The following is a 110,090-nucleotide window of genomic DNA, read 5'->3' as shown; positions in this document are numbered from 1 at the left end:
CTTGGATTGCTCACTGTTTCCTCACACATCCTTTGCCTACACTCTCTCCAGCAAGTCAGGCTCAGCTCTGCACCTCAATTTCCCATCAGATCATCTCCAGCTTTTGCCATCTGTAGCTTTTTCATACATTCTTGCCCCTGTGGCCATCATCATCTCCCAGCCTCTTTGCCCAGGCACTTCAGACTTATGGTCTTGCCAGTCACCTGCTCAACCAGTCCCTGCCCCTTTCCAGCTTCCTGTCATAGTCTCTCATCTTCTCTCCTGTTCTTACCAAGTGCTCTGTCATCATCTTTCATTCTCAGCCTTATTCCATGCTTACTCCTCTTGCATTTAAATCAAGTTATTTTTGGTGGAGTGCTGAAGAGTGCTATAGAGGGAACGGAAAAAGCTTCCAGCCTTAGTCCTGCTGTTCTGTGATAGCTCCCAGCAGCAGCTCTTCCCTACACTGCTTGTTAGAAATGGCTTAACCATTTAATCTAATACTAAAAATAAATAAATTTGTCTAAACCAGATTTGTAGCTTAAAAAGTTTCATAAATTGTTAGAGTTTTTCAGTACAGTAGGAAACAAAAATCATAAAAGCAAATACTATGCTTTGTAAATACACAGTCCAGTTATCCCCCCCTTACACCAGTGAGGAAGAACAAGTCCTGTTTTCAGGTAGAAATTTTTGAGGACTTTCCTATGGTCAAATTCTACTATACTTGGGGTTTTCTTTTCAGGCATCACATGCAATGAGCTAACCTGCAAAGCAGAAGAGAACCTTGTATTTTTTGGTCATTTTTTCCCTGGGTATATGAAAACTGTAAGTAAATAAAGTATATTTGAGAGTTATATTGATACTTAGTCTTTTCATGATCATAATTTCCTGGTATATATCTGGATTTCTGGGGCAATTGTTAGCATTATGACTGATACCAAAGAAATGCAACCTTACTGAAAGTTAAATTGTATTCATCCATAATTTAGGTTCATGTATTCAGGTCCTATAATTTATACTTCCAAGCAAAGCAATGGAAACTATGTATGATTTTGTTTATATTTGCTAAGTACATTGTATAGAACACAAAATCATGTTCAGACTATTATCCATGGTTAAGAAGAAGGGAGCACACTTAACACTTATCTTTGTTTTACATTTCCATATCCACTGATGTTTTATATATTTTAGCTTAGTCACATTTTTAGATTATTTGTCTTTGATACAGCTGTCCTAATATACAATTATTGACTGAAATGTGTTCACAACTATGCCATTTATCTGTGCTTTCAGGGCTGGTTATTGTCAATGATTTTTTCTGGCACAGAAAGCAGATGCTTGACTATTTTTTCCATATCTGGACCTAATAAGTGAGGCGGTTCTTATCTGTTTCTTTTAAACTTTCACCAGTTCATTCTGTTTAGGATGTGTTGCTTATGCAGACTGCTGTGGGGACCCTGCCCAATGACAAGTAAAGGATATCTCTATGACACCTTTTGTTTCCCTGAAATAGAGTTCTCTTCTTGGGAAGCACTTGAAAGGTATCAGTGGGGCTATTTTTAATCTCAGCAGACGTTCTTATAAAATTCATTTGTAAGCAGACAGGAACAGCATGTAGTTCTAAACCTGCTCTGAGACGACATGTTAGTGACAAACTTCTAAATACATAAATGGATTTTGTTTCAAAGGAGTTCTGTGATCAAAGCAACATAAATTATTTTTCTCACTTCCAGAAAAGTCTTTTCTCTTGCTCCTCTTCTTTGAATGGTCATTGTATGATTCAATTAAGGATATTAAATAATGATTATTAAATAATGATACTGAATGCAAGTAGTTATCTCTATTTTACGCTGATTTCTGCCTAACAGATGATTGATCATCCAAGCAATGGTTTGTTAGCAAATAGGTGGATGTGTGAAAATTTAGGACTCTTCATATTAGAATATTTCTGTCTGCATAGCTGCTCGTGCACTGTCAGTTACACATTGAGTGGTGTAACTAACCATTACCTGGAGAGCTAAATAAAATGCATCAGTACCTAATTGGTGAGAACATACATTGATGGAAACATAGCTTCTTACACAGGTTACCCTTCCCTGGACACACAAGTATTCACCTGCATTGTGGATGGTATAAAAATATATTAGGAGTTTGCACCCTTTCTGCAAGAATAGCTTTAGTATTAGAGCATATACTTGGATTAACAGTGACTTGGGAATGAAATACTCCTGACATTTTTATTAACCAGTCAGAAAACTAAGGCTCAGGAAAGAAACAACTTTTCACTTTTATTCTGCAGCTGTTACCACAGATAAGCCTGCTAGTTTTACAGTAATAGTCATGGATCTATGATAGCAGAATACAGAATAGGCTGCAACCTGAGAAGCTCTGCCAAACAGTCACTGTCATGACTTCTGTGTGGACATAACTGTAATTTTCTTCTTTAGCTTCAACTGATCCACTTCTTATTTGTTAAGTGGAAAAACTATTATCTCCATAGGGGTCCATCCATTAACTCCCACACAGCCCTTGACAGCTTCTGTATAAGCCTGCTGAGGAGGAAAAGCAGGAAACCCAGCAGCTTTACCTTAATCCACTCTGCTCACACTACAGTTTGGAGAGATTTTTCTTCAGGCCTTGCAGCCCTGAGCAATAATCTCTTGGAGCAAGAGTTGAGGAGTGGTGGGGGAGCTCCTGGCACTGAAGGGGGAGAGCTGGTGCTGCAGCACGAGGGAGCTCTTTGGCCCTTTTCTTGGTTATTTTAAGAAGTAATGGTCAACCATTAACTCCTTTTGCTATTATTGTTTGCTGACAGAATAATGGTCTGGATTTGAGGACTAAGGTAATCTCAGGGAAACAAGGTGCTCAGATGAGGTTTGTTTTCATTTGACAGTTTAATTCCAGTGGGTGGCTTTTATGAAGAGTATTACATGAAGCTTCCCATTGCCACGAGCAAGTAAATACTGTTTGCTTAGAGTATTTACACAACAATGCTGAAAACGGAATGAAACAAAAGAATTGACGCTGTGGTGTGAAATGTGTGCTGTCCTAGGCTAAAATGTCAGCAGAGGGTTTGTTTGGCAGGTAATGCCACCCTGGGAGAACTGGGCTAGTAGGAGTACTAGAAGTGCTTTTTCTTGTCATAATATTTTAGAGTTGATGTTTCCTACCTGAAGTGAAGCACTGGGCTTTAGTAATGCTCTGCAACACCCCTGTGCTTCAAATGAGTCTTATATATGTTAATTCAAAGCATCCAAGTATCTCCATCAGGCATATAGTTCACAGTCTGAGGGAAAGGCATGCACACTGAACAGGCAGCCTGAATTGATAGGATTTAAATGGAAATTGTGGAAACATCAAACAGTTTCTCATCAAACTGGATAGAAATAATCAGCCTGAAGAGGTTATATTTGTCAAAGTTGCATATTCTTTTCACATGGAAGTCCTTTTACTAGAGCAATAACAATTTTTTTTTGTCTTGGTGGGTAAAACTACTGGAAGGACTTTCAGTAGGACTGCTGTTTTTGAAAGTGACTGCTGTCAGCTGTGAAAGGCACTTAGTGTGCTAAAAGAGAATGCTGCTAGGTAGGAATTCTTAAACTTTATGACCTATGCTAATTTTTTCTTTTACTATTGAATTCACCTGGCACACTTCTAACAGTACTAAACAACTACAAGGTAAGAATATTTGCCATGACATTTAGAGATAAGGCCATCTGATTTTACATTAGAGGAGATCTCACCCAGGAAATGATAGTGTAAATTGTCTTTCATCCAGTAGTCTTTCTGGTGTGATGGGGGAAAAATGGGAAATACTTTGTTGGTCTTAACCAGGTAGGTCTGGGAGAAGTTTCTCAGTGTATATGGTTTTAATCAGATTGGGATGAAGGTTGTTTACTTAATCGTTTATTTGTTACCAGCATGGAACTCATGGGCAGTTAGTAACTCTACTTTAAGGATTTGTGTCAGCCACTTAGCAGATAAATGAGAATAATGTATCCTGGCAAAATATCAATAAACAACTAGTATTTTCTGAAGACCTTTCTAGAAATAATTACAGGAAATTGAGACTGAAGGTACACCTTCCCCCTTTTCCTCTTTTCAGTATGAGGAGTGGCTAGCATTTGGAACTCAGAATTCTCATTTTTATAATGCCTTTTCAGAAACCTGAAGTTTCTGAGAAGTGCTTCTTTTTTGTAGGGCTTTGGATTTGCATTTGACTCATTGTCATTGGAAGTCTTGGAAATTAAAACTAATTTGTGCTTCTCAAGCACAGCACTTGTAGAAGGCCCTATGGAATTAGGCTCCAACCCTTACAATTCAGTCGCTGCTTTGCAATATGCATTGTCCCACAGATGTTGGGATGGTCCTCTTGGTCCACTTCATTCTGGTCACATGTACTTTAGAATATGGATCATCTCTGTCTTTTATTTGTAGTATGTGCCTTATTTTTTAAATAATAGCATTGCTCAGAAAATGTAAGCACAAAACAATGTAAACCTGGCTGCATATTTTCCCTTTAAAATTTCATTTATTTTTTGAATAACAACAATGTGCAACAGTAAGTGTTAACCTGGAATAAGTTTGCTTTGGTATTAGAGGGTATCCTTTTTTGTTCTGATATCATAATGAAATAATTAAAATACACATCTCATGACCATCAGTGTTTTTATTATGAAGATGCATTTGCTTATTTAACACAACTAACACTCTGTGTCAGACATGCTTTGCCATCCCAAGTGGCATGTTGGAGGCAGGGGGGGAGTATTACTTCAGTTCTTTTGCGTAGATTCTTCCAAAGGGCAATGCTGTCTGGATTAATATCATCTTCCTGCCAACTCCTGTACTGTGATCATTAAAAAATACTTCCCAGCCAGAAACTACTGCAGATCTGGAAAAAAACTACCCCAAATACTCTTCAGACTTGGAGATAAGAAGCTAGAAATGCTATTGTGTCATTTGCTTAGATAAAATCATCTGCAAAATGCTTACATATCACTCATAGCCTTTCACAAACCTTCAGGAAGAGTTATGACAATGAGTTTATTACATTCATTCCAAGCTTCTGCTTTAAAGTTTTTTATTTACATGCAAACAGTCCTCCTTGCTAGAATTTTCACTGTTTCATCTGATGAGCAAAATTATCCTTGTAGATTCGTGTGATGCTTCTGATTGGAAGCAAAAAACATCTAATAACTGGAATTCTATGCTGGTGTCTTTTTAAAAGCTAGAAAACAAGTAGTGAGTAATTATCAAAGGAATTATTTTCTATAAAAAGCAGAAGGGTAGCTATAGCCAGTGGTTCCCAAATGGTGTGTTTTGGACACACTTCTGCTCAAGAGCACAGCAGTGGGTATTTCAAGCACTCACTGACAGTAAAAACAGTAGGAATGAAAGTTACATTCTGTTGTACAGAGATGAGTATAATGATTATATAATGTAAATAATATCTTACTCCATTATTCTGAGCTACTTTTTTCTCCATTATTCTGAGCTACTTTTTTCTTAAGAAAAATCTCAGAGTTCTGCAAAAAGAAAATGGAGTGAACTGTAGAATTGGGGGATTTATGTTTGTTTCAGACATTAGGAAAGGACTAGGATTTTTTATTTTTGCATAATTTTACTATTTTTAATGCCTATTTTATGTATGTAATGGGGGAAAAGTTTTGTCTTGATTTCTTTCAATTTCTTCATGTGGAGACAAAGGCAATCTAACTACAACAGATACATGAAAAGAGGAAATAATATCTGAAAACACACCGAGTAAGCAGGACATCACAAGACACTGCTGCCTCCTTGTACATGTGTATTAAGTGACTTCTAAGATGAGCAGGACTCCTAAATGAGCAGAAATTATGTTTCATTAATTTCTTCACTTTTCTTCTTTTCAAGTTCCATTCTAATGCTGAGACAGAGGATGGGGAAAAGGATTTATTGTCAAATACATTAACTGATTGCTATTATACATACTACTGCATTCTTTTAAAGACTAAAATGTACATGACACTTCTAGATGCATTTAAATGTTTATTATGCTGTCTTTGTTGAAGCAAGATTATTAATATTAGTTCACCCTGCTTTAATAAATAAGTCTCTTAGAGGGAGTGCTTGTAGATGAATTAAGAAAAAATGACAACAAAGTTATTCTGTTATTCTTACAGATTTTTACACTGGCACAGTGTATTAAAGGTGGAGACCCATGAAATACTGACTACTGAAAAAACAAACAGAAATCAAAACAAACACACATACCCCCACCAACATTATTAACATTCAAAAAAGTCTCTACCATGAATATCTAATGAATGTTAATGTATCTAATGAATTCATATATCTGACCAAACAGCCATTGCTCCTTTATCCAGCTGAATTATTTTTATTCTTACCTTGACTTGCAGATCAGCTGAGATTCAGAGTTTTATTGAGGTGCTGGAGAACGAAAAAAAGTTTGAGGTATTATCAGACATTAAAGAATGCTAATTTTAAATTGAGACTTGGTACAGAAGGTGAAATATGGACGCTTTATAGTATCTGATGATTCTAAGCAGATTTAATGTTCCTAAAGCAAGCTTCAGATGATGATAAAATTAATCTTTGAGCCCTGAGGGACCCAGCACTGCAAGGTGTACTGTATGCACATTCCTGATTTAGCACTGAGTCAAATATTTGACTCAGTGCTGTGAAGAAATACCTTCAGACTTGCTGTGCTGAAAATGGATTTCCATCAATTACTGTTATGTAGGTCACTTTTGCAGCTTTTGCTGAGTTTGAGCACTTAAAATAATGCTACATACATTTGTATTGATAAATAGATACTTTAATGGCAGCTTTACAAAAAATATTTAATATTTGATATTTTTTTATTGTGTTATAAATATGTGACTTTTGTTCCTGGTCCTTTTGACAAACAAAATAATTTTTTAGTGTTCAAAAAATGTTTGTGATGTAGCGTGCACTACCTTTTACATACGTCTAATGGCCAATAACTCGATTTAAACCTTTCAGTTATGGAATAAGCGCAAAGTCTAATGAAGTTACCCCCAAAGCAGTGGCTGTAGATGGACCTCCCTTCCACTGCTAGGTATCTGGTCTAGAAATAGAAAGTCAGAAGTGCAGTAATTGTACACCATCAGACCTGTATTACCTTGCAAGTAACCTAATTCTATCATAATGCTTCAGAATGAAAAACGATCTTGTTTTTTATATACCACCCAAAAAGTCAGGGTTAGATAAAGGGGAATTTTGATTTTATTTTCTTTTGACTACCCATTACCCTATCTTCATTGCTGTTATAAATGACAACATAGTATTGGCTTTCATGTTTATGTGTCAACTTTTGTATGTTACTATTAATCAAAAAGATTTTTATATAGTACCATTTATAATTCCCTTTTAATGGCTTTTTGGTATAGTATAATCTGTCATTTATGTATGCACTATAAAGTTTATATAAATAGTAGCATGATAAATATATATTATATCTTAGGCCTTAGCATAATATTAAAATAGAGACTATGCAATGTTAAAATGCTTTATTCATGTAACTAACTCAGAGAATGGTGTAAAATAACATTCTCACATTCGTGGACTATCTTATCTGAATAATAAAATAACAGTGACAAAAACCAGAGCACCAAGAGAAGAATGAATGACTTCATTACCAGGGAGTGTAAAATCAACAGGATTGAACCACAGGAAGAAATAAAATATATTGATGTAATCTACAGGATGGCATGCAGACAAGTCAAAGGTCTATTAAATTTGGTTTTATTAAACCAAATAAAAGAATTCCTGAAACATCTAAACTCACAAGAATGTTTGAATAATGTATAAATTCACATGAATATGCACGTGACTCATGTAATGCAACAGTATATAAGAATATTGTTTTAAGCTAAGGTGTGTTTTTGGCATATTGCCAAACACCCCAGCGATGGATATTGCCCCTTTTGTCCATTACTAAACTTCTAAAAATTTCAAAGAGTGAGTTCTGTTTGTCACAATTGCAGGGTTAGGGTTGTCCATAAGATTCATCTGATTACCTCTGACATCCAGTCTGCACTCTATTTCAGCTTCACCACACTCATTGACAGCTTTACAGGTGTAAATGCCACCATCAAAGGGAGTGGGTTTTCGGATCTCCAGGGTCAACACCCCCTGCTTACTGAACATGCGGTATTTGGCATCCCCAGAGAGATCCATTTTGTTTTTGAACCAGAATATCTTGGGCTGAAGAACAAAAAAGAAGATTTTTAAAACAGAAAGTAGAGAATGGAAGGTTTACACCTGATCTTGCAGCCTCGATATAGCCATGAAGGCTAAGTAGTATTATGAGGTCTATTTACAAAGCAATGTTAATAATTTTTCAAGGAACTTCTCATTCAGTACTAATTCATTAAATAATCAAAAGTTCAGTATTTCTGTTAACTCACAAATAGCATATAGAAAATGTAGATTTGTGCCCTGTTTTATTGCAATTTTAAAAAACCCCAACCTCTAGTAACTGTCTACAAATTCATTCATTTAGGGATTATTTAGTTGTGCTTATTAAAATGTATTTGAATGCTACAAGTATCTTACAGAAGGGGAATTAAATGTCTCAGATTATAAGAAGTGTCATAGAAGTCCACAGATGCTGGGTGGCCAAATTAGGATGCCAACATTTGGTCCGGGAAAGGATTTTCCCAACCCTCTAGCGTATCTTTAGAAACCTCAGGAATTTAAAAATAAGGTTCCTGTTGGCTTCCACTATTGAATGAAGTGGTTGCTTCTATGCCAGTTCAAGCTTTTATGTTTTGTTTCCAGTACCTGAAAATGTGCCTCTAATTTTTATAAATGAAAGTTTAAAAATGAAAAATCTGATATGAAACAAACTGCTTTTGTTTATTTCAAGCTCATTAGGACATACAGTGAAGAAACAGTCTTTAAAGAATAGAAGAGCAAGCTTTACATTTATCTGTTTTTATTTCAGAATTAATGTCTTCAGTTTCTTCATCCGTAAGCCCCAAAACTACTGCACTGTTTTTACAGAGTGCATTCAAATCTACTGAATCACTTTTGTCTTTGACCTGTGGTATATCAATCCAGTGCATCCCACCTGCCACTTGCTTAATTTTCTTGACAGATCTCTGCTGGAAATTTTCTTGCCTTAACATTTTTTCCTTGTTTATAGCCTGGGTATGTCTCTTATTATCTTTTTGGGTATGTCTCTTATTATACTTCATTACTGGCAGGGTATGAGTACTGTCTCTGCCTGCAGTGGTAACTTTTCCATGCCATACAGATCATCCTGAGGTGTGCTTGAGAATCTACAGTTATTAAGAACTGAAAACTTTCATCCACATAAGGTAACAGGAGCATTTGCAGAGTATTGCTGCAGGTAATGAAATATTTTTCAAGGTTAATTTGGGCAATGGAACTACAAAAACATATCTGGAAAAGCTGCTTTAACAGTATTAGGTGTACTGAAGGCTGAGGACTAATTGGAGCCTTCAGGCTAATGTGAAGGAGAAGCAAGCATGCCTGCATTCCAAACCCTGCCATTACTGTACAATAACAGCTGTAAAATCGAGAAGGTTTTTTAAGAATCTTCTTAAAACCATGGAAACAGAATGAAGTGGATGCAGATGCAAAAAATGTGAGTAAATCAAGAGGGAATATTGTCAATAATACCGTCATTTCTAAGCTGAGGCAGCTACTGGAAGATGGATTTTGCCTACAGTTGCAAAACACCTACAGGTGTTTATTCTCGAATATTCTTGGTTTTTTGAAGCTGTTTACATGGATATGCTTCCTTTTAACTTTTGAGTTTTGTCTGGAGCTCCTTCTTCATCCAATAAACTGCAACAAATGATTTTTTTTTTTTAATTCGGACTCTGAGTGATTGTTACATGTTTTGCTCTGTAGAAATCAGATCCTTGCACAGGTATGAGGTAGTGAAAGAAGCTAAAAATAAGCAGCCAGATATGAAGGGACTGCACTAATTTAAATTCATTACAAGATTATGTCATATGATAAATTACTACACTGCAGACAAAAATCTTATTTCCCTTTTCTGAGAAGTCTAAGTTTAGCTCCTAGCTGATACAGCTTTTACTGCTGTTCCTGATTAAAAAAAATAGTACATCTATATGTACTCTTTGATGGGACGTTAATAAATTTATTTAGAATGAGAAAATATTCCTGCAAGATTAAAAAAACCGAACCAACAACAAAACCACAAAAAAAATCTTCACAAAAGACCAGACCTTATTCTAGTTAGTTTTGCAAAATAGCAGCCATCTCAGGGCAGTGATGTGTACCTTGGGGATTCCTCTGACGGCACAGCTGAGTGTGGTGTTGTACCCTGCAATCACGGAGCGGTTCACCAGAGGGTGGGTGAATTTAGGAGCTTCGGAGAAATCGTGTTCTTTGTAGCAGGGGGGTTTATAAGTGGTGCCTGCAATTCAAATAGACAAAATAGTAAGAACCGTGTTGTCAGTTCTGCTGATTTGTGTACAATCTATCTGTCATTTATTTTGTCTGTATGATTTTAAGAAGCTTCAAAGCTTTGTTATATAAAAAGTCTTTAAATACATTTAATTCTAAAGCACATCTCATGTCTAATGTGTTAGTTAAGGTAAAAGGTCCTGGCAATCGTGAGTTTTCAGCTTCTGTTAAAAATATGTTAGCCATATGTGTGCAGGGAAAGTCTTCATCAGAGACATCTTCAACTTTTAACCCCAAAATATAAATGTAATCCCCCAGTTGTATTATTTACTTAATGTAGTTTGAGAAGACTGTGTGATTAAATATTTTTTAACTGATATTTGTATTAGTACAGTATCTGCCTAGATAAGGGCTCTTGATGCTAGAATTCTTTTTAAGTGCTAGTTACTAAATAATGAAAATATCTTTTGAGATGCAGCTAGTAAAACTGTATTTTCCATTTGCCAATGTATTACTTCTGGTACTTAGTGGCTTTTGTGATCTTTGTTTTGAAGAATATGTTACCTGTTTTTTGGATATAGGCAGGATTTTTGGTGGTTGCAGCAGTTTCACTCAATCCACACAAATTTTCACTGAAGATTCGAAAAAAATACTCATTTCCCATAATCAGGTCTGACACTATACAGTTTGTGCGACGATAGTGATCAAAAACAGTGTACCATTCCTGTAACAAGACTGTACTGTTTAGAAAGATGTTAGGAGAGGTCAGACATGGTGCTACTTTTGGTATGGAGAGAAAACTAACCTGTGAAATGAATATTATGTTGCTTCCTGTGATGATCAGCTGATCTTTTTTCTTACTTTTATATTCTGTGTGTGTGATAGATGTATGAATACTTCCATTTTGAGAAAAAAAATCCCACAATTTTCTACCACATTTTAGCCATACTCATATCTGGGGAATCTGGTACAAGATGCACACTCCGAATGTGACTACTTAATGGGGTCTTCCCTGAGAAAGATATTTTCCAGTCTGACTGGCATACATGCCTCTCCCAGTACACACACTGGTATGCCTACTGTCTAACTTCAAGTCTAACTCTTCCTCCCTCCCATTCAATTTTTTGCTGCATTTATGAAAAATATAATTCCAAATAGAAATTATAATTCCAGCATCTAAGGAGAGCTGTCTATGAAGTGACCACCAGAGACAGCACAGGCTTGGTCTCTCTTCCATTTTCTACTGAGCATTTAATTTAATCTTTCACCTTTTGGAGGTTTTCTAGATTCTGTTTTTCAATGTTTAATTGTCTCTGAGGTGCCATAGGACATCTTGGACACACAAATGAGTGTCATGAATTCAGTAATTTCTGTAAGGTCTCTGTGTTCCCAGAGCAGGTGCTGGTTTAACTCCATACAAAGCCATGGACCCAGCACAAGTTCTTACCATTGTTTTTTTGTCAGCTTTCTGAACTGTGTAGCCCAAGATCTGAGCATTGCCATCGTCCTGGGGAGGTGTCCACTCTAGGGCTGCATTAAATCCCCAAACATCTACAAGCTTTATATTCTGAGGAGGCCCAGGCTTGTCTGCAGAGGAGACAAAAGAAAACACCTTAGCTTTCAGTTCAAGATCCAAGAGCTTTGTCATTTCCCCTTGTAGGGAAAAAAAAAAATAGAATATTGATAGCAATATTGAATATTGATAGCAATGTCTAACATTCCACAGCAACACACTTCATTTATGTGAAGTTAAAACAGTAAACAAGAAAGTTGGTAAATTTTCAAATACCCTCTTCTGGGAGGTCTGAATTCCACTGAGAAATAGACAACACACTAGAATTAGAAACATGGGAACCAGACAAACTTATTTAAAATGTGAGAAGAAGTTTGTGTTGTTTGGATGGATATGATTAACTCTTTAACTGCAGTTTTATTACTTAGTGAAATTTCTTGGCCATTTATCTACGTTGCTATAACAACCAGGGCAATGGGGTGCATGCCTTCCAGCTGAGGAAGGTCAGCCATCTGGGAATACACCTTTTCCCTCTTGGCTCAGTGCTTGTTAGCTTGCCCACTAGGTGATTTCTCTCTAATAACTAGAAAAAGAACAAATTCTCAAAGAGGTAGAGAAATCTGTGTCCTTTTTAAGATACATGGAAATATAGAGAAAAACAACATAGTATGAAATTATAATAATTTTCTTTTTTCTTTTTGAGGATCATTTGTATTTATACCATGTTGTTTAGTCAAATGCTGTAAGATTTAGATTAGATTTATTAAATAATACTTATGTCTTTTTTAATTTGAGTTCACCTTTTGATATTATATTGTTGCACCCAGTTATGGGGTCTGCTGGGGACAGATGGATAGTTGATCTTGTTATTGAGTGAAAAATAATTCAAGATCATTCTAGACAGCTGAAAGGAAACTGTCTCCCCATTTTGTAGCTAAGCTGGAAAAATCAAGAAAATGGTAAATATCTGATGGATGTAGGTTTGAGATGAGCAAAGCACAGAGGGATGTAATTATAGGGGGATTGTAATTTAATTCCTTAAAGAAGAATATGCAAACCAGTAATAAATCAGTCTTTGTTATTAGGGGAACTGTGGCTTTCTGCATCAAAGCATAATGTGATAATTCTCTTTTCACTGACAAACTTTGGAACTGAAAACAGCTTTATAATTAGGTTTGACCCCTACTGTCCTCTTTCAAAGTGGTGCCAACTAGAACATCGTATGATGTGTGATAAGGGATATGGAATGCATGGCTCTCATTCCATTTATCATCCTCTTTCTGCCTATCTTACATTAACATTTCGGAGAAAAACCTGCCATCTTCTCAGTTTCTCAACAGCCTCCAACCAGGTAAAGCCTTCTTACATTTTCTTCTCCGTTTCTGAAGTAGGGAACGGCAATATGTTGTTAAATGAACGACATTGCTAATGGGGATGTGGAAATGCATTTGTTGTTAACTTGAATCACAACTTAAAAGAAAAACAACCTAGTTGTTCTGTTCAATGTATATCTTCATTATACAGAAATCGATCCATTCTGATTTAAGAGAAGAACTTTCATCCTACATACCTGTCTGCATGTGTGTGAAGAACAACTTTAAAAAAGGAAGAGAGGGATAATTTGCTACATGGGTTTTATATTGTCAGTTTTTGTGGTCCAATGGGATAATGTAATCTACAAGAATATCTGTTCAAAATTTGTTTGTACAATGGTAAAATATTTCTTTCTCAGTAATAACCAGTACATCTCTAGCTTGTGAATAGAGGATGGGAAAAGTTAAACTTAGTGATGCTTCTGACCCAAATTATTTTCCTCTGTAGGGCACCGTGTCAGAGTGGGGTTTTATATTCTGAGGAAGTATTGTGTGTTAACCTCAGCACAAGCTCAGCTGAGGAGTTTTGCAAACTAATGAAATTTATACAATGGGAAGAAGATATAAAGTGTGAATTATCTTTCAAAGATAAATTATAATTTATATTTTCAAATATTACATAATGAGAAACATAATTAATTCCAGTTAAAAAAAAACAAGTATAGAATGAGGTTTCCTTTCATCAGTAGAAGCCTTGATGAAAGACATAATTTATTGATTCATGTAGAGGGTGAAAGAAGTTGAGAGAACTGTATTCTCCAGAGATTGGAGATATTTTCATTATCTAAGAACTTTCTAAAAGTCTTTAATAAATACTTGTATTTATTAATACTATGTATTCCCATAGAAAAAGTGCATATTATTTTATCTGTAGAGTAAATGGCAGCAACTGTTTTGGCAACAAGGGAAGGTGATGGCAGTAACAGAGTTGTTTCCTCTTGTTTGGAGCTGACCTGACTCATCACAGCAGCAGAGTTTTTGGCTTACCCCAAGAAAAGATAGGGGCTGAAGTCACAAGCATTACTTCTACATCAAGGAGACTTTTGCCAAGGGAAGTTAGCTGATGAAAAGACACCTCAACATATCACTGATTGTCTTGTGTTTCTAAAAGTCAGGCTGGCTTTTCAGCCTGCTGTTCTACAGCACCTGAAGTGTCACTAGGAGAGTAGAAAGAGTGTCTGAATTAGCCATATTTCTGTCCTGCCAAGAGAATATAATATCTGGGGAACCAAAAACGCAGTTGGCAGAATTGAAAAGAGGTAGTTCTGATGACAGAATAACAGAATCAAGAATCAGATTAGATGCCCTGATTGCAGAAGTATCTGCATATGTTACAAGCCCTTTCTCAGTCCTGAATTAAAAGAAATATACATATTACCATTTGTTTGAGCAAACTGGCCAAGAAGTACAAAATTAATGCCTGTCCTTCAACTCTCAACTGTGTGATAAGATTAGTTCTTTTTTTCAGTCATTCTTTTTCTGGATGATATAACTCTCTGACTCTGGTAGATGTGTTTTTATGACTTTCTACAGTATCAAACAATAGGCAGAAGATACTTGGTGCTATGGCCTAAGAGCAATGGCCAGAATCAAGAATCACTAGCCAGTTTTAGAAAGGTGAATTACAGTGTAGATAATTTAGACTCCCCTTTACCTGTGTCATAGAGTCAGAATGGCTCAGGTTGGAAGGGACCTCAAAGATCTTTCAGTTCCAACCCCCTGCCACAGGCTGGGACACCTTCCAGCAGACCAGATTGCTCAGAGCCCCATCCAGCCTGGCCTTGAGCACCATCAGGGATGGGGCATCCACAGCCTCTCTGAGCACTCTTGGGATTACTTTTGTTTTAGCTGCCATTTAATTATTTTTCTCTTGCAGAGCTGCAGCCATCCTCTTGAGCAGAAGCAGCTGCTGGTATTAAGACATATTTGCTCCAATTTTTTATGCTGTTCTTGGGTGCTGTTGGCACCATTGCATACCCATTCTGCCAACTTAATTAATAAAACTTTAAGCAGAGCAAAGTCAGCATTTTTAATTCCAAAACATTAGGAGTTGAGCCAAGATACATATTCTAAAAATGAATTGATACACTGGAGGAAATTTGGTATAACAGTGTGAAAGTATGGGGAAAGAGAAATAAAAACAGTTATCAAGAATGTTAAAAAGAGTGGTAATGAGGAGAAATAGAAAAGCTCTGTCTGAACATTAATGAAATTGGAATAGGCAAGATCTCAGAATATCTCTCATATAATCCCAGCAGAAGTTGTGGAAACTTTGGCAATGCATTACTTTAAAATGACATTAGAAAATAGACTGGAAATTGTATAATAGAGAATAAGCCTCAGACTAACTAGACACTCTATAGAGTAAAGCATTAAATGTAAATTTTCCAAATTTACAGGACCTTGCTTTCAAAATTTTGGAACTGTAGAGGTGTATTACAGCAATGATTTTATCTTCCCTATCCTTATCTAATGAAAAAAATCCCATATAGGAGTACATCCATTCCAAGACTCATATTTCTTTCCTTGAGTACAATATGGCTATGCCTAAGAACACCGGAACTCTCAAATTCTATCTCTCTCAAAGTGATAGAAAGGAGATTGATAAGGATGATCAAAGATATGGAATGGCATCTGTTTGAAAATACTCAAAATGAGGACAGTAAAACTTGAGAAAGTTAACTGCCGCGAGTGTGACTGAAGGCTATAAAATCATAACTAACATGGAAAAGCTGAATGATTATTCATGGTTTTTTTTCTGATACAAAACTATGGATGTTAAATGAGATTGTCAGGAGACACACTCAAATCAAAACAAAGAGGTATATGTACTTAAAATGGAATTCCTTATAAAAGGATGTTTGGATTCTCAAACAAGACTTGGATTAAAATACAGACTGGATAAAATTAGGCAAGTAAAAGATCTTACTTCAGATCATAGATCTAAAGAACTATGGACCACAAAGAATATCCCTCACCCTCTGAAGGTCTCTAGGACACAGATAATTTCAAGGTGGGAAAATGTAGTAGGGAAATAAGGTCACATGCTAGCCTCGCTCTGAGCTTTGTCCTACCACCTGCAAGCAATCATCGAAAGAGAAGGGATTTCTGAAGTAGATGGATCTTTGGGTTCCCTCAGTCTGGCCACTATTTTGTTTTGCATGATCTGCTCAATTCTGATGTTGTCAGGGTCTTACCTATGATTTGTATTGTAATTGAAACTTTATCAGACATGTTTTCTATCTGAAGAGTAACTTCATATGCTCCTGAGTGATGAAGCTCTGCCTTTCTGATGAAAAGGATTGTGTCCGTGCTGCTGTTCCGAATTCCCACATCTTTGGAATCTAGAGTTTGACCATCTTTCAGCCAAGTGATTTTGGGTCTTGGTTTACCCTAAAGAGAAAAAAAAAAACACATTACCTTACAATTTCTGTTTTCTTCCAGACAAATATTTGCTACCATCTTTGTGGTTTAGTGGCACCATGCTCTGAGGATGCCATTTAGTTAGAGACTGAAATGATATTGAGGACAAATCCAGAAACACTATACTTGTGCTGCTCTGGTACTCTTTCCCAGGCATCAGTGAAGCCATCTGACTTGTTCTGATTGTTATTAGCAGAATCCTTACACACCTGAGGACTTTATTAGCTCTCCTCTCCTTCTTCTCCCTTTCTTAAAATGTTTGATGCTCTCTCCCCAGGCATTTTTAAGATCTTTTGAAAAATTATTGTCATCTTGCAGTCTTGGGATGTGAAATTTACTGTATAATTCTTTCTGCATTGCAAAATTGTTTTGGTGTCTGTCAAGCTAAGCAGTCAGTGTTGCTACATCCATGGAAGATGGCATTGTGGAATCAGTGAGATGTCAGTGGTGTGCATCACTCTCATCCAGCCATTTCCAGGAAAAATGGTAAGTACTATTTAGTTCTTCAAAAGTTATTGGAGCGATACTTCCACAGTTCAACTCCAAACACGGAATCCTAAGAAAACAGAAAACGGCCATAACATATTTATTAAGTGTATTAATACTTAATCCAACAGAAAATAACTCAATGGGGTTTTTTAGGTTTCTGCCAGATTACCAAGGTGAAACAGTGCAGCACAGGCCTGGAGTAGTTCAAATGGGTGGGGAGGGAAAGTGGGACCTTGCGAGCCAGCAGTCAGCTCTGCTCAGGCTGCCCTGGAACTGAAGCCTAAGGCGCTGAAATTGGGACACTGCCTCCAGTAAACAGCAGAGAAAGCAGATCTGGAAGGTTCCTCAATCCACTGGGTGTCTGGAACATACTCTGAAAGATTGTATCTCTTCCCTTAGCCTACAGACGGTGATTAAGATATTCAGACTCTTGATTTTGGTGCCTAAAGGAACACAGACTAATAATGAATCTTTGTGCATTGATACACCTTTATTCCAGGTTTGTCTGGTATTTGCTCAGAAGGTCTGTGTACCATCATTTTTTTTTCAGTGGTATTAGGAAAAGAATTTCACCTTTTATAAGAGTCAGGCCAAGATCTGTCCAAAATTATACTTAAAAGTTAAAATTATACTTAAATTATATACTTAAAATTATACCAAAACACCTAGAAATTGCTATTCATTCATTGATGCTCTTTAACTCATCAAATATGTTGTGGTTTATTTTACGTCAGGGCTGATATTGAATGAACAATGGTTTTGGATCTTACATTTTCTCTTTCTGGTAAATTATTTTCTTACAGCTTTCTGCCAAGGAGCATAGTTAAAAGCACCTCAGGCCTGCAGCTCAGAAATAATAGAAGATAATTTTGTCCTGTTCTAGTGTACCTGTACCCTGGTCTCATTTCATAGAACCTCACAAAATCCTATCAGAGCAAGAAATGGCTTCCTCTCTTCAGCTGGAATGTATAGTAGATATTCTGGAACAAGTGAAAGGTTTTGGGTTGTTTTGCATTTTATTTTCCATATCTGTGTCTTATTGGTGAACATGCTAAGAACTGACTCTGTTTTACTTCCCACATATGTGTGTATTTTAGAATGATATGAAGACCCTCCTTGAAAAATTTGGCTAGGGAATACTTTCAAAATAAAAATTATCTGCCTAAATAGTATAGATCTATGGGCATTTATTTAAATTTCTACTTTGTCAAGGCAAATACTTGGCAGGTTTTCAGACTGATTACAAGATTGCTTCTGCTGGTGTTCTAATGTGGTTGATCAGATATGTTCACTCACAGCTCCTCCTTTTTTGAGGTGCTGTGACTGCCAGTGAAAGATTGCAAGTGTTCAAAGTGTTGGTTTTCATATACTCTTATATTTATAGACTGTGAAAAGCATAAACAGACAGAAAGCATGTTCCTAATACATATGTCAGAGGATTGGATTTCTGCAATGTGTAATAGATAATCTGAGAGAGAACAGTGAGTGACAGAGTGGCTAAATAGCACCAGAGAAACTTCAGACAGTTCACAGCCAGGGAAGAATGAATTTAAATGCTCTTGGGTATTTATATTCACACATATATGATGGACAAAAAGACTGCTCAGTATTACTGTGAATTTTATCCACTAATAGCACATAATACCCCTCCAATCACATGCCATGCAGTTAATTTTGAAGCAAGAATATGTATATTCTCTTTCTTTCACCAGAATGTGCCACCTGCTTAATGCATTCAACAGAAAAAAAATTAAGAACAATGTTTTACTTTCTTTTCGGGACATTTTGATCCAAAGATTTAAATAGATCTGCAAGTAGCATTAAACCCAGGATACCTTGATAATGTATTTCACAGAATTTCACTGTAGTGACCACAGAGGTCACTGGAAAGGTTGTACAGAGACTGCAAATAGTGAAAGACACTGACTTCCACTTTCACTAGATACTGAATCTACTCAGAGTCTTCTTCTGCAGTAGAAATGGTCACTGACTTAAAAGTTCTCACAATGTAAAGGGAGAAGTTCTTTTTTATTTGCTTTTTTTGAAAGCTCATCACTATTATATATTCTAAATAGCTATAGCCACAATTCTTAATACTGTGAAAACTGCAATTCAACACTATGACAAATTTAATTCACTCAAAAAAATACTTCTTGAATTAAAGTCTTTTGGCTCTGGTCTCAGAGTAAAATGTGGTGTCGATGGATAGATTTTAGTATTTTCTGTTACCCTTACCCTTTAGGAGACAAGAGCTTATACAAGCACGTGATTTGTCAGTCAGCTATTCAAATAACTTTTCAATCAGTTGGTTCAATTGGGCCAAATATGACAGAGCACTCAAAATCTCTAAGATTGACTTAGTACAGCTCTGTGAAAAATTGATGATGGGGTGAAACGCCAAAACCTCAGTTAGTGTCCCCATTGAGGATAAATCAGGGAAAGCTGGGTCTTTTAACTATTTTGTTTGGCAACAGCTGAATGATGAGGCAGGATTAAGTGAAGCTCTGGATTAGTTGCTGCATGCACTTAGCCTGGCCAGGGAACTGAGGACAGGTCAGTTAGGGGAGGAGGGCAAAGAACTGGCAGATCTCTGGGGATATGGCAGTGAGGCTGCTCTCGGCAGAGGAGAGGGCTGGATGTGCTGGCAAGGTGGTGATATGGGGGTGTCGGGGTTTATTATCAATAATTTGATTATCAATTACTAATTCATAATTGATACTATGTATTTTGTAATAATTACAAAATTCTCAATCTCTCTCCAGCACTAATTCAAAACATGATTCCATACTAGCTTCCATGAAGAAGATTAACTCTGCCAAGTCAAAATCAGCACAAGGGAACATAAGACACAAATCTCTAAAGTGCTAAACTTTATTCCCCTGCTTATGGGACAGCTTGTCAAATTTGTGCATTTTTTCTTCAACTTGGACATCAAAGCAGGAAAAATATCTGTTTATTTTAGTGATTTTTTTTAATAATTACACAACTCAGAAATAGCAGATGTACAAATCTTGAATTTTGTGTGTGGCTAGACGTCAGTAAAAAGTAATTTTGACAATTTTGGAGATAAGAAATGAGAAAGAAGAAAAATAGTCTTATGATTATGCTGAAATAATTCAAGCATGCAATTCAAGAAAGTTATCCATTCATGGGCTTGGAGTTGTGTACTAATCAGATATATCTTTGTGAAAAAACTTTTCATGTGATCCAGTAACCATAGGACAAAAAGACATGTACCTTTCAGTTTACATATTTTTTTTTCTCCCTGCTGGTGCTGCTCAAAAAAAAAGAATACAGGTGGTGTGTGCATATTTGTCTCCCATGTGGAAAAAAATGTTTTGCATATCTCCAGCATCTTTTGTATGAGAATTCCAAAGCTCTTTATTAATAATAGAATTACCGTTCTATAAATGTCAGTCCTGGACTGTAGAGAAATTTCAGTGTCTTGAAATTTTAACTGAGGAGTTGATTAAGTTATATATCTGTTATTACTGAGGCTATCTCTGTCTGACTAGAGTCTGTAATTCACAATTTCTTTTGCTATTTCTCCCTTAGAAAACAATTTCCTTACACACTAATTCTTGCACTTTATTGATGTTATAGTCTTGCATCTGAAAAAAGGTGTGTGGGGCTTTAGGAATGGTCAGATAGTTGTTTGTACAGCTCTAGAAAATGCCAAAATGAGGTAACTGGTCAGGTCAGTCTTTGTGCATGCCTCAGTGAAGTGACCTACATGCACCCTTGTAATCCTCACCATGCTCTTTTTTTATGCCTTCAGCTCCTGCACAGTACTGCCCAAGCGGGTCTTTGTACACACACTCAGGTTCTGCACCCCAGGGCCAACTGTTCATGTGAAAACTCTGATTTTTGCAGTCAACCTTTCAGAAATTAACATACACCCTTTTGCCAAAGAAGTTTCCCAGTGGCATCATAGACCTTGGTTCCAGAAGAGTAATTAATTAGATTCTTAGACTTTTGTCTACTTCTCTCTATGGTGCCTCCTGTGCTCAGGAAGCAAGAATGGGTCTGCACTTACACTACTTCTTTCTTCTTCCCCAAAAGGTGGGATTAAGGAAGAAACTCTGACTGTAAAAAAAAAATATGACTGAAAAAAAAGAGCGATTCCCTCCCCTTCTCAAATGCTCGAGATGGGTTAATGAATCATCAGCCATACTTACATAATTCTGCTTAAGCAGTGAAGCAGTGGGAACTTGCATTAGGGAAACTACTTTAGGTAAGTAATCATAAATAACCATGGCAAAATAGAAGCTGATACATACCTGAAAAGGGATCACAATATTGATTGTTTCACCCACTTTCTTCACCAGAGTCTGTCTGAGGTGGCGGGGCAGCCAGAATTTGGGACGCTCTGCAGTTAAGCATTAGTACACTAAATACAAAACTTTTGATAATATGCAACATTATTTATAGTAAAAATAAGGCAATGGATAATTGGAAGCATAAGAAAATTGTGGAAACACTGTTTATGCTTTTAGGGAGTAGTAGCTCAGTGTCTCAGTAGTTTCAAATGTATTTATCTACTGGATAAAAAGTTAATATTAAGTCTCAGTTATATAATTACATCTGAGCATGTTTTCAGTGACAGCAGCATTTATGAAAATGTGTCACATCTGAAATGCCAAATTTGGATGATTTCTGTTGGATGTGAGTCTTCTCTATGGACTTTGTTTCTTTGGAGAAATTGTTCAGTTCAGTAGAAAGGATGGGACTAGGGATGTGTTGGCATAAAAGAGTGATTATAGATTATGATTATCTATTGCTATATTAATACTGCAGCACCTTGTGAACAGCCACTTGGAGGTATTTATGGACATAGAAAGCACAGCAACTGACAGATTCCTTTATCTTGCTACAGTCATTCAGTTACTGCTTTTCCTTTGAGATTGATGTAGTAGAATCTCCTTGTAGCATCTTACTTTTCATTAACAAAAAAAGACCTTACTACATGTGTTTTCATCTAGTCTCTGCTTTCCTCTACCTCTCTGGAAAGCTTTCTAGGCTCTCCTTTTATCCTTATTCTTTTCCCTATAATTTACAGAAGGAATTTCTTAACATACGATTGGAGTATCTGTCCTCATGACCATTTGGTATTGAGATGCATTAAAACTTCGTTTTATTTACATTGGCTCAATTTACTGCCAGTGAGACTCTGGCAGACACTTCGTGTGAGCCAAGGTTGAGGAATCCACTATTAGCAGCTCTTGATGTCTTTTGGACTCCAGTCAAATGAATTTTAATCTACTGCTGTTGGGTGATACACAGGGTGGTAATTAATAATCTGTGACAATGAAGTAAATAGATCTCTTGCCATAGCCAACAGTCATTTTGCAGTAATATAGCAGCTTTTCAAGCAGAGAGGTAAATATTAAATAAATGTTTCTTAAATGCTGACAGTGCTGTTGCAAGAGGTGAAATGTCCATATTTTGAAAGTAAGAAGCAGAATTTTATTTTAAGAGCTGTGCTTTAAAAATACAAGACCTGGGTGCTGCAGAGATGTTCTCAGAGTGAGAAGACGCTGGGCACCTAATCAAAGTGGAAGAGCAGTTTTTGTGTTGTTCTCAGATAAAGGCAGAATTTCTGCCAAAGGAAATGAATGGATACTCACGCAGGATCTCTTGAACAGTAACGGGCTCTTTAATTGTTGCTGCTCCACTCTCGCCAGCCAGGTTCACTGCCTTGATACGGAAATAAAGTTTGTCCCCCGTGACCAGATCTTTAATCAGTGCAGAGGTGCGCTCAGTTAGGCCAGGAAGAGCAGGAATCCATTCTGTAGCTACAAGTACAGTATTTGCATATTGCAATAGTATATTGTTTTTCCAAACTGATGCCTTGTTTGCAATTGAAAATAAATTTCTATTAGGGTAAAATGAATTCAAGTTACAACACCTCACTTAAAAGGGAATAAAATAAGTTGGAAGAAAAACTCTGGATCAAGGTGATATGTTTACACATGGAGTTAAGCAATCTCTACATTGGTTACACAAAATAGCTAAGGATAAGGGAATCATCTTTGGGTAGTTCCTTTGGCATTTTGTTTTATAGAGCTTAGAGCTGTGGGACTTCTTGACATTTATTTTTACTACATGGGAAGGGGGAGAATTTTGGAAGTAGCTTTAGCACAAAAGTGAAGCCTTAATTTTATTTTTTTTTCTTGGAGTAAATATACCTTCTATTGCAGTCCAAACAGATCAGTGAGAGCCACATATAATACAGTAATAGAACACATGACTGTTGGAATTTATTGTTTAATTCTCAGTTGACATAGTAGAACAAAATTCTTAGTGCTTCCTTATTATGAAGTACAGAAATATGACTGATAAAATCATTCTGCTATGACAATGACATAGAGATTCTGGTAATCCTATAGTGATTTCTCATTAAAGACTATACATTATTTCTGCATAAATTATGCCCTGTAAACCCCCTTGTTTAGATTATTTGGCAATTGAGCCTAGTGTCAGTGAAAATGTCAATATTAAAGTGACTGTAAATTTGTTGTTTCACTTTTATGACATAAGTATTATGTTTTAGCATCACAGAATACGGAATTTTGTAGATATGGTGCTGTTACGCTCTTTATTACTGGTACAAGTATTAATGAGGTAAGGTAATGGTTACTTAAAGTTTGACTGATGTCATCACAAGCAACTTATTTTTTTTTGTTTTAAGGAATATGTAATTCATGAATAATGCAGAAGTATAGTAGTGACTTTAGAGCAGCAATATTTTTGTATTATGTTTATTTAAGCTTCTGAAGATTGTGAAGATGACATTATGGATGTGACTTCCATGGTTTTACAGTCACATTGTAGTGAGTATGGTGATGGTTGGCAAGGATGATAGACATAGATTAGAGTTAAAATTTGATCATGCTGGACACGGTTAGGTTGTTGGTAGTGTATTGAGGTGAAGTTATTGCAATTGGAGTGTTTTTTAAATGCTCTGTTGCTGCTGCCTAGTGCTCATGCTTACTTACATCCATCTTTGCAGTATTCCACCATGTAACCATCTAATCCCCCAGCTCCAATCCGCTCAGGGGGTCTCCACTTCAAGGAAACAGTGCTGTCAGAAACATCTTCCACTGTGAAGTGGGTTGGTTCACTTGGAGGAGCTGTAAGGAGACACAGACAAGTAGATACTGATAAATAGCAATACAACTATGAGAATTCAGAGACTATAGAAGGAGTGATTAACTGCTGATTTATGTACCACTGTCTTTAGTAATAAAATAAATCTACCTGAAGCTCAGTTGTAAATTGTAACACCTATTACATAATTTAATAAAAGAACAGCATAAGATTCCTATAATAGGAAGGGGAACAAGAGGTTAAGATAAAAGACTTGTAGAAGGGAGTCAAATTGTCATCATAAGTCTGCAGAGAAGTCTAGAAATGAAAATATGTACCTTTTGTATTCTGTACTTACACCCTGATTGTAACTGGACAAAATTTGCATAGTCAGAGGACCAAATTGACAGTGGCTAAATTTCACTTCACTCACACAGTGAAGAAAATGACCAAAAGTTATGACTGGTTACAGAAACCCTACTTCTGATTTGTGCATTTGTAACAGAGGCATACTTGAGAAAAATATTTTGGGGATGAAAAATTTTGATTTAGATACAGCTTTTTCATATCTCTTCAGAGCAGGTGTGTTATGGCTTTGTATAAAACCCCAATTCAGAAAGACCACTAGCTAAATTCAGTCTTCTGCAGCATGACCATTATCTACTAACTTAAAAATAATCAAGAAAAGTCCTTACTAGAGGATCCAAAATACACATAAATGTTACTGTGAAATAATTGATACCAAAAAACAAGCAGAAAACAAGTTTCTCAAAATAACATTTAAGGTGCAGGACCATAAAATTTAGTATATATAACATAAGAGCAATTTTATCAATGAAAAATATGTCTGGCATAGTCTGTGTATATGTGTATTATAAACTGAACATCTTCTGAATATACATAATAGATTTTACAAGATAAGTTAAATACAAGTTCACAAATTGTGAAACGAATTGAAATCAGTCTTAGTTCCCAAAGTTATTGTAAAAGAAAAAAAAAAATCATCTAATTTCATTTCTGTAACTCAAAAATTTTTGTATTCACATGGTAGCACGGACAGCACACGGGAGGCAAAGGCAATTGGGAGCATACACAACCACACAGTACACGATCAAAACCCCAAACCTCTTCTCTGAAGAAGTAAGTGTGAACTTTATCCTTAATCAAGTAAAACTCTGCCTATCCCATGAAAACTTTGGACCTTTTTTTTCAGTAGCTCCACTGGATGGTTCTTGTTTGACCTCTTTTGTTGCAGACCAGCCGTTGTGTGTTTGAAATCCAGAATTAAGAGACCCTTCTTGCAGTTCAGCCTTCCCTTCTGACTCCTTCACTGCATCATCTGCTTTTACATTATCTCCGTCAGCAGGCTGTCCCCCTTCGCTGTTATTTGTAGATTTAGAAACTCTAGTCATTTTAATCTCCAGCTATTTGTATTTTTGTGGGTCTTCTCCCTAAAAGTCTTAGCAGGCAGGCTTCCTGAGGACTCCTTTAGCTTGTTCCTTGCTCAGGAAACTGCAGGAGACACTGCGCTGCTGTGTTGGGAAGGATTATTTATAGAAAATCATTCCTCAAATATTTTCTTAATCATCTATCCTTTTAGCTGTGGAGAGGGCCGGGATTAAGGGAGCACTGGACGGGATACTGTGATATTTGCACCCATAAGGGAATGGGAGAAGCTGAGAGGGACAGTGAAATCTCTGTCAATTAGTTCTCTCCTCCTTTCCAGAATCCAGCTTGACTCTCACACTTCTAATTATAACAACTAAAAATTCATCAGCAATTTCATGAAACTGGAACCTCTGTGCTCTTCAGGAAGAGGAATGAGGGACAGAGAAGAGGAACATTACAAAGGAAAAGGTTGATTAAATATAGAGTATAGAGACGGTTGATAGTCTCTTTCCTGACACATTCTTTTCAGCTGTAAGAGCGCTTGAAGAGAAGAGGTCAAAATTATCCTGTCTTGGTTTTGTCCTAGAAATACCATGGAGTTTCAAAACTCACCAATTGGCATGAAGGGTTGTGAGGCAGGGCTTGGCCGGGACATGCCAATAGAATTTACAGCATAAATCCGCATCTCATAAACGACTCCTTCAATCATCCGCTTGGCTTCATAGGTTAGCTCTTTTAAAAGGTCAAAGTTCAGTCTCATCCATCGATAGCTCTTCTTCTTCTTTCTCTCTAAAATGTAGCCTGGAAAGGACAGCTGTTATGATGTAAAAGAACTGGAAATTGTTATCTCACACACAGGAAAAAAATAAAATATTTTTAAATGAAAGAGAAATTTCCTTGAAATGTCTGAGAGGTGGTATAGGGTTAAAAAATTAATTTCCTTCTTCTGTTATGCTTCAATTCACTAATCTTGACTAACACCCTAAATCCCCCACAAAGAATTAATTGGATGAACAGTTTGACAATTCCTTTTTTTAAAATTAATGTTTTATCAAAAAACTGATACTAGATCTGTGTGCTCTTTGCAAAGCGGTGAAAACACAGAATGCTTCCCAGACAATGCAGATCTCAGCTTCTTCAGCCTACAGTGAGTGAGATATGGCCACTCACCATTTTTCTTGTTCTGATTTCCTTGGGAAGGAAAGTGAGCCTGTATGATAGCAGAGAACAAAGAGAGCTGAGAGCACTGCAGAGCAAATCTGTAGTACAGTTTAAGGTGTCATTTGTGTGCCTGGAATCCATGTCTTAGCACTTCTCCACTTCTCCAGAACACCCATAGCCTTTCCAGCTACCATGCTGTTTTCCAGAACGACTAAGTGAGGTTGAATTATCAGTATCAAAGATAAACTTCTCATTTCCCAAATCTAGGAATGGAATCTGTGATTCCTGATGCTTAATACGGAGGATGGTTGTATATCCCATTGGAAATATACATGGCAGATATTTTCCAGTTGACTTGCTACAAAGGACTACTGAACTGTTTATTTCCATTTAGCTATATTAAATTTCTGCTGCTTCTCTGTGTTGCAGATAGTGTGACTGGATGTGATCCACGTAGGCTTCTTCTGAACAAACTTCGCTATGAAAGCTATTAATCTTTTAATGAATAATCAGAGAATGCACTGAACAGTCATGTACACGTGCCATGTATTTGAATGTATTTTATAGGTGTGTTCCTACCCACAGACTGAAGATGTCTGTAACAGGGGTCAGCTATAATAGTGTTAAGTCCATAGCAATGACTTATAATTGAGCCATGCAGAGGAGTGATTCAGTCCTGCTACTCACCAAGGTCATAGCTATCAAATTTGCAAAAGTCCCTTTGATATACCTGGGAATTATGTTTCACACTTAAGGTGTCTCCAGGGATGAGACACATGATGATGGGCACATTTGATTTGCTGGCATGCTGTAGGCACAGACATCATGCAACCTTTCCTGTCAATGCTGAAAGAAAAAAACAGCATGGGAGTCTGCAGAATGTTCTGGGAAAAGAACAGTGGAAGTATCTTTAAGCTGACAGGTTGTATCATCACTTTAAATGCATAATGATGTGCTCCTGGCATGCTTGTTTTCAGCAGCTTTCAGAGTTAAGTGCTGTAAGCAAAGAACCTATGGTTCCTTTGGTATGTTCCTGTTTGTTTCTCTCTTCAGCAGGGTCTATGAGACTGAGAGAAGTTTCATCAACTCAGTTGCTGAGGCTTTTTGCTGTTATAGATAAGCAGAGTTAAACACATAAATGTCAAAATGAAGACATTTTAAATAAATAAATAAAAAAAAACCATGCATAAAGGAGGTAAAATGAAAATACTGGTTGTATTGGTGACATTTGGTAAAGCAGATTATTTCCCTAAATGCACTAAATGTGTGAGAGTTAAAGGTTTTGTTTTAGTAATACAAAAAGCACACAAAACCCCAGGAAAGGTGAAGATGGGGTGTGAATTTCTTTTTTTGTATCTGTTGGATATAGCTAATAAAGACAGTATCTGACTGCCTACAATGCCATCTGTGACAATATGAAGACAGATAAGAATGAATATGCCTTTTCCCCCTGCCTTTTAAACTTGCTTTTAAAGCTCTGTTTGAATGGGTAGTGCTGCATTCGGCTTTTCCTCTCCCCCTGCTGCAGGGGTTTTATTGGAGCTCTACCAGCAGTGCAGCCCTGTGCCAACTGGACAAACCTCCTCAGGTAGTGCAGAGGGTCCTTCTTGGAACATCAACAAAATCCTTCCTTTGATAGTGAAAACAAAGCAAAAAACTTTTCAAAATATGTACCCTGAAAACCCTACAAGACAATGACACAACTACTGGTAAATATCTTAGCACATAATATTTTAAACTGCTGACTTCTTGCTTGCTTCCTGTCAGAACAGATGAAACCACAAAGCACTGGCCCAGCAATACCTTGTTCATTCCTGCACGGGTAAATTCTTTGATTTAAATGAGACATATCCTGTGGAAATGAATGAAGTCCAAACATCCAAAAGAAAATACAAACTCCTCTCTTCCAGATACTATTCAGGGAATTGAGAGAATTTTAGACATTTCTAGCTCTGGCATCCCCATGGGAGTCCATATAGCTTACATTAAAAAAAGTGTTTTGGTTTTTTTTTATTTCAGAGAAACTCAGGCTCCAGAGATCTGTATTAAACAAATTGCTAGATATGGACCCCAGAGGAATTTTTTCTCCTAAAACTGGCCAAGATCCTGCATTATTTTCTTTTTCTTCTGAGGATCACAGAGATTTTTATCTAAAACTCACCATGCTCTGTGTAGAACTTAAAATGGTGTCAGTGATAATCTTGATAGTCTCATTTGCCTGCTCATTTCCTGCATCACAGGATAACTTTCCAATCTAGTTTTTAGGACAGATTTTAAGGTCACTAAAATGATTGAAACTGGTTTATGAACCACTGTTGTATATGAAGTAGTTTTCTACTATAAAACACATATTGCAAGAGTGCCTGAGATTGCAGATGTCTGGAGTTGACGACTGAGGTGGCCACAGATCTGGTTTGATATTCCTAGGTGAGCACAAAGGCCTGTATACTGACTTAAATTTTCAGTCTTCAATGTGAATAATCAGCTTTAGCTATTTTTCATATCACCTTTTCATGCTTTGGGAACTTGTTTGCTGAATTCTTCTCTGACTCAAATTGCACAGGCAGAGGGCACTCTCTCCTCAAAATTGGAGGGCGAGAACCCAGGCAGGTGTGAAGATTCAGTGCATCAGAGCAGCTCCCATATGAGGGTCAGCCTTCCTTGTGTCTAAACAGAGAATCCTTCTGCACCATTTCAAAGGAGCAGCAAGAAATATAAGCAAAGTGTCAGGGAACCTCATGTTTTTGGACTCTTACCAAGTACTGGTTGCCCACCATCGTATTTAGGGGGTTGCCACTGCACAGTACAGCAATCTTCTCCAATGTTGCTGATCGTGGGAGCTTCTGGAGGGTCAGGAACATCTGAAGAATGTGTGACAATGAACGAGAGTTGTTATCGTTTAAATTTCTTTATGCAAGTAAATTAAACATTTTTAACACTTTTTTTGTGTGTGTGGTATTGATGTAGTGGCGTCCCCCAGGAATCAATGTTGGGCCCAGTCCTGTTTAATATCTTTATTGATTATCTGGATGAGGGTATTGAATCTATCATTAACAAATTCATGGATGATACCAAGTTGGGTCAGAGTGTTGATTTGCTGAGGCTCTGCAGAAGAACCAGGACAGGCTGGATCATGGGCCAAGGCCAATGGCATAAGGTTCAACAACACCAAGTGCTGCGTGCTGCACTTTGACCACAATAACCTCCTCCAGCACTACAGGCTGCAGGAAGAGTGGCTGGAAGTTGGTCCAGCAGAAAAGGACCTGGAGGTGCTGGTTGACAGCAGCTGAACATGATCCAGCAGTGTCCAGGTGGTCAAGAAGGCCAATGGCATCCTGGCCTGTATCAGCAGTAGTGTGGCCAGCAGGACCAGGGCAGTGATCGTCCCCCTGTACTCAGCACTGGTGAGGCCACAGCTCAAGTGCTGTGGCCACTTTTGGGCCCCTCACTACAAGAAGGTCACTGAGGGGCTGGAGCATGTCCAGAGAAGGACAATGAGCCTGGTGAAGGGTCTGGAGCACAGGTCCTTTGAGGAGTGGCTGAAGGAGCTGGGGTTGTTTAGTCTGGAGAAGAGAAGACTTAGGGGAGACCTTATTGCTCTCTACAGCTCCCTGAAAGGAGGGTGCAGCCAGGTGGGTTTTGACCTCTTCTCCCAGGCAGCCAGCAACAGAATGAGAGGACACAGGCTTAAGCTACACCAGAGGAGGTTTAGGTTAGACATTAGGAAGAAATTCTTCACAGAAAGGGTGATTAGATTTTGGAATGGGCTTCCCATGGAGTCACCATCCCTGGAGATGTTAATGTAAAGACTAGATGTGGCAGTCAGTGCCTGATCTAGTTGACATGGTGGGGTTGAACTTGATGAGATCAGAAATCTTTTCCAACCAAATTTATTATGTGATTCTGTGATACAGCTCTGTCAGATAGCAACAATAGGTACAACCAGAATGTATTAACTTAATCTAAAGGGAATCCTGCTCTTTGATACTTCTTTGCTGGTTGGTTTCCTTTAAATATCATTGATTATTCAGCTCCCTTTTTCTTCCCAGGCATAATACAAGTTTTGCAAAAATGTAAGGTAATTCTGTTCTGTAAGATGAGGCTTGCTCCAGGGTTCCCTATTTTCTCTAGAATAAATTTTATAAAATACGACTGCATATCTCACATATTATGTCACTTTGGAGATATTCATAGTAAATATCCTGATTTCATATTTATAAAAGATTGGAAAAAACTTAGTATTTACCAAGCAATTCTAAATTTTAATACTGTAGGTGAAAGCAATTTTCTTTTATCATTTTTGATTTGCTTGTCCTTTTGTTATGTATGCCAGGGTATCAGCAAGTTAAATATTATGAAAAATTTATAAAACTTACTGACTCAAAATCATATCCCTCCCTGGTCTTTTGTGACTCATTGAAGAGTCTGTCAATCTATTCATCTTCTATCAGATAAGTTATGTTTCTTTATTCATGAACCATTTACTGCTTATAGAATGAAGTCATCTCTGCTTAAAAACAACCCATAACAAAATGACTAGAAACTTTTCTTATCTCTGACAAGCATGAAGCATGTACTTCAGAATGGAATGTCATCCATAAAATGATAGAATCACCTGAAACAGGAAACACATGTATTACTACTGGGAGTTGTTCTATTAGCTTTTCACCTCTGAAAAAGTACTTCTGCCAAATCTGCAATTGATAATGTTCCTCTCTTTATGATCCTTTCCCATTTTTCTAAACCTAAAGCCAGAACTTGTATCAGAGAGACTTTTAGAGGGGTGAGTTTCAGCAGACTCAAGATTCTTTCATGCTCTAGTTGTTTCTTTCCTTCACTTACCAATGACTTTGACTGTGATATCAGCCTTATCTTCTCCAACTGGATTCTTAAGTATAACTCTGTAAACTCCCTCATCCTCTTTTTCTGCCCCTTCAATGATGAAGACACAATGGTCTTCATGCATCTCCACACGGACTCTGCCTTCAGATTCAAACAGGAGCTGTGGACAGTGAAAGTGACAGATAAAATCATTCCAAGTGGTGCCAGGGACAGCCTGATGAGTCTGTGTGTAAGCTGGTGAAAAACTAAAAATCATTGAATATTACAGTAATTATTGAAAAGATGTAAAATTTTTCAAATTCTGTTTGTATATAGAAGAGAGAAAATATAGACTGGCTTGCTCACATAAATAACATTTGGGAAAGTTGGTTCTGGAAGTCTGAAGGTTGTTGAGATTCACCACTAGTTACACAAACCCAGTTATATTTCAAAGAACTTACTAAGTACTTCCAGAAATTCCTACTTGGTACAGTTGCTAGCATCACTGTGAAAAGTTTCTTGGATAACAGTTGGTTACTGTAAAAATTAAAATAAGATTCTTGTAACTGTTAATGGCATCAGTGTGATTTCTGCCACTCAATACTGTCATATGGGAAACTTTCCACTTTTTGCTAAAATCTAAACAAAATGACCACAATTTAGTTGTACATATGTAATAAACTCCTTTCTTTCTTACGTGTTTATGTGTCTTTAGATTTAGAGCAGGAACCATTAGAAAGAATATATGTCCAAATAGTGATTAGTGCTGCAGGATCCTAACCCTGAGAATGGTTTATTGCTGTATAATAAATGTAAAATATTTTTTACTCTATCAAGAGAGAAGTCATTTTTGTGAAAAATGAAAGTTGCTGCAAAGGGAGTCCTGTTTCACTGCTTTATAGTCCATCCACTCACTTAACCCATTGTCATCTTTCCATGTGTCCTGTTAGATTTTGTTCTAGTTCTTATTGAAGCTTACAGGTTACTGAGGGAGAAAAAAACCTCACAATTAAATCTAAAAGAGTTTTCAAACAACTACTTTGATTCCTTGTAACCCAGTCACCATGTGATGGTGATCAGAAAGATTTTCTCAATCAGCTTCTTACTCTAAAATTGCTCACCAGATCTCTTGTGCCCAGCAGGTTTCTGGTAATTACCACTGTGAGGCACGATAGGGGGCCTTATGTGCTGTTTGAGTCACCATTTTTAATATCTATTGACTTAAACTTTATTTCCTTTTGAGTATGACCTTTTATCTGGAAAACACTAGTGTGATTGCATAAATCATAAGGAGCTTACCTTATTATCACTATTTAAATCACTGCTGTTTTCTGAGGCAGTCATGGAATCATCATTGTTTCGAACTAGGTCATTTCTCTAGATAAGCAAAGAAACCACAGAAAGTCAGCTAAGGCTGAGCAGAGCAGTAAAGCTGTTTCTGCAAGACAGAGAAGAGCTTGTTAGGGGGGTTGAATATGGAGGTGTGAGAAAAGCAAAGTGAGGCATCAAGCAGAGCCGGGAAGGAAATCTACCAAAACCAAAGTAAAAAGCAGAAATGGAAAAAAAAAAGTGTCAGAATGCGGTGAATTAAGGGAAGGATAAGTCAGCAAACTCAGATTTGCAGCTTAGCAAAGGAAGAAGTGTGACATTCCTGCAGTATTGTTGTAACTGGTTCTGAACCAGTCTGTGTCTTCTGGTACTAGTTAGTCTGTATGTGTAAGTACAAAAATAAGGATTACTTCTCTCTGTAACAATGGGATAGTAAATTGATGTAAATATTTTTACACTCAGAAATACATTCAGGGCTATAACACTCATTGAATAACATCTTTTGAGGCTGTGCTACTCTTTGTTTAGAATTTTGTTAGTAAGTGTATTTTACACAACCTTCAACCAAGACTGGCTGCTTTTCTTCATATATTGAGACCTCACATCTCTGAAGTAACACTGTGTAGAGGTTGTCTGATACTAAGGCATCATTTTATCAGAGAAACTTCTGTACAGAAGAGTCAGTTTCTTGGCTTTTTTTAAAAATTTGTTTCCATACTAATTCTGCATTGCAGAAAAAAGTTCTGAGTGCTATTAGCTATGCTAACCTGAACAAGAACGCGGCATAATCATGAAGAAATAGGAGACTGGGGGAATTAACATTATTGGCAATATTATTTTTTCTGTATCTACACATATGGAAGCGTAATGATGCTGTAGAATGTTATGCAAAATATTTCTGTTTTGTGCTAGTTATAGCTCAAAAGCCCACAGATGGTGAGGGGTAGGGATATTTTAAGATGCCCAGAAAGAAAGCTCAATTAACATTTTAAGTCTAGCTTCTAAATTCTTTCTCTGATGTTTTGTAATTGCTTTGATAAGGTAAATAGCAAGATTCCTCTATTTTTATTATATGAAATTCAGTTTCATGACACTAGTCTGCTAAGATGACATTTTCTTCACAAATTGTAGAATCCGTGATAAAGACTAAAAAAAGAAGCTGCCACCTCCAGAAAATGTTCATTCTATCAGGTGAAGGTGATGGGAATGACTCATAACTTATTTATTTTTCTATGAGGTAGGAAGAGAATAAATGAGTATTGTATCCTTCTATCTGCATGTACATATGTCTACTCATATATAGTCAGCCCCTTCTTTTGGACTAAAAAAACAGGGAACAGTTCATAAAAAGGAACAGTTCAGGATGAATCACAAAACCAGCCATGTCCCAAGCTGCTGCAATGCAAATAAAATTGAAAAGAAGATGGAAATACTTGTAAATATCTGTAAATCGAAGTAATATCTGGGAAGGAAAAATAAATTTGCTGTTGTGACTTGCCTCAGACTTGTACATTACCTTATTTACTTTTTGCCAGATGACAGTGGGTGTTGGATCTCCTGATACAGGAACATCCAATCTCAGTTTGTTCCCAGCCACCACAACAATAGTGTCAGGGGATTGGCCCAGACAGTCAAGGTGGATTTTAGGGGGCTCTATAGGAAAGGTAGAGAAAATAAGTTTTAAATACAGTTTGACTAATCTGAATGGAAAAAAAAAAATAATATTCACACATTAAATTAAAAATTAAAAAAATATACTGCTTACTTTGCTACTGAAAACATTCTTACTTGCATATAAATAATGACTGGTGCTCTTACCTTCTCTTGGTACAAAATCTATCTTGACCTCTGAGGAGGAAAAGAAAAAAGGAGATGGGGAAGAAGAAATAGATCAGAAAACAGAATTTACATAGCATCTGCACCCATGAAGCAGTTTTAAAACTGACTGAAACTTCATAAGGCATATTAACCAGCAGATATATACAATAAATTTAAAAATGGGCTCTTTAAACCAATGTGATAATGCTAATGCAAAATAACAAGGAAAAGCAATGAGCCTACATTGAGGTATTAGAAAAGAGATTGGCATTCTCTTGCCTGGTATAACCATGATTAATGTCCCCATTTTATCCCTGTGGAATTTCCATTACACGTTCTAAGATAACTTACCCAAAAACTGAAGCTTGGCAGAAAGGTTGTAAGCAAATCCTTGTGGAATGAAGGAATAATCAGCCTCATCCTCTGGTGTTACATCCTCAATAATTAGCTTATGGATTCTGGAAACATGAGCAAATATATTCCACTCCCTTACCTTATCTCCCCAGGAGAAACAGGGCTATCTCAAGAGCCAAGGTGCACGCTATAGGATACTAACAGAAATTATTATTTCTTCTTCCCTTGTCATGACACAAATCAACAACCACCAGGACTGTAAACTGCTCTGCTTTCAGTATTAAAGCCAATCTGTATCAGCACATTGTCTGTGAATGGATTTTTTTGTCTAGGTAGGTTGGTTGAAGACAGCAAGCAGTTTCCTTGCTTTGGTCCAGTCCTTTACCACTACAAGGGCAGTTGTAACACTGCTGACTGGTTTCATTTGATCCGATTGTGCAACAGTAACTCTGAGTAAACAGAGTAAAAAGTAATTCTCCATCCCTGTATTATTTTAAGTTCAAAACAGAATACAGAAAACAGTACCAGGAAAGACTTTGCCTAGTATTTAATGCTGAATCTTCTTGGTTTCTATTTCCATTAGTAGGCAGACCACTAGGAAACTTGAGCACAGAATTACACAACTGTGTATGTTTTATATAAACACACTAATTTTTCTGTAGGATTTACTCACATGTACTATGTAAACACTACTGTTAGTTTAAAGTTATCAACAATGTGTTTTCTAGATTGTTTGACACCACATAATCCTAATGAAAACTATGATTTACTTTTGCTGATACACCACTGAAGTCATACATATAAAATGCACCAATTCAGGAAGACCACACACATGCTGAAACAAGTCTGTCACTAAATGTTGGTTGCATATGAAAAGCTTTTAAACTTTTTACCTTTTAGCTGGAGCCAGGACAAAGTCTTGCTTTATATTCTTATCCCTTGAGACAACAAGTCTTATGGATTGCACTGCAATAGCCAAGTCTGTACCTGCTTTCTGAAACAAGACTGACCTGCCAATATGGGAGATCTTTATCCGTTCATCTGGAATCACCTCCTTTCCGTTTTTCAGCCAGATTCCTTTCACGTTTTCATCAGAAACTTCACACTTAAAGACTGCCTGGTCACGTGCCTTCACTGTCAGGTCTGCAATGCTCTGATAAACTTCCAGCTTTTTCTCTGATATTGTGAGAATAATTGATACACACATCAAAAATCAGAATAGCTCTGTAAGTAGATGGTGTGGATTCACTGAGTAGAAAAGACGAGGGCTGAGCAAGCTGTCTATGGAAGGAGGAAATATGAAGGGAAATACACAGCATGCAGGGCTTTAACAGGACTGATAGCTAAGCCCCTGTTGTTATCAGGGTATCTGTTATATCCGGCCCACAGGTCTGAGTTCTCCTTGAAGCCTTTATTATCCAGCCCTATGCCTCTTATTGCACCTTCTTTTTCCCTGTCAGGAGGATTATGCTACCACTCTGCACCATCTGGAGAAGGTTACCTTCAGCCTGTTCTCATTTTTCAGCCTCTCTAGTTCTGGGACATTCCCTGTGCCTACCTTGCACAATCAGTTCAGCGACTGATACCCCACCGTTGGTCTTCACAGTGTAGTGTCCACTATCCTCCTTGGTTGACTCATTAATAATGAGATACTGTTTTTTTCCATCTTTCTTGAATCGGTATTTAAAGGTTTCTTCTCGTGTCAGTTCAATTCCATCCTTTTCCCTGAAATACCAAACAGTGTTGAGTCATTTTTGTTATGGTTGAAAGAGGGGAGTAAGGGTCAGCTCAGTGTTACTAGGGATTGGAAGACACAAGGTGAATCCAATCATTGTGGCATTTAAAGTGAGAAAAAAGGGATTATTGCACAAATGTTAGAGGAACCAGAATGCCTTTATCTTGACCATTAATTTTCCCTGTGAATTTGACTTCTGGTTCAAGAAAATTCACCACTAGTAATTACTTCATTTTTTTCTATTTATATGCTATAGATAAACATGAAAGTATGTTAAGTGGTGTAGAAGATAAAGGGTTGAAAACACACTTCACCAGCAGGGAATTTACTGTCTTTAAAACAGCCATAAAATTAAATGAGGCTCGATGGGATATTACTTAAAAGTCTTAATTTTCCTGATGTGAAATATAATTGTTATAAATCCATGCTTTGTGGGCATCAGCAAAAGGAGAAAATTTTAGGATGGAGTCAAATGAATGTGTATTTTGGATTTTGTAGCTCTTTCCATTCAAGGATGCCACAGTATACTTAAGACTTTACTAAATTAAGCTTCACCATCCAGCCCAGGAGGAAATTTAATTATTGTAATTTCCAGTCGTCATGAAGGGAAGTGCACAGGGAGGACTCACGCTGTTTAATCAAGGTCATACAAAAATATACAAGGTGTTTTAAGGGTTTCCTGTTCCTAATCCTAAATAACAGAAACAGGCTACAAGAAAATACTTGTAATTTCTTCAATTTATCAATTTTGTAGCATTACATTTTTCATTATTACTTGAATAAATTTCTATTATGTTACTCGAATACTGCTGCAGTCTATAAATGAAAAAGGTTTTCTCTTTGATAGTTAGTCACATGGAAAAACAAATGGAAAATATGTGTGATTTTACTAGAGTAAAAATATTCTTTCTACTTTTTTGTCATTTCCATTATTTGTAACTTATTTGTGACCAGTGACTCAATGACTATTCAGCTTAACAAATGGATTTACAGAATAGAAAATTGAAATGCTACTTGGGACTCATTAAAATACTAGATATATATAGATGTATGCAAGAAAACCTTTAACCTCTGTCAGAGTCTGCTGAAGTAATTCACAAGGTGAAAGCTTTAAGCAGAGAAAAGGATCCTACAACTTATGACTTAGAAGTTCCTGACGCATTTCAGGATACCTAGAGATTACTCCCTCATGATTGTTTGTTACAGCAGAGCTCACTGGAGCTTAGAGTTGGTTTAGGGAAGGACTGGCCTCCCTTCCAGGTCACAGAACAGCGCTAGTAAGGGAGGAAACAGAGGATGCCTTTAACAGCCACTTGAAACACAGCGCTTAGTGTGTCAGGATAATGTTTCCTTTTCTTTCCTCCTCATTCCCCTTCAGACAAGAGTCTGAGACAACATGTAATATGATCTCCTAAGGCTGGTGCTTTGATTAATGCAAATTAGTTCTGGAACAAGTGCTACAATGCAATACAGAAACCTTTGCTGAATTGCTGAGAATGGACTGTAATCCCGAAGTTCAGCATGCTGCTGTCACTAAATGCAAAGCCAAGCACATACACTGTGGCTGGACTTTTGGAGCTGAACTTTTAAATTTATTTTTCCATGGTCTATTTTGATACATGGCTCATAAAAAGTATCTGAAAGTTCTATTCACCTACTGGTAAGAGAGAGTTCTCTTGAAATCTTGACTAAATAATGAAAATAGTCTTTTTGCAATAACTAGTGTCTTAAATCCCTAAGAAGGGAATACTATCTCTAACTTGTGTTTGTTTTACTGACTAGCACATTGCTGATCCTGTGGATGAGTTGAGAGTTTGCAGAGGGGTATAGTGACAAATAGAGACTGTAAACATCGAAAAATAACTCCCAGATATCATTTGGCTTAAAATAATACACTGCTGCTGTGAAAAGCAGAAAACATCTTTAAGGTAATATTACAGGCCTTTCTTTGGCAACTGGAACTACAAAGTAGAAGAATCTGCTGATATTAAAGCATAAGTGAAGCATTGTAAAGAATCAAAGTGTTGGTTTACAGAACACCATAGGTCATTGGTCCAGCCTCACATTTGAAGCAGAACTAGCATAGCAACAGGTGGGTCAGTTGTGGCTTAGTCTTTCCAAGTCCTGAACATCTGCAAGATCAAATATCTGTTCTCAACTTTACTACTCAATGCCTCTTTGTCTGGAAATGCTTTTCTATTTTCTATTTGGATTCTAAGGAATAATTGGTTAATGTCTTCTGACATGTCATTTATATAGGTATTATGTGATAATTGGGACACACAGATTTATTGCTATAAATATGCATTATCATGGTTTGTTTTGATGTGGAGCTGATAAGATGGTACATCCAGTGTTCAGAGATGGAAAAATTAGATCAAAACTATGTATTTTATTATGTCTTTTTTTTCGAGAATTATCTTATTTCCAAGACCATCTGAAGTTTAGAAAAATCCTGTACTGCAAGAGTTGTAATAATGTGAAACATTTCTTGGTGATGAAATGAACATTCTTTTCTGACTGCTCTGAAGAGACCCACATAATGAATTCTCTGATGAGGTCTGATGGCCATGCCTCACCCTTATGTCTGTCTTATGCAAGTCACATAATTGCCTTTCTTCATGTGTGGTTTTATGTCCTGGGTTTGAAGGGTCTAAGAGCTATAACAGGTGCTCTGAGTTAGGGCCTGTTACTTGGCTTAAACTGCTGAGCATTTTCCCTAATGAGCTGTAAAACTGGAACTCTTTCTCCACACTGTGTTTCAAGCTTTCCCTGGACACTTCTCTTCGCTGTCCAAAATGTTCCCTTTCATTGCCAGAGAGCGTTGACAGCGTCTCACGTAACAAAACCAGTAAAATACAGTGTGAATGCCTAACTGCTCAGTTTTCCATTGCCATGATTTGATGAGTTTCTCTGACCACTTGCTGCATTTCAGACTGAGACAGCTGCTGGTTTGCCCTTGTCACATCAAATGCCCATCCCACAGATAACAGCTCTGTGAGATGTATGGGAGTTGTTCAAAGGCACAGGATCAAAGTGTGGCAGCTGCACTGTGTTCTGAGAGGGACAGATCTGGTTGTCCCCGTCTCTTGTGACCAGGCATCTGCAGGCAGTTCCTGAACAATAGAATGCGTGTCCCTGTGCTTGTGGCTTTAATAGTGTTATGCACACCCTGTACTAGCTCCTGGACTCCATTTAAATTCTCAGTTCCTTCCTTTGGGACAGCAGATCATTAGCTGGCACTTTCCAGGAATGTAATGGGCATTGTGGGAATGCTTGACAACCGTGTGCCTGAAGCTGTTAACAAGCACAAGGGAATTTCATCTGGTAGAGAAATGAAGTGAGAATAGTGCGCGTGAGACACGGCATACGAGCCCTGCTTGTCACGCCTGCCCAAGCAGCATGCACCTTCCAGCTTCTGCTCAGCTGGAATGCCCAAGAAAACAGAATCCGTGGTCTACATGCTTGTCATCTTAATCCATCTCGCTGCATAAGCATAATGACCAGATTTGCAGGATCACCACAGCAGATGTGTTCCCACTGTGTCTCAAGAGATACTAACTTTTCACCTAAGAAAAAATACTTTAGAAATCCAAACACATCCCTGCAGTTGAGAAGATCAGAAGATTTCAAAAAGTACAGCAAACTCATCACAATACAAATCTGATTAGTCTAGGCAGTGCTTAGACATTACTGAAGTGTAAACACTGAACAAGAAATTATAGAGACACCATAAAATATCTATAATTCATCTGTTTTTGTGTCATATTTTTGCTTCTCAGTTCCTCCTCAGTGTTTGACATATAGGAGGAGGGACAATCTTTTCATGAAAACAATTATGTAGGATGGGTTCTCCCTTGTTATTCCACACCTCCTGGTATGTTCCATGGAGAAAGATGGTTTCATGCCGGTTTGTTTTGCTTTGGTTTTCTTCTTCTACTCCCTTACCATTTCACAGTAGCTCCTTCCTCAGATACTTCACACTCAAACTCCACTCTCTCTCCAACCATCACCATCTGGTCCTCCAGTGGGTGAGTGATCAGGACTGGAGGTTCTGGAAATAAGGAGAATTTTATTAAAACAGTATTTTGAAAGGGTGGAGACCAGAGGTAGAATTCATCACTCTACTTCACAAGAAAAGTCCCTGGACAAATAAATGGTGATGATCTCTGTATTACAACTTAAAATTTACTATGCCAGATAACCTTATGAGAATTTTCAAATGAAATTTTTCATGAATTGGAATAAAAATATAGGATTAAAGAGTTTTCATATATATTCGAAATTTCTAAACAGGAGGTGTTACTTTTTTGTATTATTTGATCTGCTTGTACATCTTGGAGCACATGTTTATCTTGAGTGGAATCAAATTTTTTAAGTAAGTTTCTAGCCCCATTGTTGAGATGTAAATAACTTTCCAAATGAGATTTAATGATACTATCACTGTGCTGCTTTCCTTGTTAGTGTTAGGCAAAATTTTCCTCAATTTAACTGTGAGAAAAATACCTACTTCAATAGATCTCAGAATTTGTTAATATGTTCAAGAAAATCCTTTCACCTAAGATAAATTTGAGAGTAGAGAAGAAGACAGTAATTCAATGATAAATGTTAAGGGAGATCTCTTTCCTTTTGCTACCATTGCTTACCTTTTACAAATAATTCTGTGAAGCTCTTCTCATCCCCTACCACACATTCATATGCTGCATCATCAGCCAGAGAGCAGTGGTTTATGGTCAGTATTCTCTTATTCCCAACAGCCTCAAAAATATATCTGAAAAGAGAATCTAAATGTAATTATCGGGGAAAAAAACCCTTATGGACCCAGTCACTGTCTTCTCCTGCCTGGAAGAGAAAAATATTCCTACTCTTTTTCTGAGGACTCAAGCCCAACAGGCCTGTCCTGGTGCAGTGAAGAGAAGCAATGTTTGAAAAACTAGCATAGGAAATTATGGGTAATCTTCCTCCAAGGGTGAGATGTACAAACTCATGTGAAAGGTGTTGGCCGTTGTTCTAAGATCTAGTATGACTACCAATAAAAATGGCTTCAACAAAAAATCACTGGAAATTGGTTCTACAAACAAGTTATGCTAAAGTATATCCCAGATCAGGGGAAAGTACCCTGGACCTATGTTGCTAAAGGACACGAAATGATTCACACAAATGCTTCTCAGTGTTAGAGCAGGAAAGAACCCCCTTTATTCTCTGACTCCAGTATTTATAGACTCTTGACAATGAGCAGGGATTGGATAATTAAGTTACCACCTTCCCAAGCACACTGGTCATGCAAAATGTCCATCAAAAGACATTTATTAGAAGGAATGTGACAAATAATCTATGTTTATAGAACTTTCCTGGGAAAGTAACTAAAACTATGAGAACATTATCAGAAGGCTTTAGTTTTCAGGGCGACAGATATACACATAAAGAGCAGACTATAATCTCAGGACTTACTTGCTAAATTGGTAGATGGAAGCATCCAGTCCCACACGTAGATATACAGAGAAGAGGGAAGAAAAAAGAAAAGGTTATGACAACAGCAAACTGATCCTGAGCCACAACACTACTGAGATTCTTTCTCAGCTCTTATTTATCTTTGTTTATTCCTTTCTTTCAAAGAAAATCTGGATTTTTCACTTTGTCCAAGCTGTAGCTCATTCCTTTTTGGATTTCTTGTATTTCTAGTTTACCTGCCGCTCACTTGGATCTCCTGTCCATTCTTCAGCCATTTCACATCAGCGTCTGGATTGGCAACTTCAACCATTAATTTAATCTTTTGTCCCTTGTCTACTTGGTAAGCTGGATCCAGTTTCTTGAGGAATGCTATGATGAAGAATGATTAAAAAAACACCTTATCATTTTTATACTTGTTTTTCTTATTCTGGGTCACGAAACAAATCTTTATTCCCTTTCATGTTGTTTACCATCATCTGAAACGTTCCCCAATTTCTGCATTCCTGTTTGAATTTTTACCCTTTCTGTCTATTCTTCATCCTGTGCCATTTTTCCTTAACATAGGATGACAAGCATGTGTTGCAAACCAAAATAAACAAAGTAGAATATTCTAAATAAGATGTGAATATGTACTTCAACACATCCTAAATAGTGTTACATCTGCCCATGTAGGAAAATTATACTTGGTCTTCTCAGTACTGATGAATAGCTGTTTGCCTTCTCTGTTTCAGACTTTTTAAAAAGTCAGTTACCATTAGACAACTAATACTTCACAGGACTAGAAAGGCTCAAGAATTCAAAATGCATCATACCAATGAGAATGAAATTCTTTAAATATATCACTGTTGCCTGACATACTGACTAATTGGTGTGGGGGGCAAGTAGGGGGTGTTGTTTTATGTTCAGGGAAATGTAAGGGGCCAAGCTTGTGGAACTGGTAAAGTGAGTGTGTCCAGAATATCCAGAGTTTCAGGGCAAGGAATGTTAGAATATTGGGCATAGCTGCAATCTCTGGTAATCAGTATTTCATATGTAAAGGCTGGGTAATAATTGGAACAGGAAATTACTATTTCTCATGGTCTTGTATCTTGCTGCTGTGAAGAAGATACAAATGCTGTATTTAGAAGAAATGCATCTCACCAACCTGTGCTTTTTTTCTCTTCCTTCTTTATGCGTTTGAGGCGTTTCAACATCCCACGCAAATCTGTGATACCATACTGGAAAGCAATTTTCTCGTATTCCGTAGGAGGAGCTTTCCTCAGGATATCCCAGACATCAACATCAGATTGTGATTCAGATTTTCCTTCACCTCTGCAGAAACGGATTAGAGTCTCTGAGTGCTACTATTAAGAGTATTTAAAAAAATCTATAGGGTTGGCAGCTACATATTGATGTAGCTGGCCTTGATGAAGCCATATCTTAAAAAATAATCAACAGTCTAACTTTTTACTATATTATTATGTAATATAATGAAATAAAACTGGTCACTAGTTTTAATTTCATTTATATATATAGTGATTACAATTGAATTCTGTCCTGCAGGTTTTTTTCCCTAACAACCAGAACTAATAAATTTTAACTTCCTTTAAGGATGGGTAACAGAAACATAAAGAAACTTATTTTGTTGTCGTGGTCAATGCTCAAAACATGGAACATGGCAAAGCAAGGAACTGAATTCATGTGCTGGCAACAACCTTAGAAAAAAGGTGCTTGGTTTATGTAAATAAGAGATATATCCTTTTCTACTCAGGACATTTTCTGTCTTCACTTAAAAGAGTAATTCACAAATTATTAAGACTTTTATCATCTGTTGAGGAGAACATTGCTGTCTGTAGTAACCTATAAAATATAAAGAGGTTGGTGAGTAGTGGCAAACAAGACAGTATTTACAATGTACTAGTTATTTTATATTTTAAACAAAGAACTAGTGATTATGGAAGAATTAATGTTTGGTTTAGTAAAACTAAGGGAAAATTTGGCTGTCTGGCTTTGGGAAAGGCATTCTTTTTTATCTGCCATCATATATTTTGTTTGAAAGATCATAAATAGAAAAAGAAATTGGTATAACCTTACCGGTTTGAAGGGCGCAGGAAGCTGCTGTACTCCAGAACAATGCAGAAAACCATTTGGAAAAGTGTGCAGCATCCCAATGGGCAAGAAAAAGGGCATCGTGTTAGTACACAAGATCCATGAATGTCATCTTCACCCTTAGCAGAACAGGCCTGTGCTTCAGTAGCAGGGAGATGAAGGAACTCATGCATATGTTCTGAAATGGGCTCAAGGGGAATGCTGATCCATGTTGAAATTGGACTCACTCCCACGCTTTGTACAGATCCACTGTGGGATTTATATAAGTGTGAGCACTTCTTTTTATTCCTACTTATGACTTATTGCCTTCCAGGGAAACAAATAACTCTACTTTGCCCTGTTATTAGGATGTTTTTGCCTGTCATAGTTTGCATTTTGGTAAATAGACAATTTGTGGAAGAAGTAATATTTTAAGAAATAACGTTTTACTAAAAAATTCGTAGGGGAAAGAACTTCCTGTGGCTGTTGTTTCTGATTTTCACCAGGACTAAGCAGACTCCAGTGCAGCAGAACACACTCATAACGAAGTCATGCTCAGTGGTAAACCCCAACAAGAAGACAAGTGATGCAGAGAAAGGTGGAATGTTATTGGGTATATTTCCATTTTTTGCAGGAAAATAACAGTCCAATTAGTCTGTGAGAAATATTACTACTTAACAGTACTACTGTAGTCAGGCCAGACAGCAGATATAACCAAACATTTCAGGTACTCCTTTCATTGCCAAAAAAAGGCTTGCTTGTAATGGGAGCACTGTTTTTATTAAAGTGCTGCATCTAAGCTTGGAATTTCCAGGACCTTGTAGCTCTTGAACAGAAAGGAAGCAAGAGCAGAGGATTTCAGCTCAGTGGGATTGAGCTGAAATATGGTATACAATATCCCATATCTTCCAAGTGGCTTAGCACTCACTAAGCCCAAAGCCCTCTCTAGCACTCACTGAACTGATTGGAGGAGCTGAATTTTGGAGTGCCTACAATAAGAGCAGCGTACTGGGTGTTTGCAGTAACACTGCATCTCAGCATCACCCACAAATTTTACCAGGGCTCTTCTATATATCTATTGTTTAGTTTGAGGCTGCTGCAAACTGTTTTTAGTTTTGCTTAGCAGGAGACAGGAAAACTGAACAGATTTGCCACATAGATCAAGATTTTTTTTGACATAAGTAGTTCTTGGCCTTGTTGACCTGATCATATCAAGGAGTGACTTTCAAATATTTATAAATACATGTATATTAAAATAGATATATAAGTACTAAATACTAAGTGCTATATAAAACTAAGAGCATATAATATTTCTAATATGTATTTAATTCTTTGTACAATCAAACTTCTGTAGATAAACTGTATCTTAAAAAAATAAAATCATAGGAAATAAGTAAGACTTAAGAGATTCAAATATTATCATCTTCCTTAAGACATTATATAAATATTGTCAGTTTATCTATCTACCTACTTATAGGCTTGTCTGTATTTACACACTCTATATCTGAAAATTTACAGGTAGGACTATTCATGGAGATTTCAAAAAATATTTTGTGTGAGTTATTTTTAAGTACATAATGAGAAAAATCTTTCCATTTCAAAGGAGTTCCAAAGGACTCTAATATCTCTCTCTATTGAGAAGGCTTCCCTAATTTTTCCTTTAGCTCTTCCATTACTCAGTGTCATCCTATTGTTTTATCTTGGAATACCGTTCTGGTGTATGCAATATAAGAAATTTGGACGTAAGAAAGAATATAGTCTCTTTCTTGGAAATGCTAAATTTATTTTTAATTGAAAGAAAAGGCGTTTGAGTTTCATGCAAGATGGGACTAAAGGCTAGAGGTCGTAATTTCCGTTTAATTAAGTTCTGAAAATGAAAAGATGAAAATGTGTCTGCCTTTGAGCAAAGTTTTCCCCATCCCAGTACTCCTTTTCACTATTTTGCATTTGTTAAAACATTCTCTTTGATCTCAGAAAGACAGAGTTTGCACAGAGAAGCTGTACTCCTCCACTACCAACAGGAGCTGAGCAGTGCATGAAAAGCAATAGAGCACTTGGACTCATGAGATTTCTCCCACTCCTCTGCTCTTCTCCCTGATGCTGGGGATCCTTATTCACAGAGATCACCTCATAGGTTAGCTATGCACTTGGGGGCATCAAGATGCAGCTCAGTGAACCTGCTGTAAATGGAATATGCAGCTGATATGTTTTAAACATATGTGGAGGGGTTAAAAATAGTTTTGTACATCCCAGAAATGGTTCCTTCCTATCCAGTTACTGTCAACTGATTGGACTCTGTCAGCTGTCACCTCCTTCAAGGTCTCTGCTCACTATCCCATTTAATAGTCCTGTGGCAGCTGTTCCCTTCCTCTTCCCGATGACCTCTCCTTGGCCCATGACATCTGTATGTCAACACCAGTTAATTAAATTACAGTGATAGGAGATACAGTGTTAAATGAAGCTCTTTATTATAGTGAAGCTATTTATTATAGAATGATCATTACCTGTGGATTGAGGGACACTTGTAAAATGGTGTAATAGAGCAGAAATGGTAAAAGAATAATTCTCAATTCTGTTTGAATCTGCATAGCTCTTGAGAGTTCCCCAGCATGAGATCCCTTTTCCTGTTCTATTTTAATGAAGAATTATTTCATTCCATTATGAGATTTTATGCCTATCTGTTTTCATTAATATAAGTGGTTCAACCTGAGGTGTGCAAAGCCTGAAGAGTCCACAAATGACTTCTGAACTGGCTGTGAAAAACAACTAGGAGCAATGAATTTAAGTTCTTAAATTCACTAGGCAGAAATTTGTAAGTCAAGAAATGGGAGAAGCACTGTTAAAATGCACTGTTAAAATTTTAATAAATTACATTTCTAGCCTAACAAATAATGAATAGTTAAATCAATAAATTTAACATTTCTGTAAATACTGAAGATTTCTACTGCTTTTTTGAGTTTGATCATTGCTCAAAACTAATTATGAGAGCAAAAGGGAAAGGCACAAGGAGAGGGGCTCAGCACCTCATTCCAGCTGGAGACTCTGTATGAAATTATTCAAGTATTTTCATGCTGGTTCTCATTTATTTAAAATTTTATAAAGATGATAAGCAATTGCCTTATGCCTTACGTTTTCTATGGAAACTAGAGCTTGTTTACAACAATTTGGGTTGATGCTGAAACAAGAAACTTGGATATCAATGTCAGCTATAGAAATAGATAGGTGTATCTGTACAGAATATACATTTAGGTGTATCAATAGATAAGTGTATCAGCTATAAAATATAGATAGGTGTCTTTTCTGTCTCATCTGTCTGTCCCCCTGAAGTGTTTTGCTTTTGGTGTTGCTGCAGAGCCAGGATTCAACTATAGACAGATGCCCTGCACAGAGTGTAACACAGGGGTTTGTGAAGCACATGGCCATGTTTGCCCCACTGAAGTTTGGGTGAGTTAACCTGAGGCTATTGTGGCTTTATTGGCTTCTGTAGAAGGTTACCCCATATGTCTGCATGATCCTGTACTCTTTGTGAGGATAAAACACTTTTTATAAATAGTGACTTACCTACCTGGGCAGACACTGAACACAGATTCACAAAAACACTCATCTAAGAAGTTGATTGTGAAAGCTTAAACTAATAAAGTTTAGATTTGCAAAACAGGAAGCTAAGTGACAGGTTTTTATAGGAGTTTCAGATGCTGGAAAGACAGAGTGAGTGGCCAGGGTCAGTGAACAGAAAGAAGCAAGCAAATGATCATCACTTATTTGATAGGCAACAATATTATGAAATTGTGCAATTATATTATGCAGATTTTTCCAATTCTAAATACTATGACAACAGAAATACAAAGCAGCAGGTTATTGATAAAATCTGGAAATTCAAGGAAATTTTAGAACTGGTTATATGGAAGAAAGTGATGGTAAAAGCCAAAGGACATTCAGAGAAATACATTGTATCAAATAGTCTTTAACCATAAAACTGTTTAAAAGAGTTTCTGGCTCAGAAATTAGCAGCCAATAATTTTCTTTCACAATATGCAATTTTTGTCATGTTCTACATGTAAAGAAGACAAAGATGCATGCATTATTTCAAACCAAATGGTTCTTATATTCAGTCTGACCCATGCATTTACAATACAATTAAATAGAAAGCTTACTCTCTGTTGGCAACAGTGGAATCCAAAGCATTCGGATTGAGAGTTTGGTAAAAAGAGAAGGGCATAAGAAAACAGGTTATGAGAATAGATACATCGAGGAGAGATAAGAATTAGAAAAGAAATTACAGCAAAAATGTGAAAGTAAAAGTAACAGGAAGAAATAAGAATAACAATTGGAAGAGTAAAATATATTTGTCATATTTATGCAACATAGAATATCTATATAATAGATAATATATAGTTGAACAATGTAGTAATATCTAATAAAAAAAGCTTGTCCTCCCAGCTCTCTGCTTCTTAATAAGGCAAAATTATAAATAGCTATTTTAATTCCACATGGAAAGGGCTCCTGGAAGCATGTAATTACCTGAGTCCAGGCCCTTTCGGACTTTTTTCTTTTCTTTTTTTTTTTTTTTTTCTCCAGTATAAGCCTATCAGAAATGCAGCAAATGTTGTGCATTTCAAGAAGTAGCCATAATTACCTGTCATGATTTTTCCATTTAGAGCTGCTTTAGGAAAGTGAGAAGGACTCTGAGTTTATGAAACTTTCACTTATTCCAGTTCTGGTGTTTCAGAGCTGTTCAACAGAAGCCTTTTTTCTCTAAATCTATGGATTTTTACTCACCTTTTTTTCAGTAGGGAGCTGAAATTAAACTCTGCCCCATCATCATGTCCCTCGGTACTGTATAGTGATAGAAAGCCATAATTAGTTTCAGAAGGAAGTGGGAATAGCTTGTGAGAATGTAACATTATATAGAAGACATATTTTTGTAGGGGAGCAGTAGATGAGTTTATAATGAATTAGAATGTGCATTGACACAGAAGGTGACTTAAGTAGGCTCAGTGTTCATATTCATTTGCATATAGGTTTAAAAATACATGTAACAAAATGTGCTGATTGTGCATGAAGTTGTACAGGGTATTAATTTGGTCACCATATTGATTTGGAATGTATTTATTATCCTAGAGGTGTTCCAGGAGCTTCTCTCTTTATTCTGTCTTTCAGGAGTGTAGATATTATTTACAGTTGGGGCAGTATTTAATCAAGCTTTTTGTGGAATACCTCACAATCTAAAATTACCGTGTTCCCCCTAGTATTAGCCCAGCTGTAATTGTTTCCTGAGGCTCTTTGTGACACCAGAATTCATTACACTGAAAAAAAAGTGTCACATCATTAGTGTTTGGGAGAGTTGAAGGAAGAATTCTGTGATCTGGCTTTCAGCCTGAGATGAGGTTCAGTATGCATTTGTTCAACAAGCATCATGACAAGCAATACTGTGATGAGTTGGTCTGTGAAAACAAGAAGCACCAGGCAGGAGTTTTTTGATGTGCAGTTCTGCCTATTACATATGGTGAGCTCAGATGGGATGCACAATGTTATTTTTGGTGTTCTGAATCCAGTGGGTTTTAGCTGTGCTTCTAAACATTTGTAATACTGACCTACTCTGAAAACAGCATAAAGTCACTACAATCATTTCTTTAGATTTAATTCCTTAAAAAAGTTCATCTTTGCATTCAGACAGGATTTAGGACACCCAAATGTATTTTCTTCATCTCAGCCAGTCTACTGTTATCAATGGCCAGCTTTAACATCTCTGTTGTCTTGAGTGCAAGAATCGGGTGATTCCGTTTCACAGCATTCATATTCTTCCAGAAGCAACATCTTATATTTAATTATTGTTTTGTAGGCAGAATTTTTTCTTTCCAGTTGTACTGGTGGTAGCTGTAGACCATAATGCTGCCTCTGTCAACACACAGTCTGAGTTGCTTCAGGAAAAATCAGTCTGTCTATAGAATGTAAATCAGAGCATTGGGAAAACTCGGCATTGCAGGAACAAGAAGGAAGAAAACAGACTCAAAAGAAAAATGATGGGCATTTTAACACTACTGTTCAAAAAAGAAACAGAAACAAGTGCCAAGTTTCTTGTACTGTTGGACATTATAAGGTTAAATAACAATTTAGAGTCTGATTAATTTGAAATATGTTGTGAGAAGAGATCTTTTCTTTAAGAAAATACTGGTTTTACATCTTTGATTACTTCCAGAATAGTACAGTACTTAGAAGGATATTTTCCTGGGTATAAGACTTAAACAGAGAAGTGTGCTTTCGGCCCTACTTTCACAAGAATTTACATGTTTGCAGGCATAAAATGTACGTAAAAACAACTATTATAATCCCAAATTTGGAAAGGATTTCCTGTGATCCAATATTCAGTAAATCAGGTCTACATCTGGGAGAATAACTATTCACCTTTTTGCTTCACAAGTGGTAGTTCAGGTTTCAGGAAAGACCAGCAATCAAGGTTTAGCTTTTTTGAAGACTAAGACTAATAATTGCTTTAACATGCATATAGTTAACTTGAATCTCAGAACTCCTCTTTTTGCTATAGTAGAAAACATCAGAAGCAAAAGGCATAGAGCGAAAAATTTAATGATAATATGATAAGGAGTGTGCCAGGAAACAACAGATTTTCATTTGTGTTGGTACATTTCTGTGAGCAACAGCAATTTTAGTTAAAATGTGCTCAGTAGAGAGGAAAACATTCAAAACAGAGAGAGCAGACATGCATATAATTTAAAGTTACTTTTTGTCTTCTGACAAGGGTGAGAAGATGTCACTTGCCAAACACATGCATTTTCTGTAGATGAATCTGCCTCTCACTGAGCTACCAAGCAACTCTTTTCTTTATTTATCTGGTTTTATCTATCCTTTTATATTCTTTTTTAACTTTTAATTTGTCTTTATTTGTATTACATTACTTCTTATTTATATGTATTAATCTCATGTAAATACTACACATTGTAAACAGTGATTTGTTTGGAACTTAAGCCATCGCTTAATTTGGTGGGCTTGTTTTTTTCTTTTCCTAAGCAGAGAGAGACAGTTCATTGTAAGACTTAAATTTGTCTGCTGACACAGTCAGTGACTACCTGAGAAAGGCTGAAGTCATCCGTCTCCCCCCTCCTGCTAGGCTCCTGAGTGACAGTACCAAAGACAAAGCTTCAGATTTAAACAGTTCAGTTCAAAATCTGGTTTCGTTCTTACAGGAGAAACCACCAATCTGAACAGCCTGAAGCTGCTCACACTGCACTCCCTTCGAACTGATTCAGAATTCTTTTACTTGTGCCAACATGAAGAGAAGCTGTTGAAGCTCCTTTCATTGCGGTGAAATAACAATGCAGTTATGCACTGAGTGTCCACTACTTACGGTGAGGCTGGTCAGCTACCTACAGATGGACTTAACTGCAGGCAAATTCTGCTAGCCTTGTTTAATTCTTTCTGATGAATGTTAGAAAAAGTCTCATATAAACACGGGACTTATAGAGACATACTCAGAGTTGCCACAGAAAATTTGTGCCCTCTAGAGAAATAGATGTCAGAATAATCTTGGTCTATAACTTTTAAAAAATACATAAAAATCTGAAATAGAAACTTACTTATTATTACATGAGGGGAAAAGAGAGAACATATTAATAATGTCTAAAATGTAAAAAAATCCAACCGATTTTCTGAATTTTATTAGTAGAAGGGAACATTATTCCATTAAGAGATACATCAGTTTAGAAAGTATTAAAGATGGGGGGAGATTGGCCTTTTCAACACCAGTCTTTAACAGCTAAGACTACCTATACCTGAGTTTTCACACAGACACTTAAAATGTCATTGTCTTCATTTAACTAATATAGGTATAGAACATGAAAACAGGTACAATCAAAATGCTTCCAGGAATGTTATCACTCATATGCTGCTTACAGAGCTCACACCAAACTCCACTCCCTGGTTTAGCAAATGTTCGTACTAAAGTACATGAAATTCCTCAAGCCAGACAAAATCAAGACCAACATCACAGAGTATTTTTTCCATCTCTATTGGTCTATATCTGGAGTGCTCTTTACATGCCTGGAAAAAAGGTGCTGAAGTTCTTGTTACAACTATACACATTATTGATTGCCTGATTGAAGGCAAGCACCATTATTACTCTGGTACAAAGCCCAAACTCTCTTAGGTGATTTCTAGGAGTTATATAATATTTTTAACTATTTTCTTAGTAGTACTATTTTCTTAGTAGACATCTGTATCTTTGTGTTTGTTGGTACAACAGCTTTGCTTGTAATTAGTTTTATCTGGGAAAGTAATGAATTCCATGTGAATGTGTAACCTGATTTAGGCAGGTTTGTGCTGTGCCTACTCACGTGCGGCGGAAGGCAGCTCGAATATCCAAGTCTCCACTTACAGGTGCTTCTGATGTGACAAAAAGTAATGAAGAAAAATAGGTGAGAAAGTAAAAAAATGCAAAAATATGCTGCTATTTCTAAAGTTTTCCTTTGCAGACATTTTTGGAAATAAATTCTTATATTGTAAATTGTGATTAATTGCATATTGAAAGATTAACACTTCATCTTTAAACATGCAGCCTTCACTAATTAGCTTTCAACATCTAGTCTTTTGGATAACTTATTTCTGTCTCATGTTTCATAATAACCTGGAGCCTGATGGGCTGTCTTATCACTTGCTTGTCAATTAACCTGCTGCAAAATTTTAATTTCAGTTGTGTCTTCACAGAGTATTTAAACCCTAATGAGAATATGACTAGACATCAACTGAATATTATTGTTAATAACAAATTATTATCTATCCTCTGACAGCAGAGGTAAATTCCTGTCACTATCAAGAGAGGTACAGAAACGTACTTGAGGATGTTGTATACAGAGAATTGATTACAATATTGGTATAAATTGCCGTTCTGCTGCTGCTGGGAGAAAAACTGTTCTCACTTGATGTTCCGAAGTCTTATGAGTCCTAGCTAGTGAAAAATTAACACTGCTGATCAAATAACTTAATAAACTTTTGTCTTTGCATTAGGTTCACTGGTAGCTGGACACAAGTTGATGTTGCAGCCCCTTGAACAGAATTGCTGAAACAAGAAATGGTCCAAACATTCAGCTCTTTCAGGCAGTCCATGCTTACACTGTTTTACTGAAACTTTTCCACACTCAAGACAAATTGATGTTAAAATATACTTCTTTTTCAATTTTTATAAACTTTTCAGTATAGCACTTGTGAGGGTGGCACCATGCATTAGGTAAATTGAGTCATCTGCTCTTAAAGGAATTTTGTCTCACAAGGTACTTCCATAAAAGTTGAATTTATTTATATATGAAGGAAAAAGGAATTGACAATAGTGTCACATGTCTAAATCTGTTTTTTTCAAATATCCATTTTTAGTACTGAACTTTGGTCAGAATCAGAATTAACTTCTATTCTAGTGGAATTAAACAACATGAATGAATGAATGCATGAATGAAACCAGAATAAAGCCAGAAAAAAGGTGGAAAGTTTTGCATCTTTTTCTGTGCTTTCTTTAAGAACTTCACAGTCCTGACTAGAGTGATGACCAAGTGATACTTTTAATATCTCAATCCCATTCTCCTCTGTGGGCCTCTCTAGATGTACCTCTAGATCTTCAGGTCTATGCCTCAGGTCTGTGCTTGTGTAGTAACCAATATGTACCAGAAATAATTACTGGTGGGCAGGAAAAGAAATACAGGGGCAGGAAGATTAAAAAAAAAAAAAAAAAAAAATAGATGGGAGGAATTCACCTTACCATTGACTGTCAGGTTGAAACTAGAGCTATCAAACTTGTCCTTGGTAGACACCTCACATCTGTACCCTCCTGCAAAAGTCATATTTGCTTCTATGATTTCCATTTCAAAGGTGTAAACCTAGAACAGACACCAATGATACAATCATTAAATTAGAAAATGGAATGGTGAAACAGAGAGAGGGAATGACATGGAGAGAAGCAGACAAGGGATGAGCTATGTCTTTGTGTCCTTTTAGAACTAAGAACCTCCTGAGCGCCCAACTCACTACTGCGACAAAGAATTACCTAAATCCCCAATTCAGTAGAAACAGCTGAAGGGTGCTGTCAGTACAGGTATTCCTGAGGATACAATGTTACATCAGCAAACTGTGCTGGGACATACACTAATGTCATGCATTAATTGCATGTGCATTGGAAACGGGAATCAAGCTTTCACTAAGCAGTTTAACCTCTGCCCAGAGCGTATGCCAAGATTCAGTGAAAGGAGTGGCTAATGTAAGTGAGTCTGTCCAGCTCCATCCAGGAGAGGGTGGTAGTGGTTCATATACCACAGACGATGCAAAGTCGTGGTACAGACTCTTGTGTTCCTGCTCGTGTACCTTTGGACAAATTTGTGCTAAAAAATGGGTCTTACTCAGCTACTTAAAGCAGTCTAGGCAATCCAAGAGAGCAATAAATTCCAGCACTAATAGCAGAATGATCGATCTATTAAAACTAAACTATGCTTAAACAGCTGTCTGATTATTGTTTTCTCTTAAATATGCCAAATTTCTTGAGAGGAAGATGAAGGGAATCCTGCAGTAGAAAGTGCAAAACTATTCCCCCAGTCCTCCAGATGTTTTCTCATTTCACCATAGACAAAGAGTCCATGTGTAGAGCTTGTCTCTATGGATAAGTATAGCCTTGTATGTTGCTTTGGGTGCCCTAACATCAAAACATTCCTATTTTAGTTTATGTTTTCCTCAGATTAAAGATTAGTATCTAGAAGACTGAGAACCCTATTCTGCCAATTGTACCTTGGTATTTCGATCATAATTGTCATGTAGCTGGAGATGTTGCCCCACTTTGCTTCCCAGGTCCATCCACTTTCCTTTGAACCATTTCACTGATGGCTTCTTCAGCAGGCTCTCACCAGCAACTTTGGCAGTGAATGTGATGTTTCCACCTTTTAGGAGAAGTAGATTAAAATAAGATTATGAATAATGTTTCTCTGTTATATCACTGCTGTTGCCCTGCACTTGGAGAGCTAACAGTCAAGCAACAGGTACAGCTTACAAACTTCACTTGGCTAACATTTTGCACTCACCGACAGTAACTTCTCCATCCTGTGGTCGTGCCACAAAGAGCCCAATGGGGTCCAGAGGTTCCTCTGGTTGTGTCTCAGCAGATGAAACTGAAATAAACATCGTAATTACTATTTAGATTTTTTTTTGCATCAAACTATATAGTGAATTAGTTAATTAATTAAAAAATATCTCAGTAGATTTCTTCCGCCTCTGAGATTCCGTATTCTTTATGATCTGCTTTCATCTACTCTATCTCACTTACTCTAAGGAGTTTCTGTGTATGTTCTTCCCTTCTGCTAATAAACCAGACTTGCTGACAATGTTAATTCTCTATTACCTTCTGTGTTTTGGCTGCTTTCTGCTGGTGGAGCAGGTGACCCTGAGGCAGCTGGGTCTGGAACCACTTCTGCAGGAGTGACTGTCTCACTCTTTTCTGGAAATGAATGTAAGCCAAGATTAGAGAAAGTCGTATTTCCTCTTTCCTTCTGAAGAAATTTTGCAAAAGAACAGCCTTTGATATGTTAGGAAATGCAGAGAAATTAGCTGTTGTTTCCTAGAGCTTAGAGGATGTGCTGGAAGCAGAAGGGGCCCACTGAAGCTGGATGATGAGGCTTTCTCTGTTGCTGAGCTCAAAAAGAGCTGATGCCTGTTTTTCTAAATTCTATAGTCTTGATGTGTAGAAACATGTCAGCTAATGAATAATGCTATTATTTGCTGCAAACACCAGTAGTCTAAACAAAAAAAAAAAAAGAAAAATTATGTAATTATTATCTTTGTAAACAATTTGCTTATTCATGAAATTTTGTTTAACGGTGCTGCTGGAATGTAATGTTACAAAGGCTATTGTTGTTGAGCTTGGAAAAAGCTTGAGCTTGGAAAAAGCTCTAGACTCTGCTAGTAAACAATATGGATAAAGCATTTTAAAAATCCATCTGTAAGTTCTTCCTCTGGCTTATGGAAGTTTGTATCCTCTCAATTAAACCATGACCTCAGAGACAAATTCAGGCAAATGCATTTGGCACAATGGAGAAGATAGAATTGTCTGAAAATTGAGTAGGAGTGAGCAACTGGAGCAGATGGAGGGAGGTAGAATTTCTTGAAATAGATCAGTTGCAGCAAGATATTTTTTTCCCCCGTAGGTAGTGGAGCCACTTCCAAATAATAATGGGCAATCCAGTTACTCTGTAACATAACATACTCCACTATGCTCCAGAGCATTATTTGCAAGTTATCTGCCTTTAGCAGGCTCTAATGGAACCAACCTGAAAGACAGTGAGGAAAATATAATGAGTACAATATGGACAAGTTTGCTTTCAGGATGAGACAGTCAGCAGGACCATATTTCTGCATGCTCTGACAGCTGCTAAGTTGTACTAATCCATACCAGGATTTCCCCTTACACATAATCTGCCATGCCCCATGTCTTTGCCTATGGAACAGGACACCTTGACTCGTGTTAAACATTCCCCAGTTTCTTTTCAGCTGACCAGGTCTCACAAGGTCTCATCGTGTTGCTAGAACAGTGATAGCAAAGAAAAGGAAGTGAAATAAACAACCTGAGTTAGAGGCTTTTTGCCAAGTTAAAAAGCAAAAAGTCAAATACCAGAAGTGGTAAATGGACACAATTTTGGAGGGGAAAAAGGGATCTGGAAGGTCAATATGCTTCAAGAAATGAGTGATTTCATCTATCCTAAGCATCTTCAGATATTTTTTTATGAGAAAATTCCAGGGAATTTGACTCTTTAGATTTATTCCCAGGAAAAGCCTGGGAAAGTTACTGAAACTTCCATGTAACTGGTCTTTAAATGTGTATGAAGGTAGTAATAATGGGAGATACACAAATAGTACAAAGGTTAGTCTTCATATTTAAGCCTGTCTTAAAATACACATTTTTCATAACAGAAAATTTTGAGACAACTTTGGGGAATGTATGAGCTTCTAGAAACATTACAGTATAACTTGTAAATGTTTTGTCAATTGTTAAAATTTTGTATTTAAATTAAATTATTATAAGAAAATACCAGTCCTAAGATCAGGCATCTTATTTTAAGTTAGAGTGAGGGTTAGATTAACTTTGCTTTGATTTTCAGTTGTTAAATGTTTAAAGGTGAAGCTAACCTACGACAGCTTGACAGAATTCTTGAGCTGTGCATTGACATTTCCCTAGGATCTCCTCTCTGTGGAATTCTGACACCTGGAAAGAGGTGTCTCAGCCATAGGAAATGTATTCCTCAGCTTAGTATGAATTAGAAGCTTCAAATAATTGGGAAAAACAGCTGTATTGCTGGTAGAGAAATGTTACAGTGTTAAAACTGGCTAATTTCCACAGGCTTTATTCATGAAGGTAGCATGTGGGACCGGAAATACTGATGAAACCAAAATTGTTTAGGAAATGTTGTACCTGGTTCCTTGACCTTGAGTTCAAATTTGACCTTGGAACTTCCAGCTATTACAGCATATGTCACATCATCTTCTTTTCCTACGTTATTGATTATCAGTGAATGCTTGTTGCCTTCTGTCTTGATGACATATTTTTCACTTTCAGTAATTTCTGTGCCAGCTCGCTGCCATTTCACCTTGATGCCAGATTTTTCTGTCTCTGCTTCAAACACAGCTGTGTTTCCGGCTGTCACCTCTGCTGTCTTTGGCTTCTTGGTAAATGCAGAAACTAAAAAAAGAGAGAGGGCTCACAAAAATCTGTTTTGCGATTGTGGCGTATCTGGTGTAGTCAGCTGTTGTGGCTGTAGCAGCTGTCTCCTTTCTGTCCCATCTGCCCATGCAAGATATAAATTACAACACTTTTCACAGAGAAGTTGTGGAATTGTCTTTGAGTTTATCAAGTTCGGTGTCTCACTGAGATGCCATATCTCCTCCACATTGTCATGAAATAAAGTGGAATGGATAGCAAAGTCACCTCACTTTCCGTCTTCCTCTTTCTTTTCTCCCATATTGAGTTCTGATTTTTCATAAGTGAAAGTTTTGATCTATGACAAGATGGCATGGTATATATTCTTACATATCTAGCTGTCTACATTAATTTGCCACGCACTTTTATCTAGAATTATTAATTTTGTCCTAACAGCTGCTTAATATGGTTGTTACAGAGGACCAGGATTTGTTCTTCAACAACACTGCAGTTTATGCAGTAACCTGTATTAGTGCCCTAGTACACCACAATGAATTAAAAGTTCATCTTTTGTCCTTCTGTTTTGACTGATCAAGGCTTTAGTGGAAAAGGATTCCCATTCCTAGGATGACCCTTGTAATATCATTCCAGCTAAAATGATACCAATTCCTGTTCGTATTCAGAAGTTTACATCCGCATTAAAAGTTGGAGCACTTGCCTACATGACACTCAACAATTAGTTTTCTAATTACTTGCAAGGTAGGTTAAAATATTTCCTCAATGTGTCAAGAAACACTTAGGAAGCTTATAAGGGGAATTAATGAAACTATTAATATATAGGGTAAACAAGTGTAAACCAAATGATGTTTTAATTCAAATGCAATCAAAGTAGTACAGCAGATTGGAAACTGTAAACAAGCAATGCATCATGATTTTGATATGTGAGTACTCTAATCTCTCTCAAGATTGGGTTTTAGCAAAGTAACTTATTTTACTAATTTATTTCACCCGATTTATTTATTTATATTACTTAATCTTTATTTTCAATCAAGTTTTGCATTTCATGCTTGTGTTTTTGTCTTAAAAAAAAATCTGTTATAATTTGCTAAGTACCATGAGCTATGCACATGTGTAAAAATACAAGCAATTAACATTCTGATTCATGCACTGCATGTTTTTTTGTGCATCATTCTGCCATCTTTCTATTGACTCACCCCTATACAACTACATTTTTATAAAATACTAGTAATTTCATCACATCTAATTTTATCAGTCACCTCTGTGGTAAATTGTCTATGGCTCTCCTCCTCTGGCAGCCGCAAGAACTCTTCCAACACGACAACAGTTATAATTAGCTTTGAACTTTTAGTTCTGCTTTATAAAAATGAAAAGAACATGGCATGGAAATGTTTTAAAAGAAAAAGTTTATATTCATGTTCAAACAGGTGCTTTGGTTCATGTAAGTGGTATATGGTTAATAATGCCATCTATTCTTTTTATAAAATTTCTATTCCTGTATATATTCCTTATATCTTCAGACTGCATGATTCAGTTGATATTAGTGGAGTTACATCTGCAAAGATTTCATCTGATGGCCTTTGGTCTTTAGTCATAATACAATTCGTGCTTCTTGCATTGGTTTGCAAAGGATTTGAACCTTCTTAGGCATCAGTTAAAATATGAGCTACAAATACTTTTAGGATTTAGTAAATACTGAATTTTGCTTTTACTCATTATATAAAAACCAAAATTATATTTTTTCAATTTCTTTTTATTCCCCCCCAATTTTATATTTCTGATGAAAACACAATTTTAGTTTTCAATGAGCCTAGAAAAGCCTTGACTGACCTTCTGTTTTATTCTTCTGCATGCTTTCCTTCCTTGTTAAAACTGTGGGAAATTTCCTCTGGGAGTGGAATGCTCCTGCATGCTTACAATTGAGTTTTTTTCTAATCTGGTGTAATAGTTCTTTAAAAAATACAGTGCTTTGTAGAATACAGGACTATGTACTGTAGTGGCCTACAGCACGCTGCCTGTTACCAGTTGTGCACCTTTTGATACTGTACTGCACTTCCCTAAATAACACAGCAGGGGTACAGCGGTGCAGTGTGTCCTGAATAACGGCAGGAGGGTTTCTCTGCACTGCAGGCTGGACATGCACCATTCAAAAGACATGTAAAGGTGGCCAGGCTACTCCACAGTGGGCAGGCAGGTCAGTTCTGGGGCCCACTCACTAGCTGGCTCCTTTCCCTACCATTCTACGGACAAAGCAGTAAAGAGGCATGTTTTTAGTCTTTAAGTGCTATTATCTTCACTCCTCTATTTAAGCACAAAAGAATCTATAAATACATTAATTACCTAACAGCAAAGTGATTTGTAAAGCTTCCAGCCTACAGTGTCAGGGTTTCATGATACACATACTTGGAAGTAACTCTGTGATCTGCTATACACCCTGTAAAGTGATTAGGTTTCTTACATTTGCTTTGTAGATGACTCAACGAGAACAAAATTGTTGGTGAGAACACAGTGAGAAATCTGCACCACTACATAACATTTCTGGCTTTAGGAAATCTAAACACATATGCAAAAGTCTATAAGTAAGACTCCCTGTATTCCCTCCCCCCTTTCCTGCCAAAAGACTCACTTTAGTTCCAGCTTAAAATGATTGTGAATATTTCTGGTAAGTACAGAATTGGAAAAGCCCAAAATCTCCCATGAGAACAAACGCCTGCAAGAACAGTTGCTGTGTACCCACTTTTCCACTGGTAAAGGAGACCTGAGTTTTAATTGAGCCTTTTTCCTGTACTTGAGATTCAGTCAGTGTGGGGCAATGTCCAGAGTGGCTTCTCTCTATCCAGCTGTATTCTCTTTCATCTTTCACTGCTCTTTTTGCAAGGAAAACTAAAGATGTAGGGCTGGAGATTTTACAGGAAATTACTTTGCTGCAGAAGAGAGATTGCTGAACAAGCACGTGAAGAGAATTCCATAATTTTTCCTTTTGGGGAAAAAAAGAGGCTGCTTTACAGAATAAAGAGTTCAGTTATTCCCCACCCCTTCATTGTGGCTGCTACTTTAAGTAATGTGTAAATCCAAGTTGACCAGAAGTTTTCTTTTTCTCATGCAGCTATACCAATCTAATTCAGGTATTTCCTCTTTAGGAATACTCCTGAACACCACCAACCAAAACTTCTGGTCTGTCCTGAAAACAACAATTTTGCCTGCTTTTATTAGAAACACATTCCCCATCCGACAATCTCTCTCTCTTCAATGTTTGGCTTCTACCCAGGTATACCTCTCTGAGTTCTATATATCCATCCCATGCTCTAAACACTCTTGAATATGACCACCACCGTGAGGCTGTGGAAAACCCACTGACTGTGGCACCTCTTGGGTGATGCTGTGGAATGTGTCAGCCACTGACAGATCTCAGGCACTATCCTGTGTTTATCCAGGCTCCAGGTGCCCGTGCAGTGAGGAGTTGTGGGGCTGGGGCACCTGATGTCCTCTGCTGCCCACCGTGTCCACTCTCTGATTCCTGACATGTTCTAACCCAGCCAGCACAAGGGGAGAGAAAAGAGACAGTACTAGCACACCATGGCAGTTCTGGAGAGAGGGCAGAGGCCCATGTGAGTTAACAGTGCTGATGAAGACAGAAAGTATTGAAGGTGCTCTGTGTGTGTGTTTAGTGGGGATGGAATTGGTGCTGCTGTAGGGATTTAATGGAGGGAGAGAAGAGGCGCTAAGCTAATAAAAGAAAATGAGCCTAGGGCTACTTTGTACTATGCCATTTTTCAACACTTCACCTCCCATAACCCAGGCTTCCTAATCACTTCTAACTTCCATGATGCAAACACACTCACATAATTTCTGAGTAACATAAACCAGCAAATTTTACCCCAGGCAGAAGAGGAAACAGCTGTATGTGGTCAGCAGTTATCTTGCAGAAACTTTTTGGTGGTTAAAGCTGCAGCTACCAGAACTTGCATCCTCTAAAACTCTTGAAACACCTGACGAGGTACACATCAACCATAACACTATATATATTACATGAGTTACAGCTTAATTTGTCAGTAATACAAACCTCTGTTTGGAGGTCTGTGATCAGATTGCATTTTGAAAGTTTATTAATAGGTCTTTCCATCAGGAGAATGAAGAAAAATAAAACACATTTGTTTTGGGACAAATTAAACTAGAATGAAATAATTTCCGTTCCAAAACGAACTTTCTGTAATAGTCACCTAAATAAATTAACAAAACTAATATTCTGCCTTCATTCTGCTCCCATTTATTCAATCTTCATACTAGCACTTTTATGCTTTCTGACCTGATTTGAAACAATATCTTTCTAACATCCATCATCAAACAAGTTTACTATCATGCTTCAAGTCTCTTTCATACTCTCCTATGCAAAACCCAAGAAATGGCTAAGCTACTACCAGGGTTTCTATTTATTGTACTAATAATTGTTTACACTCTTGTTGAACTATCCATCTATTTATTGGGCTTTTATTTCATGAGTGTTCGAGGCAGACACTGTTTTTCTGTTGTCTTTGTACAGCATTAAATTGTGAGTAGGTAGCTGCTAAGTACTGTTGTATCTCTAAAAAGAATAAAAAATAGTATTAGAAGCTAGAAAAGCAATTATTTAATTATTCAGAAAAAGTGGAGGTTAAGGTGTATTTTAAAATAATGTTCAAATTACCAAAATAATTTCATTTGCTAGCAACATGCCCTAAATAATCTGGTTTAGAGTCACAAGCATAGGCTGAAAACCTATTCCTGAAATACTGGAATTTCAAAGTATGTGTGAATTACATGAAATGAAAGTGAGCAAGAAATATGGATTTTTACAAGAGTGATTTTAACTACAGAGTGGTAGGGGAGAATGTGTGTTGGATGACATTTTCAGATGATATTTCTGCCTTTCTGAAATAAAACCTGTTAAAGGTATAAATTCTTGACGAGAATGTAATGTATCTAGTTGAATGCAGGTGCTAGAAACTACAGCAGAAATCTGTGAGGAGTGAAATTAGACAAAATAATCACAGGTTTCTCCCACAAAGTTGAGTTATCTTACTGCACAGTCTCTGTATTTGGTGTTAAAATATGTATTTTAATGTATTTAATATTAATGATGCCAATATATTTAATATTACAAAAGTATTGTTAGCTTTTGGAACTCTTTAATTTGTTAAGTGTTCATGTTGAAAATTGATCTTTGCTTACACTTGGCATCTAGTTTTGCTTCTGTATCATTTGCTCCTCCATTGAGTCAAAAGCCAAACTGAGGATAAGCAGACTTCAGTAATGGAGCTTGTAAATTCCTTTCTGAGGAACTATATAAAGATGCTGCACATTCCTCCGTCAGGACCTAAGTGGCTTCTTGCAATTACAAGCCTAATCATTCCATGATCCAAAAGCTATTGAAAGACTCAATCTTATCATTCCTTGCCTGCTTCAGCAGCTGAGATTGCAAATTCCTGCAACATGAGCAACGGGCGAGGAATAGTTGCACTAATCAGTCACCTCTCTCTCTATGCATCCATCACACCTTCTGTAAAAGTCTCAGCTTGGTTTGAATCTTAACTTACCAAAGAGGAAACTATGGAATGAATTTAGGGTTTTTTCTGCATTCCTGTGGTGCATAGAAGTTTATTGCGGTACTTTGTTGTGCTAGGTGCTTGCAAATGTGAAAGAATGATCTCATATTCAAACTAAAATTCAGTGGTTTACTCTTCATTATGCAACTATTGTTATTGTTATTGTTATTATTATTATTATTATTATTATTATTATTATTATCTCTGTATACTTAGAAGTTATTTGTAAATTCCTGATGAAATTTCCTAATCAGAGCTGCAAAATCTAGACTCCTCAATCTATAAAATATGTGAGTAAAAGTTGACTGATTCTCAGAGAAGGTGAGTAATATAGACTTCTCCTTTTCCAGCTATAATAATGCACACACTTCCCATTAAGTCCCATTTATCTACTAAATTTGGTATTTAAAAAGTCAACTATTTCCTCCTAATGTCATAAAATATTGTTAGGGAAATGGATGGGGTTTCTTTAACCTTTCTGAATTTTCAGAACCAAAAAAGTGATCAAAATTTTCCAAATAGTGAGCTTTGGAACAAAGATTAACTGTGAAATGTTTAAATCAAAGTGAGAAGAACATAAGGTTTCTGCAAAAGAATCCTGCAAAAAGTGGTGCTTTTCAAAGTTTGATTGCTCTGACACTAAACTCTGACAGGTCTTACAAATTCTGTTGCTCTTATACATGGTGTAGATTTTCTAGAATGCTAAGACAGTTCTTTTGGCATTCTTGAAATAAGTAGGGGAGTGTTTTATCCTGAAGTATTTTAGTTGGGCAGTTTCAAGTGAAAAAATGTCTATTGGAAAATCTACTTCACCACTTCATTTTAAGTTTAATGTTTTATTCAATGATTTTTTTTAGGTTTTTTGGTGGGATTTTTGGGGAGTTTTGGTGGGTGGTTTTTCTGTTTATTTGGTTTTCTGGGTGGTTTTATTTTGTTGTTGTTTGCTTCTTTTAACATTTTAAAAGGCCTGTTAAAACAGCAGATATAAGCAGAATATCTCTGATCATTCTTTGACATTAATAATTTTATTTTGCTTATACACCAGATGCACAAATTTCAGTAATATCGACTAGGGACTTCTTTGGGCTCTTCTGTAATCTAACTGTATGGTGTGTGAAAGGCAGGAATTCTGAGTTATCCAAGTATGATTTGCCCAGTGGTTATTTGGCCCTCCTGAGCTGGTGCTCAACATTATCCCATCTTGAAATGGCTTGAACTGTATAAACAACATGAAATAGAAAACCAAAGGGATTAATGTCTCCTAGGAGACTGAGAAGATCCTCTCTAAAAGTTATGGGGCATGTGAGTTGTTCTGTCTCGGACAGAGTGGGTAATAAGAGCTTTTCCTCCCCCTGCTGTGATAATCCCAGTGTTTGGTCTGGTTTGTTCATAAGAACTGTGTAGGACTAGTGATGTTAGACACCTGTTAGATTTCTCTGGAGAAATAAGTTGTAATAGAATTTCTCTTCACAATCAGCCAGCAAAAGTGGGTATCTTCACAGATTCATTGCCTTTCATCCACAGAGAATGAAAAAGTTAATTTAAAGGCAATTAAACAATTAGAAATCAGAAGTCGTAATGCCAAGGTGATCACACTGTCAAGTTTTCCCTGCTGTGTTGCATTTCTTTTTGTCTGCATTCACAACAATTAGACATTTCAAAAAATTTAAAAATCGTGTGACTTTAAAAGCAGAATACAAGTATGATTTTCTCATTTTTGGGGTGATTACTGAACATTTGCAGTTTATATTTTCAAGTTTTTGTCTGCAATTTCAGGATCTAAAATACATATTTGTTTTTCATATATACAGTTATATACAATGAAATCTACTTTCATTAGAAATGGCAGCCTTATGAATATGAAATTATGTTATTTTTGTAATAAAATGGAAGGATTGCTGACACCACTGTTGCCTTAGGGTTATCCTATAAAGGGAACACAAAGAATCTTGTTGGAGTTCACCATGCTTTAGTGCTTTGCAGTTTGTAATGGGAGAGGGTCTGGGTGCGTAATGGGTCTGCCTCTGGCAGTAGCTGATATAAAATATTCTGGTCAAATGAAGATTCTTCTTAACAAATTCTCCTTTCGTTATTGTGACCATAGGAGATTGTCTCATTGACCAGACTGAGAGGAGACCAAGTGTCTGCTCAGGCCTTTGCAAAGCACAAAGGCCATTATTAATAATTATTAATAAACCTCCACAGCTGTCACTGGCTAACTCTGGAAAGTGCACATTATTATAAACAAGTGCACCTTGAATTGTACATTCCGGTAGTGGTGACTCTGGGTGTGCACTGGCAGCAATGAAGTGAGAGCTCTAAAGTGGAGAATCCCAGATTTAGTACAAGTTCCTCCAGGCCTGACTACTGAATATGTTCGCACTCAAGAAACAATCATAAGTTCATCTTTTGTCAGGTTTTTTTTCCAAATTTCCTTGTGGACACAAAGTGCTCCTCAGGCATCTTTCTCTGCAGGTGTCCTGAAATTAAACTGTCTCTACCTACCAGGTTCTCTTCCTTCTCAAAACACCAGATCCATTGCACTTGCACCCTATCCTAGGCCTCCTCTATGTGGGCAGCATCTGAGTGATTCCTCATTTAAAGATTTTAAATTTAAAAATTGAGATTTGTAAATCTGAAATACTTTCCTGGCATTTTTGTCTGTGGCTCTGTGACCTTGGCTTTCTGAAAAGTGCTGGTTATCTTCTGGCTCAAGGGGAAAGGATGAAGGAGGGCAAGGGAAAAAGAATTGCATGTATTCATCACAGTACAATGTTGCCTTTTTTTCCTAGAGTTCTGTTTTCAGTGGTAGAAAGAACTAGAAAGAATAAACTCCAAACCAAGTACTGTTTGCTTTCATTTCCACAGAGATTTCATTAACAATAAATACCATCAAATTTTGCCAATAGTACTTCTACAAATTTTCAGGGGGAAAAAAACCCAGACCCAAAATAAAAGCAAGAGAGGTTTATGCTATTTAGCTGTCCAAGAGAGAGACTACAAGGCTTAATTTTTTATTTTTTTTCAGAGTCCTAAAGGTGACTAGGAAAGGAAATGAGAAATTAAAAGCATCTGAGAATTAAATGCCTTTCATCTTTATTTTTTTTTTCTCACCCAAAGTCTCTTAAGAAAAACCTGTGGCTGAGGGTTATCAAAGCAGTTAGTGATTTCTCTGCAAGATAACTCAATATCTCTAACATTTATAACTTAATAAAATAAAGTTCCTTTTTCCCATCTATTTTTTTCCTTTGAGGCATCTCATTTCTCTAGAGTACATAATCTACTCACATTTTCCCCTGTCAGGCTGTTCTTAGTTTTGTCTGTCAGTTATGATCCTTACCTGTTTTCTTTACAGGCTCTGGCATCTTCACTTGGTTTCTGATGAGGCTCCCAGTTGTATCTGGAAAGCAGGGTGAGAGTTACACAGGAATGTGACTGCAGGGCTTTTGAGACCCCCTAAAGAAGCACTCGATGGAAGCCCCCATCCTGCTCCTCCCCCTTGATCCCCCACTGTTGTCAACTACGGCACCTTATCAACTGCAGGACACACTTGACAGGCTACATCAGCTGGGATAAATATAGCCAAGTTCCAGGAGTCAGGGAGCTCAAGCCACCCAAGACTGGCTACCACCGATCTGTTGGTATAAACCAGAGCACAATATGATGCTGCACATGCGTACAGTGCATTTGCTGGCTCCAGACATGTACTGCATGAAGAATTCCAGCACTGCCATCTTTATAGCACATTCAGCAAACCAGATCTGGTAGTTGCATCTCCTGTAAGCTGGCTCCTGCTTACTCAAAGTGTGTATTTGCTTAATTCTTGCTACTTATTTCAGTTTTTGTTTTTGCATCATAATTGGGTCAGAGCTGATCAGCTCCTCAGAAACTGTTTGTCTTGTTTCTTTTTTAGTTCTTCTACCTAAGACAGTAATTGTAAATTGTAACTGTGAACCTTAAGGAAAGAACTTTTTTTGCAGAGACACTTACACATTACTGACATTTGCAGTCACAAGTAGAAAGCATGACACTACTTAAATAGTTTTAGTCCTCCCTCCCCATCCACCCACTTGATCCACCACATAAGTTTCTTGATAGCTACCAAGGTTTTTTTTTCCTTCTTTTAAATATCATTTTAAAAATAGTTCCAAGGTTCTGCTCTACACCACTAGAAGTTTCAATTTTGCTTAATCATATAGAAAAGATCTGGGGGAAAATCTTACTAGAAAATTATTCTTGTATGTATTCTTCATGCTCCAATCATTGCTTCTTATTTATTCATATATTTAGCATATGGCAAAATAGTGACTGTGGACAATCACTCTTTTATTATCATGATGGTTTATCAATTTTGAGTTTTAAACTTTATCAGAAAAACTCTGGAGACCAACCATTTAACATATTTTTCCACCACTGTATTGACAAAAAAAAAAAAAAAAAAAAAAAAAAGAAGCTGCGGTTTTCATTTTTCCCTCCCAGCTCTACTATCCTGTAAAAAACTCCTATTTAAAGGATTTCATCTTTTAGCATGGAGTCCAGAATAGACCAGTGTGCAAGCAGCTCATCAGTCACTGTACTCTGTCTCTTTCCCATCTGACTCTCCTGGTAGGCTGATAGGACAAATGTGAGCATGCAAGAAACACTGCTGACACCTCTCCTGATTTGGGGCCAAATACTTCCTTCCCTTCGCTTGAAACAATTTTTTATGGATGAATGAGGAAGATGGGCAGGATGTTGCCTGTGTTTATTTTCCATTGACTCTGTTTCCAGTGGAGCACAAGTTACCATGATATGTATTTGACTACTATCTTGTGCCTGAGGTACTTCACTGGGAGTCAGGAAATCGTGGCTCTTTGCTTTGACTTGAAACCTTCCAAAGGGCTTGGGTCTCACTTCTTCCCCACAATGAAACAGAGCTATGAGGATTTAATATGATGCAGGGAAATGATCCAAATCCAATAATAGCTTTGCAGATGTTGTGATTTTTAATGTTATTTAAAATAACATTTCAAATGTTTTGCTATGTTCAAGACTGGGAAAAATGAATGCTTTGTCTGCTATTACACCTTAGGTTACCAGGTGGCAGCATTGTTGTAATAGTAATTTTTTTTCTAGCATGTTCTACATTATATTGCATTACATTATATTACATTATTTTACATTACATTACATTACATTACATTACATTACATTACATTATATTACTACTTTTAATAATAAAACTGCTGTGCAGATGAAATAAGTAATTTAAATGGCTACACTAACCCAAAATAGATGTGCAGTGGGTTGTGATTACTTTCTAGTGCACTGCAACACTAGCAAGTGTGTGAAGTTTCATCCCATATTCAAATGAAACTGATGTACAAGAACAGTGAAGCAACATGTAATAAATGTCTCAGGGCCTGTGCTTAAAAAGTGAGTGAGAGGGAAAATTCTTTCTTTTCAGAAGAATTATGCTGAAATTATTGTTCTGTGCTTCAGATAGTGTCTTTCACCACGTAATTCAAAATTAAGTTCAAAAATAACAGAAATTGGTGGCCTGCAGTGACAGGCTTTGTAATTTTGCATAGCTGCACCATGGCTTACACATAGAAAACCAAGGATTTATTATTTATAGCCAAAGTTAACAGCATCTCCTTTTAAAAGGGCTATCCAACTTCTTAGTAAAAGGCAACATAATTTAGGTGCTCGTGACTCTGCCCAAATGTAGCTATCCAGGCATATATAGGTAGCTATATAGGCAGAAAGTCTATATATTACTTTTCTATTTTGGGCTTCTTTTCCTGGTAGTTTCTGTCATGCCATTTAATTTCTTGTCTCTATTTCTTTATTTGCTTCTCTGCCTCTTTGTTTTGTTTCATGAAAGTACCACCTCCTTGGTGGTTCCGCAGTTTCTGAGGACAAGGCAGTAAAATTGCCTCAGTGGCTGGAGATTTGCTGGTGTGAATGGTGGGACAGCTGAGGTGGCTCAGTGCAGAGCACAGGCCCAGCAGGACTCATCCACTGGAGCACTCATAGAATCATAGAATATCCTGAAGGAATCCACAAGGATCATCGAGTCCAGCTCCTGACTTTGCACGGGACAAGCCCCAGTACTCACACCACGTACCTGAGGGCATTGTCCAAGTGCTTCTTGGGTTCTGCTGTTACTTTCCTGGGAGTTCTGTTCTAGTGCCCACTCACCCTCTGGGTGAAGAGTCTGTCCCCAATATCCAGCCTAAACCTCACTGTTTCCTTTGCATTTTTGAATCACAGAGTGCTGGTGTGTACAGTGCAAAACCACTTGATGCTACTGACAGAACTTGAGTTTACAGAGACTTAGGAGATTTTGATAGTAAAAGATTTTAAAATCATAGAAAATTTGGGGAGTTAGAAAGTTAGGCTTGGAAAGCCCTGGGGAAAGTGTTAAAAGTAGGCCTTGGGAAATGTTAGACCTTGTGCTTGCTAAGATCATGTGAAACTGCACCTGTGCGGTCAGTATATGATAAATGATATAATTGTTAGATGTGATTAGGTATAATTATTGTTTAAAGAATCATGAGACACTATGTTAGGGGTTTGAGAGGAATCATGAGAAATCCATGCTTGGGTAAAATCAATGCATACGATAGAACAATGTAAGTTTAATAGTTAATATGAAAGTTATATAACGATAGAGTATAAAAACATGTTCAACTCAAAAAAAAAAACTTGGTTCAAAACCAAGTTGGGTCAGATTTGGGTATGTGTACCCCTGACACCCAGAGCTCTTAATAAAGCACCTTCATATAATCATTCTGTGATTATGTGTGTTCCTGAACGCTAACATTTTGGGTAATTCTGGTCCTGCTTATTTGAACTTCCCTCTGTGCTACCATTTTGTATCCCTACTCTTTTCACTCCATATTTGAGTTCTTTCTGTATATTTGACAGCAACTTGCTTTCATTTCAGGGATGTTCTTTTAACTGGCTTGATGATAAACATCCTGAGTTGCTGCATATTCTAGACTGTGGGGGGAAAAAAATGCAGGCTGCATATGCTCAGTGAGAACTTTTTACATTTCATCCTCTAAAGAAGTTTTGTTTGTGTCAATGAGGTCCATTGCAGGGGTCAGCAGAGTTTTCTCTGCATTTATCTCTGGGCTAATGCGGGACTTGGACTTAATCCACATGCTTGAACTAAAAGCAAACAGCTCTGTGTCCTGTGCTCCAAACATTACCTCCCTCAGGCACACCAGAATAAAGGGGAGAACTGGAAGGGTTGGGGAGAAAATAGTTGAAATTTCAGAGGGAGAAGGGATCACACCAAGTTGAGTGGGAGGAGGAAATAAAAATGTGTGATGAAAGGGAGGAAATTTGTTTTTCCTAGGTAATATGGGAGGGATCTGAAATAGATTCTCAAAGGACAAGAGTATCAGATGGGGAGCTGGGATAGAAATGGGGCGGAGGGAAGAGAACTGGTGATAAGACTGAAACTGTAAGAGGATGTGGGATGGGAAAACTAAAAATGCTGAACAAATACATTGGAATTGAGAACCATTCACATAAAGAGAAGCTGGAGGCATATGTGAGAAAAGTTGGCCAGAGAGGAAGCAATAAACTAGCTGGGCAAAAGTTGAAAATGGACTTTGAGAATAAAGCAGTAGGAATCTACTAAATATGGAGGCATCTGTTGGCTGAATCTAGGCATGGAGAAAATCTGAACAAAGAGCTGGGAATTGATAGCTCAGGCTAGCAGAGAAAGGAAAGCACAGTGTGGGTGAGCAGGAAAAAATGGGAGAGGGAATATCTAGAGAAGAAATCTAAAATTATGTTTCTGAAAGCAGACACCCAAAACTAAGAAATTTAGTTAGGTAAATCTAAAAGAACCCAAACTGATTTGTATATGCAAATGCCCAGATCAGCACCCAAACATTTTTCACTTTGCATAAGGCAGAGGAATCGAAGCATTCTGCACAAAAGCACCAGTGGTCCAAGAGCTTCTTATATCGAGAGCACTGCTGCTCTGCTGCTGGGGAGTTAAAACAAGCTCAGAGGGAGCCCTTAAGGCACAGAAACTGCATTCCTTCCTACCACAAAGCCGCTTCCCCAATCCTTTGCATAACCTTGGTCTCCCCAATACCTCCTCCCACCCTTCTTTCTCCTCCACTGCCTCCTGCTAGCCTTATCTGCTCCACCACATCCTCATTCCTCTCCTGTCCATAGACTGCTCTGCCCATTCTCACGTACTGCTTTGGCTCCCCAATAGCAAAAGGTAACACTGTGGGGAACTAAAGGCATGAAGAAGGAGGATGTGGCTGGATGAGTGGAGAGAATGGAAAGAAACACAGAATGGAAAGAAAGTTGCCCTGAAAAACCTGATCTAATAGGCCTGCTTCAGGTAGGGGTTTGGATGGGGTGACCTCCAAACGTCCCTTCCAACCCAGGTTGCTCTGTGATCCTGTGTGCTGATGTGAGGTGTTGGGCTGAGGCAGGCATAGATGAGTTATGAGTGAGGAAATGAGGAAGAATTTCTCAGCTTACTGATGTTTTCATGTTCTTTGGAAGAAGTTCACGTTCCCCAGCTCTTGGAATAGGACTATGATTATTTGGTTTATATACAGACCTCTCTAATAGCACAGGCTCAACTGAATTGCAACGTGCAAATTTGTTAGAGAAAGGTGAAACTTGGTGAAGTTTTAGCTGCTGGCACAGTTGCTTTAAAGAGCAAGCTTTTTGTCTGCTTCACTGTAATATATTAGTGGTTCATTACAGTAGCGTTTTTATTACAAGCACTACATTTTTAGTGTTTTAGGTATATGGGTATGCAAAACCATGTAAATCTGATTTGGGCATTTCTTAGAACAAGGGAAGGTGGTGAGATAGCAAGTTAACACTCAAAATAAATTAGAAATAAATGCAAATGCTTGGAATTGGTACCACAGTCTGTGTCATATCATAGTCTTTCCTATACATTTTCAATACCCAAGTGTGGGATTTCCATTGCAAACATGCTGTTCTGGGCATTTTCAAATAAAAAATGCTTATTGTGTTGTCATCAGTAATAAAGCCTTTGCTATGAATTTACAATGTGCAGCTAGAGCACAAGGAAAATTTCAAGCAACAGTATAAATAGACTGAATTGATCTGTCATTGTTATGAAGCTGGTACTATACTTTGAATTAAGCTCGATGATTATGAAGTGAATTTTGTTGTGTGGAGATTTGAATGAGGGAGGAAAAAATGGAAAGAAATGGAAGGAAGGCAAAGAGATTAAGTGATACAAATAGAAAAATAAACTAAGGCAAAAGGCTTACTGAGGAAAAGAAACCTGGCAATGTATAGAGCCTAAGCCCTGTTGTAATCACAACTGAAGACAAACACAGATTATAAGACTCTGTCAGTGTATGAATCTTGAAATGAGGGTATACAGAGAAAATTTCATGGAGGAGACAAAAAATCTCCAGCAGATATATTAGGATGCGTATGTATGCATTTTTGAGGAAGTTTGGTGAATTCAATAAATGTGGGGTTTCAGGCAAAAATAAACCATAACACCTTTAAGTGCAGTTCTGTCTAGTGTAGGTGAGTAGTAGCTTACATCTAGAAATGTCTAAAACTCTTTTTGATTGAGTAGAATTTAAAAATACATACTACCACTGTAAATTATTATAAGTAGATTATCAGTATAGCCAGTGAATTTTTTTATAACTTTGATGCCTCTGATGTACAGCTAGAGGGAGTTTAATACATTGTAGGAGCAGTTCAGTATTTTGAATTTAGCTCACTGATAGTTTTCTGGACAATTTTTCAATGAGAATTGATTAGGAACCATTCAGCAGTGAATAAAGCTGACTTTTAAAGCAGGCTGTAGAGGGCCAAATATAAGTTGAATAACCAGCTGTAGTATGAACACTTGCTTTGAAAGAGGATTGATGATATCTAACAGCAGTGGGCTGCAAAATGTTCCGATGAACTTGTTCTAATCATCGGTCATCTCTCCAAATAATGATTCCCCCCGACCTTTCTCGAGCACGTCTGCCTGTCTAGTACTTTGGCCACCTTCAGAGAAAACAGAATGCTTGCTCCTCTGTAATTTTGCAGAACCTGTGATTTAGTCATACTCATTTTGGTATTTTTGTCTAAAACAGCCGAAGAGTTCCTGCTTGCACGTGCAGCTGAATGGGGATAATTCAGCTTGCTTAGACAGCCTAGTGTCCCGAGCAATTGGATTGTGTGGCAGACAAACAGTACTCTGGCACAGAAGTATCATCATTTGGTCTCCTTCACAGCTGCAACACATGGTTATTCACTCTTTATGCCATAGATGAAAAACCTAACCAGAAGCAGATGGGGAGTGAATATTTTTAGAAACAGTATTTCAAAGCATTAACAAGAGGAAGAGAAAAAGTTTTCAGCTTAGTAGAGAAAATTTTAAACTTTCTTGCTCAAATATATTCAATATTACTTTAAAAAAATAAATTATTAATAATACTCTTCCCCAAAATATTTTTCTCAGATTCTTCTATTTCCATGTTTCTTGTGGTCAAAATCAGTGTAAAATGCAAATTATTTAATTCAAGTGTAAGTAGTTGCGCTAAATTAACATTTTATAGTAATGCATAGTGCTCAAATAGCTCATTTAAAGGTTCATGTTGTTTCTGTTTGAATGATTATTTTAATTTTGTATTATTTCTCCAGCATCTAATAGGATTTTATGCAAGACTTGCTAGGGAAAGGGGAAAATAGGTCTCATAGATCTTAGAAAGCTTTTTGGTAAGCTTGAAATGGTTTTTGTGATATCTTAAGCATCTCCACAATTAACTCACCAGTTGGCTCTTTTCTGTTATCATAGTTCTCCTGCAAGAGGAAATGATCCTTCTCCTCCAAATTACAGTGTCAGAGAAGGATCAGTTCTGCTTTTGAAGCTGTGTTTTTGATAAAGATATTTTTATGAAGAGATGAATTATTACTCTAGTTTTCTTGAATATCAAGTCTGCAAGTCTGATGAGTGCAAATGTCTTTAATCTCTTTTTAATTCCAGGCCAGCAGAGGAGAGTCCTCATCAGCACCAAGCAGAGAAGTCCTGAGTTTCTGGCTTAGCAAGAAGGAACCTTAATTGTGTCAGTGTTTGGTGTTGTTCTAGTCTTCTGAGAGCTACCTTCAACATCTTCAGCTTCCATCCTGAAACTTCAATATGGATGCAGATGGAAATATCCGAGTCTAATTTAGTGAGTATTACATTTTTTCCTATCGGAATTAAATCCTTCCAGTACAATTTTAGAAACAAAATGTCTTCTTATTTTGACTTATCCTCACCCTAAGTGAATGAAAAATATTTGACATGATCCTCAAAGCACAGTAACTAAAAGTTGGATTACAAAATTTTCAGAAGCATGAAAGATAACTCTCTGTTAATTTTTGGCACTGACTGATGAATTTATCATGTTCATGAACTGGGAATAAGAATTGGGAAGTAGTACTTTGTGATGTTTTTTAACCAGGAGCTTCTTTCTTGTTTGGCTCCAAAGAGGCACTGTAGGCCGTGATGTCAGCAGATTTTTCACTTCCACAGTGTGAGATTGTTAGTGCAGATAACACTGACTGTGTTTAGATATAATTTTGAGAACTCGGGTCTGTAAGAAGCTCATCACTTTCAACTATTTCTGGTTTCAGTAAGGAGCAAGCTCTGAAAAATTTCAAGTCATTTAGTGATATTTGGCATGTTGTACTGCATTTCAATATTGCTAAACTCCCCCCCCACCCTTCATTCTCCATATGCCTCATTTCACCTCATCTATTTTGGGAAAGTCATGATGATATTTCCTGATTTTTGAGTGATTAAAACCGTTGAGATATGTTAAATAATGTTAAAACTTAAAATGCTGATTTTCTTACTGTTGCTTGAATTTGGATTTATTTTCTGTGTTTAGATGTACTGGTTTACCATGTGTCTCAGGTATTGAATTATCATTTATTTTGCATTTTGAGTGTTATCTATACAGTGCAGTTGTTATTAGTTACTATTAATTGTTTTACAGTAGGGATTAAAATCCACAGTTAAAATCTTGAGACTGTTGTACTGAAATTCTGTAAAGATATGATTAAACACAACTTATTTCCAAGAAAGATTCATAAGCTAGAATCAAAGTATCACTGTGGGGGAAAGCAAGACAAAAGAACAGGAGCAGGAAAATAAGCAAAAGCACAGAAGAACATGGTTAATTGTTCTAAAAGGGATGGGAGTACAAATGCAATTCTTGGTATACATGACCAGAAAATGTTCAGCTGGCAGGGTTTTTGCACAGGAAAAAAACAGTGAGAAATATATACATGTATGTATTTTTAAATTTCCTTCAGTACTGCAGTCTCTTTCACAGCAATGTATTTCATTTCTTACTTTTGTTACTGAGTTTGACAGCGCTGATGATGTCTCCAGGTAAAAAAAAAAGTAGCTACAGTTGGATAAGGCCCTACAACCCCTTGCACCTTTTGTTCAGACACCACACAGGAGCTGTATCTGCATAACTGAACGCGTGACATTTGTTTGTGAAGTAATCATTTATTATGCAAACATCAAAACTTCATTATAACTAATTTTATTAAATATGTACATGTTATTACTATTTAAAAGAACGGCTATCATTCCAAGATCTGCAAACTTCTCTCTAGCTCTGAGAGCTGCGGCAGAGCCTGTATTAATGCTAGTTTAAAAGCTGGAAGCTAACGCGGTGTCTCTCTGAGTGACACAGCACCACCTCTGGAGGCAAAACTTCATTGGCTGTATTCTTTAGTTACAATACAATCAAAAAAACCCCAAAAAAACCAAAAAAACAAAAATCTTCCCTGACAACAATATATTTGTACATCGTTTAAATTTCCCAACTCTGTCCAACTTGGAGGATGGAAGCAAAGAATTCTGTCATGATTAGGATTCTCAGATGCTGAAGAAGGGAAGTCGTACCAGAAACATCTGATGATAAAGGCTGTTTAAAGGCAGAGAAGGAGGCACAGGAAGCAAAGAGAAAGATGCGTCCATCTCCTCTGCTGGTATCCAGCCAGGAGCTCTCAATATTTTTCTTGCTCAGGGTCCCATGGCCTCAGTGAGGATAATGCTTCCTATCAGTGGCCCCCCTTCCCATCACCTCTCCACTAAACTGGTAGGTCAGCTTCTTCTTAACTTTCTTGACCTCCCCTGTCTTGCCATAGTTTCTCAAAGCCCGTGCCATCTTCTGGTAGGTCATTTTCTTGCGGTTGCCTTTCTGGATGCCCCAGCGATGCGCCAATGCTTCTTTGTGTTTGGAGGAGAACTGGAAAGTACCTTTCTCCTTGTCCACCCACCAAATGCTGTCCTTCATGTCCCCGCTGCGAAGAAGGTCCAGAAGGAACTGATACAGACGTATCTTTTTCTTGCTGCCTGTATGAGAGTCAAAGAAGAAAACCAATGGAGTGTTAGTATTTGAGTGTAGTTCCTGGTGAAACAGCAGAAAGTATCTAAGTATTTCAACTAGCTTGGGAGACGCATAACTTCTTCAGTTTGCAGCATTTGTAACAGTAGACAGTGTAACACTGTGAGGACAAAATATGGGTTGATGTACCAAGAAGAAAAAGCAAGAATAAGTAACTCCAAAGGCTAAACTTCTGATTTTTTTTTTTCTGATTTGAAGCTAATTGAAAAACATTGCTAATTCAAAACTAACCTAAACCTAATTTTGGCAGGTTATACAGAATGTGACTCTCAGGTACTGAGAAAAGAGAGCTAAATTTTATTTTTTTTTTTAATTGGTTCTTCCTTGACCTTCTTGTCTTGGTTTTCCTGGCTGCTAATAGAAATTGTAGTAGAAATGGCAGAAGCCATTTCCATTCAGGAAGAATGAATAGACAAAGCCAAAGGAGACAGGGGAGTACATTAAAAAATGATGTTTGAGGTAGTTAGGTTGTGAAAGATTAAGAGGACAGGAGAGTGCAAGGAGTCAGGGAAATAAAAGCTTTGGCAGTGGCATAAAATACTAGCACAGCAGTTCTACAGTTTTATTCATTATAGTCATTGTAATATAACACCTGCTCAGTTCATAGCTTGACAAAATCCTTCTGTTTCCACTGACCTGTTTCTCCATGCATAATTCCAGGCCCAGGGTCCACACCATCATTCTCCCCATCTGATACCTCCAATGGGGGGCTCTGCCTCTCTATGTCCTCCTCGTCAGAGCTGGGCTGAGGTGGAGAGAAGTACATCCGGGGCAAATAGGACACCTTTTGGAGAACAGAGTAGTAGAGGCAGAAGGCAGTGATACAGAGTAGGGCATCAAGATTAGAAAGGGAAATGTAATGAAGAGAGGCACAGAGTAAAAGGGGGAGAAAGTAAGTGGTAAGGGAAAATATTTAGTGTAGTACTGACTTAGTTGTTGACACTTATAATAAATGCCATCCCATTAAAAAACACTTTCAGATAACAGACAGCATTCACACATGTACAATGATACACCTTTACAGGAGAGAAGAATGAATAAATTAATAACATTGTGAATTAACTTTCTCATATCTTATATCCTATACAAGTAACACTGCCCCTCTTCCCCCATATCTCCACAAAGCTTGCTTTCTTCCTAATGAGTTTCTGATCCTGGTTGTCTATCCCCAGAGTTAAATTGCTTTTCAGAATAACTTTTTCCTAACACAGACCATCTGGAGCTAAATTCAAAAGAGATGAACAGTTCTGCCCTATCATGGCTGCCTTTGGCTCTGTTGTCCTCTTCCTTTCTCCAGCATGGTACCTCCTGATGGCACCAAAACCCTATGGGACTGCATCCAAATTTGGAGATGGGATTATACCAGTCCGTCAGCGCTCTCTCTTAAACTTCCCCCTGGAGGAGAGGAGTAGCCTTAACACTAAGATAAAGGATATATCATACGAGCCCGTATTCTCTTTTTCCAGATGGCTAACTGAAAATTCCCCTTTAGGGGGGAATTTCTCATCTGCAAAGCTAGTAAGTCAGTTTTTGTGTTCAATTCTCTTGTCCTTATATAGAGGTGTTGTCAGAAGCAGTGTGGAATATACCTCAGCTCTGTAAATTCTCAGCTGTGGTCTGGTTTCCTAGGGAACATGGCCAGTTGTCACGAATTATTGCATCTTCTTATTTAATAATGTGAAACAGGTCAGTCTGAGGGGCAGAGAATAAGAACCCAGTCCCTACATTAAAAAACCCAACCAATATCCCCCAAATCCAGCAGCATATTTCATGTGGCTTTCATGAAATGGGACAGATGATAGTCCTTGAAAGTGAGCTCCTTTTGTACTGCTCTTCTCCTTCACCAGGAAAGGATGTTTTGAGCCTGGTGCCCTCCCAAGGGGACCTCAGACACTGAAGCGGGCAGTGGGCGTTCATGAGTCACCCCACTCACCCTGTGTTGGGTGCCTTTCGGATGAGTTTTGCACCACTTAAAATGTCCCAATAAGGCGTGTGCCGAGGCTGTTTGGGGGCACAGCAGCTGGCAGTTACTGAGCTGGCAGATTGGCTGCAGCCGCTCTGGCAGGAAGGGCAGGATTGGGCAAGAGTGAGTGTAAGCTTCCTGTCAGATCCCCAGGAGCGAAACTTCAGCCCTCACCACAGCCACCTCCAGCTTTTTGCAGTTAAGAAAGCTGCAGCCTCAGGGGTAGGAAGGGAGGGAGAGGCTGTGCCGAGGGGGAAGGGGAATGAGAAGATGGGACAGGGTCCTACAGGGGAGGGGAACGGAGACTGGTGTCGTGGGACAAGGCAATGGAGATGTGGGAATGGAGAAAAAGGTTGTGGAAACCTGGAGAGTTTTGGGAGATGGTATGGGTGTAAGGAGCCGCTTCTGTGGGGCTGGAGTGGGACAGTAGGAGGGGACATGATGTCTCTCAAGCCAAGGTAGTTGCAGAGGCCAGCCTGGGGAGTTGAGCAAGCTTTCCCCACGCTGTCCTCACTTTCCTTGTCCCCACTTCCTCTGCATCTGAAACTCAGCAAGGCAAATATAGTGTCACACAGTTTTGGGGCAGAGTCACAGAGGACTGGCCCGTGTGCTATCAAGAACCAGGTTACTAACACAGTTCTAGAGAGAGAAAACTTAAGGAGCTACCAGCTACTTTACATATTCTGAAGTTTTCTCTGAGTCTGTGGCACTCCTGTGTGATTTTCCTCTTTCTAAAGTTCTTCTCATGGCTTTCCAACCTTCTCTTTCATTCTCCCTTTAGAATGAATATTTTTTTTCTTATTTTATTATTTCTGAGGCCCCTCTTGACAGGCTAACAAAACTTTTCAAACAAATCTTGTGCATGAACAGGTTAAACTTCAAATCTGATTTCACAAAGTAATAAGATAGCAACAGAAAATTAAAGAAATATCTTTAATATTTGCATGTTCTTCCTTTATTGCAAAAAGTAACTCTGATATTGCAGGAAAAGCATGCTAGTTAAAAACTAGCAAGTTTACAGGAGGATTAGAACTTGCTTCCTGCTCCTATCTATCACAGTTCCTTTGCCTGGGACTGTGACACACCAGAAGCTGAACTTCAGAGCATGCCAAGTACTATTTGCATGAGCTATTCTAGGAATAAAAGTAAAGTAAAAAGCCAAAGAACCTCTGCTGGTAAGGAAAAGGGGGTTAGTGGTGAATTCTACAAACTAACATCTGCGTCTTAGTAGGATGTGGGGCAGGGAGATCATAGTTCTCTTTATCAAAAGTTGTAACAAAATTAATTCCCTGCCTTTCATCCTGAAATGAAAGACCATAGCTGACTAGAATGAATGGGGATAAGCAGAAGTGCCCTCTCTTGATTTTTCTGTTGTGCTTCCAAAGACATGCCTAAAGGGGCTCATTTTCATCCTTTGCCCTTGGCCAGAGGTAATGGTTGGTCATTAGTTATTAGCAGTTGCAATGAACAACTGAAACAACTTGAAGATTCCCACAGACTGCTGTTCCATGATACATTTTTTATATTTGTAACTTTCTGTTCCTAATTCTTTGTTTGTATCTACATCTTACATTCTATTCCTGATTTTTTGATGGCTTGCAGTTTCCTGTTGTCAGTGTTAACTTACTCATTCTACTTTTTCTCTTCTTTCTTTTTGATGAATACAGTATTAGCATACAATTTCAGTTTGCTTTCAGCAGAGAAACCCAAACTGATAAGCCCATGTGTGTGGTTTTTCTCACGAAGTTTCAGCAAGTGTACTGTTATATGCAGCACCTTAATCTGCAAAAGCTCTTTTCTCCAACTTCAGTTCTACTCTTTCTGTTTAGGACATTTCATGTACATTGGGAAACTCTTTAGCACAAGATCTCCCAGTTTTCTTACTGCTCCCAGTAATGGCCTTGGGCACTGTAGGATCAAGAGTGGTTTCCACACCTCCTGTGCTAAATATCTTTGCAGTATGATGGAACACCTTATATTTTCGGCTTCAGTGAGAATTTGCTGCTGCTTTGATGACAATTGCATAGTGGAGTATCTTTTTTTTTTTCACAGGGAAATGCCTGGCTTGATGTAAAATCTGAGCAAACACAAGACAGTGTGCTTTGTCTTGTGACTTATTTACTCCCAGATGGAAGCACAAGTAGGGTGTCCTCAGCCTGTGGTAGAATTGCCAGTGACTTGTCTTTGTTAGCATTTCTCATACATGTCAGGTAAAACTGTCAGGGTTCTTTGGAAATATTTAAAACTTTACTACTACTTCAAAGCTCAGAATTACTTCTTAATAGTTATGGGTACCCTTGCTATGATGATACAAAGCTTCTCAGGTCCAGTTCATCTGCAGAACTGTAAACCAGCTGATTTTCATTCCAAACGAAACAAAAATTTGAAATTCCAGACACCCCCACAAAATGCAGTTCTCTTTTTAGACAGTGTGGGGAGCATTATCCAGGTAAAAAGAATGTTTAAAATACATTTTTCCTGAGAATGAAGAGCTTTACACGCCCTAAGAACCTGAGTAATTAATTTCAGCAATCTCTTTCACTTAATAGCATGCATTCCTTAATGTATTATTTTTGTTACCATTAATTACCATCTGAAATTCTGAGCAGGGGCTGGTAACCATACCTGATGGTTGAGTCCGATGTGTGTGGTTGGGATTGCAGAATCCAAGACATGCATTTGCTCGATCTCCATGTGCCTATAGAGCTGCTGCAGCTGGGGAGGCTGCACACTCTGCAGTTCTGTGAAATGGTTGTCTCCAAAGGTCTCAAATTCACTGTGCATGTGGTGTGGATGATATTCCCAATAATGATCTAAAGAAAGTAAAAATAGACTGTCATTGCAGGAATAAAAGCCATGGCATTTACCATTATTCTTACTCCTGTCACTGCCCTTTCTGCCCTTTCCAAACCACTCCCGTTGACCTGTCTGTCTTTGCTGGCAATCTGTATCTGTAAAGTTTCTTTTCCTAATCTCATAAATTCCTGTGACTGGGAAGTAATACTTAGGCCACTTTAAGTTGGACAATACTCTCAGACAGTGAGATGGATTTCAATGATAATTTAACACAAGATTTAGAAGATGTTAATGCTGGCACCTTTCTTAAGAAGAGATCATAACAAGCTTCAAAACATTGTCATTCTTGAGACAACAGATTCGACTGATTTACATACTGTCATATTCTTATTACACTCTTCCTCATGGCATGGAAATGAGGAGGTAGAAAAAATGTAAAGATTATTCTGCAGCTATCTTTAGTCTTTATTTTATTGTGCTATCAAAATTTCAGGAATACTGCAGAAAAGACACTTTACTAGATATTTCCTGCTGTGTTACTATATCACACCTTTTTAAGTACCAATACTAGAGAATAAAAGGATAAACATATGTGGAAATCTGGTATACAGGAAGGCTAAATTATAATGCAGACTCTTTCTCTACGTTTTTTATTCCTTTAGTACGTTTGAAATTTCTGTGATAATTTGGATTTTTTTCAAAAATACAATAAATACTTAAATAACCACTATCATGTTTCCTGATTCATTTATCTTTGAAATCAAACTCCATATCATTCTCAGTTTTAGATTTCTGGCTTTTTTAGTTCAACATAAGCCTTCAAGTTTTTAGAATGTCATATTTGCTGCTCAAAATTTAAAATTTTCTATGAGAAATGTGAAGTTTTGCTAGTTCTAGTTCTATATACAATAGCTGCATACATAATTTTACACATATTTATGTGCAACCTCTTTTTAAAATCAGTGTCAACACTCTGTCCTCTGCTCTGACTGAGCTTGGAACTAATCTTCCAGGGTTCACCTTTTTGTGCATCATTTTATGCATGGCTGAAATTTCTTTATGATATTATGTGTAAGAGTTCTAATTTATATCTTACTATTCCATGTTCTCTTCCCTTATTAAATTATTAAAAATAATTTATCCTGACCTTCACATGTTTTAGGTTGTTGTCATGTACTCTTACAATCTAATTCTACTTATCACTAATTATATCACTAATTATGGCTTAAACTAGCTTCAGCTCTCAGTCTTTCAGTATAAATCAGTATATTCACCCCCCTATTTACACTTGTATACTTCTCCAAGCTCTCTGTCACCTGTCACCTGTTGACATCCTTCCAATAACACAATGGGCAGAACTGAACATGTTCCTCTAAATGTAGTTAAATTTATAAACGAACAATTGTCTCGTTCTGCAGTATATATTATTATGCATGACATTATCTGGATACTAATGTGTTATGAATATTTTTCTTAAACATCAAGTTAATTCTTTTTCTCATCTCCTATCTCCTCATCCTTCCCCATTTATGTTTCAAACAATTAAGTGTAATCACACTGAGGATTTGAAATCCAGGGGAGTGACTTTGAATGTGGCTTCCTTTAGAGTGAACTCAGTGATATACCAAGCATAGTTGCACCTGGGAAGCTGTAAGCTCTTTCAGCTGTCTGTGTGCTCAGGACTGTAGAAATTTATTTGGAGGCTCTGTCAGACCCTTTATGACACCAGCACTTATTTTATTGTCCTTTCTGCTTTTCTGATTAATGAATAAACCTCGTCACTGCATGTGAAAGGGGTGGAAATGTGCTTATAAAGCATCCAGGGAGCTGCGGCATTACTTTGTCATTTCTTTGCTTTGTTGTATGGCACTTTCTATGGCCTATGTATGGATATTATAGCCCTAAGATAATTACAATGCACAGTAGCAGTTCTTTGCGTTGCAGTTCAAGAGAAAAATTTCAGTTGCTAGGGTAAAAAGGTGGGGTTTATGGGTGTAAGGGACCCAGGTATCATCCATACATCCATATCTACTTCAACCCCGGAGACAGCAGAGTGTGTGAGTTGAAATCCATAATTTACCTAAGGCTGTGTCCTTGGTAGGAAGCTTTGAGCACTTTCAGTGTGAAACTTTTCCATTTAGATGGAAGACCAATCCACACCAACTCCTGTTTTCTCTGGGTTAAATTACTGCAGATTTCTCTAAGTAGAGCCAACCACTGAGGTCCCATACACCATGGGCAGCCCTGCAAATTGAGTTGTTGAGAACACATTGCAGGAATAATCTAAACTCCTGTTCCTTAGAGTGATCTGGCTCTGCTTGCTGGGTGGAAAGTGCTCTGTCAGAGGACAATGCATATTCCCAAGGATCCCTCTTCATTGATAATCTACAACAGTGAGTGAGATCTCACTTATCTCCCAATGCATAATTGGAAGATTGACAAAGCCAGGAAAGAGTCTCTGAGGCTGTCTTAGCAGGTCTTCACCTGTGGAATGTCTTACAAGCAGAAAATATGGTAGCCAAGAGAGAACAAAGAACATTTCCAACACGCCTAGCCATGAGTATCTTGCACCCTCTAGGTGGTCTGCTTTTGATTATTTTAAAATACATTTTATCAGCAGTAATGTTTTTATACTTTAAGATACCTCTTAGTTTTTTGGAGCCTATGACAAGGTTACTGTTGCTCCAGAATTGTTTTAACTTTTCCCTTGGCAGATTAATTAACCTATGGAACACAATTTATGCATATCCATGCTAATAACTAATTAGTAATTATCATATTAATTACTAAATTCATTTTGATGGAATTAAATGCTGCTGTAAAAATAAAGTAATACAATAATTCTATTAGCCCAGCATATAGGATTTAAAGTAATGACATAATAGTATTACACTACAAAAAAAATCTATGTCAGAAATTACTTCAACACAAACTTATGTCCAAATTTTCAAGTTGTGATAGGGAAAAAAGTCCTTATTCTTTCTAAAATATCTATAATTTCCCAGTAATGCTTAGGAAAACCAATATTGGTGTAGTAGCATTAGAAGAGAAATTACAAATCTGTCTCCACAAGCCCTTCTGCAGTTAAATATCCTGGTTAAGTTATTGCACATGAAAAAAAAAAAAAGAGAAAATTTTAAATATCTGTGTCTGCAGGTTTTTGAGTTACCAGAAACTCTTTAATTCTATGTTCTTTGTTAGTGTTATGTCAGTTACACATAGCAATTTTGTTCTTTTCCCTAAAACATGAAGGTGGAAGGAAGAAAAAAGATGGGAGATAAATATTCTAGAAATGGAAAGTGCCTGTTCTTTAGGCAAAGGAAAATGTCATCAAAAGCCAAGCTATACCTACACAAGGGAGTCATTATGAGAAACTTCATGTGAAGTGAAAGAGGATGTGAAAAAAATTCTCTCTTACAGAGACATGGAGATCATGTTTGTTTTGGTCTTGTATGTAGTGAAAGGTTAGAGGAAGGACAATCATGAATTCTGAACTCCCTCCCATGACAGAGAGGATGTTAGCCTGTTGGGAAGCAATAGCTGACCTAAAGGTATTGTCTTAATATTCACCATAGAGGTAGATTATCACTCCACAAATGAGAAAACCTGACTGAGCTTTTTCTTGCACCTTCTCATCACTGTAAATTGCTTTGCTCCCTTTTTAATAGATGAATAATGGTAGAACCAGCATTCAGAATATGAAACAGGCTCAAGGAAGGTATTTATAATAAATGTGGAGCAAGGGGCTAAATCTGCACTGTGCAGTGCAAAACTGTGCAGAAATTCATGAGCCAGCTGTCAAAGCGGAAACACAACAGCTCTGTCAGCACAGCGTTCTGCCCGGGCAGAGGAGACAGCTGCTGCCATGGGAGCTCTGGCCCAGTGTCTCTGCCTGGCTCTGCTCTGGGCTGGGCTGATTTTCCAACACATGGTGAACTACAGCAGGGCTTCTTTCACAGCCACACTCTGCATAGCTTGCAAGTTCCCAATGTGTTTTGCACATCTGAAAGAATGAGCCAAGGAAAAAACCCATAGAGGAAATAGGAAAAGTATTGGAGGACCCTGGAAACTCAGTGTCTTGACAGGCACTACAGAATCACTCTTGAGAAGAATGCTGTGGTCCTGGGTAGAGCATCAGTCTTATCTAAAACAATGTTAGAATTTCATTAGCTCTCACTTTACAAACTTTGTGACTTTAATTACATCAAATGTTCAAAGGCCTGTGGGTCAGGCCCCATCAAATCACGAGAACAGCTGTGAAGAGAGGGAATTTTTAAATGAAGTTTGGAATTCTTTCTCTTTTTCATGTAGTATTTAAGACTAAGGTTCACATGTTTGGACTTTACTTCTATGTGGGATAATAAAATCAAAGCTGAGATTCCTAAATGGCCATGTTAGGATGTGGGACAAAAATGTCCAGGATGTGGGACAAAAATGTCCAGGATGTGGGACAAAAATAAAATCCCAGATCATGAAATCTAGTAAGTTCCATGAGGCTAGAAAAGGAGTGAACAAAGGTCAGCACTCAGCTTCATACAAAATTGTTTTTTACTAAACCTATAATGTTTGCTAATAACATAGAGACAAAGCTGCAGTGGAATTTTGTAATTACTAAGATTGCGTTGATGTTACAAAATATGCTGTATTACACTTAGAGACTTACAAGCTCAGGGTAGGGCGATGGACTAATACATGATCACTCAAAGCAGCTTCTGTCCTGCATGGCTGTGTCTCTGTGTTTATTACAGTATTTAAAACATAGCTGCACTTCAGTACAATGCATTGTGTATTGTGCAAAATAATTGCACAGAATTCTTTTGGGGATGAACATGTTGTAATTTTGCTTGTTAATTTCAGTGTTCACTTATTGGAAATTATTTGCAACATTTTATGCACTAGTGGCATAAGATCTACAGATTTTTTTGTGGACTTTACTACCTATTTGTGTAAATATGGAGTAAGGGTTTCCTTCAGTGTTATACTGGAGGAAAATGATGGTAATGCATGTAGCACAAATCTATAGATTAAGACATTGCCATCTCCCTTTCACAAAATTAATTTTCTAGCATTGAGAGAGAGGTAGTCTGACACCCCAGGAAGTTTTCCTATTTCTTTCACAGTCCCTTGTCAGCAAAATCAGAAGTATTATTCTGTCTGTTGGCATCTCTTTTCATTAACTGGTAGTATGGAGGTGCACAGTGGCACTGCATAGACCTGCAAAATTATTTTTATGTATTGTCAGTGATCTCACAGTACCCCAAGCTGAATTTCTCTCTCACAATTCTGTTCTTATTTCTTCTTTTTATCCTCCTATCTAATCAACTTCTTATCTCTTTCACTGCTGTCATTGCAGCACCTTTTTATTCCTTTCCCCCTCAACTTTCAATCATTGTGCCTTTATCCACTTTGTTCTGAACATTTAGTACATATTTCTAAATGTACTTTGTGGCATCCTTTTCCTGATCTTTTGGATGGCTCTTCTCAAGATTCTATACTTCTGTCATGCAAACAAAATGAAAATCAAAGTTGGGTTTTTCAGTGTTTATTGGGAAGAAGGAAACTACAATAATTTGTGGGTTTTAGTCTCCATGTGTATTTCTTGGTTGTTCATTGCTTTTTTGGACTGTGAGCAATTCTGGACAGCACATGGTACAGATACTTATACACAACCAACTACATTACTGATGCTTTCATAAATAAAAATTTGATTGAAATGTGCAAGCTGGGCTTAGGTTATCTCTTCCATGAGCACTGTAGGAGTTAAAAATATGTTTTTGGGGTCTTTAGGACAAGTGTAGCACAGCTTTAGGAACAGATAAATTTCTGTTTAAAGTGCATGTTTAGGTACTGCTTAGGCTATTACCCATATAAGTCACTATCCAGTTTTTCTTGTGTTCATTATGATGAGTAAAGTCATGTTAGTGATCTAAGAAATGTAGCTTAGGAACAGCCTCTCAATAGAAAAATGGGCAGTAAACCAGATGGGGTGATAAAATTATGAAAGAGAGAGATGTTTTTGCTTGAGGTAGCCTAGACTTAATGACAGAAAAGTTATTTCCCAGTGCTTTCTCCTACATGGCATCTTTTATGTTTATTGTTTAATTGTCACAATTGCCTTTTGAGATAATCGGTGTTATCCTGTTTTATGAGTGTGCAAACAGGTACGAGGTATAATGTAAAAACCCTGAATTTCCATGTGGGATTTGCTGGGTTTGATTAATGAGACTTGATAGATGCCATGAGATAACTGAATTAATTCTTTGTCTTCAGGTGTTAAGAATGTCATTGATGTTTCCTGAATGAAATGTAGAGAACAGATTTAGGTAGGAATCTCCTTCAGCCAAATGCTCAGAGCGATCTTGCTCAGTAACTCACTGCTCTTCAAGATAGCTTCTGTTGCCACAGACAAAACTGTGCTGTGCAATGATTAGTTCATGTCTTAAATTACAACAGCAATGGATCTAGTTGCTATATCAGTGGGAGACTTTCAGGGAAACTCCAGGACCTGCAGGGACTGCCACCAGTAATACAGCAGAACGGTGTTTTTCCTTCCTGAGTCAATATTGACTCTGGTATTTCCAGGGTGCTGTTGCTGGACCATTGTATTGCAAGGGAGACAAAATTCACTCGCCTCTGCATTGATTTAGAGTCCAGTGCCCATACAGCATTAAAATATACACACCAAAGCTTTGAAATCACATACATAAATTGAAGTAATAAATAATCATACAGCAATTTACATTGAGTTATGTTTACAAAAAGCTACAAGGAGGTTTTACATAGATTTAAAGAGAGGAAATACTTGGGTGTACTGAAGGAAGAGTGAAAACTATAAAGTTAGGTGTGGCAACCTGCAATAGAGATCAAAAGAAAGAGAAAAATATATGGAATTGAAAAAGGCTAAATACCAAAGAAACCTAATTAAAATAAAAGCAAAAATAGATTATCCAGGACCTAAGTGAAATGACAATTGGACATGAGAACATAAGAAGAGGAATACAGGGTTGCAAATCCTGGTTCTCAAAAAGTTGAGAAGCAAGCTGAATGCTTTTGATCTGCAGTGGAAAATAAAACCACAATAAAGACAATGAAGGATAGAGATCATGTGATCCCACTTTCCTGGAAACTCCTTGCATCATAGACTACTTTTTAAAATGTTCTTTCAGAGAGACCATGTAGCATTTGATGGGTTGCAACAAATAATATAATAATATTATATTATTAATAAAATATTTTTTGTTCCTGATTTGAAAATGTGTTTCTATACATTATAGACCATAGCAATAAATTTGTTATTTTCTTGTATGTCCTAAATCCATTTCCTGTGATAGCCCATGAGACTTTATGCTCCAAGGAGATATTTTTTGACTTACCACCATGACTCTCTCCATCACTGTTGAGATACTGGTAATAGTCATGGGGCTGTCGGTAGAGGTCTGACTCATAGGGTACCATATCTTCAGAGGGCTGTAAAAAGAAGAGGAATTTTTAGAACAGTAAGCTTACAAAAATCCTTTCCAAATTATTCATATAGTTAGTAAAAAGTTGATGCCAACCCATTTTATATTGCTTAGGGAAAGAAAGGGGAGACTTCAAGTTATTATTGAATCAGCTGAAATAAAATGTGTGACACCAAACACTGGTTTTGGGGAAAAAAAGAAAGAGTAATCCCAGTAGAAAGAGACCCAGCCTGCATGGCAAAACTTGTCCAGCTGTAACACAGAAATCCCTTGTATCCCACACTCCAGCCTCAGAGTTAGAGAAAGTGTCTGTCATGAGGTTTTGCTAAACCTTAGTCCAGTTAAGTTTGTTACAGTATTTCCTTCCAATCCAAACAAATTCTTGCACTGTCAATCAGAAGGGAGAACTCAACCACCTTCTTGCCTTTTTTTGAACGGAAATTATTTCTAGTATTTCTAGGTGTTACTAGAAACATTTTTATTCTTTTAATGACTCCATCATAACTAGCTTAGAAGGACAAATACTTAAAATAACATGATAACTTATATGATGGGTGTATTTCTTGTGTTAATATTTCATATGCCTATCTGTATTTCCCAAATCCTTTCTCTCTCTCTATGAGCCTGTTGCATTTTTGGATCATCTGCATTTTTAAAGTTTATGCTGCGGTGACAGCATGACAGAAATACAGGAGAGCTTCTCTTTTTCTTATTCCTCTAGACTGCTTGAGAACATGGAACCTAAGGTAGCAGCTGCCACTAAAATCCAGATGGAGGTGGTAGATAAGCAGCTAGCAAAAGGAAAGGACTTTTTTTTTCTGGTTTCTTTAATCCTTTTGGTTAACTCCTTTGGTTCATTCTGTTGGGATTTGGGGATTTAAAGATTGTCCCTTTCTGAAGATTAAGATGTTAGAACACATCCCCCAAAAAAATCCCAACAAAAAACCCCAACAAAACATTTTCAGAAACTATTTTGGAACTTGGTAAATCCTTAGTAGCAGCCACGTGTTGTATTAGTGTATGATTAAAATGCACTGGTAAGATTGTCAGCACACACACTAACTGGGAGCCAGATCTATAGAATATTTAAAGTCTCAGGAGAAAATCCATCCACCTGACTACAAGCTCCAAATATAATCGGTGGTGGTGGATAATTGCTTTGGGGAAACCTTGAGAAGATGATAAACCACAATAAAGGCTATCTAAGGGAAAGACTAAGGAGAAGAGACAAGCCGTCATTTAATTGCAGTCACAGCAGGAATACCAGTGACTCTGGTCTCCAGAGCTGTACTGGAGGTACAGTCTCCCTTTCCAAATCTGTGTGATTACAATAGAATTGCTCTTTATTCACACAGAGATACAATGGGAAGTATAACCTGTTCTCCAGATTTCAGGGGGGTGGTCAAAGAAGACAGTACAGCATGCATTTTCTCAATGTTTCTGATATTTCTCTTTGTATTTTCTTGGTGCTCTCTCTGTGGTTATATGTATTTACTTATAAATAATTCCTTCGACCTTTGATGTATTCTGATCTCTGATTAGAAAAAGTAATGAGACTGTGTTCTGCTTTATTTAGGATAAAGTTCTTAATAGAGTTTCTCCTTTTCGTTGCAAATTAGTTCATCGCACTCCCTCATTTCCTTTCCCTAAATATATGCTTCCTGTTAAATATATAAACTTATGCCTTCATATTCAGAATTTAAAATTATTATAGTTTATATTAGAAATTAAAAACTAAATTTATAATTAATATATAAATTACTATAATTCTAAGGTAAACATTCATATTCTTTGAAAGGGGAAATGTCAACATCTAAATGGAAAATGCATATCAAACTTGTTGGGAAAAATGGAGGTAAAAAAGTCATATAACTGTACATTGTTTGAAAAAAAAATGTGTTTCTTCTCGACTAAAATACTAGAAAATGATAGAAATTATTAAGAAGTTAATACCTAAATGCATTGACGTCTTTAATGCTGATAACTATTTAGCCAAAAGTAAACTAATTTCGAAATAAATCAGTATCCTGTCAATCTAGGCTTAATTTGCTAAAATTTCCCCTGATACAACAAGGTATCTATCACTCATATCATTACAGAAGAATAGCTTGGCAGGAAGGCCAAGCATCAGCCCAAAAGTAGATAAACAATACATATTTTAGGCATGGAAAAGAACATTTGGATTTTCCTAATTGTGCTTTTCTTTTGTTGTCTTTTTTCAGTATCCAAACTCCTCCACTTCAGACCAATACCCATTAACAGGCAATAGTGTCTCAGTCCGACAGCTGAGAATGAAGCTGTCAGACTCTGTATTTTACCATTCAAAAGCTAGTTTTACAGTTCAGATGGATAATCAATGACCAGAACTAAAGGGAGGTGTGTTAAATAGACTCTTAAAACAAGGATTCCCTTAATACTTACAGAGCTGACTAGCTGCAGAATGAGTTGCAGATGCTCAACATCTAAAATCGTTTTTACATAGGTCATTGGGGTACTATGAACTCTGATTTGGAAGTCTGGGGCTTAAAATCTCTTTATTATGGATTCTTGGAATTTTTGTCCTTGGATTTGTTTCCTGTCCAGTGATCCTTTTGATAAAATACGTATGTGTATATCCTTGTTAAGTCACACAACTGAACCAGTCTGTCCCCACAAAGCACTTGTAATGCCACCGCTTTCTATCTTGGTGTCTGATCTTCAGTGGCACAGTAACTAACATGGCAAGATGTACATTACATATTTAAAAGTCTAGTTATCATAAACTTAATCAGATGGTGGCTAAAGGACATAAACCAGCATGTATTCCCTCTGATTATCCTGTGGGAAGATGGGATATTTCCCTCTATTTATTAGAAAGGCTATTTCCAATAACCTGTTTTTAATTGCTTTCTGTTTTTTGGGGGGCTGATTTGTTGTTTTGTGTTGTTTTTTAGAAAAGTTTCTTTAGAAATATTTTCTCTAATTAGAGAGGAGAGGATTCACCATATAGGGCTGTTGCCTCTTGTGCCAGTCTTTCCCCACTTACCCTGTCCTTCTCTGGAACCTCCCCACCCACACCCATTTCATCATCTTACTGACAGCACTTCCATGACACTGAACTGTTTTGTTACTCCTGACAAAAAGCAAAGAATAGCTTACGTTTAATATTTAACTGATATCAATGGCCATTTGTTTTATCGGTTGTTTCTATGTAAAAGAGTGACTGAAAGCTTTGTTAGGATCCCACAGTTGTGGTCATAAGTTGGTACCTCCTTTCATGCATGCCATGAGGTGCAGTACACTATCTAAGACAGTATCCTACCCTCAAGTAAGAGGTCAGCAAACAATGCTTTCTGTCACAGGCTTTGATAAATGAAGAGCAGCTTCAGCCTTCCATCTTTTCCCTGAAACTCAAAGGAACAGCCACAAAACCAGTGAGGGAAAGCTCAGTTGGCACTGGTTAAGACACATTGGACTCAACTGAATAGCAGTCTGAAAATCTTGTTACTCCCCAAGACTTTGTCAGAGGATTCTAGGAAATTGTAAAATCACTAAATGCTGATCGTTTTGTTGTCTTGATACTCACTATTCATTGGCATGTGATTCAGACAATTTCCAGTGATGTGCTGCTGAGACAAACTTTAAGGCCAAGATTAACTATATTTCCTTGGAAAAAAATTACAGTACAACTATTTTAGAAAAGATGAGTAAAAATATTAGCTTGATTACTCATTGGGCCGGCCTCACTGGACCATATTGGCAATGCAGTTATGTGGAACAGAGTACTTCTGTGGGGCATTTTGGTTCTCATGCAAAAACACTTCATCCAAAGCTGTGATTTCTACAGGTGGCCACTTAAGGATTTATATATAACTGGAACCCTCTTCAGGCAAAGGTGTTTGACTTTATAATTTTTTTTCACCCATATCAAAACTGAATTCTGTCATGCATTGGAAGACACAGACCCAGTCTGCAGAATTTTTCCCCACAAAATTCCTAATCTTCAGAGGAAGGTGCAGTACCCCCAAAACCACTTAAACAGTGTTTTCCAACTGAAGGATAAGAATTGCCTACCATAGGCAAGAGAAATCAGTTACTGACCCACCCTCAACTGAACGGGGAGGGGTGGAGGAGGGAAGTGTTGCTGCAACCCCTGGCTAGAAACAGGCTCGTGTCTCCCTGCTGAAAGAGTCCCAGGAGACACAGAAACGCAGGGCTCTAGCTGGCAGCACTCAAAGTGCGCTTAAAGCACTTTTGAAAGTACAAACCACAAAATTTTTAATTTGAAAGTTTAATCACAAAAATAGAAATCAAATTTCCCTGTCGAGTGCTTCAGTAAGATGAAATTGTGTTTTCACTGCCAGTTGTATCGCTCATCTGAACACAGTTCAGATAAAATATTAACTGCAACACAAATTAGAATATGGGCCAAACTGTGTTAGATTTTCACTCTATTTATTCAACATATGCCCTGGAATTCAACACCGGACAACAAAAAAAAAAGACAGAAAATCTGGTTGTGAGTTAATGAATGGACAGAAAATTAACAACTGGATTTTTTGAATGGAGGTGCAGTTTTCTGGGGTAACTGAGAACAAGGTTTGTGTTTCTTTTCAATTTTATTTTTTGTAAGCCAAACAAGTAACATACTGAGAAATCTCTATATACACTTTTATTTTCTTGGGTTCTATTCAGATTTCTATTCTGTTGCACTTACAGCAGACCCATTGGGAAATTCTGTATATTTAAGAAAAAGACAAAATATTTTTAGGGTCTTCTCATCCTTTGGGTAGGTAGGTGATTTCAGAGACACTGATGATAAACTGAGAAAATAAAGATAAATACTTCCAGTCATCATGAATTCCAAACATGACAGGAATTCAAAGGGCCATCTTTCTGGATGGAAGATAAGAAATGTCATTAGTCTTCATTAAATGAGACAAGACAAACACAAAATTTGATAAAAGTTTTTGTTAAAAACCCTTGGATCTGCATTGTCTCTTTCTGTTCTCTGGCACATGTATAGCAATTCCTGCAAGCCATCTACCACATAAAAAGCCAAGTGAACCACTTTATCTGACACCTCTTCAGCTTCTACAAACTTAATGAAATCTAAGTAAAGCCTCTTGTACCCATTCTGCTTACAGATTTCCCATTAAGGCTCGTTTCTGAACAACAGGTTAGTGACATTCTTTTCTTCATAAATAATAATTTTTGAACTCACCATACAATAACTTACAGCAGTGCAACAATGATTCAGAGTTAAGAAAAGGATAGACCTGCCCCATAAGCACAGAGAAAAATTTATATCTTGGAGAAAACACTGAAAGACCCAAATAAGGACTGTAGGGTTTTTTCCCCATTCGCCAATTGCTTTTTCTTAGTCAATAAATTTAAGAGAATTCAGTTCAAGAAAAGATTAAGTTAAAAACTAAAATGCCATCATTGAAAAGAAAACACAGAGTCCTAAAATCTGCAATATATAAATCAACATTCAACAACTCTTCTCTCACAGATTAGTGGACAGATAAATACATAAACTATGTCAGAGACTTCAGATTATTAAGAATTACAATCTGAAAAAAGACGGCTTTTATATCACGTAGTTGGCACTGAAGCAAAGAGATTTACTGACTTGCTATAAATGTCCTGTACAAAAATACCATACATTTAATCTGTTGAAACAAATGGAGATCAAAATCAGATACAAGTTTGGGGAGGAAATGTTAATTTCCCTTTCATTGCAGTGTTGTCACTAGTTTTATATATTGACTTAAGCCAAACTTCCTGGCATTACAAATAAAGACCAAAGCAGAGATATTCTCAAATAACAAAACCTGGCTTACTTTGCCTTTTGCTACTGAACGCAATGATCAATATTACAAATAAATCCATATACTCACAGGGGGAATAAGGGGAAATCCTTCCATTGTGCAAGCTTGCAACATTCAGCCAACTTCTGAGTGAATTTTTCTTAATTCAGTTTTCAAACATCCAGAATAACTGAGTTGTAAAAAATCATATTTTTTTAAAAAAAAGGAGGGGAAAAAAGGAAAAAGAAAGAAAAATGAAAGAAAAAAAAAAAAAAAGAAAAAAGTGAGATCCTCAGACTCTGTGAAGTCCCTTAGCAGTGGTGGATCTCAGGATAGGAGAACCCTAACAAGTTTTCATAGTTTGCCCTAATAGGTTCTGAGGTGGACTTCTTCCCGAGTTGTATGCGAAGTTCCTGATTTTATCAAATGTCTGTAGAAGGCAGATAGCCCTTGGGTCTATCAGCGCGCTGTGACATCACACTTTAGCCAGTTTGCATAAATCTCATTTCAGGGAGCTGCGGCGCTGTAGCAGGAAGTCTGCCCCAGCCATGGACAGGTGCTTTGCTGTATAATCAGCAGCCCAGAGCCCGGGCCTGCTATCAACAAACGAGCGGGTGGGTGCAGCCTGCTGGGGAAGGCTCTGTGCTTCCCACTGTACATGAACCATAACGATGGTGCTGCTCTCAGGTTTAATGATATATCATAAAGACACGGTCCTGGTAACTTCTGTGAGGCCACAGCAGTGGCACAGACTTGCGTTAGTAATAGTCCTGTGTGGAAATTACGTGGCAATACTTAGCAGGTTGGAAAAAAACAGTATGAAGTATCAAATACACAGCCTTAGGTTTATACAAAACACCGAAGTTATGCCCATGAGACTTTCGTCATTGGCTTTGCACGAGAGTAAATTCAGTGAATGATACTTTGTCCTCTTATTTGTTTCTTGTGAACTCTTCTCTTTATAATTCCTTCATGGAGAAAGTGAGTGGGGAAAAGGATAAAGTATTACATGTCCCTCATGATGACTTCCCTCCGGTCCTGAGTGCCTTTAACAGTGAGTAGAGAACAAGATTTATAGACTCTTGCTCAAAGAGTCAGGTGCAGAAATACCTTGTCCATTTTGTGTTAGCTCTGCTCACTTGATTTTCTCCCCCCTCTTTATCCCACTGTTCTGCTTGCATATGGCTGTGCTGAGCAAATGCCCTTCATACTCAGGTTCTGGCAGTGGCAGAGGTGAACAGGGCAGGGTGTAGGGGATGGGGCCTGGCTACTCTCATTCTGCAAAATGCTTTCTTGCTTTGCAGTTAGTTACTAATGTCTTGGAAAAGTGAAGTTTCTTTGTCTGGTTTGTTCCCCTTCAGTCAATGCCCATGTGCCACAGGTTCTGCTTTTGAAAGAAGCCTGCTCACCACTCACCTGGATCTGTGTGCAAGGGGGAATTTCAGCCACTCCAGACTTCCTCCCTTGTACACTGGTAAAACCAGAGGCCACTCACAAGTTCCTCTCATTCCCCACCCTCAGGAACTCAACGAGCAAACCATATTAATGCAATGGGATAACATCAAGAACATGATGGGATATTAACTCTTGAAGCCTCAGACTGAATTTCATCAGCATTAGTTGATACATAAGCATTTGATTCTTCCTTAATTCGTACCATGAACTCTTGACTTCAGCCTGGGAATAAGCAAGCTGTTTAACAGTCCACTTCCGTCTCTGAGATGGTTCTCAAGTCCCCCCCTGGATACCAGCCTGGAAGTGATCAAACCACCTGGGGGAAAAGGAGAGAAGCAAAGTACCACCCTGATGATAAAATTCAGTGCAAACAGAGGAGAAGGGAGTGAACACACAAATCTTACAGTGGGTAATTGAATAATAGGTGATAAAAGCAATTGTGGAAATTGTGTGTCTATTAACAAGGCTATTCAGAGCAAGGAAGATATGCTATCTGATTCACTGCACACTGAAAGATAGCTTAAGCAGCTTCTGCAACTATTAAAAATGTGTTTTATACAGAGAGGCTTCTATTAAAGTGGATTGAAACTATATTCCATAGGCTGGAGGATATTTCTGCGTGGTCTTTTAGCACAGGAAATTACCTTATAAGGACAGATATTTTGCACCAGCCTTATTGCACTCGGGGAATGTTAGATTGCCATCTTTACTGACCAGGTCCAAACATACAGTAATCCTAAGTGCACCAAGGCAATCAATATAAAGGATTAAATTGATTCATTGTATGCTGAATCAAAACTAAATTATATGCCATAAGGATTCAGGATCAGCAGGAAGTCCAGCCATTGAATAATCTTCCCAGGAAAGGGGGTATCTCAATAAATGGAAATGCTCAAACTGAAATAAAACACTTGTTTATCATATTTGTATAGGAACACCACTAGTAACAAGCTTGCTAAACTTCAACACAGACTAATTTGTCACAATTGCATATAACTGGTACTTTATCCTGTGTTTGTAAGCACAGAATCTTCTCACCCCTAAAGCAAGACCTACTAGAGGTGATACTTTTGCCCCAGATCCTTGCAGTTGCCTTATAAGGTGACTTACATGCAGAAAATAGATGAAATTACAAAACAGTTGTGTATTAGAGAACTGATTTCCAGAGGTATGTGACGTGACCTGCCACTCACAGAATGCATTCTGACCTTCAAAAAGCCTTTTGAAGTAGGATGGGGATCCTTCTCAATGATGGAATGTTGAGAACTAGAGAAAAAAGCAAGGATTCAACCAAGTTGAAGGATTAAGTTTTTGAAATATTATTACTGATAACATTCAATATTCGTATAAATCTTTTCCCTCTAAGCATCACCTCACTGTGCGCAGTTTTTGGAAATATTTCTTCCCCTAGTTCTAGCCATTTGTTCTTTAAACTATTTCTAACCACAAACTACCAAAGCAAAAGGGTTTCATTTAGCAGCCACATCACAGAGAGGTCTCGTCACCTCAAACCTTGTTTGGTGCCTGGAAGGTAATTTTCCCCCCTCCTAAAACCACAGACAACATCACTCATTCTGTAGTCTTTTAATCAGAAACAGGTGTTTACACAGATCCTGCTTCTGAGTTTTCTTGTAAAAACAGTACCTTTAAGCAAGGGATTCCCCTGTGTGTTCCATATTCTTCACAGTACTATGTTTTAGCATGAAAACTTGTTTTTATCTAGACCTAATATGGCTTGTAGGTCTTGTATACCATCCTTTAATGTCTACTATCCATTGAGATGACATGGGTTCCTGATGTGGAACCTGTGGAGTCTGGAGGACAGTCCTCTCTGTATACCCGCTTGTTGCATGCACTGCTAGCAAGTTGAAGATATGAGTTGAAATGTTTTTGTTGTATATGTTGATATGAGAGAGTAGGAGGCAGAAAATGGCTCCTGCAAATTCTGGCTGAAAAGAATTTGTTACCTCTTTTTCTCACTTGGACCTGCACCTTAGGAACTTTAACAGTCTGACCATAGACTCTCCTGAAATATGTGCTCCCATTTCTGCTGTGGCAGTAACACTCACTGGTATTCCCTTGTGATACCCACAGGTTTATTGGCATGACTGTATTTGAATAAAGATTTTTCCTCACTATGCAGTTATCCCTTCCCAGTGCTGATGCAGTTCGTATTTGCAAAAAAGTGCTTTTGACAGTTCAGTTTCATGAGTTCCTGAGTTTTATGCAACAGCATCTGTACAAAGACTTTTGTTAGTGGGAAATGTCATTAAAACATCAGTTTTAGCTAACTTGAATATATTGGCAAAGATTTTCAAGCATAGACTAGACTGCATCCATATCAGAATGGAGAAAACCATTTTCATTTGGAGGAAGAGAAAACTTCATGGATATTTTAAGAACTATTATGATATGCAATCAGTTACAGAAATGAAAATCATTTATTTTTTCATTTGATTAGTAACTTTTAAACTCTCCATAAAACAGAATTCAGCAAAGAAGAAAATCTCTTTTTGGCAATTTATATGGCTTTAAGATCTGTTTACATGTCAGCTACATTTTATTATTTTCTGTATTTGGGAAAACTTGTTTAGGTTTTAAGGCATTTTCAAAATGTGATTTTTAGTGATTTTTAGTGATCTGCATTCTTTGGGAAACAGATTTTCAGTTTACACGTTTCTTCTCACTTATTGTCATCCAATTTCTCAAAACCTTTGTATCATTTCAAGCAATTATCATGGAAGAGTGCTTTAACACCATCTACTTTTGAAGTCTACACCCAGTGTACATCCTACCTACAGTCAGCAGTACCAATAAGGTGAAGGTAGCATTGTCTATCATCCCTTCATAAAGAACTTACAGTCCAATGGAGGTTACCTTCCCTCTCACCTCCACACCACCTCTCCCCACCCCAAAAAAAATCAGACATTTTAATGGTAAAAATTAAGTTATAAAGTTAAGGCAAATCTGTGATTTGGCTTGAGAAGAATATATTTGTAGCGAAAAGTACCTGCTGTGGATGGAGGCTCAATACACTCAGTATTTCTTTTGACAAGGTGTCACTTCAGACTGATTCTAGTCTGTTGCCGTGGAATTCTCATTTGCAGCTGGAGACCTGAGCTACATCTTCAGTTAAATCTGAAAAGAATCCAGTTTATGCCTTCTAATACTGTTGTGTGGTGCAGTCTAGTGAGTGGGAAGAATCGGGATATTGATTTTAGTAGTGCTCTTTCAATCTGAACTGTATTGTTGATTCACACTTATCATTGGAGAGGATTCCTACCCTGAGTCTGTAGTGACCTCTGCCAAGCTGTATCAGAGATATCTTTGCTATGTGGATCTTGATTTGGATATTTAGGCAGCAGTTCTTTCCTAAGAGCTCAGCTGTATAGTAGTCTTGCTCTCCTAGAGAAAATAACACTTTCCAGACTTGCATCTTATTAGGATGATACCTCCTAGCAATCTCTCAGAATTCTAAAGAGAACAACATTATTCACAAATAAATGTGTTTAGGTAGCTGGTGGGTTTGTAGCTGTGCTTTTGTCTTTCTGCCACCACTTTGACTAGGACTTTGTGCTTGGAATGTTGCACAGACAGAGGAACTAAAGTACTGGAAGACTGCTCTGCTTACATCCTCCTCATGGATATTTGGCTGCATAAGAGCTGAAGCATGTATGCCAGCCCTAGGTCACAGCTTTTTGTGTGTGACTAGGCAGGTGTGTATGACACACTCAGGAGTATATTATCTGTAGAAATTTTTTACAAATTATAAAAAATGTCTTTTAATTAATTACAATTCATTCTTTTGTAACCTCAAACCATCTTTACTAAATGTCACATGCAGATAGATTATTCAGTCTTTATTTTTATGTTTTTGCCTGTGATTTTTTTTCAGGTTTCTTGAAATCTGCAGGGTTCGGAAAAAACCTGAAATCCTTACTTAATCTAGTAGAAAAGATTAACAGCCTAGAGATATGCATCTCCATCTTAAGCTCTACCTTTCTTTAGGAGCAAAGTTTGCTTACTGCTTTGACAAATGCTACATCAGCCAGGTAAACACTACAGGCCCATTGAAGGTATTGATAGGCTTTTGTTTGGTTGCAGTTGTTTTGTTCTATTTTTTTACTGTGTTTTTTGCAAGGTTGTTCTGCTAACAATATGTGGGTTGATACTTTATTTCCTCACTCCTCTTGTTTGCAGGACTGTGGCTATTGATCCTCTAATGTTGCAATCTTTTCATTTTAATACAAGCAATTTGCTGTACCTACAGTACAGTAGGTATTGTTCTGAACTTTATTTATTTTTTCTTTTTTTTTTTGTTGTGCCAGAAGTATTACATCAAACATTAAACAATTACATTACATTAAAGAAACAAATATATGAGAGGAGTAGTTGTGTGAAGAGCCTTAAAAAGACATCAAAATTTGGTTTTGATATGATAGTTTAAAGGAAAATAGTAGAGAAATACAACAGAAATTTTTTGAACAGTGATTTGATCTCCGTCTTAAAATGGAGAAAGGAGAGAAAAGAAAAAATGAATCTGAAGCCAGGAACATCTGAGAGAAGGAGACTTGTTTTTCAGGTTGTTGGCGGGCAAGAGTTTAAGCAATGAAAGATAAGTGAAAAATTTTGTTCTCACAGGTGTTCTGCAAGAGGAAGCTGCAAATCCTTGATAAAGCCTGGTTGTGTAGATGGGTCTAATGTCAGAGGCACCCTTGAGGACAGCAAGCCTTACAAGAGCTTTGCTAATAGAAGGTAGAAGGAAAACCAAGAGGTTTTGTTTTGACCATATTATATTAGTGATAGTATTTTAAAGAATGTTACAGAGGAATAAACTAGGAGGTATGTATCTTGGAAAATGAGAAAAATGGAATTATATTCCTGTTTAAGGAGAAGAAACAGTCACAAATCTGAACAAATTAACCATGTGGAGAGCCTAAGGTTTTATGACACGGATTTCAGTGCAGTGGCAGTGGGATGCAGAGGAGCAGAATGCTTTGGATGTAAAGTGCTTGTATATGGCTGAGGGGGAAAAAAGGAAAGAGGAACTTGGGATATCTTCATTTGTAGGACTGGATCAATTCACAATAATTACCAGAAGGAGTTAAACATTTTCTGGGGTTAAAGTGAATCAGAATCTGCACACCATGTGCTGGAAATTCCCTAAATGATTTCAGTGGTCATTAAGAAAAGGGAAATGGTTCTTTTCTGAGTAGGAGATGATAGGAGACAGAGGAGTAGACACCAAAACAGAGCCATGGCTGAGTATTTATAACTCAGATTGTAGGACTCCTGCCAGCTGAGAAGGGGACAGTCTTTCTCAGTGGCTTTTTCTGTTGAGTGGGGGTCTTGCTAGTAACCACTGAGACCCTCTGTGACTGTTAACACAGAAGGGTGAGATTCTGCATTTTCACTAGAAATACTACATACACTTATGTACAGCATGGGAAAATACAGGTAAAGCTGCTCATAAAATATGCTCTACTGATGAATGAAGCTTCAGCTCCTCTGCAGTGATCTTATTCCCACTCCCATGCTCCTGGACTTACTCAAGTTTCTTGTCTCTTTAGTCACAGACCTCACCTATATACAAAGCCTTTAAAATTTAATTAAAGTACTGGATTGTGTATTTTAAACTGACAAAATTTAACAGAGTTTACAGTTGCAGCATGCTGTTACCAAAGTGATTGTTTTCCTTTAATTCAGTAATACAGAATAAACTTAGTTTAACCAGTAAAAGTATTGTGTTTTGTCCTATATTTTTCAGTCAGTATTTAGGGATTTTTCAGCTCATGGTCTGTAGGCCTTTGTGAGTCAATGAAGCTTTTCTGAGGAATCTGAGAAATAAAAATAACCCTCTTCTCAGTGGGCTTAAGCTGGCCATGTAAAATGCATGCATGTTTGCACCTACATAAATGACTTTTAGAGATCTACAGGTAAAAAAATATTTTTTAACTCTGAGACCTAGAGGTACCTCTTTATTTTATTTTCTTTGTATACCTTTTCTTCTGAGTACCATTTGTCTCCAGGCAAGATCTTGCCATCGTGCCCCAGTCCATAACGGGGGATCTCTATTGTGGTGAGAAAAATTAGAACATGTTTGTCCCCCTAGTTTCTCCAGTAACCCAATGGCAAAGTTTGTCACTGGAGTAGCAGGTGGACTACAAAGACTTCAGGAGTGCTGGTGCTGTTTATCTCACTACTCCAACCCACGGTGTTTCCTCAGTCCCGCTCCTGCTCCTTCCCCTTGCTTCTGCCTGCTTTGCTAGGAATCTCTCTTTGATGCCATGACTAAATAAAGCTTTTTCATTGTTTCATTCCTAATCATTCCTGTAATCATAATCTTTCTGAACAGCGCTCTACTCACCTATCCACCCTGTCTCTGGTGGAGACTGAGCTGTCTGCTGTCTGAGGAATTTTAAAGATTCCTCACAAAGGAAAATCTTCATATTGCTTTTTTGTTCCACAGCTATTGTTCTGGTCATGACATCACTTTGCATGTTCAGTGCCGATTCCTGTCAACCTATAGGATCACCCAACACTACTGCCCACCCTGCCGCCTGCCAAAGGTTTTTACTATGTATTTAGGAGATTGCATTTCCACTTTTAGCTCATGCTACATAACGTTTAGTGGAAAATTCTGCTTTGAACTGAAGTTTTTTTCAATATACAGAGCATTTTGAGTGTTTTGGAATCAAAATTATGGTGGTGGATACAGAATTTAGAGCAAATCCGGCCTGCAATGAAACACAAACCCACAGCAGTAGCTGCGGGACTGAGCTCACCATGTAGTTTCCAAACAAGCTGACAGCAGTAGGAATCGTGGTTTATAAAAAGCTTCCAGCAGTGCTGAGCTGGTGAAGAGAAAGAGGAAGCTACAACGGGAAAGAGAAAAACATCACAACCAAAGGCAACTTCACTTCTCTGCCTTTACTGTTTTTAAATAGATTTGGCTCTAAATTGCTGTTGAGGGTGCTGTGAAATCTTACAAATTGATCCTCACAATATTTATCACTTTCCAATACCACCTGCAAATCACACCCAGATTCAAGGGGAGCCCTCTGTGTTTTTGTGCATATGTGTGAGAATCTAAGTATGTGAGTAGGAATACACACCATGTTACTGAGGCTATTGCTCAACAGCATGCCAGTAAATAGAAGTTTACTTTTCCCCTTCACTCCCCCTTCGCACGATATGCTGAGCTATTCTGAGATTGTTTCCTGGTGTTTACATCCACTTCATTCTGTGGATTAACTTGATCATTCTTCTTGTCCTATGAAGTGTTAAAAACTGCTTCTCATCCTCAAACCACCAGTATCAGAAAATCATCTAAGGCACTGTTGACTGAATTGTCTTGCACAGGGTGTGAGGAGTGTGGGAAAGTGGTCTTGAAGAGCTCAGCTGGGGAGTGGGGCACTTACTACTCCCACTTTGGTTGTTACAAGTGCTAAGCTAGGTGATGGAAGATATGCTGCATCAAAGTGAGAGAGTATAAGGTAAACTCATCAAGATGAGAAATAATGTGAGAAAGGCTGATGATTAAAATTAGTTCTATTAATGACTCCTTTATTTTGTGTCATTGTGGGTTCATATATTTGATTCCTTGTATTTTAGTTGAGATGCAATTGACTCTGTAGAGTTTTGCAGGTGAACTGCATTTTGTGTTACACTGTATAGTTCTTGAAAGAAGGACCTGGCAGGGTCTCTCTGCATGTTTACTGCTCTGAATCTGAACACAAAGAATCAAAACAAAAGCCATACAAAGATTTCAGAGTCTGTTTTTAATGGCTGTGCTAGTCCTAGGGAGAGGGCTGCCACTGGCCTCCCCTGGAAGAATTGAGCATGATCCGTGAGGATAAACTGAGGATAAATCAATCTGCAATCAGTCTGTCAGTGGGAGGCAAAAGGCAGCAACAGAACACGACTCCTGCAATTTCCCAGCAGCTGAGCATAGTTGCAAAGAGTTAAGTTCACAAAATTTATAATAACTATTTATTTTCCTTCATCATTGCTTTTTTGGCTTCAAATGGATGAGTACATTTTCTTTCAGGGCCTGAGGTACCAGTACGTACCCAGGTGTTTTTATCTCTGGTGCCAGAGCCCTTTTATATTTAGCAAACAGCTGTGAGTGAGTAGTGGGATCTGCAGTGCTTTTTTTTTCGTATTCCTGCTGAAACGTTGACTCAAATCTTCAAGAGAGTCAACTGTAAAATTCTTTTCATGAGCTACCTCTTGGTGATGTAAGGAATGGCCTAGTAAAAAATTATTATCTTCCTCAGAATATCCTTCAGGGAACAGTTCTCATTTTTTTCCTTTCCCATTTTGTAGGAGGTCAGAAGAGACCAGGCTTTTCTTCATTGTCAGTTTGTGTAGGCTTGGAGACAGACACTGTGTAGCTCCCCTTCCATCCAATAAATACACTTTATTCTTCTACAATGCACACAGGCCTGGGATCACCCCCAGCTGCTTTTCTCCTATCATGGAAAGAAAGTTTCTTAAATATTTTTCTGTTTATTTTCCTGATCCAATCTGTTCTTGGAAAGATCAAAACTGAATGCAGTTATACTTGCTCATAAAACCATGATTCCTGAGACAAGGATACTTTACAGATCTTCAACACCTTCAAGCTCAGTCATCATCAATGTCGTAGACAGGCTTTCAAAGAAGTAAGGGAAAATTTTTCACCTTGACCACAAAGGACTCTCTCAGGCTTGGTATTGGTAATGTCACTGATGAAAGGTGCTTGGCTGAAATATGAAAAATAACCCAAATCAGGAAGTCATTACGATGCTGTTTCAATGAAATGAAATGTAAAACATTTTTCAGTGTTTTTTTTTTTTTTTTAAAGTAAAGCCTTAATCCACCACAAATTCATTTTCAAAATCTTTATCCTTTAGTCTTTAAACAATCAAGACTTAACTTTCAAAACTAGATATCTTAGCATATAGTTCTAAGTTTAAAAGGCATTAGATTCTTATTAAATCTGATTTGTGTTTATTTTCCTATAGAGAATCACCTTCAATATGGAAATCTAATGAGCTGAATTTGTCAAATATGTGATAGTCTGTTTATTTACCACTTTTTCATCAAAATTTGTTTACTGTTGCTGTCTGTCACTCTAGAAAAGGCATAAGCAGTAATAATTTCTCTTGGCAGATCCTCCTTATAGTGTCATCTTGTGACAATAAGGCCTCATAAAAGAGTAACTAAAATAACTGATAATTTAAATGATGGGAAGTTTACAGTCTCTCAAGGATTTTTCCCTAAACTTAATTCCTGAGTGTTAGGATGCTATACACTCACCTTAGGCAATAAATTCTCAGAATAAGATCACATAGTTTAGAGGGCCCACAGTCAGACTCCAGAATGCAGCAGCACCTTCAAGGTCCTGCAGACAAACAGGTACACCTGGTACAAAGGCACTAAAAAGAAACCTCAGTTCAGCCACGGGCCTGGCCAGACCACTGTATGTCACATACCTCCCCCAGGCATGAGTGTGAAGATTTCTGCACAGTATTATGTTATTCGGGGAAGACATGCTTTGTGACAGTTTGTAGCGCACCAAAAAAGAAAACACCCCCAGAGAATTGTCTCAATCCTCAAACATGTTCTCACAAATCCTGTCAGCCAGCAGGACCTTCCTCTTCTTTTAGCATTTTAGCACACTCCACTGGGGCTAAAACTGTTTTCTCAGCCTGTCTTAGATGTATTACATTTACATTACATTACTTCGAGCTCTGATTGACAGATTAAATGCTAGATCTTGCAGGAGACATCTTCTAGAATCTGTAGTAGAGTGCTCATCATCCTAGCAGTCAGAAATTGCTAATTTGTCATTAGGGAATCCTCTTGGCAACAGTATGAACAAAACATCTGAAATAGTTTTGAAGTGATTATGTACTCCTGCGGTTTCTGGTTTTGTGTGCATGGCTCCCCAAGCCTCTTTCTTCCTTCACATTTGTTATGTGCCTTTTACCAATGAGATGTTGGAACATATGGCTATAAAGACAAAGTACTAATTTTCTTTATTTTTCTTCCAGATCTGTAAGGATAAAGGTCACACAGTTCATTATCAATTGTTCAAAACCAATTATTGGACAAAAATAACTAAGGCCTTTCACACATTCAAGTTTACTACAAATGTATGCTCACCAGCCTTGCACAGGTGAGGAATATTGTTTCTTACAACAGAACTTCTCTGGATAGTGATAAATCATTAGAGTACTTATCTCTAGATTTTATGCATATGTTTCAGGGGACCATGTTTATTTTATTTGAATGCACTGGAAATGCAAAGTATTTTTTTAGTAATTTTCCCTGTAGATCCAGCTTCTTCAAATTACATTAAAATATATTCAGAAAACAATCAGAAAATGTACCTTGTAACAGTTTTTTCTAAGCTTTGCTACTCCTTTCATATTTTGAATTGGCTTTGATTGTATCTGTCTCCAACATTTGCTTAGGTTCATATATAGAAGGGAGTCGAAGAAGTTTCACCCAGACCAAGAAGGTTTTTATTCTTTTTTTAATAGTTTCTTATTACAGTGATGAGAGAATATTACAAGTTTTCCCAGCTTGATGAGGAAACGAACTCAAAAAGCAGGAGTGAAAACAAAATTAAGAACTTTTCTTTTTGAAAAGTAGTATTTTCTTATGGGCCTCCTACATAAGAACAGAAGATCTTGTTTTTCCATACCCCATAGCATTTTTATCCAAATTAAAACCTTGTGGATTTGATATACACAGATGGCCTTAGTCCTGAGCAGACCAGAGAGGTTACTTGGAAAATGAGTATTGGGCCCTGTCGCCCTGAAAACTCAGCTTCTGAGCTTGCTGACATGGTTTTCTAAAGACTTTCCCAGGACAGTAACTGTAAACATAGATATGTGTACATTCTTTCTGTTACACGTCTTGTGATGGGCATCTCTCATGGCCAGTGCAGTGAGAAAGTGTTATCCTGATCCAATCCCTGGCCGTGGTAAGAAGCCTATAAATCCTGAGAGGAAAAATAAACTCGGCTCCTTCTCTTCACCACACCTCGACCTGTGTCCGTGTGATCTATTCATCTTCAGCGGTAACAGGGCCCTGCATTCCTAATTATTATTTCTGAATTGTCATCCAGCCCAGCCCTGCAACTTCTCACAGATGTGTTATTTTATGTAGTGATACAAATTTTTTACATTCTGGAAAAGGCTGTCACCACAGTTTTTCCCTCTTTAACAGACTTAAGGCTTATCTAACTGATAGCAAGTCCAACTATCTATCTGATAGTAAGTTCAAACTTGCATTTGTGTGCTTGCGCCTGCTGAACATCTAGTGCTCTGTGAAAGGACAGGACTGCAGAGGAGCAGTGCCTGTACTCTGCTGATGATTGCCTGTATGGGAAAGAGTTAGGCTCTAGCGTGTCCAGCATTGCACATGCATTATTTCCCTAGAGCTCCCACATTCCAAACTTTCCTACTGCTATTTCAATTGGCATTGATCAGCCTGTGTTTATCGAGGCTTGAAAGAAGAGTAGGACTGTTTTTAGTTAACCTTTTCAGGGGTTTCTGCTGGAGCACAAACCATGGACCAGTGCACTGCCTGTTACCATAATGCAATTTAGAGGCTCTTTCTGTAAAAGCCTGCTGTTATTTCATGTATGTTCTTGCTGCTGATAATCAGTGGATAAACAACTTTCATAATATGACTGCAATGCCCCCACCCCCACCCAGCAGCCTGACAGTTGACTTGATGGTTAGCCACGGGCTCGTGGCAGCCCTGGGCAGCCAATTTGCAGATTGCAGCCTGCCTTTCTGGCCAGCATGGGCCCTGGCACCCACTGCATGCGCTCTCAAAGGGCTGCGCAGCTTCAGCACGCAGCTCTCTGAAGGTCTGCTTCCTCACACAGAGATTTTGGAGCTACTGTAGCACATCAGTAATTGCAAAGTGGTGGGATTTGATCCTCTGTATTAGTGCACTTCCAGGAAACAGTGTAGGACATTTTTGGAAAGCTAGTATCACTCATGTCGTCCAAACTGATGGACAATGTCAAGTCCACAGATGATGTAACTCTAGAGTTTCTCTTTCTTTCCACCATCCATGTCTATTAGCATTACATCTCCTATCACGTTCCAAGACCTGTCTGCACCTCTCTACACTGCTTCTCCAGCTTGTGAACCCCTCAGCTGAGGTTATAAATAATTGCCCCACGATAACCATGGTAGCCCCATATTGCTGCAGACTGAGCTGCATGCCAGACTGTCAAAGCTCTGCATGATTGATGACTGCAGTCATTCTGCTTTTAGAGACAGGAAGTAAAAATAAATAATCTTATAGAGCACCATAGACTGATTCTCAAAAATATTTTGTTCAGTCATATGGTAAGGAAACTGGGAAGTGCTCTTTCATATTCTGGAGTTTTATATGCAAAACCCTGTGTAGATACCACTATCTTGATGAGATTTTCAGAAAAAAAATGTAATTAAAGGAAGGACTGCTTGAAGGTAGAGCCACTGACACAGATCAGGAAGATATCTAATGGGGTGTCCTCACTGCTTGCATACTCCAGCAGCACCAAGGTCTTCATCCTATGAACTGGCAAATCAGAAACCCTACACTTGAGCTCAGAGAGAGACTCAGATTAAATCAGTGAGTGAAAAGAGGAGAAAGTGAAACAAATGCAGTGTGAGGAGAGGAACTCAAGCTCTTTCATATTCACTTCTCCGTGAAAACTCAGGGCAGGCCCATGACAAGAATTCAGAAAGCAAAGGGATATTCACCCATATAAAATATTTATGAAAAACACAGTCTAAGATTGTAAGGCAAGAATAGGAGAGTATGAGGATCCAGGAAGTGAAAAATGGTATGTGAATATTTTCAAGCACTTTAGACAAGGTAGCATGAGGTTCAAATAGATGGTCAAAAGCAGAGGTGTTAGTATGCAGTTAATGGATTATAAAAGTATTTTTGAGTATGTTAGATGCATCCAGCCCAAAGTAAACACTTGATATTGGGGTTGAACATACTTTGAAGTATGAGCCTTACTGTGAGATCAAGGAGAAAAACCAGAGCCTTTTGGTTTAAATAGTAGTCCCTGTTCCTTTGTGGGCTGGTTCCAAATATCAAGAGTGACCACATATATCTCCCCTAGTCCTTCCTTTTACCATCACTCCCTTCAGCCTTAAGAGAGATCTTTTATGCTCTTCTCTTCTCATTATCTTCTTTCCACTTTGCACAGGTCTTTTTTCCAAAATGTAGACCCAGGCCAGTTTTGGGCATGGGACTGATGTCAAGAGCAATGTATTAAGCCTTTAATTATGAAACAGTGTGGAGAACGCTGGGGAGCTTGGATATGAACTGAAACAGATTAAGAAAAAATCAGTTTGCCAAAAACATCTAGTGCTGTGATGGATAACAAAGCATAGATGAAAGTCTAATATCTGCATACGTGAGCTCAGTGCAAGATAAAATGCACACTGCTTTGTCTATACAAGATTTCTCAAGCATATTTATTAGCATATATTA

The 110,090-nt window shown here is 37.5% G+C and overlaps 2 protein-coding genes and 1 long non-coding RNA gene across 3 annotated transcripts; 1 reads left to right on the top strand and 2 right to left on the bottom strand.

The window, feature by feature from the left end:
• Positions 1 to 4,630: 4,630 nt before the first annotated feature.
• MYBPC3 (myosin binding protein C3) lies at positions 4,631 to 67,216 on the bottom strand. The gene is made up of 35 exons (XM_058829656.1): positions 67,032 to 67,216; positions 57,867 to 58,133; positions 55,803 to 55,898; positions 55,486 to 55,572; positions 55,196 to 55,344; positions 54,180 to 54,297; positions 52,768 to 52,816; positions 51,505 to 51,549; positions 49,199 to 49,255; positions 48,574 to 48,576; positions 44,426 to 44,449; positions 43,497 to 43,663; positions 42,589 to 42,721; positions 42,353 to 42,355; positions 41,548 to 41,672; positions 40,850 to 40,955; positions 36,725 to 36,891; positions 36,177 to 36,342; positions 35,164 to 35,270; positions 34,813 to 34,842; positions 34,511 to 34,647; positions 32,965 to 33,042; positions 31,687 to 31,846; positions 29,601 to 29,705; positions 26,296 to 26,484; positions 24,204 to 24,338; positions 22,833 to 23,000; positions 21,486 to 21,574; positions 16,491 to 16,686; positions 11,855 to 11,994; positions 10,972 to 11,131; positions 10,281 to 10,417; positions 8,022 to 8,208; positions 6,366 to 6,408; positions 4,631 to 5,884 (listed from the first exon to the last, which is right to left on the bottom strand). Exons 1-34 carry the CDS (start codon positions 67,054 to 67,056, stop codon positions 6,398 to 6,400), a joined length of 3,816 nt encoding a protein of 1,271 aa, XP_058685639.1. The 5' UTR covers positions 67,057 to 67,216; the 3' UTR covers positions 4,631 to 5,884; positions 6,366 to 6,397.
• On the top strand, positions 13,211 to 18,322 carry LOC131574853 (uncharacterized). Its single transcript, XR_009276597.1, has 3 exons — positions 13,211 to 13,271; positions 17,101 to 17,202; positions 18,009 to 18,322. It is a non-coding gene; the product is annotated as an uncharacterized LOC131574853 (long non-coding RNA).
• Positions 67,217 to 75,615: 8,399 nt separating the features above from the next.
• Positions 75,616 to 95,581, bottom strand: SPI1 (Spi-1 proto-oncogene). The gene is made up of 5 exons (XM_058829335.1): positions 95,220 to 95,581; positions 89,251 to 89,344; positions 81,707 to 81,894; positions 77,755 to 77,902; positions 75,616 to 77,066 (listed from the first exon to the last, which is right to left on the bottom strand). The coding sequence occupies exons 1-5, from the start codon at positions 95,262 to 95,264 to the stop codon at positions 76,750 to 76,752; spliced, it is 792 nt and encodes a 263-aa protein (XP_058685318.1). The 5' UTR covers positions 95,265 to 95,581; the 3' UTR covers positions 75,616 to 76,749.
• Positions 95,582 to 110,090: the final 14,509 nt, after the last annotated feature.

Source organism: Poecile atricapillus, chromosome 1 (assembly GCF_030490865.1).
Source record: "Poecile atricapillus isolate bPoeAtr1 chromosome 1, bPoeAtr1.hap1, whole genome shotgun sequence".
Taxonomy (NCBI): Eukaryota; Metazoa; Chordata; class Aves; order Passeriformes; family Paridae; genus Poecile; species Poecile atricapillus.
Note: the sequence above shows the minus strand (reverse complement) of the source record. Positions and strands in the feature narration are given on the sequence as shown.

What these genes read in the sequence shown, in the direction of transcription:
- MYBPC3 (XM_058829656.1), bottom strand. Translation starts at nt 67,056, where the DNA reads ATGCCAGAGCCTGTAAAGAAAACAG. An exon ending in TTTCAACCTGACAGTCAATG is followed by an intron (nt 52,817 to 54,179) that starts GTAAGGTGAATT and finishes TTGTCACATCAG; the next exon opens with AAGCACCTGTAAGTGGAGAC. An exon ending in GGAAGAGAAAAAAAGCACAG is followed by an intron (nt 42,722 to 43,496) that starts GTTGGTGAGATG and finishes TCTTCATCATAG; the next exon opens with CATTCCTCAAGAAACTGGAT.
- SPI1 (XM_058829335.1), bottom strand. Translation starts at nt 95,264, where the DNA reads ATGTTGCAAGCTTGCACAATGGAAGGATTTCCCCTTATTCCCCCT. An exon ending in TGATGGAGAGAGTCATGGTG is followed by an intron (nt 81,895 to 89,250) that starts GTAAGTCAAAAA and finishes TACTTTCTTTAG; the next exon opens with ATCATTATTGGGAATATCAT. An exon ending in ACATCGGACTCAACCATCAG is followed by an intron (nt 77,903 to 81,706) that starts GTATGGTTACCA and finishes GTTCTCCAAAAG; the next exon opens with GTGTCCTATTTGCCCCGGAT.